Source organism: Hippopotamus amphibius, chromosome 17, assembly GCF_030028045.1.
Source record: "Hippopotamus amphibius kiboko isolate mHipAmp2 chromosome 17, mHipAmp2.hap2, whole genome shotgun sequence".
Taxonomy (NCBI): domain Eukaryota; kingdom Metazoa; phylum Chordata; class Mammalia; order Artiodactyla; family Hippopotamidae; genus Hippopotamus; species Hippopotamus amphibius.
This window is the reverse complement of record NC_080202.1, coordinates 26,097,669-26,240,684: the sequence shown is the minus strand read 5'-3', so window position 1 is coordinate 26,240,684 and position 143,016 is coordinate 26,097,669. Positions and strand designations below refer to the sequence as shown.

Below are 143,016 nucleotides of genomic sequence, written 5' to 3'. Positions count from 1 at the left end.
GTACTCAGAAATGTATAGATACTAATGAAAGAAATCAAGACAACAAGATGGAGAGATATACCAAATTCTTGGATTGGAAGAGTCATCATTCCGAAAATGACTATCCTACCCAAAGCAATTTACAGATTCAGCGCAATCCCTATTACATTACCAATGGCATTTTTCACAGAACCAGAACAAAAAATCCTAAAATTTGTATGGAAACACAAAAGTCCCGGAATAGCCAAAGCAATCTTTTTTTTTTTTTTAAATAAATTTATTTATTTATTTATTTATTTATTTATTTATTGGCTGCGTTGGGTCTTTGTTGCTGCACACAGGCTTTCTCTAGTTGCTGCAAGCAGGGGCTACTCTTCATTGTGGTGCGCAGGCTCCTCATTGTAGTGGCTTCTCTTGTTGTGGAGCACGGGCCCTAGGTGCATGGGCTTCAATAGTTGTGGCACATGGGCTCAGTAGTTGTGGCTCATGGGCTCTAGAGCACAGGCTCAATAATTGTGGCGCACAGGCTTAGTTGCTCCGCGGCATGTGGAATCTTCCCAGTACAGGGCTCGAACCCGTGTCCCCTGCATTGGCAGGCAGATTCTTTACCACTGCGCCACCTAGGAAGTCCCCAAAGCAATCTTGAGAAAGAAAAATGAAGCTGAAGGAATCAGGCTCCCTGACTTCAAACTATACAAGAAAGCTACAGTAATCAGTACAGTATGGTAGTGGCACAAAAACAGAAATATAGATCAATGGAACAGGATAGAAAGCCCAGAGATAAACCACAGCCTCTTCAATAAGCAGTGCTGGGAAAACTGGACAGCTACATGTAGAAGAATGAAATTAGCACACTCCCTAACACCATAAACAAAAATAAACACAAAATGGATTAAAGACCCAAATGTAAGACCAGACACTATAAAACTCTTAGAGGCAAACATAGGAAAAACACTCTTTGACATAAACCACAGCAAGATCTTTTCTGACCCATCTCCTAGAGTAATGAAAATAAAAACAAAAATAAACAAATGGGATGTAAGTAAACTTAAAACCTTTTGCAAAGCAATGGAAACCATAAACAAAATGAAAAGACAACCCTCAGAATGGGAGAAAATATTTGCAAATGAAGCAATGGACAAAGGTTTAATCTCCAAAATACACAAACAGCTCATGCAGCTCAATATCAGAAAAACAAACAACCCAATCAAAAAATGCGTGGAAGACCTAAACAGACATCTCTCCAAAGAAGACATACAGATGGCCAAGAGGTACATTTAAAGATGCTCAGTATCACTAATTATTATAGAAATGCAAATCAAAACTATAATGAGAAAAAAAAAAACCTAACTACAATGAGGTATCACCTCACACCAGTCAGAATGGCCATCATCAAAAAATCGGAAAACAATAAATGCTGGAGAGAGTGTGGAGGAAAGGGAACTCTCCTGCACGGTTGGTGGGAATGTAAATTGATACGTCCACTGTGGAGAACAGTATGGAGTTTCCTTAAAAGAACAAAAATAGAGCTACCATGTGATCCAGCAATTCCACTACTGGGCATATACCCTGAGAAAACCATAATTTAAAAGAATACTTGTACCCCAATGTTCATTGCAGCACTGTTTACAATAGCCAGGACATGGAAACAACCTAAACGTCCAATGACAGTCAAATGGATAAAGAAGATGTGGTACATCTATACAATGGAATATTACTCAGCCATAAAAAGGAATCAACTTGGGCCATTTGTAGAAATGTGAATGGACCTAGAGTTTATTATAAAAAGTGAAGTAAGTCGGAAAGAGAAAACAAATATTGTATATTAACGCATATATGTGGAATCTAGAAAAATGGTACTGATGAACCTATTTCCAGAGCAAGAATAGAGTCGCAGATTTAGAGAATGGACATGTGGACACAGGTGGGGAAGGGGAGGGTGGGACGAATTGGGAAATTAGGATTGACATATATACACTACCATGTGTAAAACAGATAGCTAGTGGGAACCTGCTATAAAGCATAGAAAGCTCAGCTCAGCACTCTGTGATGATCTAGAAGGGTGGGATGGGAGGTGGGGTGGGAGGAAGATCCAAGAAGGAGAGGATATAAGTATACATATGGCTGATTCACTTCATTGTACAGCAGAAACTGACACAATATTGTAAAGCAGTTATACTCCAATAAAAAATGAAATAAAATAAGCTACAAGAATATATTGTACAACACAAGGATTTTATAACAACCCAATATTTTATGATAACTATGGAGTATAACCTTTAAAAATTGTCAGTCAGTATATTGTATACCTGTAACATATAATATTGTATATAGCAACTATACTTCAATTTAAAAGGAATAACTGATTTTAAAAAAACTATATCTCTTGCATGTGGAAGAAGAATCTCTTGTACTTTATTTTGCTGAGTATAAATATTTGCAATGAAAGAATTCAGACCAACCTAGAAATCCTATGCAGATCAGAGAGCTCTGTGTAAGACGTCAGTTTTTACAGCACATCAAGGTTACAATGCCAATTAATTCCAGTTTTTTAAAAATAAATTGTCAGTCTCACAGCTTTTATTTATTTAAAATATTTATTTATTTAAAATATTTATTTATGTATTTATTTATTGGCTGTGTTGGGTCTTTGCTGCTCTGCATGGGCTTTCTCTAGTTGCTGTGAGAGAGGGCTACTCTTCGTTGTGGTGCACAGGCTTCTCATTGTGGCAGTTTCTCTTGTTGCAGAGCACAGGCTCTAGGCACACAGGCTTCAGTAGTTGTGGCACATGGGCTCAATAGCTGTGGCTCACGGGCTCTAGAGCACAGGCTCAGTAGTTGTGGCACATGGGCTTAGTTGTGGTACATCCCGTGGCATGTGGGATCTTCCTGGTCCAGGGATCGAACCAGTGTCCCCTGCATTGGCAGGTGGATTCTTAACCACTGCACCACCAGGGAAGCCCCTAATTCCAGTTTTGATCAATTCCTCATAATGAGAAATTATGTGGGTTTCTTGTAACAATCCTTGTGTTAGAGGTGGTAAGAACTCACATGTAAAGAATGTTAGCATTTTATAGATGATGTAGTAGACTTGGGACAGGTGGTTAATCAATACTGGGGCTTTGGTTGGCAAAATAAAGGACAAGGTTTACAGGGCAATGAGTTTCCATTGTAGTCTACAAACATTTTCCCACCTATGAATTTCCCTAAGTGAAGATCAATTAGGCTTAAAAGTAGAAGAAAAGGACAAAGAGAAGAAGGAGGAGGAGAAGAAGGAAAGAAATCAAACCAGTTATCTCAAAGATTGCACAAGAGAGAACAGTCCCTCTGCTGAGGAGCAAGTCCGTGGTTCTCAAAGTGTGGTCCCCAGAACGGGGGCATCAGCACTGTCTGAGAACTTGCTACAAATGCAAATTCTTGGCCTTACCGTTGACCAACTGAATGAGAAAGTCTGGGGCTGGGGCACAGTAATTTTTCTTTTAAAAAGTTCTCCAGGTGATTGTCTCAAGAGTAAGGACCACTGGTCTAAGAAATGGGTGCTTCTAAAATTCCTAAAGGGGCTGTTTCTTTTGAAGACACTCTTGTCCTTTTAGATCTTGGCCTGAGAATCCTACATTCTACAAATCTGTAAAATTGCATTGTCCTTGGTCTTTTGACCCGGAGGAATATCTCTTAACGAATATATGTTTTTGAGACATTTTGAAACTTTTTAACAACTCCCATTGCTCCCTTGCCCCCAGTGGTAATCAGCCCAGCCCTGCTTCCTCAGCCAAGTCCAGCAGTTTCTCCCCAAGGATATTCCCTCCTCCCTACCCCTCAAGGGTCACACCCATTGTTGTATAGGTAATGTATAGGCAGTGGCTGGGAAACTAAAGCTGTAGGAAAAGGTATCCATGACTATGGGAGACCTGAAGACTCTCTCCCATTCTGGCTGAAGGAAGGTGAGAGATCAGGGTTCCTCTCCTGGAGATAGAGCAGCTGTAAAAGCATCCAGAATTACTTGTTGGAGAGTGCCGAGAATAAACAAGTGACATAGACTTCATGGTAGCAAGTCTAAAATGTGAGGAGAGCCTCAGAAATTAATGCAGGGGAAATGAGGTATTGAAAACAGATTCCTCAAGTTGCATGTGCAAAACCAGGCTTTTGACAACCAAGTGAAAACTTGGTTCTGTGATATAGATGGAGGATGCTGAGCGTAAAGGATAAGCGACTACACCACAAAATTCTCCGCATGAATCAGACAACCATTCACATTATGTTAGTAAACATTTTTTGAGCTGCTGCTAAATCAGACTTAATATATGTGCTGGGGCTACTAAGTTGTTGATTTAAAAATCTAGTTAAAAGGGACAATAGAAAAAAATGATAAATGCTATAACAGAGGTACCTGTAAAATGTTATTGGAACCCAGAAAAGTGAGGGATTAATTCTGCATGGGAGAAATGGAGAAGGAGTCACAGAGAAGGTGGTATCTGAGGACTTCTAGGTTGAGAAGATAGTAGAAGGTATTTCAGGAAACAGAATTCATTTCCAAAGCTACAGAAATAACCAAGCATATGGCTTACATGAGAGACTATGAATTCCTTGAACAGCAATCAGTTCCTGGATAACAGGGATACTGATTAGAAAGGTAGATGGAAGCTACATTATAGAGCTTGATATGATTTACTGAGAAGGAGTTGCGTGCACATAGGTAAGCATGTGTTTCAACCCTCAAATACCCCACAAAGCATGTTAGGCAGCTGCTAAGAGCTTGAGTTTTAAGCAGTGGGCCCTTGATAGTCATTAAAAGATTATAATGAGGGAGGAAGACGATCAGATATGAGTTTAGAAAGGTCTCTCTGACAATGATATAGAAGGTGGACTGGAGTGGAGGAAGATGGAAGCAGAAGGATGAGACTAAAATGACCTCTGATGGACAACAGACTGCAGGAGGCAGGTGGTGGGCAGGGAGTGAGACAAGGTAGGGAAGCGTGGAGCCCACTTAACCCTCACCTCTCTTGTCTCAGCACACACCCCATGTATGTACTGTCACCTCACCCAGTAAGGGGTCACCTACATCCATGAGGTGATGTAATTGTTTACCCACCCAGAGTCAATACCACATGCTTTTTGAGTACTGACTACCAACAAAGATGGGCACTGTAGGGCACAAATAAGTGATAAGATACATATTTATACCTATGGGAGCTTAGAGTTGAATAATGGTGGGAAAACATAGACCCATGAAAAGTTCATTAACATTATGATGTGTTAACTGTTGCATGAAAAATGATTGGTACAAAAATGTATTAGAGAATTGAGGAAGGGAGAGTGTCTTTAGAGTAGGAGGCTACATAGAGGAGAGTGATTACCCTTTATTATTCCAGACACTGTTCTGGGAACCTTGTGTGTTATCTTATTTAATTCCCTAGACAATTTCTATAAAGGAAACATTTTTCTTTTCTGAAAGAAACAGAGAGATTAAGTAACTTATACAAGGTCAAATCTCAAGGAAATAGAAGCTCTGAAAATTGACTCTGGTTTGTTGGATTCTAAGTTGTCTCCCCATCACTATATTACACTGAATCATTGAAAGTCTGATTGCATGTGTCTCTGGATGGCTTTAAAATATCTCATGAATGTGTATTCGAGCATCAATTAGTGAACTCTCCAAAGACAAGGCCATTTATATCAGCACATGGTATCATGATCTGCACATAAGGATGTCCATCATCTGGACTTGGACAATGGCTTTGAGCCACTGAGCACTAGAAGGGCACATAGTAACTTCACGCATCTCTGTCTGTGGTGTGTGTTCTTTAGGTGAATGGAGAAGACACCATGGATTCAGGCAACCTCACATGGGTATCAGAATTTGTCTTCCTGGGGCTCTCACAGACCCAGGAGCTCCAGCTCTTCTTGTTTCTGGTGTTCCTGTTTGTCTATATCACTACTGTCATGGGAAACCTCCTCATCATGGTCACGGTGACCTCTGATTCGAGACTCCACACACCCATGTATTTTCTGCTCCGGAACCTGGCTATCTTAGACCTCTGTTTCTCCTCAGTCACTGCCCCAAAGATGCTGGTGGACTGCCTGGCTGAGAAGAAGACCATCTCCTACCAGGGCTGCATGGTCCAGGTCTTCTTCTTCCATTTTCTGGGAGGTGCCATGGTCTTCTTCCTCTCAGTGATGGCCTATGACCGCCTTGTTGCCATCTCCCGGCCCCTCCACTACGTCACCATCATGAACACTCAGCTCTGTGTGCGGCTGGTGGTGACAGCCTGGATGGTAGGTTTTGTTCATTCCATTTCCCAACTGGCTCTGATGCTTCCGCTGCCTTACTGTGGCCCCAACATCCTAGATAACTTCTATTGTGATGTTCCACAAGTACTGAAACTAGCCTGCACAGACACTTCTGTCTTAGAGTTCCTCATGATCTGCAACAGTGGGATGCTGGATGTCATCTGGTTCCTGCTCCTCCTGTTCTCCTACTCAGTCATCCTGGTGATGCTGAGGTCCCACTCAGGGCAGGCGAGGAGGAAGGCAGCTTCTACCTGCACCACCCACATCATCGTCATGTCTATGGTCTTCATTCCAAGCATTTACCTCTATGCCCAGCCCTTCACCTCCTTCTCCATGGACAAGGTTGTATCCATCAGCCACACAGTCATGACCCCCATGCTCAACCCCATGATCTACACCCTGAGAAACCAGGAGATGCAGGCAGCAGTGAAGAGATTAGGGAGGCGCCGGCTGGTTTGTAAAAGGGAGTGACAGTGGGTCACTTTTCTTTGGATTTGTTTTCCATTTATAAGGTGGAGAGAGAGCTGCTGTATCTGTCCTCTTTACAGCTTGTGGATATGTTGTGAGGGTCATCATAAAAGTAAATGAGTATTGAAATTAAGCAACATAGAGTTTTGGTAAAAAGGAAAATATCTTTTTTTTTTTTTTTTTTTTTGCGGTGAATGATTTGAACACTCCTAGGACAATAAGTTGTGTTGTCATAGAAACATTCTGGAAAGCCATACTCTTCTTTCTGCCTTCTTGGTGGACAGTTTCCTCTTAAGATGTTAGCATTTCCCCAGAAGGGCAGTTCTAGTTTCTGTATTTTGACCTCTTTTCCCAGGACCCCATTTTGGTGTGAATCTAGATTGTTGGAAGCTCACAGAATTCAGTCTTAAGCCTTAGAGACACTAACCCATCACTTACCAAATGGATGACCTTGAATGAGACACCTGGCCTCTCTTGAACTCATAACTTCTTCCTCAACAAACTTGCTAAATTAATATCTGGCCCCAAACCTCCCAGCTTTATTATAAGAATCAAACCCCCCAAATTGTGATAAAACATTGAGTGAACCATATAACTATATTTTTAAAATTTTCAAATTGGAAATTATCATGAATATTCAGATTTTTTCCTTTACCTTTTAATATAGTACAATAATTATTACAAGCAAAAGATTATGTGTAAAATGCATGTAAGTTATAAAACATTATATTGTATGAACACTCATGTACATGCTACTCAGTTCAAAAACCATATGGTACCAATAGCTTATACCTGCCTATAGGTCCTCTCCATCACATCAGTTCTCCCCAGATGAAACCATATTCTTGAATTTTGTGTTTATCATTGCATTGCTTATAAAAATAATTTCATCATTTTTACAAAATCAGTATATTGTTTTGCTTTTTTTGAACTTTATAATATATCAAACTGTACATAATATTCTGTTTTTTTTTCACTCAACATTATGTTTCTAAACACCCATATTGTTCTGCTTGTTCATTCATTTGCACTGGTGTGTAATATTCCATTGTGAGAATAAGCTTATTGGGGTTGTTCCTAGTTTTTGCTGTTGTAAATGGTGCTCTTTTGAGTATCCTTCTGCTTGTCTCTGGTTGTTATGTTGAAGAGCTACAGGTCATTGCCTTGAAGTGGAATTGCTGAGTCATGAGATCATCAAAGATTTACCTTTACAAAATAGTGCCAAATTGTTTTCCAAAGTTGTAACACATTACATGTTTATCAGCAGCTTTGAAGCATTCCTATTGATTCACACCCTCTTAACAGTTGATAGTCAGATGTCTTCATTTTTGCCAATTTAGTAGGTAAAAATATTTCACTGTAGTCTTTTTTTTTTTTTTTTTGCATAAGTGCTTTCTGATTTACTCTTCTCAAATCAGTAAAGCTTTAACATTGGGCAAGATTATTTTTGTTACTTTCTATTTATATTTTAGAGGAAAACAGCGAACACATCCACTCCACTCTATTCTTAAGGATAATAGTAGTTACTCAAAGTACAATATATCAACTGAGTTGATAGTTAATCTTTTCAAGGTAATTATTGACTTTTTTTTTACAGAACACAATCCATCATTTTTGTTGGTCTTTTTTTTTTAAACTTGGTTCCTTGGATTATGAAGCTAAAAATTCTGACAATTTTTTTTACAAGTTTGTTACTGTTTCATTTTTTACTCTAAGGCACATCAAATTAACTACATTTAAGGTTTCTGTCAAAGTTCTCATATATAATTCACTTTTTTTCATGATTTCAAATCCATTTGGGATTCTAGGATAAAACATGTGAATGCTCACTACATATTTCTTTTACTAAAATATGAAGATTAGGGAAAAATCTAATAAATTTGTGAAATTGCATTTAGAATTTGGACCCAAATGCTGACATGCATAAAATTTTCTGTACATTCTACAGATGTAGGAGGCTTATTAATTTATATTAGTCTACAAATATATATTCTAATTTAATTTAACCACATTCCATAGGTTGAATTTGAGGGGTGTTTTTAGTGTTGAGAGTTTAGTGTTTATTTCTGTAATCCAACAACTTTATCCAAAAATGCAGAAAATTTTTTGGCTGGCCAGGAGAAAAACATTTCAGTGTTAAGTGCATTGACTGTAACAGCCCAGGAAGCGTGCTGCAGGTACTGCAGAAAGAGATGCGTGTCTTCGTGTAGCTGCTTTGCCAATTCCAGTGATGACTGTTCATCAACTTTTCATTTATAACCACTATAAGTGGCTTTCTTTTTTCCAGAGTCTCCAAACAGCTTCCTGCACCTGCATGACTAATAACAAGATCTGCTTTCTGAAGGTCTTCTTTCAATGAATCCTTCTACCTGTAAACATCCAGAGTAAATGCCTCGGTACTGAATGGTTCAGGTACCATCTCTCCTCTACCTATTTGTAGCACAAGGCGTTTGTAACCGAGGCTCTGGATTATCACGTCGTGAAAGAAATGGCCCCGCAAGAACTAGGAGACCCGGCGAAGACGCTTGAAAAAGGCTTCGCAAACTAGGGAGGGAGTGCAAGAAACAGCGTCGTGGTGGCCCACCGGTGGCGCTGCGCGAACCACGGGCCTTGAGAAGAGGGCGCGCTCGGGGGATGCCCGCCGCGACGGGCGCCTAAGGCCCGAGGCAGCGGGGCAGGGCCGGGGCAGGAGCAGGGAGCCTGGCAGGACCGGCCAGGTCCGGCGGGCAGGGACAGACGGCGCGTGGCCCCCGTGGGCCCCCACTGTAGTCTTAATTTGCATTCCTCTAACATTTCTTTCCATATTTTTTATTATATTCGGGTTTCCCATGAATGCCTTTTGTTCGTTTTTCTCCTGACTTTTTCTAGTCAATGTACGAGTTCTTATATAATTTAGTTGCTGATCTATTGTCAGCTGTATTTATTACAATACCTTCTACTAGTTTGTGGTTTGTGTTTATTTTTGGTGTTAGTTTTCACGTAGTGGGGTATATCAATCTATTATTTTAGTATTAGCTCCGTTTGAGATCTAATTTTTAAAAATTGCTTCTTATCCAGAGGACAAAAAGATAGTCTGCTACACATTTTATAAATATGTAGCAGAATATAAAATATAAAATAAAAGAAGAGCTTTGAAAAGTTCTTTTATTTTATACTTATATAAAATATAAAATAGAACATATCTGTTCTTTTAACTTTTTAAAAAATTTAATTTTAAAAACGTTTTAACTTTTTGAAAAATCTCAGACTTACAGTAAAGTTGCAAGTATAGTATAAAGGACTTGTTCTTTCCCCTGAAGGTTTGAGAAAACCAGGTCAGTTGCCAACCTGATGCTCACCACTCCCTGATATTGTGGTATTTGTGTGCATCTTCTGCAAAGACATTTCCCTCGAATACTGCCATACAGTCACTAAAATTGATACACTATCAATAATTGCAAGGATTAAATCTTTAGAATCTACTTAAGTTTTGCCAGCTGTCCCAATAAAGTCTCATAAAATGAGAATCTGTTTCAAAAACATGTGTTGAAGGACTTCCCCAGTGGTCCAGTGGTTAAGACTTTGCCTTTCAATGCAGGGGGTGCGGGAACTAAGATCCCACCTGCCTTGTGGCCAAAACAAAAACAAAACAAAACAAAAATAAACCAAAACATAAAACAGAAGCAACACTGTAACAAATTCAATAAACACTTTAAAAATGGTCCACATCATAATTTAAAAATACAAACAATCAACAAAAACAAAACAAAACAAAATCATGTGTTGCATTTAGTGGTCATGTCTCTTTAGACTCTTGTGACCTGGAAGAGTTGCCCCTTGATTTTGATTATCTTGGAATTTTAAAAAATTATTGGCCAATTATTTTGTAGAATGTCCTACAGTTTGGACTTGTCTGGTGGTTCATGGTTAGACTCAGGTGATGCACCTCTGTCAATTTGCCAGGAATATCCCAGAAGCCATGCTGTGTTCCTGTTGCAGCCTATGAGGTGTGGGTGGTTTTGCTTTGTCCCATCACTTTGATTACTTGGCTAATCAAATGAGGTGTTCATTAGGCTTCTTACTTAAGTTATTCATTTTCTCTTGGAAATTAGTAAATATTTTGTGGGAAGGTACTTTGAGACTATATCAATATCTGGTTTCTTATCAAACTTCCAATTTATTCATTTATTTATTTGTATCTATGTGAAATTAATTTTCCTTTTTTATTCATTGTTATAATCCATTATTATCATTACTTATTTTGATGCTCAGTTTACCCCAGATTTGGTCAGTCATAGTCTCCTCAGGCTGGCTCCTATGTTCTTTTTATTCTTTGAGCACTTCCTTTCTTACTGGCCCAATGAAATGCCCCATGCTTGTGTTGTGCTTTCTGTGCTCCAGCTCTGGAATCAACTATTTCAGTAAAAGTCCTGCTTCCTTTGAGTAGAGAATGGTATTTAGATGGCTGGGTGTGCTTATTGTTTCATATAAATGTTTTTAAAAATTTTTTTAAATTAATTAACTAATTAATTGGCTGTGTTGGGTCTTCGTTGCTGCATGGGGGCTTTCTCTAGTTACAGAGAGTGGGGTCTACTCTTCGTTGTGGTGTGCGGGCTTCTCAGTGCAGTGGTTTCTCTTGTTGTGGAGCACAGGATCTAGGCATGTGGGCTTCAGTAGTTGTAGCACACAGGCTCAGTAGTTGTGGCACACAGGCTTAGTTGCTCCGAGGCATGTGGGATTCTCCTGGACCAGGGATCGAACCCATGTCCCCTGCATTGCCAGGTGGATTCTTAACCACTGCGCCACCAGGGAAGTCTCTCTCTCTATGCATACATATATATAGAGAGAGAGATTAGGGTATATATAAATATCTCCATTCCCAATCCAGCATCACAGAACTTATTCTGTTTTTCCCTTTCCACACTTATAACTATTTTCTCTGCTGAGGAACCTGGCTCTTATAACCCTTTATATAAATATGTGAAATTCACTTCACATAAAATTAACCATTTTCAAGTGTACAATTCAATGGCATTTAGTATTTTCACAGTGTTGTGCAGCTATCACCTCTGTCTTGTTCCAAAACATTTCATCCCCTCAAAAGGATTCCCCATACTCACTAAACAGTCATTCCCCATTCTCTCCCCTCTCCTTAGCTCCTGGAAACCACTAATCCACTTTATGGACTTACCTATTCTGGACATTTCATATCAGTAGAATGGTAAAATATTTGTGTCTGACTTCTTTCACTTAGCACAGTGTTTAATAAGGTTAGTCCATATCAAAGTAGGTATTAATACTTCATTCTTTTTTGGTCCCACCGAATGGCTTGAGGGATCTAAGTTCCCTGACTGGCGATTGAATCCAAGCCCTCCGCAGTGAAAGCGTGGAGTCCTAACCAATGGACCGCCAGGGAATTCCCTGTACTCCAGTCTTTTTTTATGGCTCAATACTATTCCACTGTCTGGATACAGCACATTTTGTTTATCATTCATCTGTTGAATGACATTTTAGTTGTTTCCATCTTTTGCCTATTGTGCGTAGTGTTAGCGTTAGATTTTGTGTATAAGTATTTGTTTGAGTACCTGTTTTCAGGACTTTCAAATATATACCTAGGAGTAGAATTGCTAGGTCCTATGGTTAATTTGCGTGTGACTTGTTGAAGAACTGCTAAAGTGTTTTGCATAGCAGCAGCACCCTTTTTTGTTCCCACTAACAATTATGATGTTTCTAAATTCCTCATATCTTTTCTAACACTCGTAATTTTCTATTATTATTATTGTTACCATCCTATCACGTATGAAGTGGTATCTCATCATGATTTTGATTTTCATTTCCCTAATCACTAATGAAGTTGAGCATCTTTTCATGTTGAGCGTTTTTTCTTGTTGGACATTTGTATATATTCTCTGGAGACTGTATATTCAAATCCATTGCCTATTTTAAAAAATTGGGTTGTGTCTTTTTTGTTGTCAAGTTGTAGAAGTTCATACATATTCTGGATACTAGATCCTTGTCAAATTTTGACTTGCAAATATTTTCTCCCATTCTTTGGAAGAAATCTTTTCACTTTTTTCATATGGGTCTTTGGTGCACAAAAGTTTTTAATTAGGATGAAGTCCAATTTACCATTATTTCTTTTGTTGCTTGTGTTCTTGGTGTCATTTCTAAGTATGCATTGCCAAATCCAAGATCATGAAGATTTACCTCTATGTTTGCTTCTAAGTTTTTTATAGTTTTTTCTCTTACATTTAGGATTTTGACCCATTTTGAGTTAATTTTTGTAGATGGTATGAGATAGTGGTCCAACTTTATTCTTTTGCATGTGGATATCCAGTTGTCCCAGCATGATTAATGAAGAGAGAATTCTTTCCCCATTGAATAGACTTGGCACTCTTGGTGAAAATCTATTGACCATAAAAATAAGGTTTATTTCTGGACTCTCAATTCTATTCTCAGTTCTATTCTGTGCAGAGAAGGACCCTCGGAGTTCCCTACTCTGCCATTTTCTCTGACACCACTCAATCCTTAATTTATTAATTTATTCAATTCATCCCCCTGTATACAACCATCTCCCATAGCAGTTCTGTGTTTCCACCCTCTCCCCTGATGCTTTCCTCACTCCACTTGGGCTTTGGTATCACACAGCAGACCAGCCCCCTGCTCAGACACTTTCCTTACCCTACTCATGCTCCAACACCCGCATCAGAACCTCCCCCCGTGTGGAAACTCTCCTCACTCTGCTTGGGCTCTGACACCTGACATCAGGCTGCGCCTCTGTGTAGACACCCTTCTCATCCATCTGGAGCTTTGCTCCCCACGCTGAGTCATCCCACTGTGGGAATATTCTTCTCACTGTGCTTTAGCATTCACAACTGGTGGCTCCCAGAAGGTGATACCCAGGCTCTGACAACCCATGCTGGGCCCCATCCTGTGGAAACTCTATTCAAACTATGTTTTTATTCTATCCTCAGAGGATTTTCTCAAATCTACCTTCCAATGTCTCTATTAAAGTTTTCATTTCTGTCAACATATTTCAATTACCAAGAACTCTTTTTTTTGTTCTATGATTTTTAATACCACCTTGTTCTTGTTTATGGATACTACATCTTCTTGCTTCTTTGAAAGGATGTTAATTATATAAACTTTTCTTCCATTTCCTATGTCATTTCTGTTTGCTTCTCATTTATTTTTCTATTTATTTTGTTTTTCCCTTTTGTAGATCCTTGGCTATCTACATTTAAGAGTAAGGCAATAAAATATGAATTTGTATCTCTATGTATTAAAGCTTTTAGACTTTACTTTAGGGGTTCAAGTGGAAATCAACTCCTTATTGGAGGACACTCAAGTGCCAATATATGGAGGTCTATTATTCTGGAGTTGATGTCTCTGCAAAGAAAAATCATGATTTCCTGGCTTTGGCGTAGATCCTCAAATTTTGTCCTGGGGTGAGGAGAGTGACGATCTTCAGTAACTCGTTAGATACAGAAATCCCTGCCTGACGTCCTCTCATTTACATTACTCACATTTGAGTTCGTGACCTCCGCTGTTAGAAGAGTCTTCCTGTGTAAGACAGACTTTGCATCCCTGTCAACATTCTCTTGCCTCTGGTCCATCATGTTCATTCCTGTTTCCAGGTGCTTTATAAGAAGATAGCCTTGTTCTTGGTTGTCTCCCCAAAGCCATTCCCAACCACTTCCCCCTTGCTTGTCCCCTAAGTGTTCACTTCCCCAGAACCCTTAGAAGCTAGGTGCATTCCAGTGCTCATGTGATCCAGGAATGAAAATTACCAAAAAAGTTGTGTTAGCCTAGGAGCTTCTGGGAAAGATTTCTCCTCCAGGAGTAGAGGCAAGAGATGCAGGAGGAGAAAGAGACTTCTCCCCCCCGCCACCTGTTTCCTTACCTCCAGGCTTTGAACAAGACTGTGTGAGGACATACATCATAATGAAGCATGGAGGTCATCTAGGTTCAGGAGGGAGAGGCCAAGGGCACCACAGACTCACTGAGCCAGTGTCTTGATATCACTGAGCCATGGGTCCTTGTCGGCTTTTTGGCTTTCATACTCTGATTTTTCTTAATTACCTTTTTATTCTCCTCCTTCTTTTCTTAGCATCCATCTCCTTTCCCTTTCTCCTCTAGCGCTTCACTCCCCTTACATCTTTAATGATTTTGAAGCTGGGATGGGCTGAGTCACAAACACAGAACAGCATAACCCTTTATCTGCCCTCACTGAGTCTTTTCTGAAACAGGATGGGGTATGAATAAAGAGAGGAGCTGCACCGCTATGTCCATCCTCTTCACTCTCCCCTCTCTCCTCCTCCCTGCTGCCAGAGAGGCCCTCATCTGTAGGTCATTCTTCTGCATAATGTCCTCCACTGGCTTCTCACCTCCCTCAAGGTGAAACCTAAATGTATGAGCCTGCTCTCTTAACAGTATTCACAGTGATCCTTGCCTCCTCTCCCCTGTAAAGAAGTCCCACCTCTTCCCCTGTGCTCCAGCCTTATCGAGCCACTGAGGGTACATGGGGTTTATGCTGTGCCATTTCATCTCTGGAGCTCTGTTCTCCCTGCCAGAAACACACTTTCCCTCCTTCGTCTGCCTAACACACTTAAACCTCTGGATTAATAAATTAATTCAGGTAATTTAATTAGTTACTGTTAGTAATGTTACAGCTAATGACATCTGACAGTAAAGAGATTGATGAGAGCTATTTAATTCTCCAAAATCAACCCAGGCTATGTTAACAAGAGTCTGGAGTTTAAAATGAATGGAAGTTCTAAGTATGGGAAGAACCAGTGTTTTTAGAATCTCTGGCATTTAGAAAAAAACAGAGCTTCACACAGTTTTAAAAATAAACCAGAGGAGGACTTCCCTGGTGGTCCAGCAGTAAAGAATCTGCCTTTCAATGCAGCGCATGTGGGTTCAATCCCTGGTCAGGGAACTAAGATCCCACATGCCACGGGGCAACTAAGCCCATGCACCATAGCTACAGAGCCCAAGTCCCTCAGCTAGAGAGAGAAAACCTGCATGCCACAACTAGAGATAAGCCCATACACCACACTAGAGAGAAGCCCATGTGCTGCTGTGAAGATCCCACATGCTGCAATAAAGATCCTGTGTGACGCAACTAAGATCCAGCACAGCCAAAAATAAACACAAATAAGTAAAATTTAAAAATATTTAAAAAACCAGAGGGATTATATTTTGCTAAGGATAAATATTTCTAACAAAAGAACTCAGATCATCCTGGAATTTTCATGTAGAACAGAAAACTGTATCTAAGAAATCACAGTTTTTATTGTACACCAAGGTAATAAGGATTATCTGACCAGTTCATCATAATAGGAAAGTATATGCACTTCCTATAATAATCCTTGTATAAAAGGAAGGAACTTACTGAGTAATAATTCATATATAAAGAATACTAGGGATCTGGTTGACAAAATAAAAGATAGATTTCTAGTGTTTTTCTCGTATACAAATATTTTTCCACCTATGACGTTGTCCAAGTAAAGATCAATTTATTTTTTTTAAAATAAGCTATCAAACCAGCTGTCTTGATGATGCTGTGAGAAAGAAATGCCCATTGTATTGACAGAGAGCAGTGAAACGCAAACTGTGGCCCCAGAGAAGCAGCATCAGCATCACCCAAAAGCTTGCTAGAAATGCAAATTCTGAAAATGCATCAAGAATACATCTACAGATGGAACAATTCTCACCGAGTACCAGCTGAACACTAGCAGAAGACCTTGGACACTGGAAAGGACAAGAAAGATACCCACATAACTGGGTAGGATGAAAGCAAGAAGAAGGAAAAAAGAAGAAGAAAGGAAGTGAGATGGGACCTGTGGCCCTGGTGGGGAGCTGAAGCAGAGGAGAGGCTCTTACATCCAGGGAAGCCCTCTCTCCGATAGGGAAATCAGCTGGGACAGAAGGGGAGCATCTGAAACTGTTGGAGGAGAGTGAAACAGCCAGGCTGTGGCAGGCAGGACAGAGTGAGACCTACACAGACAGTCCGTACCACAGCCCTGTGTGCCCCAGACTGGGACCTGTGTTTGCCGGTGTGCACAGGAGCTAGGAGCTGGAATGTGGGGATTGGAGAGCAAACCTGGGGAGACGACTGCTGTTGGCTGCAAGGAGATAGCCTGAGGGGATGGGAGGGAGGAAATCCACAGCCAGAAATGCTTGTGGAGGAAACCCGGACTGCCATAGAAGCAAGGTGCCACTGCTGAGTGATGAGCAGGGAATGGAGGCTGCCATTGTAGCCTCTCTCTCCCCACAGGCTGGCCCCTGTCCCCCAGGTGCTAGGAAAGGCCCCTGCAGAGGCTGGCACACACACACTTGCCACCTGGCACTAGGAGAGGCCCCTGCCAGGGCTGATCCTCTCGCATCAGCTGCTGGGTGCTAGGAAAGGCTCCCACTAGGACCAGATATCTTGCACTTGTGGCCACTGGCTTCCCCGCACACCTCATCATCAGTGGGACTGGATCTCTCACAGTTGCCAATTCCACTGCACAACTATCACCACCAGGGTGCTTGCAACTCCAGCAGCCATGCCACCTTCACACCCTGTCTTAGCTGGGGCAGATCCAAGTGATCCAGGGCCACCTTGGGCTCAGACTCCTGTGGTGGCCTACATGCAGAGGTTGAGCTAAAACCAAAGCTGAGGCCCAGGGGTGGGGTGACTAATGAAGAGGAAGGAAAATCTTTCTGTGTAGCTGCACAAGCCACTGATTAAATCCCCATGATTGGCTTGGTAAACCCTGCATCTATGGAATATCTGAATGGACAAAGTGTGTTCCCACAACTGAGACTGGTCTAGCTTTAGCAGCTGTGGACTTTGTGGGCAAGTACATGCAGGAGTTGGGCCAGGCCAGAGTCTTAGCTGCCGCCCATAGTGCCCACAGCAGGTCTAGAGACCTACATACTGGAGGGCCTCCTGGGAGGTGGAGGTTGGCTATGGCTCTCAGTGGGGGCAAGGACATTGAGAGCTGAGACCCCAGGAAAATATCATTATTACGATTATTTTTATGTTTTGTTTTGTTCTGTTATTGTTTTTTATTTTATTATTTATTATTTTATTTTTAGTTATTTAAAATTTTTAATTATATTTTCTATTTTTCTATTTTTACTTTACTTTTTGGTCATTCTGTGTTTTTTTCCTTGTTTTTTGTCCTTTGTTCTGTTTTGTTTTTATCTTTTTTAAATTGTTTTTGTGTGTTTGTTTTATATTTTCTTTGCTTTTTTTAGTTTACATTCTGCTTTTGTTATGTTTCTTGTTTTTCTTAGTTTTGTTTCTAATTATTTGATTTTGTTTTTGGGTTCTTTGGTTGTTCTCTTGTTTTTTTTTGTTGTTGTTGCTTGTTTTTGTTTTTGTTTTTAATTTTATTTATTTATTTATTATTTTTTTGGGGGTACACCAAGTTCAGTCATCTGTTTTTATACATATATCCCCATATTCCCTCCCTTCCTTGACTCCCCCCCCTCGAGTCCCCCCCACCCTCCCGGCCCCAGTCCTCTAAGGCATCTTCCATCCTCGAGTTGGACTCCCTTTGTTATACAACACCTTCCCACTGACTATCTATTTTACAGTTGGTAGTATATATATGTCTGTGCTACTCTCTCGCTTCGTCTCAGCTTCCCCTTCACCCCCCGCCCCCTCCCAAACCTCGAGTTCTCCTGTCCAGTCTCTGTATCTGCGACCTTGTTCTTGTCACTGAGTTCATCAGTACCATTTTTAGATTCCGTATATGTGAGTTAGCATACAATATTTGTCTTTCTCTTTCTGACTTACTTCACTCTGTATGACAGACTGTAGTTCTATCCACCTCATGACATATAGCTCCATCTCATCCCTTTTTATAGCTGAGTAATATTCCATTGTATAATATGCCACATCTTCTGTATCCATTCATTTGTTGATGGGCATTTCGGTTGCTTCCATGTCCTGGCTATTGTAAATAGTGCTGCAATAAACATGATGGTACAAGTTTCTTTTGGGATTATGGTTTTCTTTGGGTATATGCCCAGTAGTGAGATGACTGGATCATATGGTAGTTCTATTTGTAGCTTTTTTTATTTTTTATTTATTTTATTTTATTTTATTTTATTTTTTTTTAATTTTTTTATTTTTGGGGGTACACCGGGTTCAATCAACTGTTTTTATACACATATCCCCATATTCCCTCCCTTCCTTGACGCCCCCCCTCGAGTCCCCCCCACCCTCCCTGCCCCAGTCCTCTAAGGCATCTTCCATCCTTGAGTTGGGCTCCCTTTGTTATACAACAACTTCCCACTGACTATTTTACAGTTGGTAGTATATATATGTCTGTGCTACTCTCTCGCTTCTTCTCAGTTTCCCCTTCACCCCCCGCCCCCGCCCATACCTCGAGTTCTCCAGTCCATTCTCTGTATCTGCTTCCTTGTTCTTGTCACTGAGTTCATCAGTACCATTTTTAGATTCCGTATATGTGAGTTAGCATACAATATTTGTCCTTCTCTTTCTGACTTACTTCACTATGTATGACAGATTGTAGTTCTATCCACCTCATTACATATAGCTCCATCTCATCCCTTTTTATAGCTGAGTAATATTCCATTGTATATATATGCCACATCTTCTGTATCCATTCATTTGTTGATGGGCATTTAGGTTGCTTCCATGTCCTGGCTATTGTAAAGAGTGCTGCAATAAACATTATGGTACAAGTTTCTTTTGGGATTATGGTTTTCTTTGGGTATATGCCCAGGAGTGGGATGACTGGATCATATGGTAGTTCTATTTGTAGCTTTTTAAGGAACCTCCAAATTGTTTTCCATAGTGGCTGTACCAACTTACATTCCCACCAACAGTGCAGGAGAGTTCCCTTTTCTCCACACCCTCTCCAGCATTTGTTGTTTCCAGATTTTGTGATGATGGCCATTCTGATTAGTGTGAGGTGATACCTCATTGTGGCTTTGACTTGCATTTCTCTGATGATGAGTGATGTTGAGCATCTTTTCATGTGTTTGTTGGCCATCTGTATGTCTTCTTTGGAGAAATGGCTATTTAGGTCTTCCGCCCATTTGTGGATTGGGTTATTTGCTTTTTTGGTATTAAGCTTCATGAGCTGCTTGTATATTTTGGAGGTTAATCCTTTGTCCGTTGTTTCATAGGCAACTATTTTTTCCCATTCTGAGGGTTGCCTTTTAGTCTTGTTTATGGTTTCTTTCGCTGTGCAAACGCTTTTAAGTTTCATGAGGTCCCATTTGTTTATTCTTGATTTTATTTCCCTGATTCTAGGAGGTGGGTCAAAAAGGATGTTGCTTTGATGTATGTCATAGAGTGTTCTGCCTATGTTTTCCTCTAGGAGTTTTATAGTGTCTGGCCTTACATGTAGGTCTTTAATCCATTTGGAGTTTATTTTTGTGTATGGTGTTAGGAAGTGTTCTAATTTCATTCTTTTACATGTAGCTGTCCAATTTTCCCAGCACCACTTATTGGAGAGTGTCTTTTTTCCATTGTATATTTGTGCCTCCTTTGTCAAAGATAAGGTGCCCATATGTGTGTGGGCTTACTTCTGAGTTCTCTATTCTATTCCATTGATCTTCCTTTCTGTTTTTGTGCCAGTACCATACTGTCTTGATCACTATGGCCTTGTAGTATAGTTTGAAGTCAGGAAGCCTGATTCCACCAACTCCATTTTTCCTTCTCAAGATTGCTTTGGCTATTCAGGGTCTTTTGCGTTTCCATACAAATCGTAAGATTTCTTGCTCTAGTTCTGTGAAAAATGCCATGGGTAATTTGATAGGGATTGCATTGAATCTTGTTCTCTTGTTTTTTATTTTTGTTTCTTTTGTGTGTGTGTGTGTGTGTTTCTGTTTTTGCTTGTTTGGTTTTCCTTTTACCATTTGTCCTGAGTTTTGTTTGTTCATTTGTTTTCTTTTCTTTCAATTGTTGTTATTGCTGTTTGTTTTTGTCTTTGCTATTTGTCTTGAGTTTTGTTTGTCTAATTGTTTTCTCCCCTCTCCTTTCTTCTTTTTTGCCCAAGCTGTGTGGCTTGAGGAGTCTTGGTTCCCTGGCCAGGGGTTGGGCCTGAACCTCTGGCATGGGAGCTCTGAGTCCAGGATGCTGACTGCCAGAGAATTCCTGGCCCCAGGGAATGTTAATAAGCGAGAGCTCTCCTGAAAGTCTCCATCTTGACTCCAAGACCTGGCTCCAACCAACTACCTGCAGACTCCAGTACGGGACAGCTCATGCCAAATAATAAGCAGGACAGGAACACAAACCCACCCATCAGCAGGCAGGCTGCCTAAAGTCATACTAAGCTCACAGACACCCCAAAACACACCACCTGCTCATCCAAGGTACAAGATCCAGCTCCACCCACCAGAGTGCAGGCACCATCTCTCCCACTGGGAAGCCTACACAAGTCACTGGACCAACCTCACCCACCAGGGGCAAACACTAGAAGCAAGAGGAACTATGACCCTGAAGCCTGCAAAAAGGAGACCTCAAACACAGTAAGTTAGACAAAATGAGAAGACAGAGAAATATGTTTCAGATGAAGGAGCAAGGTAAAAACCCATGAGACCAAATAAATGAAAAGGAAATATGCAATCTACCTGAAAAAAAATTCAGAGTAATGATAGTAAAGATGATCCAAAATCTTGGAAACAGAATGGAGGCATGGAGGAAGAAAATACAAGAAATGTTTAACAAGGACGTAGAAGAACTAAAGAACAAAAAGTGATGAACAACACAATAACTGAAATGAAAAATACACTAGAAGGGATCAATAGCAGAATAACTGAGGCATAAGAACAGATAAGTGAGCTGGAAGATACAATGGTAGAAATAACTGCCAAGGAGCAGACTAAAAAAAAAAAAAAAGAATGAAAAGAAATAAAGACAGTCCCAGAGACCTGTGGAACAACATTATATGCACCAACATTTGAATTATGGGAGTCCCAGAAGAAGAAGAGAAAAAGAAAGAGTGTGAGACAATATTTGAAGAGATTATAGTTGAAAAATTCCTTAACTTGGGAAAGGAAATAGTCAGTCAAGTCCAGGAAGTGCAGAGAGTTCCATATAGGATAAACCCAAAGAGAAACACACTGACACATACTAATCAAGCTAACAAAAATTAAATACAAAGAAAAAATATTCAAAGCAGCAAGGGAAGAGCAAAAAATAATATACAAAGGAAGGTTATCAGCTGATTTTTCAGCAGAAATTCCACAGGCCAGAAAGGAGTGGCAGGACAAATTTTAAAATGCTAAAAGGTAAAAAGCTGCAACCATGATTACTCTACCCAGCAAGGATCTCATTCAGATTCAATGGAGGAATCAAAAGCTTTACAGACAAGCAAAAGCTAAGAAAACTCAGCACCACCAAACCAGCTTTACAACAAATTCTAAAGGAAATTCTCTAGGTAGGAAACACAAGAGAAGAAAGACCCACAAAACAAACCCCAAACAATTAAGAAAATGGTAATAGGAACATACATATTGATAATTATCTTAAATGTCAATGGATTAAATGCTCCAACCAAAAGACACAGACTGGCTGAATGGATGCAAACACAAGACCCATATATATGCTGTCTACAAGAGACCCACTTCAGACCTAAGGACACATACAGACTAAAAGTGAGGAGACAGAAAAAGATATTCCATGCAAATGGCAATCAAAAGAAAGCTGGAGTAGGAATACTTAGACAAAATAGACTTTAAAATAAAGACTATTACAAGAGACAAAGAAGGACACTGCATAATGATCAAGGGGTAAATCCAAGAAGAAGATATAACAATTGTAAATATCTATGCACCCAACATAGGAGCACCTCAATACATAAGGCAAATGCTAACAGTCATAAAAGGGGAAATCGACAGTAACACAATAATAGTGGGGAAAGTTAATACTCCTTTGACACCAATGGATAGATCATCCAGACAAGAAAAATAATAAGGAAACACAAGCCTTCAGTGACACATTAGACCAGATAGACTTAATTGATATTTATAGGACATTCCATCCAAAAGCAGCAGAATACACTTTCTTCTCAAGTGAACATGGAATATTCTCCAGGATAGATCACATCTTGGGTCACAAATCAAGCCTTGGTAAATTTAAGAAAATTGTATTCATATTAAATATCTTTTCCAACCACAATGCTATGAGATTAGAAATCAATTACAGGAAAAAATTTGTGAAAATCACAAACACATGGAGGCTAAACAATATTCTGCTTTATAACCAAAAGATCACTGAAGAAATAAAAGAGGAAATCAAAAAATACATAGAAACAAATGACAATGAAAACACCATGACCCAAAACCTATGGGATGCAGCAAAAGCAGTTCTAGGAGGGAAGTTTATAGCAATACAATCCTATCTCAAGAAAAAAGAAAAATCTCAAATAAACAACCTAACTTTACACCTAAAGCAGCTAGAGAAAGAACAACAAAAACAACAACAACAAACCCCAAAGTTAGTAGAAGGAAAGACGTCATAAAGATCAGAGCAGGAATAAATGAAATAGAGACAAAGAAAACAATAGCAAAAATCAATAAAACTAAAAGCTAGTTCATTGAGAAGATAGACAAAATTGATAAACCTTTAGCCAGACTCATCAAGAAAAAGAGGGAGAGGACTCAAATCAATAAAATTAGAAATGAAAAAGGAAGAAGTAACAATTGACACTGCAGAAATACAAAAGAATATAAGAGACTACTATAAGCAACTATTTGCCAATACAAAGGGCAATCTGGAAGAAATGACAAATTCTTAGAAAGGTAAAACCTTCCAAGACTGAAGAAATAGGAAATATGAACAGACAAATCACAAGTAATGAAACTGAAACTATTTAAAAATCTTCCAACAAATAAAAGTTCAGGACCAGATGGCTTCACAGGCAAATTCTATCAAACATTTAGAGAAGAGCTAACACCTATCCTTTTCAAACTCTTCCAAAAAATTGCAGAGGGAGGAACACTCCCAAGCTCATTCTATGAAGTCATCATCACCCTGACACCAAAACCAGACAAAGATTTCACAGAAAGAGAAAATCACAGACTAATATCACTGATGAATGTACATGCAAAAATCCTCAACAAAATACTAGCAAACAGAATCCAACAACACATTAAAAGGATCATACACAATGAGCAAGTGGGGTTTATCCCAGGGATGCAAGGATTCTTCAGTATGTGCAAATCAATCAATGCAATAAGCCACATTAACAAATTGAAGAATAAAAACCATATGATCATCTCAACAGATGCAGAAAAAGCTTTTGACAAAATTCAACACCCATTCATGATAAAAACTCTCCAGAAAGTGGACATAGAGAGAACTACCTCAACATAATAAAGGCATATATGATAAATACACAGTAAACATCATTCTCAATGGTGAAAAACTGCAAACATTCCCTCTAAGATCAGGGAAAAGACAAGGATGTCCACTCTTGCCACTATTGTTCAACATAGTTTTGGAAGTCCTTGCCACAGCAATCAGAGAAGAAAAAGAAATAAAAAGAATACAAATTGGAAAAAAAGTAAAACTGTCACTGTTTGCAGATGACATGATACCATACACAAAAATCCTAAAGATGCCACCAGAAAACTACTAGAGCTCATCAATGAATTTATTAAAATTGCAGGATACAAAATTAACACACAGAAATCTCTTGCATTCCTATACATTAACAATGAAAGATCAGAAAGAGAAATTAAGGAAACAATCCCATTTACCATTACAACAAAAAGAATAAAATACCTAGGAAGAAACCTACCTAAGGAAGCAAAAGACCTGTACACTGAAAACTATAGATACTGATGAAACAAATCAAAGATGACACAAACAGATGTAGAGATATACCATGTTCTTGGATTGGAAGAATCAATACTGTGAAAATGACCACACTACCCAAAGCAAACTACAAATTCAATGCAATCCCTATCAAATCACCAATGGCACTCTTCACAGAATTAGACCAAAAAATTGTATGGAAACACAAAAGACTCTGAACAGCCGAAGCAATCTTGAGAAAGAAACACAGAATTGGAGGATCAGGCTCCTTGACTTCAGACTATACTACAAAGCTACAGTAATCAAGACAGTATGGTAGTGGCACAAAAACAGAAATATAGATCAATGGAACAGAATAGAAAGTCCAGAGATACACCCACACACCTATAGTCACCTAATTTTTGACAAAGGAGGCAGGTATATGAAGTAGAGATAAGACAGTCTCTTCAATAAGCAGTGCTGGGAAAACTGGACAGCTACATGTTAACAAATTAAATTAGAGCACTCTCTAACACTGCGCACAAAAATAAACTCAAAATGGATTATAGACTAAATGTAAGGCCAGACACTATAAAGCATTAGAGGAAAAGATAGGCAGAACACTCTTAGACATAAATCGCAGCAATATCTTTTTTTTTGGGGGGGGGGGCTACATTTGCGTCTTTGTGGCTGCATGCGGGCTTTTCTCTAGTTGCAGCAAACAGGGGCTACTCTTTGTTGTGGTGGCTTCTCAGTGTGGAGACATCTCTTGTTGCAGAACACGGGCTCTAGGCATGAAGTCTTCAGTAGTTGCAGCACTTGGGCTCAGTAGTTGTGGCATGTGGGCCCTAGAGCTTGCAGGCTTCAGTAGTTGTGGCATATGGGCTTAGCTGCTTCACGGCATGTGGGGTCTTCCTGGCCCAGGGATCGAACCCATGTCCCCTGCATTGGCAGGTGGATTCTTAATCACTGTGCCACCAGGGAAGTCCCAGCAAGATCTTTTTTGACCCATCTCCTAGAGTAATGAAAATAAAAACAAAACAAAAAAACCCAAATGGAACCTAATTAAACTTAAAAGCGTTTGCATAACAAAGGAAACCATAAACAATGAAAAGACAACACTCAGAATGAGTGCAAATATTTTCAAAGGAAGCAACTGACAAGGGATTAATCTCCAAAATATACAAACAGCTCATGCAGCTCAATATAAAAAAAAAAAAACCCACCAAACAACCCAATCAAGAAATGGACAGAAGACCGAAATAGACATTTCTCCAAAGAAGACATACAGATGGCCAACAAACACATGAAAAGATGCTCAACACCACTAATTATTAGAGAAGTACAAATCAAAACTACAGAAAGGTATCACCTCACACCAGTCAGAATGGTCATCATCAAAAAAATCTACAAACAATAAATGCTGGAGAGGGTGTGGAGAAAAGGGCACCCTCTTGCACTGTTGCTGGGAATGTACATTGATACAGCCACTATGGAAAACAGTATGGAGGTTCTTAAAAAACTAAAAATAGAACTACCATATGACCCAACAAATCCACTCCTCATCATATACCCAGAGAAAACCATAATTCAAAAATATACATGTACCCCAATGTTCATTGCAGCACTATTTACCACAGCCAGGACAGGGAAGCAACCTAAATATCCATCAACACAAGAATGGATAAAGAAGATGTGGTACATATATACAATGGAATATTACTCAGCCATAAAAAGGAACAAATTTGTTCCATTTGCAAAGACGTGGATAGACCTAGAGACTGTCCTTCAGAGTGAAGTAAGTCAGAAAGAGAAAAAGAAATATTGAGTATGAACACATGTATGTGGAATTTAGAAAAATGGTGTAGATGAACTTATTTGCAAAGCAGAAATAGAGCCACAGACGTAGAGAACAAATGTATTGGGGGTAGGGCGGGTTGGGTGGACTGGGAGATTGGGATTGATATATATACACTACTATGTATAAAATAGAAAACTAATGAGAACTGACTGTATAGCACAGGACCTCTACTCAATATTCTGTGGCAACCTAAATGGGAAGGAAATCCAAGGAAGATGGGATATATATATGTGTGTGTGTATGGCTGATTACTTTGCTGTCCAGCAGAAACTAACACAACATTGTAAAGCAATTATACCCCAATAAATTTTTTTTTTAAAAATGCAAAGCCTTAAAAAAAAGGGACTTCCCTGGTGGTGCGGTGGTTAAGAATCCTCCTGTCAATACAGGGGACATGGGTTTGATCCCTGGCCTGGGGAGATCCCACATGCCGTGGAGCATCTAAGCCCATGAGCCTCAACTACTGAAGCCCGCATGCCTAGAGCCCATGCTCCACAAAAAGAGAAGCCACCACAACAAGGGTCCACACCACAATGAAGAGTAGTCCCCACTCGCCATAACTAGAGAAAGCCCATGCACATCAGTGAAGACCCATTGCAGCCAAAAAAATTAAAAATTAAAAAAATTTAAAGAAAGAAGAAATGTGAATTCTCAGGGTCCACCCAAGACCTACTAAATCAAAAATTCTATGAGGGAGTTTCTGAGTATTAACATTCCCCTCCAGGTGATTCTAATGCATGCTCAAGTGTGTAAACCACTGGTTTATGAAATGGGTCCTTCCAAAAATCCCAGAAATTTTGAGAGAATCTGGCCTTTCTAATCTTGGTCTCCTAATCTTACATGTCATAAACCTCTACAATTTTCAATGGCCTTTGTTGGCTTTTCTTTCATGGTGTGTGTGTGTGTGTGTGTGTGTGTGTGTGTGTGTGTGTGTGTGTGTGTGTGTGTGTGTGTGTGTGTGTGTGTGTGTGTGTGTGTCTCTGTTTGATTTTTGTCTTGTTTTGTTGTTTTTTGGCCTCAAGGCAGACCTTTCAAATAGTAAGTGTTTTTGAGAGACTTAGAAACTTTATAACAACTCCCATTGTTCCCTTGCCCCCAGTAGGAATCACCCCAGATCTGCTTCCTGGGATCAGTCCAATAATTTCTCCCTGAGGATATCCCCTCTTCCCCAAGGTCATGCCCATGAGTCATGTGTGTGAGGTATGGGCAGAGATCAGGAAGCTGTGAAGCTGCATGGAGAGCACCTCCCAGAAAGATGGAAGACCTGAACTCTCTTCCCCCATTCGGGGCTAAAGGAAGGTGAGAGACTGAGGGTTTCCACACCTGCTGATAGGTCAATGGTAATTAGGTTCTTGGAAACACCTGCTGGAGGGTGGGGAGAATGAACAAGGGACCTAGACTTGATGGTACTAAGTCTAGTGTTGAAGGAGAGCCTCGCGAAGTAATGAGGGGGTGGGTGTGCTGTTAAAACAGCTGCTTCATGTTGCATGTAAAACCCAGTACTTTTAGCAGCCAAATATAGAACTGGCCTTGTGAGACAGAGAACAGAGGGTAAGTAAATTCACTTTAAAAATCACCACATAATCAATTCCCTACTTAATACCTTATTTGGCAACATTCACTGAGCATGTGCTGTTATCAGAGCTGCTGTTCCAAGTTCTGGGGTTACCGAGATGTTGAAAGTATGATGTAGTTAGTTGAGGGGGAAGCGGAAAAAAATGAATGATGATAAATCTATAACAGAGGTATTTCTAAAATGTTATGAGAATCCTAAGAAAGGAGGAATTTATTCTGCATGGGAGAAATGGTGACAGGAGTGACAGAGAGGGTGACATTTGAGTGGGGTTTTTCTAGGACTGAGAAGGTATGAACAAAATTCCAAGAAACCAACATGGAATTAAATAAATATATGGCATGTTTAAGGCTGTAATCCATTAAGAGCTAGTGGTTCATCAGAGGTGGAGATACTGATTTGCAAGGCAGGTGGAGGTTGTTTTACAGCCCTGTATGACATGCTGAGTTGCATGCACATGTGTGTGTTTCTACCCTGACTTGACCCACAAAGTATTGGATATAGCTCCCAATGGACTCTGGTGAGCATCACTACAAGAATAGATGTGAAAGGGGAATGTGATATTTTCAGCATTTAGAAAGGTTTCATGTGCAGGTGTGTAGAAGGTGTCCTGGAGCAAAAGAAGATGGAAGTGAAAAATAAGAAGTGAGTGATCTCTAAGAGATAATGGATTTTGGGAGGTCAGGTGAGAGCGGGTGGAGATTGAAAGGAAGCGGGGGGAGTGTAGAAGCCACTTAACCCTCACCTATCACCGCTATCTCTCACCCTCTTGTCCTTCTTCACCTTTGTTCCCCGTCCCTGCCCTGCCCACCACCTTCCCATTACCCTTCTTTCACTCATTCTATTCCCCAATTTTTCCTTGCAATGTCCTTCCTGCCTTTAATTAGTCATCCATTTCCATTTTTTTTCCTTCAGCATTGTTTGTTCTCTTCTACATTTGAATTCAATATCATCTTCAAAAATTGCTGTCCTTTCGGAAGAGCTTTGCCTCCTTCAAACTATATATTCATCTATTTCTACACTAATTAAATAGTTACGCCTCTGCCACTTGTCTCCACATGTGACTTGGGTGAGGGGAGCATGCAGTCAACACCTGGTATTATGATCTGTACACAGGGATGTCCGTCATATCAACCTGGACAACTGAACTGAGCCCCTGAGCACTAAAAGGACAAGTAATAACCAGGCATCCCTGCCTGTGGTTTGTGTTCTTTAGGTGTATGGAGAAGACACCATGGATTCAGGGAACCTCACGTGGGTGTCAGAATTTGTCTTGCTAGGGTTCTCACAGACTCAGGAGCTCCAGCTCTTCTTGTTTCTGGTGTTCCTGTTTGTTTACACCACCACTGTCATGGGAAACCTCCTCATCATGGTCACGGTGACCTCTGATTCCCGGCTCCACATACCCATGTATTTTCTGCTCCGAAATCTGGCTGTCATAGACCTCTGCTATTCCTCAGTCACTGCCCCAAAGATGCTGGTGGACTTCCTGGCTGAGAATAAGACCATCTCCTACCAGGGCTGCATGGCCCAGATCTTCTTTTTTCACCTCTTGGGGGGTGGGACTGTCTTTTTTCTCTCAGTGATGGCCTATGATCGCTACATAGCCATCTCCCAGCCCCTCCACTATGTCACCATCATGAACACTCGAATGTGTGTGGGGCTGGTGGTGGCTGCCTGGGTAGGGGGCTTTCTCCACTCCATTGTCCAGCTGGTTCTGATGCTCCCATTGCCTTTCTGTGGCCCCAACATCCTGGATAACTTCTACTGTGACATTCCACAAGTGCTAAGACTTGCCTGCACGGACACCTCCCTCCTGGAGTTCCTTATGATCTCCAACAGTGGGATGCTGGTCCTCATCTGGTTCTTGCTCCTTCTGATCTCTTACACTGTCATCCTGCTGATGCTGAGGTCCTACTCAGGGCAGGCGAGGAGGAAGGCGGCTTCCACCTGCACCACCCACATCATTGTCGTGTCTCTGAGCTTCATTCCCTGTATCTATATCTATGCCCGGCCCTTCACCTCCTTCCCTATGGACAAGGCTGTGTCCGTCAGCTACACGGTCTTGACCCCCATGCTCAACCCCATCATCTACACCCTGAGGAACCAGGAGATGCAGGCAGCCATGAAGAGATTAGGCAAGCGCCTAGTGATTTCCAGTAGGGAGTGAACTTAAAAATAGGTTGACTTTAAATGACAAATCTTTCTGAACCTTTGTTTTTTCATGTGAGGAGTGGAGGAAAGGTTATGGAGAATGGCAGTTGAGATTAAACTAATATTTCTATAAACACTCTCCTGTGTCAGATATTGTGTTAGGCACTGTCACACTTTTGTCTCATTCTTCCAAACCTGGCAGTGGATATGTAGTAGATTCTCCAGTAGTTTCTCCGCAAGTGTATACCCTGGTCTCCTAGGGTCACACTCCTTGTTGTATTCATGATGTACGGGCAGCAGCTGGGAAACTGATGCTGCAGAGAAAGGATCTCAGAAAAGAGTTAAGGCTGAAAGGGTCTCCTATTCTGGGCTGAAGGAAGATGAGAGACCAGGGTTTTCTCACCAGTAGTTAGAGCAACTCTAAGAAGTATTCAGAATTACTTGTTGGAGAGTGCAGAGAATAAACAAGTGACATAGACTTTATAGTAGTAAGTCTAAAGTGTGAGGAGAGCCTCGGAAAGTAATGCAGGGGAAACGTGGTGTTGAAAACAGATTCCTCAAGTTGCATGTGCAAAACCAGGCTTTTAACAACCAAGTGAAAATATGACCCTGTGATTTAGAGGGAGGATGCTGACATCAAAGAATAAGGGAATACACCACAAAATTTTCCACATGGTCACATTGAACAAGATCACATAGTTACCTACTAATACATTAAGTTAGCAAACTTTTTTTTGAGCAGCAGCTAAATCAGTGTTGCTATTATGGATGCTGGCGCTACTAAGTAATTGAATTTACAATCTAGTTCAGTGAGACATCAGAAAAATGATAAAAGCTATAACAGAGGTACTTATAAAATGTTATCGGAACTCAGAGAAATGAGGGATTAGTTCTGCATGGGAGATATAGCAGAGTCACAGAGAAGGCGATATCTGAGAACTTTAGGTTGAGAAGGTAGTAGAATGTATTTTAGGAAACAGAATTCATTTCCAAAGCTACAGAAATAACCAAGCATATGGCAGATGTGAGAGGCTATGAATTCCTTGAACAGCAATCAGTTCCTGGGTAACAAGGATACTGATTAGAAAGGTAGACGGAGGCTACACTATAGAGCTTGGTATGGCATACTGAGAAGGATTTGCGTGCACATAAGTATGTTTTTCAACCCTGAATTAACCCACAAAACACATTAGGCAGCTTCTAAGAGTCTGAGTTTTAAGCTGTGAGCCTTTGATAGTCACTAAAACAATATAATGAGGAGGGAAGGTGATCAAATATAAGTTTAGAAAGTTGTCTCTGACAATGATATAGAATATGGACTGGAGTAGAAGCAGATGGAAGCAGCAGGATGAGATTAAAATGACCTCCGATGGACAATAGACTGCAGGAGGCAGGTTGCGGGGGTTGGGGGGAGGGTAGTGAGACAAGGCAGGGGAATGTGGAGGCCACTTAACCCTCACCTGTCACCTCTGTCTCTCACCCTCTGTGTCCTTCTTCACCTTTGTTCCCAGTCTCTCCCCTGCCCCTCCACCTTTCCATTGCCCTTCCTTCCTTTCCCTTTCTCCTACTCTCCCCTCTTTATCCTTTGTCTATTTTATTTCTCTTCTTTCAACATCTTCCTTTGTCTTCTATCCTTGTATTCAGTAACGTCTTATAAATTCTTGTTCATTTCAGAAGAGCTCTTCCAGTCCCCTTCACACAATAGCCATTACTCATTTCTTAATCCAGAGAATCTCTCCTCCACTTCTCTTGTCTCAGTATACACACCATATATCCCGTTACCTCACCCAGTAAGGGGCCACCTACATCAGTGAGGGGCGTTCACCCACCCATCAGTCAACACCACATGTTTTTGAGTATTGACTATCAGCAAAGATGGGCAAGCAGGGCACCAATAAATCATAAAATCCATATTTATACCTCTGGAGCTTAGAGTTGAATTATGGAGGGAAAACATAGACACATGAAAAGTTCATTAATATTATGATGTGTTCACTGTTGTGTGAGAAATGATTGGTACAAAAATGTATTAGAGATTCAAGGAAGGGAGGGTGTCTTTAGAGTAGGAGACTACACAGAGGAGAGTGATTACCATTTGTTATTCAAGACACTGTTCTAGGAAACTTATGTGTAATTTTATTGAATCATCTAGAAAGTTCTATAAAGAAAACATTTTTATTTATTTATTTATTTATTGGCTGTGTTGGGTCTTTGTTGCTGCACATGGGCTTTCTCTAGTTGCAACGAGCGGGAGCTATTCTTCGTTGTGGGTGGGCTCCTCATTGCCATGGCTTCTCTTGTTGTGGAGCACAGGCTCTAGGTGGGTGGTCTTCAGTAGTTGCGGCACATGGGCTCAGTAGTTGTGGCTCACAGGCTTAGTTGCTCTTCAGCACGTGGGATATTCCTGGAGCAGGGATTGAATCCATATCCCCTGCATTGGCAGGAGGATTCTTAACTGCACCACCGAGGAAGTCCCTAAAGAAAACATTTTTATTCCCACCTTACAAATGTGGAAACTGAGGCTGAGAGAGATTAATTTCCTCAGGGTCAAATCTCAAGGAAATGGAAATTTGACTGCGGGTCTGTTGGATTCTGTCTTCCCATCACTGTATTACACTGAATCTTTGAAAGGCAGGTTGTACTTGTCTCTGGATGGTTTTATGATATCTCATGAATGTATATTCCAGCACCAACTTGTACATGCTCCAGAGGCAAGGCCATTAAATCAGCACCTGGAATTATGATCTGGACATAAAAGTCCATCATCTAGACCTGGACACTCAGTTTGAGCCCCTGAGCACTAATGCATCTCTGTTCTGTGGTTTGTGTACTTTATGTGCATGGAGAAGACACCATGGAATCAGGGAACCTCATGTGGGTATCAGAATTTGTCTTCCTGGGGCTCTCACAGATTCAGGAGCTCCAGCTCTTCTTGCTTCTGATGTTCCTGTCTGTGTATATCACCACTGTCATGGGAAACCTCCTCATCATGGTCACAGTGACCTCTGATTCCCAACTCCACACACCCATGTATTTTCTGCTCCAAAACCTATTTGTTATAGACCTCTGTTTCTCCTCAGTCAGTGCCCCAAAGATGCTGGTGGACTGCCTGGCTAAGAAGAAGACCATCTCCTACCAGGGTTGCATGGCCCAGGTCTTCTTCTTCCACTTTCTGGGAGGTGCCCTGGTCTTTCTCTCAGTGTTGGCCTATGACCGCCTTGTTGCCATCTCCCGGCCCGTCCACTATGTCACCATCATGAACACTCAGCTCTGTGTGGGGCTGGTGATGGCTAGCTGGTTGGGGGGCTTCATCCATTCCATTTCCCAACTGGCTCTGATGCTCTCTCTGCCTTTCTGTGGCCCAATATCCTATATAACTTCCTCTATAATGTCCCACAGGTGCTGAGCCTTGATTGCATGGACAACTTCCTCCTGGAGTTCCTCATGATCTGCAACAGTGGGATGCTGGATGTCATCTGGTTCCTCCTCCTCCTCATCTCCTACTCAGACATCCTGGTGATGATGAGGTTTCACTCAGGGCAGGCGAGGAGGAAGGCAGCTTCTACCTGCACCACCCACATCATCGTTGTGTCTATGATCTTCATTCCAAGCATTTACCTCTATGCCCAACCCTTCACCTCCTCTATGTACAAAGATGTGTTCATCAGCCAAGTATCATGACCCCCATGCTTAACCCCATGATCTACACCCTGAGGAACCAGGAGATGCAGGCAGCAGTGAAGAGATCAGTGAGGTGACAGCTGGTTTGTAAAAGGGAGTGACAGTGGGTCACTTCTCTTTGGCTTTGTTTTCCATTTGTAAGGTGGAAAGAGAGCTGCTGTATCTGTCCTCTTCACAGCTTGTGGGTGTGTTGTGAGAGTCATCATAGAAGTGATTGTGTATTGAAACTGAGCAACTTAGATTTTTAAGACAATGAATAATATCCTTAGTTTTGTTTGTGATGGATGATTTGAACACTCCTAGGACTAGGATGTTTTGTCATGGAAACATTGTGGAAAGCCACGCCCTCTTTTCTGCCTTCTTGGTGGACAGTTTCCTCATATTATGACAGCATTTTCCCAGAAGAATAGTTCCGTTTTCTGTATTTTGACGTCTTTTCCAGTACCCCATTTCACAATTGGATTGTTAAAAACTGCACAAGGTTTAGAGCTTAAGCCTTAAATTAGAGACCCTAACCTACCATTTAGCAATCAGGTGACCTCAGATGAGACACCTGGTCTCTCTTGGCCGCATGACATCTTCCTCAACACACTTGCTAAAATGAATATCTGACCCCAAATCTCCCAGCTTTGTCATAGGAATCAAATCCAAAAAATTGTGAGACGAGATTGAGTGAACCATGTAAATATATTTTACTTTATTTTCAAATTAGATATTATCATGATATTCAGATTTTTTCACTGTTCATTTTAATATAGTATAATAATTATCACAAAAGATATGTGGAAAATGCATGTAAGTTATAAAACACTATATTATATCATATGAACACTCATGTACGTGCTACTCAGTTCAAGAACTAGATGATACCAATCACTTCTACCTACCTATAGGACCTCTCCAGCACATCACTTCTGCTCAGATGAAACCACTTTCTTGAATTTGGTGTTTATCATTCCATTGCTTATAAAAACAATTTTATCACATTTTAACATAATCAATATATTTTGTATTGGGTTTTTTTGTTTGTTTGTTTATAAATATCAGACTGTAATCAAAAGTGGGGTCCAGCTGCTTGCCTCTCAAAAACCAATAAAGATGCAAGCCTGATGGAAAGGAAAGTTTGCTTTATTTTGGATGCTGGCAACTGCAGGGGAGGGCAGACTCCTGTCCAAAGGCTGATTTCTGCCCCGCCCCCCCCCCAACTGATACTCAGTGGGCAAGAGTTTTATACGCAGAGGGAGGGGACTGCATGCAGAAACAGCACAGTCAGCTCTGACAGTCATTTTGAAATTGGTCATTGGTTATCTGATCAGCATTGTCTTGATTGTTTTAAGTATAGATAATCTTCGGTTCCAGGGTGGGTTTGTTCCCATTTCCTTGAGGCCAATTCTTGGAATTTTGGCAGCTTATGTCATGGTTACAATCTAATCATTATGTAGCTAAGTCTTCCATTTGGTGGGGGTTTCAGTGTCTACAGGACAGCTCAAAGGATATGCCTCAGAATATTATCTATAGCCCTTGAAGAGGAACTAAAGGTCCTTGACTATGTTTAATGACTGAAGTATTATTATTTAGTCTTGTTGGACTGTTTTCCTTTGTTTCTGCATTTTTCCATTTCTCTGATTAAAATTATTCTTTGGCTAAAGTTTTTCTACAGACAAAAGCCAGGTGGAGGACACTGGAGGGGAAGGACCATAGAGTACTGGTCCATTTCAATACTGTACATTCTGGGATTTGCTTTTTTTCACTCAACATTATGTATCTAAATACCACATATTATTCTGTTTGGCTGTAGTTCATTAATTTTCACTGCTGTATAATATTTCATTGTGAGAACAAGCTTATCTGGGTTGTTCCCAGTTTTTGCCCTAGTAAAAGCAGGGCTCTTTTGAATATTCTTCTGCTTGTCTTCAGCTGTTATGTTAGGAGCTATGGGTCATATACCTTGAAGTGGAATTGCTGAATCATGATATCTTCAAAGATTTACCTTTACAGAATAGTGCTAAGTTGTTTTCCAAAGTTGTTGCACCAAATTACTTGTTCTTAAGCAGCACTGAAGTATTCCCATTGATTCACATCCTCCTAACAGTTGATACTGTCAGACTTTATTTTTTCCAATTGAGTAAAAATGGTAGTTTAATGTAGTCTTAATTTTCATTTTTCTAACATTTCTTTCCATATTTTTTTGTATTCAGGTATTATATGAATGTATTTTTTTCTCCTTTATATTGGCTATTTCTTGTTAATGTAGGAATTCTTATATAATTTGGTTATTGATCTATGGTCAGTTATATTTATTACAATACCTTCTCCAAGTTTGTGGTTGGCCTCTTTATTTTTGGTGGTAGTTTTCATGTAGTCATGTATATCAATTTTTCATTTTAGTATTAGCTTTTATTGAGATCTAATTTTTAAAAATTTCTTCTTTCTCAGTGGACAGATACGTCCTCTCAAAGGATGTTAATTGTATAAACTTTTCTTCTATGTCTTATGTCACTTCTGTTTGCTTCTCATTCATTTTTCTGTTTATTTTACTTTGTCCTTTTGTGTTAGTAGCCATCCTTACACTCCTGGTGATCCTTGGCTATCTACATTTAAGAGCAAGGCAACAAAAAATTAATTGGTACCTCTATGTAATGAAGCTTTAAACTTTACCTTAGGGGTTCAGGTGGAAATCAGCTATTTCCTGGGGGGCCCCCAGGAAGAAATTCCTGCCTGACCTCCTCTCATTTACATTACTCACATTTGAGTTTGTGACCTCCACTGTTAGAAGAGTTTTCCTGTATAAGACAGACTTTGCATCCCTGTCAACATTCTCTTGTCTTTGGTCCATCATGTTCATTCCTGTTTCCAGGTGCTTTATAAGAAGATAGCCTTGTTCTTGGTTGTCTCCCCAAAGCCATTCCCAACCACATCCCCCTTGCTTGTCCCCTACTATAAGTGTTCACTGTTCTAGAACACTTAGAAGCTAGGAGTGCTCATGTGCTCATGTGATCCAGGAATGAGAATTACAACAAACAGTGTATTAGTTAGCCTAGGAGACTCTGGGAAAGATTTCTCCTCCAGGAGTAGAGGCAAGAGATGTAGGACAAGAAAGAAAATTCCCCCCAACCCGTTTCCTCACCTCCAGCCTTTGAATGAGATGTGTGAGGACATACATCATAATGAAGCATGGAGGCCATCTAGGCTCATGAGGGAGAAGCGAAGGGCACCACGGATTCACTGAACCAGTGTTATCAACCAGTGATATCACTGAGCTGTGGGTCCCTGTTGGCTCATTGGCTTTCACTCCCTGATTTTTCTTAATTACCTGTTTATCTTCCTCCTTCTTTTATTAGCTCCCATCTCCTTTTCCCTTTCTCCTCTAGCTCTTCACTCTCCTCACATCTTTAATGATTTTGAAGCTGGGATGGGCTGAATCACAAACACAGAACAGTTTAAACCCCTGTCTGCCCTCATTAAGTCTTTTTGGAAACAGGATGGGGTATGAATAAAGAGAGGAGCTGCACCACTATGTCCATCATCTCCACTCTCCCCTCTCTCCTCCTCCCTGCTGCCAGAGAGACCCTCATCTGTAGGTCATTCTTCTGCATAATGTCCTCCACTGGCTTCTCACCTCCCTCAAGGTGAAACCTAAATGTATGAGCCTGCTCTCTTAACAGTATTCACAGTGATCCCTGCCTCCTCTCCCCCAAAAAGTCCCACCACTTCCCCTGTGCTCCAGCCGTGTCGAGCCACTGAGGGTACATGGGGTTTATGCTGTGCCATTTCATCTCTGGAGCTCTGTTCTCCCTGCCAGAAACACACTTTCCCTCCTTTGTCTGCCTAACACACTTGCACTTCACCTCTGTTTAAACATCATCTCATCTCTGAAGTCTTCCTTCTCTTCCAGTCATGCTTATTTGCTCAGCCTTTTAACCTCTGAGCATTCCCCTGGTAGAGCTATCTCCTCTCTGAAGTGCATTTATATGTTTCTGGGTCTGTTTTCCCCATCACCCTGCGATCTGAGGGGAGAATGTATGTCTTATTTTTATATCCTTAGCATTGAGCATTGAGGCGTACCCAGTCTGCCTCTCATTGCTCTCCTGCCCTTAAAAAAGGATGTTTCAGTTATGTTAACAAATATTGATCTAAAACAAATAGACTACCAACTATTTCCCCAGTTATGACAGGTTTATTCAGGATCAGCAGAGAACTGCAATTCAGTGTCTGCACCCATGATGAGCCACGTGCAAGTCCCCCGTGGGGAGGGAGAAGAATGCACTTAGAGAGAGAAAGGAGAGTGGCAGGCTACAGTAAACAAAGTGTCCATGGCTTTTCATTGGCTGAGTCCTTGCCAGGAAAGAAGAGGAGTTTTTCTTCTTCCTGCTGGGCTCTGCTATTGTCAGGGTGTGAGAGCTCCCCCTTCTGGTCTCTCAATTCAGCTTAACTGAAATTTCTGTTTATTAACTTTTTACACATTTATTGAGCTTTCACAATGGGCCAAGTACACTAACTCCAAAACAATAAGAAACATTGTAATCAATTTTTAAAACAAATAAATTACCCACAATCCTGCTCTAAGGAATCAACTTTGGGGTTGTGATGTGGTTTGGTAGACATTTCATACTTATTTATGTGAGTATACTCCTTGAGAGGAGAAATATATAAACTAGAAGATACAAGGGCATTCTTATTGAAAACCAAGTGAGAATGATAGTGAATTAATCCACATAATTTAATTAGTTACTGCTAATAATGTTACAGTTAGTGACATCTGACAGTCAAGGAGATTGAGAAGACCTATTTCCTTCACTAGCATCAACCAGGCTCTTGACAAGAGCCTGGAGTTTAAAATGAACTAAAACTCTAAATATTGGGAAGAATTAGTGTTTTTAGAATCTCTTCTATGTAGAAAAAAACAGAGCTTAACATAGTTTTTTTTATAAACCCAAGAGGTTATATTTTGCTAGCTATAAGTATTTGTAACAAAAGAGTTCAGACCAACCTGGAAATCTCATGTAGAAATGAAAACTCTATCTAAGAATCACAGTTTTTATTGTACACCAAGATTCTAAAGTCAGTTAATTACAATTCTGAACAGTTCGTCATAATAAAATGGCATATGCACTTCCTGAACTAATCCTTTTATGAAAAGAGGGAACTTATTGAGTAATAATTCATATATAAACAGTACTAGAATGTTATAGATGGGTCAACAAAATTGTAAATGAATGGGAAATCAAACTTGAAATCTGGTTGACAAAATAAAAGAGAGAATTTACAATGTAGGATACAAACATTTTCCTACCTCTGATATTATCCAAGTTAAGATAAAAAAATTTTTTAAGTAAGTTGTCAAACCAATTGTCTTGATGGCTGTGAGAAAGAACTGTCCATTGTGCTGACAAGAGCAGTGAAACTCAAAGTCAGTGGTTCTCAGACTGTGGCCCCAGAGAAGCACTGTCAGCGTCACCTGAAAACTTGTTAGAAATGTGAATTCTCCAGCTCCACCAAGACCTACTAAATCAGGAATTCTGCTCGGGCATTTCTGAGTTTTAACATCCAGTCCAGGTAATTCTAATGGATGCTCAAGTGTGTGAACCAGTGAACTATGGAATGAGTCCTTCCAAAAATCCCAGAAATTTTGTTTCTTTTGGAGAGACTCCGTCCTTTCTGATCCTGGTCTCCTAATCCTACATGTCATGAATCTCTATAGTTTTCAATATCCTTGGTGGGTTTTTGTTTTCTTTTGTTATTTTGTGGGGGTTTTGTTGTTGTTTTGGATTTTTGTTTGTTTCTTTGTTCTTTGGCCTCAAGGTGACCTTTCCAATAGTAAGTGTTTTTGTGAGACATAGAAACTTTTTAACAACCCCCATGGTTCCCTTGCCCTCAGTGGGAATCATTCCAGTTCTGCTTCCTAAGCTCAGGTCAATAATTTCTCCCTGAGGATATCCCCTCTTCCCCAAGGTCATGCCCATGAGTCATGTGTGTGAGGTATGGGCAGAGATCAGGAAGCTGTGAAGCTGCATGGAGAGCACCTCCCAGAAAGATGTAAGACCTGAACTCTCTTCCCCCATTCGGGGCTAAAGGAAGGTGAGAGACTGAGGGTTTCCACACCTGCTGATAGGTCAATGGTAATTAGGTTCTTGGAAACACCTGCTGGAGGGTGGGGAGAATGAACAAGGGACCTAGACTTGATGGTACTAAGTCTAGTGTTGAAGGAGAGCCTCGCGAAGTAATGAGGGGGTGGGTGTGCTGTTAAAACAGCTGCTTCATGTTGCATGTAAAACCCAGTACTTTTAGCAGCCAAATATAGAACTGGCCTTGTGAGACAGAGAACAGAGGGTAAGTAAATTCACTTTAAAAATCACCACATAATCAATTCCCTACTTAATACCTTATTTGGCAACATTCACTGAGCATGTGCTGTTATCAGAGCTGCTGTTCCAAGTTCTGGGGTTACCGAGATGTTGAAAGTATGATGTAGTTGGTTGAGGGGGAAGCGGAAAAAAATGAATGATGATAAATCTATAACAGAGGTATTTCTAAAATGTTATGAGAATCCTAAGAAAGGAGGAATTTATTCTGCATGGGAGAAATGGTGACAGGAGTGACAGAGAGGGTGACATTTGAGTGGGGTTTTTCTAGGACTGAGAAGGTATGAACAAAATTCCAAGAAACCAACATGGAATTAAATAAATATATGGCATGTTTACGGCTGTAATCCATTAAGAGCTAGTGGTTCATCAGAGGTGGAGATACTGATTTGCAAGGCAGGTGGAGGTTGTTTTACAGCCCTATATGACATGCTGAGTTGCATGCACATGTGTGTGTTTCTACCCTGACTTGACCCACAAAGTATTGGATGTAGCTCCCAATGGACTCTGGTGAGCATCACTACAAGAATAGATGTGAAAGGGGAATGTGATATTTTCAGCATTTAGAAAGGTTTCATGTGCAGGTGTGTAGAAGGTGTCCTGGAGCAAAAGAAGATGGAAGTGAAAAATAAGAAGTGATCTCTAATAGATAATGGAGTTTGGGAGGTCAGGTGAGAGCAGGTGGGGATTGAGAGGAAGCAGGGAGAGGGGAGAATCCACTTAACCCTCCCCTGTCACCTCTTTCTCTCACCCTCTTGTCCTTCTTCACCTTTGTCCCCATTCTCTCCCTGACCCAGCACCTTTCCATTCTCCTTCCTTCCTTCATGCTATCCCTCATCTTCCTTCCTTATAATTTCCTTCCTCCCTTGAATTCTTCAGCTATTTCCATTTCTTTTCCTTCAACATTTTTTCTCTCTTCTGCCCTTGGATTCAATATCATCTTCTGAAATTGCTGTCTTTCAGAAGAGCTCTGTCTCCTTCAAACTATATATTCATCTATTTCTACACTAATTAAATAGTTACCCCTCTGCCACTCATCTGTACATATGATCTGCGTGAGGGGAGCCTCACCCAGTGGAGGGGCCACCTACCGTGGGGGATGGGGAAAATGGAATATTCCTGGTGTGCAGTTCTGGCCAAAGGCTCCACTGCATGGACCCGCACACCCAGAGCATTTCACCCACCTTGGAATTAACACCAGGTTCCTATTAATTACTGACCATGAGCAAGGATGGGCACTGCAGGGCACAAATAAATTGTGAAATCAAGACTATGTTTATAGCACATTATTGTTGAATCATGAAAGAAAAACATAGACATATGAAAAGTTCATTAACATTCTGATATGTTAACTGTTGCATGAAAGAAAAATGATTGATACAAAAATGTATTAGAGACTGGAAAGAGAGGAAGTCTTTAGAGTAGGAGACTACATAGAGGGGAGTGATTCCCGTTTACTACTCCAGACTCTGTTCTAGGAAACGTGTGTTATTTTATTCACTCCCCTAGACAAACTTATAGAGAAAACATTTTCTTACCGATGTGGAACCTGAGACTCAGATAACTTACTCAAGGTCAAATCTCAAGGAAATATAAAGTTCTGAAATTTGACTCTGGTTCTGTTGGACTCTAAGTGTCTCTGCATCACTATATTACACTGAATCATTGAAAATCCGATTGCATATGTCTCTGGATGGCTTTAAAATATCTCATGAATGTGTATGCTAGCATCAATTAGTGAACTCTCCAAAGACAAGGCCATTTATATCAGCACATGGTATTATGATCTGCACATAAGGATGTCCATCATCTGGACTTGGACAATGGCTTTGAGCCACTGAGCACTAGAAGGGCACATAGTAACTTCATGCATCTCTGTCTGTGGTGTGTGTTCTTTAGGTGAATGGAGAAGACACTATGGATTCAGGGAACCTCACGTGGGTGTCAGAATTTGTCTTCCTGGGGATCTCACAGACTCAGGAGTTCCAGCTCTTCTTGTTTCTGGTGTTCCTGTTTGTCTACACCACCACTGTCACGGGAAACCTCCTCATCATGGTCACGGTGACCTCTGATTCCCGGCTCCACATACCCATGTATTTTCTGCTCCGAAATCTGGCTGTCATAGACCTCTGCTATTCCTCAGTCACTGCCCCAAAGATGCTGGTGGACTTTTTTTATGAGACCAAGACCATCTCCTACCAGGGCTGCATGGCCCAGATCTTCTTTTTCCACCTCTTGGGGGGTGGGACTGTCTTTTTTTTCTCAGTATTGGCCTATGATCGCTACATAGCCATCTCCTGGCCCCTCCACTATGTCACCATCATGAACACTCGAGTGTGTGTGGGGCTGGTGGTGGCTGCCTGGGTAGGGGGCTTTCTCCACTCCATTGTCCAGCTGGTTCTGATGCTCCCATTGCCTTTCTGTGGCCCCAACATCCTGGATAACTTCTACTGTGACATTCCACAAGTGCTAAGACTTGCCTGCACGGACACCTCCCTCCTGGAGTTCCTTATGATCTCCAACAGTGGGATGCTGGTCCTCATCTGGTTCTTGCTCCTTCTGATCTCTTACACTGTCATCCTGCTGATGCTGAGGTCCTACTCAGGGCAGGCGAGGAGGAAGGCGGCTTCCACCTGCACCACCCACATCATTGTCTTGTCTATGATCTTCATTCCCTGTATCTATATCTATGCCCGGCCCTACACCTCCTTCCCTATGGACAAGGCTGTGTCCGTCAGCTACACGGTCTTGACCCCCATGCTCAACCCCATGATCTACACCCTGAGAACCCAGGAGATGCAGGCAGCCATGAAGAGATTAGGCAAGTGCCTAGTGATTTCCAGTAGGGAGTGAACTTAAAATAGGTTGACCCTAAATGAAAAATCTTCCCCCTGAACCTTTGTTTTTCCATGTGAGAAGTGGAGGAAAGTCTTTAGGGAGAATGGCAGTTGAGATTAAACTAATATTTCGATGTGTCAGGTATTGTATTAGGCACTTTCACACTTTTGTCTTATTCTCACAAAATTGACACTGGATACTATTATTGTATTAAACAATTTTATGAGAAAACTTAGAGAAGTGACATGCTCAATGGTGAACAGCAAGTGAGAGGCAGAGCTTGACCAGGAGATGGTTCCTCTGACTCCAAGTTTCGAGATAGGAGATGTGGGAGGGATTTGAAACTCAGGGTCTCCCACTATCACAGGGGGAAACTTAGAGAGTTCCTCATCTATGGATGAATACCTGTGATGAATGCTCAACACTTTCATCTCAACTCTGAAACAACCACATTCTTTTTTCTTCTCCCTGCCTCTCCACCTCATCCCCACTGTGGGTTTTTTTTTTCCATTTTAACCATTTTAAAGTGTACAGTTTAGTAGTGTTAAGTATATTTATGTTGTGCAACCAATCCCCGGAACTTTTTCGTTTGTAAAACTGGAACTCTGTATCCATTAAACAACAACCTGCTCTTTATTATTCCCCCTCCTCACTGTGCCTCGAACCCACCATCCCACTTTCTGTATCTGTGCATTTGGCTACTCTACTATCTCATAGAAGTGGAGTCAAACAATAGTTTTCTTTTTTTGTGACTGGCTTATTTCACATGGAGTGATGTCCTCAAGGTTCATAATGTTGTAGCCTATGTCAGAATTTTCTTTCTCTTTAAGGCTGAATAACGTTCCATTGTGTTATGTACACATATACATGTGTATGTATAGACCACTTTTGTTTATTCATTCATCCGTCAGTGGGCACTTGTGTTGTTTCCACCTATTTTTCTTTAAGAACTTTTATTGAGATATAATTGACATACAATAAACTGCATATATTTAAAGTTACAATTTAATATTTTTTCTTACTAGTAATGTATATATGGCAATCCCCATCTCCCAGTTCATTCCCCACCCCCACCCCCCTCCCCCCATGGTATTTATGAAGTGGTTTCACTTGTAACAGTGTCTAAACATTGGGTTGGCCAAAAAGTCCGTTCAGTTTTATTTGATTGATTGATTGATTGGCTGCATCGGGTCTTAGTTGTGGCATGCGGGCTCCAGAGCATGTGGCCTCTGTAGCTGTGGCACACAGGCTTAGTTGCCCCGTGGCACATGGGATCCTAGTTCCCTGACCAGGGATTGAGCTGGTGTCCCCTGCATTGCAAGCCTTATTCTTAAACACTGGATCACCAGGGAAGTGCCTGTTCAGTTATAAATAAAAATAAAAGACACATTTTTCTTTTTCACCAAGAACTCTACTGAACAACGTATTCATTAACTGAATGAATTTTTAGCCAGCCCACTATTTCCCATAAGGGTTTTTTCCCTTTAGATTTGTTTCTTTTCTACCAAACACTCCTTGGATAACCTGAAAACTATTCTACTTTCCCAACCCAGTCTTTACATCATGTGGATGACATGGCTGAGAGGAGGATGCTGTAGGGAGGATGCTGTAGTACGGTTGGGGAACCAAGACAGAGAGGGCAGGGCCATGTCTATTTGTGGTACAGATTTGAGGTATGGGTTCAGTCCAAAGCTGCCACCTCATGAGTTCTGGCCTTTCTCTTCGACTTCCTGCCCTGAGATGAGGCCTCCTTGAGGGCAGAGGCCACGCTTTATTCATCTTTAAACCCTCCTAGCACCTAGAACGGTATCTTATTCAGAGAGGTATTTCTACTTTTTCCTGCACCCTGTTCTTTCCCTGTCAAGTTCAGATCTACTTTTTATTTCTCTCTGTATAACATATTTATTTACTCCACCTTCTTTGAGGTATGCTTCCCTTTATAAAAGTCTTGGTTAATGTATAATGTTGCTCCAAAGTTAAGAAGATAATACAAAAGCTCTTTTGTTTCCTCTTCCCTCCCAGAAACCATCTCATCCAAGAAATAAATGGTATAGGCTCTTCAAGACATCGTGGCAGTTCTTAGTTTAGGCTTTCTCTACCTCTACCTCCCTGTCCCATTTCACACATTTCTCCTCATTCATGGTGGGTGTTTGGAGATGAGGGAAGAGAAAATGAACTGTTTCACGTTTGATCTGAGTGTCCCTCAGAAAAGCATTTCCTCCTCTCACACTAAAGTCCCTTAAATATCTGGCAAAATTTTTCTCATCCTCTAATTTGTCTCTTTCCAGATGTAGCATTGACATTCCTTCAATTGTTCCCATTGTGACAAGTTCCCTGATTCCACCATCCTGGCCATCTCCTCTGTATTTACTCTCGTATGACAACATCCCTCTTAAAATGTGATGTTCACCATATGACACACAGCTGCACAGATGATGTGAGCATTTTAGAAAACTATGATGGTCCTCTTTGAAATATATATCCATAAGGATGCTTTTGGTTGCAACTAACAGCATAACCAAATCACAGTGGCTTAAAGAATGAGGACATTATCTCATTTTAAAAGATTAGAGCATAGGCAATTCCACAGTTGGTTATTTCAGCAACTCAAACATTTTAGGCTCTATAATTTCTTGTCTTTCCCCTCATGATGGCAGTATGGCTGCCAACGCTCCAACCATCGTATCTTTATATCCAAATAATTCAGCAAGAACAAAGAGGAAAACATTCACTTTTTACAAATTCAAGTGATTCAGCCTTTAAAAAAAAAAAGATTGGTTAAAATTAGCATTGGTTTCTAGCAAAGGTTAGCCTTTGTGGGTTTTGCTTTTGTTTTTGTTTGTTGTTTGTTTGTTTGTTTTTGACTGCGTTGGGTCTTCATTGCTGTGGATGGACTTTCTCTAGCTGTGGAAAGCAGGGGCTACTCTTTGTTGTGGTACTCAGGCTTCTCAGTGCGGTGGCTTCTCTTGTTGCAGATCATAGGCTCTAGGCACTCGGGCTTCAGTAGTTGTGGTGCATGGGCTTAGTTGCTCCACAGCATGTGGGTTCTTTCCCGACCAGGGATAGAACTTGTGTCCGGCAAGTCCCGTGTGTATTTTTTTTAAGAAGCCGTTTTGCTAAATTATTTTTATTTGGAAATTTTCAAACAGATTTAAGACTTCACACTTGTTAAATTGTATAATTGTTGGCTTCTCCAAGTGAAGCTCAAAAATACTTGAAAATAGCTGTAACATCCGCCTTAGGAGAGATAGTGTTTGTTCCAGCTTGCTTTTTTATGGTGAAATAAACTACTTTTCCAATGCGGGGGCAGGGGGAGGTGGTGGTGAAGAAGGACAGGAAAGGCATTCGTGTGCTTTTTTTTTTTTCTTTTACCAGAGGAGAAGATTTTTTCTAGAACCATTCCAGCAGAATTTCCTTATGACTCACTGGCCAGAAACTGGGTCATATGGTCAGTCCAGTCTACAAAGGGGAATGGAAAGTGCATGGATGGCTGTTTCAGCCATAAAGAAGGAGGTTGGAAATGGTAACTGACAGTGTCTGCCACACAGGTATAAGCCCCTGGTAGCAGGATGGCAGAGACATGATTGGCCTGAGTCAGAAACTTTAACAATGAGCAAAGTTCGTCATAGGGCATAAAATCAAACGCCTAGAGAAGCTGACAGATAAGATGAATAAGTTCGGTGGGCCCAGTGAAGACTAAGGTGAACTAGAGGGAACATATCCAGGCCAGAGGGCAAGTCCCACTCCTCGTGCTCTTCTCCACCCTCATGCAGAGCTCCAGTATCTAAATTCTTACAGAACAATCAGAAGGATTTCATTTAGAGATACTTAACAGTCCCAGATGAACAGTCCAGGCCATCTTCCCAAACTGATATTCTAGGATCTTCTCACAAAACAACTGATCCTATCATCCTAAACGGAAGTCTCAATGAATACAGCTACATCCACGCTGTCTTGACTGGTAGAGTGGGACAATAATAGGCGTTGAAGCTATGGGACTCAGATCCCAGCTCTTCCTCCTCTTGGTTGTGTTCCTTTTAGATATCATTGAACCTCAACATCTTTAGCTACGCTTGGCACATAGTGGGTGTTCAATTAGTGTTAGTTCCTTCACACATTTCCATTTACCATTTTTCTTAACTTCCCATCAATACTTTAAAATTAAGCCAAGCTAGTTAGGCATCTGATTCCTTAGAATCTGAACATTTGTGTTAAGTAATGCTCTCCAGTCATTTTGTTTATATGATCAGTGAAAACAGCTCTCTTAGGAGTTGTTGGCGGAAGGTGGTATATCATATCACAGTAGATTAATTACGGTCCAGAGATTACTTCACTTCTCAGCATCTTTTATCCCTTAATTTTGCCATTCCACAGTACTTATTTTTTTAATAACTGAATTTGCAGAAAATTTATTATACCATATTGAAACGGGAGAGGAAACATTAACATAAAGTGCAAACAATTACATCTTTTGTCTTCCCCTCTAATCTGTTTTATTCAATAGAGTTGAATCCACAGTACTTATAATCAAACTCGGGGATGATTTAAGTGTGAGGAGAGAAAGATCTCCATAAATCTCGTCTATGAAGTTTACTCCACATGTGATCCATTGAAAGTGGTGTATCACTCAGGGATCCACCAGGGAAACAGGACCAGTACTATATGGAAATGTTGGGAAGGAGGAAATTTTCCTCTACCATTCTAGGTTCTTCTGGCTGGTCTTAGAATGAAATTGACATGAGACAGATTGACAGGAGAGAATCAAACAAAGTTTGAGAACATATGTGCATGGGAGAGACCCAGGCAGACTGAATAACTCACCAAAATGGCTGAAACCTTCACCTTAAATACCATCTTCAGCTAAACACAAAAGAAGGTATTGGAGATAGAGGTGTGGACAACCAAAAGAGGAAAAAAAATTGACATGGAGATGGAAAAGCAAATACTGGGTAAATTAATACTTGCTGGACCATGTAGAGACAATGGAGCACAGATCTCTAAGCCCTGTCCCCTCTCCCCAACACACCTAGCCTACATTCTTTGCAGGTGTCTCTGGTGATAGATCCATTCTGGGAACAGGTCCTCTATCTAAATTCTTTTTGCAGCTAAAGGGGAAAGTCAAAATTTCTTCTTGAGTCTTTTTGGGCCTTGGTTGTGTTCAGCTCAAAATAATCCACATGCCAAAGAAACAAAGAGACATTTTGGAGTGGCAAATCTGGAGAGAGAGAGACAGAGTGAGAGAGAGAGAGAGAGAGAGATTTATTGCAAGGTATTGTTATTGGCTTACATGATTGTGAGACTGGCTAGGCAAGTATGAAATCTGTAGGGCAGGCCAACAGGAGGAGCAGGCTGGATCTCTCAGGCATGGAGCTGAAGTCCAGAATTTCACCTTCTTCAAGGAAATCTTAGTTCTTCCCTTAAGGCCTCTTAACTTATTGAATCAGGCACATCCAGATTAACTAGGATAACCTCCTTTACTTAAAATCAACTGATTATTAAAAAAATAAAATATAAAAATAACTGATTATAGAATCAATCACATCCACAAAATATCTACACAGCAACACCTAGGTTCATGTTTGAATAACTGAGAATTATAGACTAGTCAAGTTGACATATAAAATAAACCATCACATGGGGGGAATAATTAACCACCAATGAGGCTGAGATCCTTCAATGAGGATGTAAATTAAGTTCCTTCTAAATGTATCCTGTATCCATTTAGCAGTTTGAAGTTAAGTCTGACAAATATATATTTTCTTAGATATGTGGCACATAGAGAAATCTTTTTCTCAGCTCAGTGTCCGTGACTGGGTCTTTATCATAATTACTCCTTTGCAGCCATTCTGGGCTTTGGAAGTCATTATTACATTGATTAGTGGATGCAGTGAACAGATGAGGATTGGTGAACATTTTACAGAATCACATGTGCCCTGACAGGGGAATATATAAACTGGAACATATCTGGTTTCTCTTACTGAAAGCTAAATCAGAATCAGAAATCAAAATCACCCATATGATAGTCAATGAGATGCACAAGTCCTGTGCCTTCCCCAGAATCAATCAAGACTACTTTTCTAAGTGACTTAATTTTATTTTATTATTTTTTTCTTAGTGACTCAATTTTAAAATGGACTAAGGCTCTAAATAAGAATAAGTATTTTTTTAAATCTACATCTCTTGCATGTAGAAGAGCTTCACATTGTACTCCTCTGTCACAGGAAGATACTCTATTTTGCAAAGAACAAACATTTGCCGTGAAATAATTCAGACCAACCAGACAGTTTTTACAGCATATCAAGGTTACAATGCCAACTAATTCCAGTGTTGATCAATTCCTCATAATGAGAAATATATGTTTCCTGTACTGACCTTCTATTAAAGGTAGCAAGAGTTCACAGGAAAAGAATGCTGGCATTTTATAGATGATGTACAAACATGGGTATGGGTGGTGAATCAATATTGGGTCTTTGGTTAGCAAAATAAAGGACAAGGTTTACAGGGCAGGAAGTTTCCATTGTAGTATACATTTGCTATCTACGACTTTCTCTAAGTAAATATCAACTAGGCTTAAAAATAGAAGAATAGGAGAAACAGAAGAAGGAGGAGAAGAAAGAGAAAAAGCAAGAAAGAAACCAAACCAGTTATTTATAAGATTCCAGGAGAAAGAGGACAGTCCCTGTGCTGAGGAGCAAGTCTGTGGTTCTCAAAGTGTGGTCCCCGAAATAAGGGCATCAGCATCATCTGAGAGCTTCTTACAAAAGCAAATTCTTGACCTTACCATTGACCAACTGTATGAGAAATTCTGGAGCTGGGGCACACGAATTTGTCTTTTAATAAGCTGTCTACGTGATTGTCTTAAGGGTAAGAAGCACGGGTCTAAGAGATAGGTTATTCTAAAGCTCCCAGAGAGTCTGGTTCTTTTGAAGAGACTCTTGTTCCTTTGGATCTTGGCCTGAGAACCCTACATTCTACAAATCTATAAAATTGTATTGTCCTTGGTCCTTCTGGCCTCCAAGGAATAACTCTTAATGATTATGTGTTTTTGAGACATTTTGAAGGTTTTTAATAACTCCCATTGCTCCCTTGCCCCCAGTGGTAATCAGCCTAGCCCTGCTTCCTGAGCCGAGTCCAGTTGTTTCTCCCCAAGGATATTCCCTCTTCCCCTACAGGTATACAAAAAACAGGGTCACACCTGTTTTTGTATACCTGATGTAAGGGAAGTGGCTGGGAAACTGAAACTGTAGAAAAAGGATCTCCAAGAAGATGGAAGACCTGAAGACGCTCTCCCATTTTGGCTGAAGAAAGGTGAGAAATCAGGGTTTCTCCCCTGTAGATAGAGCAGCTGTAAAGCATCCAGAATTACTTGTTGGAGCGTGCAGAGAATAAATAAGTGACATAGACTTCATGGTAGCAAGTCTAAAATGTGAGGAGAGCCTCAGAAATTAATGCAGAAAAAATGAATTGTTGAAAACAGATTCCTCAAGGTGCATGTGCAAAACTAGGCTTTTAACAACCAAGTGAAAACTTGATCCTGTGGTTTAGAGGGAGGATGCTGACATCAAAGGGCAAGGGACTACACCACAAGATTCTCCATATGGTCACATTGAACAAGATCACATACTTACCTGCTAACTCATTATGTTAGCAAACTTGTTTTAGGAACTGCTAAATCAGTTGCTGTTATAGGTGCTGGCGATACTAAGTTACTGAATTTAAAATCTAATTCAAAGGGACAACAGAAAAGAAATGATACATGCTATAACAAAGGTACTTATAAAATGTTATTGCAACCCAGAGAGGTGAGGGATTGATTTTGCATGGGAGAAATGGAGAAGGGGTCACAGAGAAGGTGATATCTGAGGACTTCTAGGTTGAGAAGGTAGTAGAAGGTACTTCAGGAAACAGAATTCATTCCTAAAGCTTCAGAAATAACCAAGCATATGGCATATATGAGAGACTATGGATTCCTTGAACAGCAATCAGTTCCTGGATAACAGGGATACTGATTAGAAAGGTAGGTGGAGTCTACATCTTATACCTTGATATGACATGCTGAGAAGAAGTTGTGTGCACGTAGGTTAGCATGTGTTTCAACCCTGAATTACCCCACAATTTTAAGCTCTGGGCCCTTGATAGTCATTAAAAGGTTATAATGCGGGAGGAAGATGATCAGATATGAGTTTAGAAAGGTCTCTCTGACAGTGACATAGAAGACGGACTGGAGTGAAGGCAGATGGAAGCAGAAGGATGAGACTAAAATGACCTCTGATGGACAATAGATTGCAGGATGCTGGTGGGGGAGGGGAATGAGACAAGGCAGGGGAGTATGGAGGCCACTTAACCCTCACCTGTCACCTTTATCTCTCACCCTCTGTGTCCTTCTTCACCTTTGTCCCCATTCCCTTCCCTGCCCCTCCACCTTGCCAGTCCCTTTCCTTCCTCTTCTACTCTCTTAACCTCCCCTCTCTATTCCTTTGTCTATTCTATTTCCCTTATTTCAACATCTTCCATTGTCTTCTAACTTTGTATTCAGTAACGTTTTATAAATTCTTGGGCTTTTTAGAATAGTTCTTCCAGTCCCCTTCATCCAGTATCCATCACCCATTTCTTCCAGAGATTCTCTCTCCCCCATCTCATGTCTGAACACACACACCCACACACCATACATGTCCTGGCCTCACTCAGTAGGGGGCCACCTACACCAATGAGGGAAGCACTCCCTATATGCTTACCCACCCAGCAGTCAGCATCACATGCTTTTTTAGTATTGACTATGAGCAAAGATGGGCACTGCAGGGCATAAATAAATTGTGAATCAAGACACGTCAGTAGCACGTTATGTTTGAACTGGAGAGGAAAAATCTAGAAACATGAAAAGTTTATTAACATTTTGATGTATTGTGTTGTATGAGAAATGATTGGTGTAAAAATGTATTAGAAACTGGAAGAAGGGAGGATGTCTTTAGAGTAGGAAACTACACAGAGGAGACATTGCTATTTATTATTTCAGGCACTGTTCTAGGAATCTTATGTGTTATTGAATCCCCTAGACATTCTATAAAGACAATATTTTTATTCCCACCTTACAGATGTGGAAACTGAGACAGAGAATTTGAATAACTTAACTCTGTGGCAAATCTCCAAGAAATAGAAGCTCTGGAATTTGACTACAAGTCTGTTGGACTCCAAGTATCTTCCCATCACTATATTACACTGAATTTTTAAAAAGCAGGTTGTATGTGTCTCTGGATGGCTTTAAGATATCTGATGAATGTATATTCCAGCATCAACCTGTACACACTCCAGAGACAAGGCCATTAAATCAGCACCTGGGACTATGATCTGCACATGAATGTCCACCACCTAGACCTGGACAACTCCATCTGAGCCCCTGAGCACTAATGCATCTCTGTCTGTGGTTTGTTTTCTTTATGTGTATGGAGAAGACACCATGGATTCAGGGAACATCACGTGGGTATCAGACTTTGTCTTCCTGGGGCTCTCACAGATTCAGGAGCTCCAGCTCTTCTTGTTTCTGGTGTTCCTGTTTGTCTACACCACCACTATCATGGGAAACCTCCTCATCTTGGTCACAGTGACCTCTGATTCCCAACTCCACACACCCATGTATTTTCTGCTCCAAAACCTCGCTGTTATAGACCTCTGTTTCTCCTCAGTCACTGCCCCAAAGATGCTGGTGGACTTCCTTGCTGTGAGGAAGACCATCTCCTACCAGAGTTGCATGGCCCAGGTCTTCTTCTTCCATTTTCTGGGAGGTGCCATGGTCTTCTTCCTCTCAGTGATGGCCTATGACCGCCTTGTTGCCATCTCCCGGCCCCTCCACTATGTCACCATCATGAACACTCAGCTCTGTGTGGGGCTGGTGGTGGCTAGCTGGGTGGGAGGCTTCATCCATTCCATTTCCCAACTGGCTCTGATGCTCCCACTGCCTTTCTGTGGCCCCAACATCCTAGATAACTTCTACTGTGATGTTCCACAGGTACTGAAACTAGCCTGCACAGACACTTCTGTCTTAGAGTTCCTCATGATCTGCAACAGTGGGATGCTGGATGTCATCTGGTTCCTGCTCCTCCTGTTCTCCTACTCAGTCATCCTGGTGATGCTGAGGTCCCACTCAGGGCAGGCAAGGAGGAAGGCAGCTTCTACCTGCACCACCCACATCATCGTTGTGTCTATGATCTTCATTCCAAGCATTTACCTCTATGCCCGGCCCCTCACCTCCTTCTCCATGGACAAGGTTGTATCCATCAGCCACAGCGTCATGACCCCCATGCTCAACCCCATGATCTACACCCTGAGAAACCAGGAGATGAGGGCAGCTGTGAAGAGATTAGGGAGGCGCGGGCTGGTTTGTAAAAGGGAGTGACAGTGGGTCACTTTTCTTTGGCTTTTTTTTTCCATTTGTAAGGTGGAGAGAGAGCTGCTGTATCTGTCCTCTTCACAGCTTGTGGATACGTTGTGAGGGTCATCATAGAAATGATTGTGTATTGAAAATAAGCAACTTATCCAGATTTTGAGGAAAAAGGAAATATCCTTGTTTTTGTTTGTGATGGATAATTTGAACACTCCTATGACAATAAGATGTGTTGTCATGGGAACATTCTGGAAAGCCACACCCTCCTTTCTTCCTTCTTGGTGGAAAGTTTCCTCTTATTATGACAGCATTTTCACAGAAAAGTAGTTCTGCTTTCTGTATTTTGACCTCTTTTTCCAGGACCCCATTTTGGTGTGAATCTACATTGTTGGAAACTACACAGAATTCAGTCTTAACCCTTAAATTGGAGAGCCTAAAGCATCACTTACCAAATGGATGACCTTGAATGAGACATCTGGCCTCTCTTGAACTCATGATTTCTTCCTCAACAAACTCACTGAAATTAATAGCTGACCCCAAACCTCCCAGTTTTATTATAAGAATCAAATCCAAAAAATTCTGAGAAAACATTGAGTGAACTATATAATTATATTTTATTTTATTTTCAAGTTGGAAATTATCATGAACATTCAGATTTTTTGCTGTACATTTTAATATCATATAATAATTATTACAAGCAAAAGAACATGTGTAAAAGACATTTAAGTTATATTGTATTAACACTCATGTATATGCTACTCAGTTCAAGAACCACATGGTACCAATCACTTATACCTGCCTGTAAGACCTCTCTATCACATCACTTCTCCCCAAATGAAACCACTTTCCTAAATTTGATGTTTATCATTCCATTGCTTATAAAAACAATCTCATCACATTTTTACATAACCAGCATATTGTTTTGTTTTTCTTCTTTTGAGCTTTATACAAACATCAAACTGTATGTAATATTCAGGGATTTGCTTTTTTTCACTCAACGTTATGATTCTAAATGCCACATGTTATTCTGTTTGGCTGTAGTTCATTCATTTGCACTGCTGTATAATATTCCATTGTGAGAATAAGCTTATTGGGATTTCCCCCATATTTTGCTGTTGCAAACAGTGCTCTTTTGAATATTCTTCTGCTTGTCTCCAGTTGTTATATCGAGGAGCTATGGATCATATATCTTGAAGTGAAATTGCTGAGTCATGAGATCTTCAAAGATTTACCTTTTCAAAATAGTGCCAAGTTGTTTTCCAATGTTGTAACACATTCCATGTTTATTAGCAGTGTTGAAGCATTCCTATTGATTTATATCCCCCTAACAGTCGACATTTTCAGACTTCTTCATTTTTGCCAATTTAGTGGGTAAAAAAGTGACATTTTGCTGTAGTCTTAATTTCATTTCTCTAACATTTCTTTCCATAGTTTTTATTGTATTCAGGTTTCCCATGAATGCCTTTTGTTCGCTTTCCTACTGACTTTTTCTAGTTAATGTAGGAGTTCTTATCCAATTTGGTTGCTGATCTATTATTAGCTATATTTACTACAATACCTTCTCCTAGTTTGTGGTTTGTCTTTATTTTTGGTGTTAGTTTTCATGTAGTCAGGTATATCAGTCTTTTAGTATTAGCTCTTATTGAGATCTAGTTTTTAAAAATTACCTCTTATCCAGAGGACAAAAAGATATTCTGCTACATATAGTAGTTCTTTTATTTTAACTTTAAAAAAAATTTTAACTTTAAAATTGTTTTTAACTTTTTGAAAAATCTCAAACTTTCAGTATAGTTGCAAGTATAGTATAAAGGACTTTTTTCTCTGAAGGTCTGAGGGTAAGTTACCAACCTGATGCCCATCACTCCTTAACATACTTATATATGTAACATTCCATTCACCGACATCCTTCTATCTATATCTATCATCTATCCATCTATCATCTATCTATCTATCATCTATCTAATGAATATCATATGTTCAATCTGATACTTCCATTCCCAATGGAGCATCACAGAATTCATTCCTTTTTTCCTTTTCCACACTTATAACTCCTTTCACTGCTGAGGAAACTGGTTCCCATAATTCTTTATATATATATGAAATTCACATCACATAGAATTAACCATTTTCAAGTGTACAATTCAGTGGCATTTTGTACTTTCAGAGTGTTGTACAGCCATCACCTCTATATTGTTTCAAAATGTTTTCATCACCCCGAAGGGAAACCACATACCCACCATGAGGTCACTCCCCATTCCCTCCCCTCTCCTTAGCTCCTGGAAACCACCAATCTGCTTTTTGTCTTTATGGATTTACCCATTCTGGACATTTCATATAAGTAGAATTGTAAAATATTTTGTTCTGTTTCTTAGCATAATATGTAATAAGGGTAATCCACATGTGATGTGTATTAGTACTCCCTTTTTTATGGCTGAATATTCCACTGTCTGGACACAGCACATTTTGTTTATCTATTCATCTGTTGAATGGCATTTTGGTTGTTTCCATCTTTTGCCTATTGTGAATGCTGCTATTAACATTTGTGTATAAGTATTTGTTTTCAGAATATATACTCAAGGAGCAGAATTGCTGGGTGATATGGTTAATTGTATGTGAAACCAGCTGAAGAACTGCCAAAATGTTTTCCACAGCAGCATTCCCACCAGAACTTATGAGAATTCTAATTCATTCACATCCTCACTAGCATGTTATTGCTATTATTGTTATTATTGCTACTATCATGCTATCAGGTATGAGTGGTATCTCATGTTTTCAATGTTCATTCTCCTAATTACTAATGATGTTGAGCATCTTTTCATATCGAGCATTTTTTCTTGTTGGGCATTTTTATATCTTCTTTAGAGGAATTCAACACCATTGCCTATTTTAAAAATTGGGTTTTTGTCTTTTTGTTGTTGAGCGGTACAGGTTTATTATATATTCTGGATACTAGATCATTGTTAAATTTTGCTTTGCAAATACTTTCTCCTATTCTTTAGGAGAAATCTTTGTACTTTCTTCATAGTGTCTTTCTTAATGTATTTATTTATTTATTGGCTGCATTGCGTCTTTGTTGCTGCATGCAGGCTTTTTCTAGTTGCAGTGAGCAGGGGCTACTCTTCATTGTGGTGTGCAGGCTTCTCATTGCAGTGGCTTCTATTGCTGTGGAGCACAGGCCCTAGGCACGTGGGCTTCAGTAGTTGCAGCATGTAGGCTCAGTAGTTGTGGCTCACGGGCTCTAGAACACAGGTTCAGTAGTTGTGGTTCATGGGTTTAGTTGCTCTGTGGCATGTGGGATCTTCCCAGACCAGGGATCGAACCTGTGTCCCCTGTGTTGGCAGGCGGATTCTTAACCACTGCACCACCAGAGAAGTTCCCTTCGTAGTGTCTTTTGTTGCACAAAGGTTTTCAATTAGGATGAAGTCCAATTATCATTCTTTTGTTGCTTGTGTTCTTGGTATCATACCTAAGTACGCATTGCCAAATCCAAGTTCATGAAGATTTACCTCTATATTTGCTTTTAAGAGTTTTATAGTCTTGATTCTTCCCTTTAGGATTTCAATCAATTTTCAGTTAATTTTTGTGTATGAGATGAGGTAGTGGTCCAACTTTGTTCTTTTGCATGTTGATATCCAGTTGTCCTACTAGCATTTGTTGAAGAGAGTATACTTCTTCCAGTGAATAGTCTTAACACACTTGTTGAAAATCAATTGACTGTAAATGTATGGTTTATTTCTGGACAGTCAGTTCCATTATTTTGTTTTATATGTGTGTGTGTGTGTGTGTGTGTGTGTGTGTGTGTGTATTTTTAAATGTTTTTGTGTAAGGATGTGCCCTTGGAGTTCCTTACTCTGCCATTTTCTCAGACATCACTCTATCCCTAATTTATTAACTTACTTAACTCATCCCGTTGTATACAACCATCTCCCATAGCAGTTCTATGTTTCCACTCTCTCCCCTGATGCTTTCCTCACTCCACTTGGGCTTTGGTATCACACAGCACACCAGCCTCCTGCTCAGACACTTTCCGTACCCTACGCATGTTCCAACACCCCCCATCAGAACCTCCCCATGTGGAAACTCTCCACACTCTGCTTGGGCTATGCCACCTGACATCAGGCTACACCTCTGCATAGACACCCTTCTCATCCATTTGGAGCTTTGCTCCCCACACTGAGTCATCCCACTCGGAATATTCTTACCTCTTACCACAGTGGGTAGCTCCAAAGGGATACTCAGGCTGTGACAACCTGTGCTGGGCCCCGTTCTGTGGACACCCTAATCAAACTATGTTTTCACTCTACATTCAGAGGAGGTTTCCTCAACTCTAACTTCCAGTCCCTCTGTTAAAGTTTTCATTTCTGGCAACGTATTTTAATTTCCAAGAACTCTTTTTCTGTTCTATAATTTTTTCATACCATCATGTTCTTATTTTATGGGTATTATATCTTCTTGTTTCTCTCAAAGGATGTTAGTTATATAAACTTTTCTTCTGTTTCCTATGTCATTTCTGTTTGCTTCTCATTCTTTTTTTTTTTTCTTTTTTTTTATTTTATTTTATTTTATTTTTTTGGGGGTACACCAGGTTCAATCAACTGTTTTTATACACATATCCCCATATTCCCTCCCTTCCTTGACGCCCCCCGCCTCGAGTCCCCCCCCACCCTCCCTGCCCCAGTCCTCTAAGGCATCTTCCATCCTCGAGTTGGACTCCCTTTGTTATACAACAACTTCCCACTGACTATTTTACAGTTGGTAGTATATATATGTCTGTGCTACTCTCTCGCTTCTTCTCAGTTTCCCCTTCACCCCCCGCCCCCTCCCATACCTCGAGTTCTCCAGTCCATTCTCTGTATCTGCTTCCTTGTTCTTGTCACTGAGTTCATCAGTACCATTTTTAGATTCCGTATATGTGAGTTAGCATACAATATTTGTCCTTCTCTTTCTGACTTACTTCACTATGTATGACAGATTGTAGTTCTATCCACCTCATTACTCATTCTTTTTTTTTAATTGGAGTATAGTTGGTTTACAATGTTGCGTTAGTTTCTGCTGTACAAAGAAGTGAATCAGCTATTTTTAGTTTCTGAAGGAACCACCATACTGTTCTCCATAGTGGCTGCATCAGTTTACGTTACCCCCAACAGTGTAGCGGAGTTCCCTTCTCTCCACACCCTCTCCAATGTTTATTCTTTGTGGATTTTTTATAAATTTTATTGATTGATTGATTGATTGATTGATTGATTGGCTGTGTTGGGTCTTTGTTGCTTCGCACATATTTTTCTCTAGTTGCTGCGAGTGGGGGCTTCTCTTTGCGGTAGCTTCTCTTGTTGCAGAGCATAGGCCCTAGGCACGTGGGCTTCAGTAGTTGTATCACATGGGCTCAGCATTTGTGGCTTGCGTGCTCTAGAGCACAGGCTCAGTTTCTCTGTGGCATGTGGGATCTTCCAGGATCAGGGATCGAACCTGTGTCCCCTGTGTTGGCAGGCAGATTCTTTTTTCTTTTTAAGCTCTTTATTGGAATATAATTGCTTTATACCTGCTGTGCCAGTTCTTGCTGTATAACAAAGTGAATCAGCTGTATTTATACATATATCCCCATATACCCTCTCTCCCACGACTCCCTCCCACCCTCTCTATCCGAACCCTCTAAGTCATCACCCATCAATAGGTTGATCTCCCTGTGTTATGCAGCAGCCTCCCACCAGCTATCTATCTTACAGTTGGTAGTGTATATATGTCAATGCTACTCTCTCACTTTGTCCCAGCTTCCCCTTTGCCTTCAACCTCATGTCCTCAAGTCCAGTCTCTACATCTGCATCTTTATTCTTGCCCTGTCACTGGGTTCATCAGTACCATTTTTTAAAATTCTGTATGTATGAGTTAGCATACGGTATTTGTTTTTCTCTTTCAGGCTTACTTCACTCTGTATGACAGACTCTAGGTCTATCCACCTCACTACAGATAACTCAATTTCATTCCTTTTTATGGCTGAGTAATATTCCATTGTATATATATGCCACATCTTCTTTATTCATTCATCTGTTGATGGGAATTTAGGTTGCTTCCATGTCCTGGCTATTGTAAATGGTGCTGCAATAAACATTATGGTACATGTTACTTTTTCGATTATGGTTTTCTTGGGGTATATGCCCAGTAGTGGAATTGCTGGGTCATATGGTAGTTCTATTTTTAGTTTTTTAAGGAAACTCCATACTGTTTTCATAGTGGCTGCACCAATTTACATCCCCACCAACAGTATAGGAAGGTTCCCTTTTCTCCACACCCTCTCCAAACTTTATGGTTTTTAGATTTTTTGATGATGGCCATTCTGACCGGTGGGAGGTGATACCTCATTGTGGTTTTGACTTGCATTTCTCTAATGATTAGTGATGTTGAGCATCTTTTCATGTGTTTGTTAACCATCTGCATGTCTTCTTTGGAGAAATGTCTATTTAGGTCTTCCACCCATTTTTGGATGGCGTCATTTGCTTTTTTGATATTGACCTGCATGAGCTGCTTGTATATTTTGGAGGTTAATGCTTTGTCAGTTGCTTCATTGGCAAATATTTTCTCCCACTCTGAGGGTTGTCTTCTTCTCTTGTTTATGGTTGCTTTTGCTGTGCAAAAGCTTTTAAGTTTCATTAGGTCCCATTTGTTTATTTTTGTTTTTATTTCCATTATTCTAGGAGGTGGGTCAAAAAGGATCTTGCTTTGATGTATGTCATAGAGTGTTCTCCTGATGTTTTCCTCTAAGAATTTTATAGTGTCTGGCCTTACATTTAGTTCCTTAATCCATTTTGAGTTTATTTTTGTGTGTGGTGATAGGAAGTGTTCTAATTTCCATCTTTTACATGTAGCTGTCCAATTTTCCCATCTCCACTTATTGAAGAGGCTGTCTTTTCTCCACTGTATATTCTCACCTCCTTTGTCAAAGATAAGGTGCCCATGTGTGCATGGGTTTATCTCTGAGCTCTCTATTGTGTTCCGTTGATCTATATTCCTGTTTTTGTGCCAGTAACATACTGTCTTGATTGCTGTAGCCTTGTAGTATAGTTTGAAGTCAGGGAGCCTGATTCCTCCGGCTCCATCTTTCCTTCTCAAGATTTCTTTGGCTGTTTGGTGTCTTTCACATTTCCATAAAAATCATAAAATTTCTTGTTCTAGTTCTGTGAAAAATACCACTGGTAATGATAGGGACTGTGTTGAATCTGTAAATTGCTTTGGGTAGTACAGTCATTTTCACAATGCTGATTCTTCCAATCCAAGAACATGGTATGTCCCTCCATCTGTTTGTATTGTCTTTGATTTCTTTCATCAGTGTCTTATACATTTATGTGTACAGGTCTTTTGCCTCCTTAGGCAGGTTTATTCCTAGGTATTTTATTCTTTTTGTCGCAATGGTAAATGGGAGTGTTTCCTTAATTTCTCTTTCTGATCTTTCTTTGTTAGTGTATAGGAATGTAAGAGATTTCTGCTGATTTATTTTGTATCCTGCTACTGTACTAAATTCATTGATTAGTGATAGTAGTTTTCTGGGAGAATCTTTAGCGTTTTCTATGTATAATATCATGTCATCTGCAAAGAGCAACAATTTTACTCTTTCCCAATTTAGATTCCTTTTATTTTGTTTTCTTCTCTGATTCCTGTGGCTAAAACTTCCATAACTATGTTGAATAATATTGGTGAGAGTGGGCACACTTGTCTTGTTCTTGTTCTTAGAGGGAATGCTTTCAGCTTTTCATCATTTAGAATAATGTTGACTGTTGGTTTGTCATATATGGCTTTTATCATGTTGAGGTAACTTCCTTCTATGCCCACTTTCTGGAGAGTTTTTATCATAAATGGATGTTGAATTTTGTCAAAAGATTTTTCTGCATCTATGGAGATTATCACGTAATTTTTATCCTTCAATTTGTTAATATGATGTATCACATTAATTGATTTGCATATATTGAAGAATCCTTGCATTCCAGGCATAAACCCCACTTGATTATGGTGTATAATCTTTTTAATGTGCTGTTGGATTCTGTCTGCTAGTATTTTGTTAAGGATTTTTGCATCTATATTCATCTATGATATTGGCCTGTAATTTCTTTTTTTGTGACATCTTTGTCTGGTTTTGGTATCAGGGTGATGGTGGACTCATAGAATGAGTTTGGGAGTGTTCCTCCTTCTGCTGTATTATGGAAGAGTTTGAGAAGGATAGGTGTTAGCTCTTCTCGAAATGTTTGATTAAGTTCACCTGTGAAGCCATCTGGCCTGGGACTTTTGTTTGTGGGGAGATTTTTAATCACAGTCTCAATTTCAGTGTTTGTGATTGGTCTGTTCATATTTTCTATTTCTTCCTGGTTCAGTCTTGGAAGATTTTACTTTTCTAAGAATTTATCCATTTCTTCCAGGTTATCCAATTTATTGGCATATAGCTGTTTATAGTAGTCTCTCATGATCTTTTGTATTTCTGCAGTGTCAATTGTTACTTCCTTTTAATTTCTAATTCTGTTGATTTGCATCTTCTCCCATTTCTTCCTAATGAGTCTGACTAATGGTTTATCAATTTTGTTTATGTTCTCAAAGAACCAGCTTTTAGTTTTATCAAGCCTTGCTATTGTTTCCTTCATTTCTTTTTCATTTATTTCTGATCTGATCTTTATGATTTCTTTCCTTCTGCTCACTTGGGGTTTTTGTTTGTTTGTTTGTTTGTTGTTGTTGTTGTTCTTTCTCTAATTGTTTTAGGTGTAAGTTTAGGTTGTTTATTCGAGATTTTTCTTATTTCTTGAGGTAGGTTTATATCGCTATAAACTTCCCACTTAGAAAACTGCTTTTGCTGTGTCCCATAGGTTTTGGGTCTCATCATGTTTTCATTGTCATTTGTTTCTAGGTATGTTTTGATTTCTTCTTTGATTTCTTCAGTGACTTCTTGGTTGTCTAATAACGTATTGTTTAGCCTCCATGTGTTTGTATTTTTTACAGTATTTTTTCTGTAATTGATATCTAGTCTCACGGTGTTGTGGTCAGAGAAGATGCTTGATATGATTTCACTTTTCTTGAATTTGCTGAGACTTGATTTGTGACCCAAGATGTGATCTATCCTGGAGAATATTCCACATATATTTGAGAAGCGTATTCTGTAGTTTTTGGCTGGAATGTCCTATAAATATCAATTAAGTCAAGTGGTCTAATGTGTCATTTAAAGCTTGTGTTTCCCTATTTATTTTCTGTTTGGATGATCTGTCCATGGGTGTAAGTGGGGTGTTAAAGTCTCCTATGATTATTGTGTTACTGTCGATTTCCCCTTTTATGGCTGTTAGCATTTGCCTTACGTATTGAGGTGCTCCTATGTTGGGTGCATAGATATTTACCATTGTGATATCTTCTCCTTGGTTGGATCCCTTGATCATTATGTAGTGTCTTTCCTTGTCTCTTGTAATAGTCTTTAAAGTCTAATTTGTCTGATATGAGTATTGCTACTCCAGCTTTCTTTTCACTTCCATTTGTGTAGAATGTCTTTTTCCATCCCCTTACTTTCAGTCTGCATGTATCCCTAGGCCTGAAGTGTGTTTCTTGTAGACAGCATATATAAGCGTCTTGTTTTTGTATCCATTCAGCCAGTCTGTGTCTTTTGGATGGAGCATTTAATCCATTTACATTTAAGCTAATTATTGACATGCATGTTTCTATTACCATTTTTTTAATTGTTTTGGTTTGTTTTTGTAGGTCTTTTCCTTCTCTTGTGTTTCCTGCCTAGAGAAGTTCCTTTAGCACTTGTTGTAAGGCTGGTTTGGTGGTGCTGGATTATCTTAACTTTTGCTTGTCTGTAAAGCTTTTGATTTCTCCGTCAAATCTCAATGAAATTCTTGCTGTATAGAGTATTGTTGGTTGTAGGTTTTTCTCTTTCAAGACTTTAAGTACATCCTGCCACTCCCTTCTGGCCTGCAGAATTTCTGCAGAGAGATCAGCTGTTATCCTTATGGATTTTCCCTTAGATGTTATTTGTTGCTTTTCTCTTGCTGCTTTTAATATCTTTTCTTTGTGTTCAATTTTCATTAGTTTGATTAATATGTGTCTTGGTGTGTTTCTCCTTGGATTTATTCTGTGTGGGATTCTCTGTGCTTCTTGGACTTGATTGACTATTTCCTTTCCCGTATTGGGGAAGTTTTCAACTATAATCTCCTCAAATACTTTCTCAGACCCTTTCTTTTTCTCTTCTTCTGCGATCACTATAATTCCAATGTTGGTGCATTTAATATTGTCCCAGAGGTCTCTGACACTGTCCTCAATTCCTTTCATTCTTTTTTCTTTATTCTTCTCTGTGTGAGTTATTTCCATGATTCTATCTTCCAGGGAACTTATCCGTTCTTCTGAGTTACTCTGCTCTGCATTCCTTCTAGAGTATTTTTAAGTTCAGTTATTGTGTTGTTCATCACTGTTTGTTTGCTCTTTAGTTCTTCTAGGTCCTTATTAAATGTTTCTTGTATTTTCTCTATTTTGTTTTTGAGATTTTGGATCATCTTTACTATCATTACTCTGAATTCTCTTTCAGGCAATTTGACTATTTCCTCTGCATTTATTTGGTCTTGTGGGTCTTTATCTTGCTCATTTGCCTGCAAGGTGTTTCTTTGTTTTCTCAATGTCTAATTTATAGTATTGCTGTCTCCTTTCCCTATGCTGCCTAGTAGTAATTCCTCTTGTTTCTATTCTCTGCTCCCTGTTGTGGTGTTGGTCCAGTGTCTTAAGTAGGCTTCCTGATGTGTGGGTCTGGTGCCTATAACCCTCTGAGCAGCAGGGCCATGTCAGGAGGTGTGTTTTAGGGTATCTGTGAGCTTAATATGGCTTTAGGTAGCCTGTGTGCTGATGGGTGGGTTTGTGTTCCTGTCTTGTTTGTAGTTTGGTGTGAGGTATCCAGCACTGGCAGTTGCAGACAGTCCAGCGAAGCTGGGTCTTAGACTCTTGTAGAGGCCTCCATGAGAGTTCTCTGCAGTTAGTATTCCCTGTGGCTGAGAACTCTCTAGTGGTCTACTGTCCTGAGCTCAGTGCTCCCTCCCAGAGCCTCACATCTGACTTTTGGTCAAGGAATCCAGACTCCAGAGGTCACTTGTCCCAGCAATAAAGAGGATTAAAAAAGACTACCAAAGTCCCAGACTAATGGTAAAAGGTTAAATCAAAGAAACAAACATTGAATCAAGGAAACACATACACACACAAGAAAAACAAAAACAGAATCCAATAGAACATAAAGTACTAAGGCAACCTGACCCAAGAACCCCAGAACACAATCAGACAATTAAAGAGAAAACCAACAAAAATTCATAACCAAAAAGGCCAACCAACCAAACAAAACAAAAAACATAACCTATGCAGAATGTCAACTAAAGAGTGAAGTAAAGAAACAAAACAAAACCAACAAGCAAGGTTAAAAAAACAAAATAAAACACCAGAGGAATTGTGAAAAGGAGGACCAGATATAACAGGGACCAAATAGAAACAAGGAGTAAATATAACAAAGAGCAAGGAAGCAACCAGATATACTGAAGATCCCTAAAACAAAATCAAACAATTATAATTAGAACTAAGATAAAGACAAAACCTAATAACAAAATCCAAGGCAGTGTGTCATTTGAAGAAAAAAGCACAGAAACAGAGCAGACTAATAGTACTGATTAAAAGTATAATATGATAAAATAAAATAAAATAAAAATGTAAAATAAAAAGGGCTAAAATACAGAGCAACAGAAGAACATAGTATGCCTGGAAATATAAAAAGAAAAAGAAAAAAAATAGACATGTATTAAAGATAAAGAAGAAAAGGAGATGGGGAGAGAAACTCAGCACTACAGAAAAGCTAGCTAGAAATAGAAATATATAGAAAGGATAAAAATGAAAATAAAAGTAAAAAATAGAATAAAAATATTTCATAAAATGTGAAGCTCCCTTAGGACTAAGATCGTAATTAAGAAAAAAAGAAGACAGAACTGACAACAGAATGGATCAAACCAGTAGAGTTAATAATAATAATTCTGTTTCCTTAGGATCTCAGCTGTAGATGTCCTTGTATATGCCTTGAGCCTCAGGCCACCTTCGCCTCTCCAAAGGCCCTCCTCTGCCCCTGGATTGGACTCTGGACCTGCTGTGGGTCCTATGGGGTCCACTTAGGCTCTAATCTGGCCCAATTCCTTTGTGTGCTTGCTCCCAAAGGCCACAGCTGCCAGAGTTAGACCTTTTTCATTTGTGGGAACACTAATTGTCTACTCAGATATTCCAAAGACATAGGGTCTACCTAGCTGATCATGGGGATTCAGTCTGCAGCGTGTATATCTGATGGAAAGATTTTAGAACCTATTCCTAGTCCCTCAGTCCCTGGCTTTCAGCTTTGGTTTTGTTCCTGCTTCTGCATGTGGTCCAACCACTGGAGTCTGGCCCTGAGGCTGCCTTGGAACTCCTTGGTTCTGCCTCAGTGAGGATTTCCTTTATTGTTCACCTGCAGACGCAGGTGTGTGGGAATAGAGGCTTTGATAGTGGCTCCTCTCCCTGCGTGTGACTCAACAGTAGCTCCCTGCTTGGATCATGGGAGCCCCAGGGCTGACGCCAAAGGTGCAGGGATGCTGGCAGCTGCAGGTATAGGAAATCTGGCCTTAGTGTGGTTGTTTACTGGTGCCTGTCATAAGGCACCTGAGGGTCAGTGCTCAGGGGCTTTTTTGTATTACTCTGTGACCAGTGGAACTTCCTTTATTTCTCTTCTGTAAGTGCCAGTGTGTGGGGAGATAGAGGGTACAATATTGTCTCCTTCCCCTGCATGTGAGTCAGCAGTAGTGCCCAGCCTGGGTTGCAGGAGCCCTGGTGGCAGCAGCGCCTATTGCACAGGAAAGCTGGTGGGCTCGGGTGTAAGTGGAAGGTCTCCAGAGATGGCCTGCTCTGCTGACTTCTTCTGGCTCTCAGCCACAGGCACAGCAGGCCAGCCTCCAAGGAGTCCTTTTCTATCCCTTGTCAACTGCGACAGCCAGGCCCACAGGGGGCCTCCATTGTTCACCAAAACCACCAAAAGAGAGGCTACAACAGTGGCTCCTCCCCCCTGTGAGTGACTCAGCAGTAGTGCCCCACCACTGTGGCAGCCCAGTTTTCCACAGTAGGCATTCCCAGCTGTGGATTTCTTCCCTCCTGTCTCCTCAATCTGTCTCCCCACAGCCAACAATTGTTCTCACCCTGGGCCAGTTCTCCAGTTCCCATGTTCCAGCTCCCAGACCCCTGTACTGCTTTGAACCCATGTCTCAGTCCAGGACACACAGGGCTGTGGTACAGAGCCTCTGTGTGTTTCTCACTCTTTCCCATCTGCCACAGATTGGCCGCTTCACCCTCTTTGGACAGCACCAAATGCCTCCCTTCTGACCCAATCAAATTCCCCATTGGAGAGGGTGTTTTCCTGTCAGATAAGGGGGGTTTCCCTGAATACGGTATTCTCTGTTTCAGCTTCCCACGCCCCAGGGTACAGGACTCGTCCCTTTCTTTTTCCTCTCCTCCTCTTTCTCCCTTTTTCTCCCCCCTTCTTTTTTTCCATCCTACCCAGTTATGCCAAGATCTCTGTAGTCCTTTCTGGTGTCCAAGGTCTTCTGCTAGTGTTCAGCCAGTTTTCTGTGAGAATTATTGAATCTTTTGATGTATTCCTGATGCTTCTGTAGAGAGAAATTCATTCCACATCCTTCTACTTTGCTGTCATCTTTCCTCTCACTATTTTTAGTTTTTTGAGGAAGCTCTGTACTGTTCTTCATATTGGCTGTTTCAATTTTCAATCCCACCAACAGTGCGGGAGGGTTCCTTTTTCTGCACACCCTTTCCAGCATTTATTGTTTCTAGATTTTTTGATGATGGTCATTCTGACCAGTGTGAGGTGATACCTCATTGTGGTTTTGATTTGCATTTCTCTAATGATTACTAATGTTGAGCATCTTTTCATATGTTTGTTGGCCACCTGTATGTCTTCTTTGGAGAAATGTCTCTTTAGGTCTTCCACCCATTTTTTGGTTGGGTTGTTTATTTTTTTGGTATTGAGCTGCATGAACTGTTTGTATATTTTGGAGGTTAATCCTTTGTCAGCTGCTTCATTTGCAAGTATTTTCTCCCATTCTGAGGGTTGTCTTTTCATCTTGTTTATAGTTTCCTTTGCTGTGCAAAAGCTTTTAAATTCCACTAGGTCCCATTTGTTTATTTTTGTTTTCATTTTCATTACTTTAGGAGATGGGTTAAGAAGGATCTTGCTGCAATTTATGTTATAGAGAGTTCTGCCTATGATTTCCTCTAAGAGATTTATAGTGTCTGGCCTTACATTTTGGCTTTTAATCCATTTTGGGTTTATTTTTATGCATGGTGTTAGGGAGTGTTCTAATTTCACTCTTTTACATGCAGCTGTCCAGTTTTCCTAGCACCACTTATTGAACAGGCTGTCGTTTCTCCATTGTATATTCTTGCCTCCTTTGATGAAGATAAGGTGATCGTATGTGCATGGGTTTAACTCAGGCTTTTCTATCCTATCCTGTTCCATTGATCTATATTTCTGTTTTTTGTGCCAGTACCATACTGTCTTGATTACTGTAGCTTTGTAGTATACTCTGAAGTCAGGGAGCCTGATTCCTCCAGTTCTGTTTTTCTTCCTCAAGTTGCTTTGGCTATTCAGGGTCTTTTCTGTTTCCAAACAAATTGTGAAATTTTTTGTCTTAGTTCTGTGAAAAATGCCATTGGCAATTTGAGAGAGATTGCATTGAATCTGTAGATTGCTTTGGGTATTGTAATCATTTTCACAATGCTGATTCTTTCACTCCAAGAACTTGGTATATCTCTCTGTTTCATCTTGATTTCTTTAATCAGTGTCTTATAGTTTTCTGCATACAGGTCTTTTGTCTCTTTGGGTAGGTTTATTTGTAGGTATTTTATTCTTTTTTTTTTTTTTTTTTTTTTTTTTTTTTTTGCAGTGGTAAGTGGGAATGTGTCCTTAATTTCTCTTTCTAATTTTTCATTGTTACTGTATAGTAATGCAAGAGATTTCTCTGCATTAATTTTGTATCCTGCAACTTTAACAAATTCATTGATTAGCTCTATTAATTTTCTGGTGGCATCTTTAGGATTTTCTATGTATAGTATCATGTCATCCACAAACAGTGACAGTTTTACTTCTTCTTTTCCAATTTGCATTCCTTTTATTTCTATTTCTTCTCTGATTGCCATGGCTAAAACTTCCAAAACTATGTTGAATAATATTGGTGAGAGTGGGCACCCTTGTCTAATTCCTGATCTTAGAGGAAACACTTTCAGTTTTTCACCATTGAGAATAATGTTGGCTGTGGGTTTGTCATATGTGGTCTTTATTATGTTGAGGTAGGTTCCCTCTATGCCCACTTGCTGGAGAGTTTTTATCATAGAATGGTCTTGAATTTTGTCAAAAGCTTTTTCTGCATCTATGGAGATAATCATATGGTTTTTATCCTTCAATTTGTTAATATGATGTATCACATTAATTGATTTGCAAATATTGTGGCATCCTTGCATCCCTTGGATAAATCCCACTTAATCATGCTGTGTGATCCTTTTAATGTGCTGTTGGATTCTGTTTGCTGGTATTTTGTTGAGGATTTTTGCATTTATGTTCATCAGTGATATTGGCCTGTAATTTTCTTTTTTTGTGACATCTTTGTCTGGTTTTGGTATCAGAGTGATGGTGGCCTCATGGAATGAGTTTGGAAGTGTTCCTCCCTCTGGTATATTTTGGAAGACGTTGAGAAGAATAGGTGTTATATCGTCACTAAATGTTTGATAGAAATCTCCTGTGAAGCCATCTAGCCCTGGGATTTTGTTTGTTGAAAGATTTTTAATTACATTTTTAATTTCAGTGCTTATGATTGGTCTGTTCATATTTTATATCTCTTCCTGGTACAGTCTTGGAAGATTGTACTTTTCTAAAAATTTGTCCGTTTCTTCCAGATTGTCCATTTTATTGGCATATAGTTGCTTGTAGTAGTCTCTCATCATCCTTTGTATTTCTGCAGTGTCAGTTGTTACTTCTCCTTTTTCATTTCTAATTCTGTTGATTTGCATCTTCTCTTTTTTCCCCCTGATAAGTCTGACTAATGGTTTATCAATTTTGTTTATGTTCTCAAAGAACCAGCTTTTAGTTTTATCAAGCCTTGCTATTGTTTCCTTCATTTCTTTTTCATTTATTTCTGCTCTGATCTTTATGATTTCTTTCCTTCTGCTAACTGGATTTTTTTTGTTCTTCTTTCTCTAATTGCTTTAGGTGTAAGGTTAGGTTGTTTATTTGAGATTTTTCTTTTTTGTTGAGGTAGGAGTGTATTGCTATAAATTTCCCTCATAGAACTGCTTCTGCTGCATCTCATAGGCTTTGGGTCATCATGTTTTCATTGTCATTTATTTCCAGGTATTTTTTGATTTCCTCTTTGATTTCTACAGTGATCTCTTGGTTATTTGGTAGTGTATTGTTTAGCCTCCATAAGTTTGTATTTTTTCGCAGTTTTTTTTTTTTTGTAATTGATATCTAGTCTCATAGCATTGTGGTCAGAAAATATGCTTGATATGATTTCAATTTTCTTAAATTTACCAAGACTTGATATGTGACATAAGATATGCTCTATCTTGGAGAATATTCCATGTGCATTTGAGAAGACTGTATTCTGTTGATTTTGGATGGAATTTCCTATAAATATCTTTTAAGTCCATCTGGTCTAATGCATCATTTAAAGCTTGTGTTTCCTCATTTATTTTCTGTTTGGATGACCTTTCCATTGGTGTAAGTGGGGTGTTAAAGTCTCCTACTATTATTGTGTTGCAGTTGATTTCCCCTTTTATAGCTGTTAGCATTTGCCTTATGTATTGAGGTACTCCTGTGTTGGGTGCATAGATATTTTCAATTGTTATATCCTCTTCTTGGATTGATCCCTTGATCATTACATGGTGACCGTCCTGCTCTCTTGTGTTATTTTTGAAATTTATTTATTTATTTATTTTATTGGCTGTGTTGAGTCTTCATTGCTGCACACGGGCTCCCTCTAGTTGTGGTGAATTGGGGCTACTCTTCATTGTGGTGCAAGGGCTCCTTGTTGCTGTGGCTTCCCTTGTGGTAGAGCAGGGCTCTAGGTGCGTGGGCTTCAGTATTTGTGTCACATGGGTTCAATAGGTGTGGCACACAGGCTTAGTTGCTCCGTGGCATGTAGGATCTTCCTGGAACAGGTATCAAACCCATGTCCCCTGTATTGGCAGATAGGTTCTTAACCACTGCACCACCTAGGAAGCCCTAGACTTTATTTTAAAGTCCATTTTGTCTGATATGAGTATTGCTACTCCAGCTTTCTTTTGATTTCCATTTACATGGAATATCTTTTTCCATCACCTCACTTTCGATCTGTATGTGTCTGAAGTGGGTTTCTTGTAGACAGCATAGATACGAGTCTTGTTTCTGTATCCATTCAGCCACTCTGTGTCTTGGTTGGAGCATTTAATCCATTCACATTTAATGTAATTAATGACATGTATGTTCCTATTACCATTTTCATAATTGTTTTGGGGTTGTTTTTGTAGGTCTTTTTCTTCTCTTGTGTATCCCACCTAGAGAATTTCCTTTAGCATTTGTGGTAAAGCTGGTTTGGTGGTGCTGAATTCTCTTAGCTTTTGCTTGTCTATAAACTTTTGATTTCTCATTGAATCTGAATGAGATCCTTGCTGGGTAGAATAATCTTGGTTGCAGGTTTTTCCCTTTTATCACTTTAAATATATCCTGCCACTCCCTTTAGGCCTGCAGAATTTCTGCTGAAATATAAGCTGTTAATCTGATGAGGATTCCCCTGTATATTATTTGTTGCCTTTCCCTTGCTGCTTTTAATATTTTTCCTTTTGTTTAATTTTTGTTAGTTTGATTAATATATGTCTCAGTGTGTTTCTCCTTGGGTTTATCCTGTATGGAACTCTCTGTACTTCCTGGACTTGATTGGCTATTTCCTTTACCATGTTGGGGAAGTTTTCAACTATAATCTCTTCAAATATTCTCATAGACTCTTCCTTTTTTTCCCTTCTTCTTCTTCTGGTACACTGATAATTCAAATGTTGGTGAGCTTAGTGTTGTCCCAGAGGTCTCTGAGAGTGTCCTCTATTCTTTTCATTTTTTTTCTTTATTATGCTCTATGGCAGTTATTTCCACCATTCTATCTTCCAGCACACTTATCCGTTCTTCTGACTCAGTTATTTTGTTATTGATTCCTTCTATAGTATTTTTAATTTCAGTTATTGTGTTGTTCATTACTATTTTTTGAAAGATTTGTTTTGTTATCTATTTATTTATTTTTGGCTGCTTTGGGTCTTCATTGCTGCACACATTGTGGAGAGCAGGGGCTACTCCTCATTGCCTTGTGCCGGTTTCTCAGTTCAGTGGCTTCTCTTGTTGCAGACCACCGACTCTAACTGCATGGGCTTCAGTAGTTACAGTGCATAGGCTCAATAGTTGTGGCTCATGAGCTCTAGAGCATAGGCTCAGTAGTTGTGGCATACAGGCTTAATTGCTCCATGGCATGTGGGATCTTTCTGGCCTAGAGATCAAACACATGTCCCCTGCATGGCAAGTGGATTCTTAACCACTGCACCACCAGGGAAGCCCAGTTCATTATCACTTGTTTGCTCTTTAGTTCTTCTAAGCTCTTGTTGAATGTCTCTTGTAATTTCTCTATTTCTGAGATTTTGGATCATCTTTACTCTGATCTCTTTCTCAGGTAGTTTGCCTATTTCCTTTTTATTTATTTGGTGTTGTGGATTTTTTTCTTGCTCCTTTGCCTACAAGATATCTCTCTGTCTTCTCCTTTTGTCTAATTTACAGTATTTGAGGTCTCCTTTGCCTAGGCTGCAGGCTAATAGTTCCTCTAGCTTCTGTTTTCTGCTCCCGGTGGTGGGGCTTGTTCAGTGTCTTGTATAGGCTTCCTGATGGGAGGAACTGCGTTCTGGTGGGTGGAGCTGAGTCTTTTCCCTCTGATGAGCTGGGCTATGATAGGTGGTGTGTTTTAGGGTATCCATGAGCTTAGTATGACTTTAGGTAGATGGTGTGCTGATGGGTGGCTTTTTGTTCCTGTCTTTGTTGTTTGGCATGAGGCATCCAGTGCTGAGAGCTGCAGGCAGTTGGGTGGAGCTGGGTCTTGGATTCAGCTACAGACCTCTGTGAGAGGTCTCAGCAATTAACAATCCCTGGGGCTTGGAAACTCTAGCGGTCCAGCATCCTGGACTCGGTGCTCCCACCCCAGAGCCTCAGGCTCAACTTCCAGGTGAGGAATCAAGACCCCAGAAGTTGTTCGTTGGGGCAATAACAGGGATTTTTAAAAAAGGACTAATAAAACCCTGCAAACAGTAAAAAGTAAAAGCAAACAAACAAAAACAGAAACAAGGAAACACACACACATGCAGAAGAAACAAAAACAGAACCAAATAAAACAAAAAGCAAGAGAACAACCAGATAAATAGAAGAACCCCAAAATGAAATCAATTAGAATCAGAACTAAGGAAAACAGAAGACCTAAAATCAAAACCAAAGCAGTGTGCCAACTGAAGAATAAAGCAAGGAAACAAAACAAAGCAACAAAATTAACAGTAATAAAAATAAAATAAAATAAAAAATTGAAAGGGAAAAAACACAGAACAACAAAAAAGCAAAGTAGAAATGGAAATAAAAAATAAATTAAGAAAAAGAAGAAAAAAACCAATGGAATGGAACACAGAACAACAGAAAAGCAAAGTAAAAAATAGAAATGTACTAAAAAATAAAAATAAAAAAATTTGTTATAAAACATGAAGATCCCAAAAGACTAAATAAAAATTTTTAATTAAAAAATACTAAAACAACAAAGAGCAAAAAAAAAAAAAAAAAGGCCAGAACTAAAAATGAATGAATCAAAACAAAATAAATTTAATAGTAATAATTATGTTTGCTTGGGGTCTCTGCTATGTGTTCTTGCACACACTGTGAGCCACAGTCCACCTCTCCCTCCCCAAGAGGCCCTCCTCTGCCTCTGGGATGGTCTCTGGACCTGCTTGGGGCCCTGTGGAGACCACTCAGTCTCAGATCTGGCCCAATTCCTGCATATACTTTCTCCCACAGCAGCCAGAACTGACCATTTTCACTTGTGGGAACACTCATTGTCTATTGAGATATTCCATAAATGCAGAGTCTACCTAGCTGATTACAGGGATTTAATCTGCAGCTCGTACACCTGATGAAGAGATTTTTAATCCTGTTCCTTTGTTGCCCCATCCCTGGGGTTCAGCTTTGGTTTTATCCCCACCTCTGCATGTGGTCCACCCGCAGGAATCTGGTCCCAAGGCTGCCTTGGAGCTCTTGTGTCTGCCCCAGTGAAGACAATGTGCAGAAGTGGTATGACCGCCTGGCTTGTGGGAGCCCAGGCAGCACCAAATGTGCAGGGAAGCCGGCATCCATGGAGGCAAGAGATATGGCCCTAGTGATGGCCTTATCTGGCACCTAGTGTAAGGTACTTGTGGGCCAGCCCCAGTCAGGCTTTTTCTGGCACCCGGCAGCAGAAACATGAGGGCCAACCCTGAGAGGGTTATTTTTTTAATTGCCCTGCAGCTGGCATGTGAGAGCCAGCCCTAATGGGGCTCTTTCTTTCTATGTATTTTTAATTAATTAATTAATTAATTTGTGGCTGCATTGAGTCTTCGTTGCTGTGTCCAGGCTTTCTCTAGTTGTGAAGAGGAGTGGCTACTCTTCATTGCAGTACACAGGCTTCTCTTCTGCAGAGCACAGGCTCTAGGTGCCCAGGCTTCAGTAGCTGTGGCACTCAGGCTCATTAGCTGTGGTGTACATGTTTAGTTGCTCCTTGGCATGAGGGATCTTCCTGGACTAGGGATCAAGCCCATGTTCCCTGCATTAGCAGGTGGATTTTTAACCAATGCACCACCAGGGAAGTCCTGATGGGGCTTTTTATATCACTTAGTGACTGACACTTGAGAGACAACCCTGAGGGGTCCTCCTTTATTGTTTGTCGACAGGAGGCAATGTGTGGGGAGAGAGAGGCTACAATAGTGATTCCACCCCCTGCATGTGATTTAGCAGTAGTGCCCTGCTTCCATGGCAGTCCAGTCTTCCTCCATAGGCTCGCCCTGCTGCAGATTTCCTCCTTCCTGTCCCCTCAGTCCATCTCCCCACAGCCAACAGCAGTTCTAACTCTAGGTCTGCTCTCCAATCCCCACACTCCAGCTCCCAGCCCTTTTGCACAACTGTCAACACACGTCCCTGTCCAGGGCACGTAGGACTGCAGTATGGATAATCTGTGTATTTCTCACTCTGTCCCATCTGCCACAAATCAACCACTTCACCCTCTTCTGACAGCCTCAAATACTTCCCTTCTGTCCCAATCAATTTCCACGTGGGAGAGGGGCTTTCCCCGAATTCAGGAAGCTCTCCTCTGCTTTAGTCCCCCCGCCCCCAAACAGGGTGCAAGTCCTGTCCTGCTTCTTCTCCTCCTTCTTCTCCCTTCTTTTTATTTTCCTATCCAGATAGGCAGAGAGTCCTTTATAGTCCTTTCTGATGTCCAAGATCTTCTGTTAGCGTTCAGCTGGTGTTCTGTGAGAAGTGTTGCATTTATAGATATATTCCTGATGCAACCGTGGAGAGAGATGAACTCTGCATCTTCCTTATCCTCCACCATCTGAACTCTCTGATTCTGCTTGTGAACTTTTTGGTGATAGCCATTCTGACTGGCATGAAGTGACAACTCATTGTAGCTTTGATTTGCATTTCTCTAATAATTAGCAATGTTGAACATCTTTTCATGTGCCTCTTGGCCATCTGTATGTCTTCTTAGGAGAGATGTCTATTTACATCTTCTGCCTATTTTTTGATTTGGTTCTTTTTTTCAATTATTTTAAGCCACATGAGCTGCTTATAAATTTTGCAGACTAATCCCTTGTTGGTCACATCATTTGCAAAAATTTTCTCTCAATCTGTGTGTTGTCTTTTCATTTTGTTTATGATTTCCTTTGCTGTTAAAAAGGTTTTGAGGTTAATTAGGTCCCATTTGTTTATTTTTATTTTTATTGCCATTATGCTGGGAGACAGATTGAAAAAGATATGTCTGTGACTTATGTCAGATAGTGTTCTGCCTATGTTTTCTTCTAAGAATTTTATAGTGTCCAGTCTCACATTTAGATTTTTAATCCATTTTGACCTTATTTTTGTATGTGGTGTTAAATAGTGTTCTAATTTCATTCTTTTATATGCAGCTGTCATTTTTCCAGCACCACTTATTGAAGAGACTGTCTTTTCTCCGTTGTATATTCTTACCTCCTTTGTCATAGATTAGGTAACCATATGTGTGTGGGTTTATCTCTGGGCTTCCTATCCTGTTCCATTGATCTATATTCCTATTTTTGTGGCAGTACCATATCGTCTTGATTATGGTAGCTTTTTGTATAGTCTGAAGTCAGGGAGCCTGAGTCTTCCAGCTCTATTTTTCTTTCTCAAGGTTGCTTTGGCTATTCGGGATCTTTTGTGTCTCCATACAAATTTTAAGATTTTTTGTTCTAGTTCTGTGAAAAATGCCATTGATAATTTGACAGGGATTACATTGAATCTGTAGATTGCTTTGCATAGGGTAGTCATTTTTACAATTTTGATTCCTCCAATCCAAGAACATGGTATATCTTTCCATCTGAGTGTCATACTAGACTTCTTTCACCAACATCTTGTAATTTTTGGAGTACAGGTCTTTTGTCCCCTTAGGTAGGTTTATTCTAGGTATTTTATTATTTTTGATGTGATAGTAAATGGGATTGCTTGTTGAATTTCTTTTCTGATCTTTTGTTGTCAGTGTATAAAAATGCAACAGATTTCTGTGCATTAATTTTGTAACCTGCAACTTTACTAAATTCATTGATGAGCTCTGGTACTTTTCTGGTAGAATCTATAGGATTTTCTACGTATAGTATATATCATTTGCACACAGTGACCGTTTAATGTCTTTTCCAATTTTGATGCCTTTTATTTCTTTTTCTTCTCTGATTGCTGTAGCTAGGACTGCCAAAACTGTGTTGAAAAAAAGTGGTGAAAGTGGAATCCTTCTCTTGTTCCTGATCTTAGAGGAAATGCTTTCAGCTTTTCACCATGCATTATGATGTTTAGCTGTACATTTGTTGTATATGGCCTTTATTATGTTGACGTAGATTCCCTCTATGCCCACTTTCTGGAGAGTTTTTTTTTTTTATCATAAATTGGTGTCAAATTTTCTCAAAAGCTTTTTCTGCATTTATTGAGATGATCGTATGGTTTTTACTCTTCAATTTGTTGAAGTGGTATATCACACTAATTGATTTGCAGATATTGAAAAATTCTTGCATCCTAGTTGATCATGGTGTATGATCCTTTTAATGTACTGTTGGATTCAGATTGCTAGCATTTTGCTGAGGATTTTTGCAACTAAGTTCATCAGTGATATTGACCTGTAATTTTCTTTTTTGTGTGACATCTCTGTCTGCTTTTGGTATCAGCATGATGGCCTCTTGGAATGAGTTTGGGAATTTTCCTTCCTCTGCAATTCCTTGGAAGAGTTTCAGAAGGATAGGTGTTAGCTCTTCTCTAAATGGTTGATAAAATTCTTCAGTGAAGCCATCAGGTCCTGGACTTTTGTTTGTTGGGAGGTTTTTAATCCCAGTTTCAATTCAGTGCTTGTTATTGGTCTGTTTGTATTTTCTATTTCTCCCTGGTTCAGTCTTGGGAGATTGTACCTAAGAATTTGTCCATTTCTTCTAGGTTGTCCATCTTATTGGCATACAGTTGCTTATAGTAGTCTCTTATGACCTTTTGTATTTCTGTGCTGTCAGTTGTAACTTCTCCATTTTAATTTCTAGTTTTTTGATTTGAGTCCTCTTTTTCTTGTTGCATCTGGCTAAAGGTTTGTCAATTTTGTTTATCTTTTCAAAGAACCAGCTGTTAGTTTCATTGATCTTTACTATTGTTTTCTTTGTCTCTATTTCATTTATTTCTGCTCTGATCTTTATGATTTCTTTCCTTCTACTAACTTGAAGTTTTGTTTGCCCTTCTTTCTCTAGTTTCTTTACATGTAAGGTTAGGCTGTTTATTTAATATTTTTCTTGTTTCCTGAGGTAAGACTGTATTGCTACAAACTTCCCTCTTAGAACTGCTTTTGCTGCATCCCAACCATTTTGAGGCTTCGTGTTTTCATTGTCATTTGTTTCTAGGTATTTTTTGACTTTCTCTTTGATTTCTTCAGTGATCTCTTTGTTGTTTAGTAGCATATTGTTTAGCATCCAGGTGTTTGTTTGTTTGTTTGCTTTTACAGTTTTTTTCTTGTAGTTTATTTCTAATCTCATAATATTGTGGTTGGAAAGATGCTTGATATGATTTCAATTATATTAAATTTACCAAGGCTCATTTTGTGGCCCAGCATGTGGTAAATTGGAGCATGTTCTGTGTGCACTTGAGAAGAATGTGTATTCTGCTGCTTTTGGATGGAATGCTCCAAAAATATCAATTAAGTCCATCTGGTCCAATGTGTCATTTAAGGCCTGTATTTCCTTGTTGATTTTTTGACTGGAAGATCTGTCCATTGATGAAAGTGGTATGTTAAATTCCCCCACTATTATTATGTTACTGTTGATTTCTCCCTTGATGTCTGTTAATATTTCCCTTATATATTGAGGTGCTCCTATGTTGGGTGCATATATATTTATAATTGTTATATTTTCTTCTTGGATTGATCCCTTGATCATTATGTAGTGTCCTTCCTTGTCTCTTGTAATAGTCTTTATTTTAAAGTCTATTTTGTCTGATATGAGTATTGCTACTCCAGCCTTCTTTTGATTTCCATTTCCATGGAGTATCTTTTTCCATCCCCTCACTTTCAGTCTGTATGTGTCCCTAGGTCCAAAGTGGGTCTCTTGTAGACTGCATATATATGGGTCTTTTTTTTTTATCCATTCAGCCTTTTGTGTCTTTTGGTTGGAGCATTTATCCATTTATATTTAAGCTAATTATTGATACATATGCTCTTATTGCCATTTTCTTCATTGTTTTTGATTTGTTTTTTGGGTTTTTTTGTGGGTCTTTTTTCTTCCCTTCCTCTTTTGTTATCTTCTCTGGTGGTTTGATGACCATCTTTAGTGTTGTGTTTGGGTTGCTTTTTCTTTTTGTGTGTGTGAATCCATTGTAGTTTTGGGGTTTGCTGTTCCCATGAGGTTTTTATATAGCAGTCTATATGTGTACAAGGCTGTTTTAAGTTGCTGGTCTCTTTTCCACCTAGAGGAGATCCTTTAGCATTTGTTGCAAATCTGATCTGGTGGTGCCAAATTCTCTTAGGTTTTGCTTGTCTGAAAAGCTTTTGATTTCTCCATCAAATCTGAATGAGAGCCTTGCTGGTTAGAGCATTCTTGGTTGTATATTCTTAACTTTCATCCCTTTAAATATATCATGCCAACCCCTTCTGGCCTGCAGAGAGAATTTCTACTGAGAAATTGGCCAATAATCTTATGGGAGATCTCTTGTATATTGTCATTTTTTCCCTTGTTGCTTTTAATAATTTTTCTTTGTCTTTAATTTTTGTCAGTTTGATTACTATGTGTCTCAGCATTCTCCTCCTTGGGTTTATCCTGCCTGGGATTCTCTGCACTTCCTGGACTTGGGTGACTGTTTTCTTTCCCGTCTTAGGGAAAATTTCAACAATTATCTCTTTAAATATTTTCTCAGGTCCTTTCTCTCTCTCTCTTCTCCTTCTGGGACCTTTATAAGGTGAAAGTTGGTGTGTTTAATGTTGTTCCAGATGTTTCTTAGACTGTCTTCATTTCTTTTCATTCTTTTTCTTTATTCTGTTCCACAGCAGCGATTTCCACCATTGTGTTTTCCAGGTCACTTATCCATTTTTCTGCCTGTTATTCTGCTATTGATTCCTTCTAGTGCATTTTTTGTTTCAGTTATTTGTATTGTTCATCTCTGTTTATTTGTTCTTTAGTTCTTCTAGGTCTTTGTTAAACATTTCTTGCATCTTTTTGATCCTTGCCTCCATTCTTTTTCCAAGATCCTGGATCATCTTCACTATCATTATTCTGAATTTTTTCCCCAGAAGATTGCCTATCGCCACTTCACTTAGTTTTTTTCCTAGGGTTTTATCCTTTGCTTATATCCAGGATATAATCCTCTGTCTTTTCATTTTGTCTAACTCTCTATGATGGTGTTTTTTGTTCAGCAGGCTGCAAGATTGTAGTCCTTCTTGCTTCTGCTGTCTGTTTTCTGGTGGGTGAGGCTATCTAAGAGGCTTGTGTAAGCTTCCTGATGGGAGGGACTTGCAGTGGGTAGAGCTGGGTCTTGTCCCTCTGGTGGGTGGGGCTGTGCACAGTAAAACTTTAAACCACTTGTCTGCTGATAGGTGGTGCTGTGTTCCCTTCCTGTTGGTTGTTTGGCTTGAGGCAACCCAGGCCTGGAGCCTACGGGCTGTTTGGTGGGGCTAATGGCCTCCTGGAGGGCTCATGCTAATGAATACTTCCCAGAACTGCTGCTGCCAGTGTCTTTGCCTCCACAGTGAGCCACAGCCGCCCCCACCTCTGCAGGAGACCCTCCAATACTAGCAGTATTGGAGGGTCTCCTGCAGGTCTGATCCAGTCTCTTATGGGGTCACTGTTTTTTTCTCCCCAGGTCCTTCTGTGCACAAGACTTTGTGTGTTTCCTCCAAGAGTGCAGTTTCCAATTCCCCACATCCTGTTGAGTCCTGCAATCAAATCTCACTGGCATTCAAAACAAGATTCTCTGAGGACTCCTCCCATTGCCAGACCCCTAGACTGGGAAGTCTGGTGTGGAGCTCAGAACTTTCACTCCAGTCAGATAACTTCTGTGGTATAGTTGTTTTGCAGTCTGGAGGTAGCCCACATGGCAAGTATGGGATTTGATTTTATCACGATTGCACCCCTCCTACTTTATTTTAGTTCCTCTTTTGTCTTTGGATGCAAGGTATCATTATTGGTAGGTTCCAGCATTTTTTTGTTGATGGTTTTTAAGAAGGTAGTTGTGATTCTGGTGTTCTTGTAAGAAGGGGTGAGCACATGTCCTTCTACTCTGCCATCTGGAGATCAATTATGCTTTTTTAAAGTAAGCTATCAAACCCGTTGTCTTGATGATTCTGTGAGAAAGAACTGGCCATTGTGCTGATGAGCAGTGAAACTCAAAGCGAGTTCTTCTCAAACTGTGGCCCTGGAGAAGTAGCATCAACATCATCTGAAAACTTATTAGAAATGCACAATCTCCAGCTCCATCCAAGACCTGCTAAATCAAAAATTCTGTGTGGGAGTTTTGGAGTTTTAACATTCCCCCCAGATGATTCTAATGCATGCTCAAGTGTGTGAATCACTGGTGTATGACATGGGTCCTTCCAAAAATCCCAGAAAACTTGACAGAACCTGACCTTTCTAATCTTGATCTCCTAATCTTCCATGTCATAAATCTCTGTAATTTTCAATGGCTTTTGTTGGCTTTTCTTTTGTTTTGTATATGTGTGTGTGTTTGATTTTTGTATTGTTTTGTTTTGTTTTTTGGCCTCAAGGCAGACATTTCAAATAGGAAGTGTTTTTGAGAGAATTAGAAACTTTTTAACAACTCCCATTGTTCCCTTGCCCCCAGTGGGAATCATTCTAGTTCTGCTTCCTGAGCTCAATCCAAGAATTTCTCCCTACAGATATCCTCTCATCCCCAGGGTCATGCCCATGAGTGGTGTCTGTGAGGCATGGGCAGAAATCATGAAGCTGTGAAGCTGCATGGAGAGGACCTCCCAGGAAGATGTAACACCTGAACTCTCTTCCCCCATTCAGGACTGAAGGAAGGTGAGACCCTGAAGGTTTCCATACCAGCTGATAGGTCAACAGAAATTAAGTTCTTGGAAACACGTGCTGGAGGGTGGGGAGAATAAACAAGTGACATAGACTTGATGGTACTAAGTCTAATGTTGGAACAGAGCCTCGGGAAGTAATTTGGTGAGGCATGGGCAGAAATCAGGAAGCTGTAAAGCTGCATGGAGAGGAACTCCCAGGAAGATGTAACACCTGAACTCTCTTCCCCCGTTCGGGACTGAAGGAAGGTGAGACCCTGAAGCAAAACAGCTGCTTCATGTTGCATATAAAACCTATTACTTTTAGCAACCAAGTATAGAACTAGCCTTGGGAGATAGGGAACAGAGGATGAGTAAAATCACTTTAAAAATCTCCACATAATCAATTACCTACTGAATACATTAACTTGACACTATTTACTGAGTATGTGTTATATCAGAGTTGCTGTTCCAAGTTCTGGTGTAACAAAGCTGTTGAAATTATGATGTAATAGGTTGAGGGGAGAACCTGATAAAATAGATGATAATAAACCTAGAGGATGGTGAAGAGAATTCCAGAAAACAAACATGGAAAGAAATAAATGTGTGGCATGTTTAAGATTATAATCCACTAAAGAGCTAGCAGTTCATCAGAGGTGGAGATAATGATTAGAAAGGCAGATGGAGCTTACATTTTACAGCTCAGTATCACATGCTGAGTTGCATACACATGTGTATGTGTTTCTACCCTGACTTGATCCACGAAGTATTGCGTGTGCCTCCTAAGGGGCCCTGGTGAGCATCACTATAAGAATAGAAGTGAGAGCGGAGTGTGAAATTTTCAGCATTTAGAAAGGTCTCACATAGAGGTGTGTAGAAGGTGCGTAGAAGTGAAAGAAGATGAAAGTGAAAAATAAGAAGGGAGTGATCTCTAGGAGATAATGATTTCAGGATGTCACTTAAGAGCAGGTGGAGATTGAGAGGATCTGGAGGGAAGTGGGGAAGCTACTTCACCCTAACCTGTCACTCTAGCTCTCACCCTCTTGTCTTTCTTCACTTTGGCCCCATTACCTCTCCCATCTCACCACCTTTCTATTCTCCTTCCTTCACTCATTCTATTCTCCCATTTCTTCCTTGTAGTTTCCTTCCTCTCTTTAATTCTTCATCTATTTCCACTTCTTTTCTTTCAATGTTTTTCTTTCACTCTACCCTTGGATTTAGTATCATCTTCTAAATTTGCTGTCCTTTCAGAAGGGCTCCAAGTCTCCTTCAAACAATATATTTCATCTATTTTTTCACTAATTAAACAGTTACCCTTCTTCCACTTGCCCCCACATATGATCTGGGTGAAGGGATCCTTGTACATTGGGGATTGAAAGAAATGGAATGTTCCAGATGTGTAGATGTGTCCAGAGGCTCCCTTGCATATCCTGAACACTCAGTAAATTTTCACTCACCCAGCAGTTAACACCAGGTACTTATTAACTAATTACTGACATTAATTAATGATGCACAAGGATGGGCACTGCAGGGCACAAATAAATTGTGAAATCAAGACCTATTCTCTAGCACATTATGGTTGAGTTGTGAAGGAAAAACAGAGGCACATGAAAATTTCACTAACATTATGATGCGTTAAGTGTTGCATGAAAAGTGATTGGTACAATAGCCAATATTTTGAATAACTGTAAATGGAAGGTAATTTTTATAGTTGTAAAAAGGATAAAAATTTTAATAAGGTAATTTTTTAAAAAGGAAAAATGATTGGTATAAAAATGTAGTAGAGACTGGAATAGTGTAGGAGACTACACAGAGGAGAGTGACTAACATTTATTATACCAGGCACTGTCCTTGGAACTTTATGCATTATTTTATTTAATCCCTCAGGCAATTTTCTCTACACAAAACATTTTCTTACAGATGTGGAAATTGAGACTCAGATTACGTAACTTGCTCAAGGTCAAATCTCAAGGAAAGAGAAGCTCGGAAATTTTACTCTGGTTCTGATGGATGTTAAGGCTCTTCCCACATGTATATTACACTGAAACTTTGAAAGACAGGTTGCACACATCTCTGGATGGCTTTAATACATCTCAAGAATGTACGTACTAGCAACAACTAGTAAACTCTCCAGAAACAAGATCAACCAATCAGCACCTGATATTATGATCTGTACATAAGGATGTCCATCATATTGACTTGGGCTATTGAATTGAGCCCTTGGGCACTAATAGGGTGAGTGATAACTTCACGCATCTCTGTCCGCAGTTTGTGTTGTTTAGTTGTATGGAGAAGACACTATGGAATCAGAGAACCTCACGTGGGTATCAGAATTTGTCTTCCTAGGATTCTCACACACTCAGGAGTTCCAGATCTTCTTATTTCTGGTGTTCCTGTTTGTCTACACAACCACTGTAATGGGAAACCTCCTTATCATGGTCACGGTGACCTCTGATTCGAGACTCCAAACACCCATGTATTTTCTGCTCCGAAATCTGGCTGTCATAGACATCTGTTTCTCCTCAGTCACTGCCCCAAAGATGCTGGTGGACTTCCTGGCTGAGAAGAAGATCATCTCCTACCAGGGCTGCATGACCCAGATCTTCTTCTTCCACTTTCTGGGAGGTGGCACTGTCTTCTTTCTCTCAGTGATGGCCTATGATCGCTACATAGCCATCTCCCGGCCCCTCCACTATGTCACCATCATGAACACTCGAGTGTGTGTGGGGCTGGTGGTGGCTGCCTGGGTAGGGGGCTTTCTCCACTCTATTGTCCAGCTGGTTCTGATGCTCCCATTGCCTTTCTGTGGCCCCAACATCCTGGATAACTTCTACTGTGACATTCCACAAGTGCTAAGACTTGTCTGCACAGACACCTCCCTCCTGGAGTTCCTTATGATTTCCAACAGTGGGATGCTGGTCCTCATCTGGTTCTTGCTCCTTCTGATCTCTTACACTGTCATCCTGCTGATGCTGAGGTCCTACTCAGGGCAGGCAAGGAGGAAGGCGGCTTCCACCTGCACCACCCACATCATCGTCGTATCTATGGTCTTCATTCCCTGTATCTATATCTACGCCCGGCCCTTTACCTCCTTCTCCATGGACAAGGCTGTGTCCATCAGCCAGACTGTCATGACCCCCATGCTCAACCCCATGATCTACACCCTGAGGAACCAGGAGATGCAGGCAGCAGTGAAGAGATTAGGCAAGCGCCTCATCATTTCCAGCAGGGAGTGAACTTAAAATAGGTTGACTTTAGATGACAAATCTTCTCTCTGAACCTTTGTTTTCCCATGTGAAGAATGGAGGAAAGGCTTTATGGAGTGTGCCAGTTGAGATTAAACTAAAATTTCTATGGACATTCTCCTGTGTCGGGTATTGTGTTAGGCTCTTTCACACTTTTGTCTCATTCTTCCAAAATTGACAGTGGTATGTTAATATTATATTAAACAGTTTTTCAAGTGGGAAAACTCAGAGAGTAGTGACCTGCTCAATGATGAACAGCAAGTGAGGGGCAGAGTTTGACCAGGAGATGGTTCCTCTGACTCCCAAGTTTCGAGGTAGGACATATGGGCGGGATTTGAAACTCAGGGTCTCCCACAATCACACTTGGAAACTTACAGAATTCCTCATCTATGGATGAATATCTGTAATGAATGGTCTAGAGTTTCATCTTAAATCTGGAACAGTCACATTTGTTCTGCTCCCTGCTCTCTGCCTCACTCCCCACCGTGGTATTTTGGAAGATATCACTTGTAACATTTTCTAACTATTTTCCATAAAAGTACCTGCTCTTTGGATTTCTTCTTTTTCCTCCAAATACTCCTTTGATAGTCTGCAAACTATTCTACTTCCTAACCAAATCTTTATCTCCATTGGCTGATATGGCTGTGAGGAGAATGCTGTAGTATAGTTGGGGAACCCAGGCCAGAGAGGGGAGGTCCCTTGCCCCCGTGGTCATCAGCCCAGCTCTGCTTCCTGAGCCCAGTCCAGTAGTTTCTTCCCAGGGATATACCCTCGTCTCCTAGGATCACACTCTTGTTGTATTCATGATGTATGGGCAGTGCCTGGAAAACTGATGCTGCAGAGAAAGGAACTCAGAGAAGATGTAAGACTACAAGGGTCTTTCCCATTCTGGGCTGAAGGAAGGTAAGAGACCATGGTTTCCCCCCTGTAGATAGAGCAGCTGTAAGAAGTATCCAGAATTACTTGTTGGAGAGTGCAGAGAATAAACAAGTGACAAAGACTTGGTGGTAGTAAGTGTAAAGTGTGAGGACAGCCTCAGAAAGTAGTGCAGGGGAAACGAGGTGTTGAACACAGATTCCTCAAGTTGCATGTGTGAAACCAGGCTTTTAACAACCAAATGAAAACTTGATCCTGTGATTTAGAGGGAGGATGCTGACATTAAAGGATAAGGGACTACACCACCAGATTCTCCACGTGGTCACATTGAACAAGATCACATAGTTACCTCCTAACACATATGTTAGCAAACCTTTTTTAGGAACTGCTAACTCAGAATTCCTCTTATAGGTGCTGGGGATACTAAGTAATTTGATTTACAATCTTGTTAAGAAAGACAGCAGAAAATAAGTGATCAAAGCTGTAACAAAGGTACTTATAAAATGTTATTAGAACCCAGATAAGTACAGATGAACCAGTTTGCAAGGCAGAAATAGAGACACAGATGTAGAGAACAAATGTATGGACATCAAGGGGGGAATGAGAGGGTGGGATGAATTGGGAGATTGGGATTGACATATCTACACTAATATGTATAAAATAGATAACTAATGAGAACCTGGTGTATAGCACAGGGAACTCCACTTCTCTGTACAGTAGAAACTAAAACAACATTGTAAAACACATACCCTCAATTTTTTAAAAAAAATCAGTTATTTTAAATTAAAAAAAAGAACCCAAGATGTCAGGGATTAATTTTGCTTGGGAGAAATGGAGAAGGAGTCACAAGAAGGTGATATTGGAAGACTTTTATGTTGAGAAGGTAGCAGAAAGTATTTGAGGAAACAGAATTCATTCCTAAAGCTGCAGAAATAACCAAGTATATGATAGATGTGAGAGACTAAGAATTCCTTGAACAGGAATCAGTTCCTGGATAACAGGGATACTGATTAGAAAGGTAGATGGAGGCTACATTATAGAGCTTGGTATGACATACTGAGAAGGAGTTGTGTGCAGGTAGGTAAGCATTGTGTTTCAACCCTGAATTGCCCCACAAAGCATGTTAGGCAGCTTTTAAGCGTTTCAGTTTTAAGCTCTGGGCCCTTGATAGTCATTAAAACATTATAATGCGGAAGGAAGATGATTAGATATGAGTTTAGAAAGGTCTCTCTGGCAGTGATATAAAAGATGGACTGGAGTGGACACAGATCGAAGCAGAAAGATGAGACTAAAATGACCTCTGATGGACAATAGATTGCAGGAGGCAGGTGGGGGGTGGGTGGGATTGAGACAAGGCAGGGGAGTGTGGAGGCCACTTAACCCTCACCTGTCACCTCTATCTCTCTTCCTCTGTGTCCTTCTTCACCTTTGTTCCCTCCCCTGCCCCTCCACCTTTCCATTCCCTTTCCTTCTATTCCATAATATCTTATAAATTCTTGTTCCTTTCAGAAGAGATCTTCCAGTCCCCTTCATACAATAGCCCTCACCCATTTCTTAATCCAGAGAGTCTCTCTCCCCCTTGTTTTGTCTCAGCACACACACCAGGTATGTCCTGTCACCTCACCAGTAAGGGGTCACTTACAACAATGAGGGAGGCATTCCCTATGATTGTTTACCCACCCAGAGTCCACAGCACATGCTTTTTGAGTATTGACTATCAACAAAGATGGGCACTGCAGGGCACGAATAAATTTTAAGATACATATTTATACCTATGGGAGCTTAGAGCTGAATTATGGAGGAAAAAATATAGACACATGAAAAGTTCATTAACATTATGATGTGTTCACAGTTGCATGAAAAATGATTGGTACAAAAATGTATTAGAGATTTGACGAAGGGAGGGTGTCTTTAGAGTAGGAGACTACACAGAGGAGAGCAATTACCTTTTATTATTCCAGGCAATGTTATAGGAAACTTGTTGTTATCTTATTGAATCCTCTAGACAATTCTACAAAGAAAACATTTTTATTTCCACCTTACAAATGTGGAAACTGAGATTCGGAGACATTAAGTAATTTCCTCAGGGTCAAATCTCAAGGAAATAGAAATTTGACTGTAAGTCTGTTAGACTCCAAGTCTATTCCCACCACTGTATTACACTGAACCTTTGAAAGGCAGGTTGCATGTGTCTCTGGGTGGCTTTAATATATCTTATGAATGTATATTCCAGCACCAACTAGGGAACTCTCCAGAGACAAGGCCATTAAATCAGCACCTGGGATTATGATCTGCACATGAATGTCCATCATCTAGACCTGGACAGCTCCATCTGAGCCCCTGAGCACTAATGCACCTCTGTCTGTGGCTTGTGTTCTTTAGGTGTTTGGAGAAGACACCATGGAATCAGGGAACCTCATATGGGTGTCAGAATTTGTCTTCCTGGGGCTCCTACAGACTCAGGAGCTCCATCTTTTCTTGTTTCTGGTGTTCTTGTTTGTCTACACCACCACTGTCATGGGAAATCTCTTCGACATGGTCACAGTGACCTCTGATTCCCTGCTCCACACATCCATATATTTTCTACTCAGAAAACTGGCTGTCATAGACATGTGCTATTCCACAGTCTCTTCCTCAAAGATGCTGGTGGATTTCCTCGCTAGGAAGAAGACCATCTCCTACCAGGGCTGCATAGCTCAGGTCTTCTTCTACATTCCGGGAGGTGCCATGGTCTTCTTCCTCTCAGTGATGGCCTATGACCATCTTGTTGCCATCTCCCGGCCCCTCCACTATGTCACCATCATGAACACTCAGCTCTGTGTGTGGCTGGTGATGGCTAGCTGGGTGGGAGGCTTCATCCATTCCATTTCCCAACTGGCCATGATGCTCCCACTGCCTTTCTGTGGCCCCAACATCCTAGATAACTTCTACTCTGATATTCCATAGGTACTAAGACTAGTCTGCACAGACACTTCTGCCTTAGATTTCCTCATGCAATAATGGGATGCTGGATGTGATCTGGTTCCTGCTCCTCCTGATCTCCTACTCAGTCATCCTGGTGATGCTCAGGCCCGACTCAGGGCAGGTGAGGAGGAAGGCAGCTTCCATCTGCACCACCCACATTGTCGTGGTGTCTATGGTCTTTGTTCCAAGCATTTACCTCCATGCCCAGCCCTTTACCTCCTTCTCCATGGACAAGGCTGTGTCCATCAGCCACAGCGTCATGACCCCCACACTCAACCCCATGATCTATATACCCTGAGAAACCAGGAGATGCAGGCAGCAGTGTAGAGAGTAAGGGGGTGTCAGCTGGCTTGTAAAAGGGAGTGACAGTGGGTGGGTCATTTTTCTTTGGCTTTGTTTTCCATCTGTAAACTAGAGAGAGAGCTGTTGTATCTGCCCTGTTTGTAGCTTGTGGGTGTGTTGTGAGGGTTATCATGGAAGTGAATGCATAGTGAACTTAAGTAACCCACTCGCACTTTCAGGAAAATGGATCATATCCTTATTTTTGTTTTTGGTGATGATTTGAACACTCTTAGGACAATAAGATGTGTTGTCATGGAAACATTTGGGTAAACCACACCCTCCTTTCTGCCTTCTTCCTGAACAGTTTCCTCTTAGGATTTAGCATTTCCCCAGAAGAGTAGTTCTGTTTTCTGTATTTTGATCTCTTTTCCCAGGACCCCATTTTGGTGTGAGTCTGGATGGTTGGAAACTGCACAATATTTAGAGTCTTAAGCCTTAAACTGGAGATCCTAACCCATCACTTACCAAATAGATGACCTTGAATGAGACACCTGGCCTCTCTTGGCCTCATGACTCCTTCCTCAACACACTTGCTAAAATTGTTATCTGACCTAAACCTCCCAGCTTTATTGTAAGAATCAAATCCAAAAACTTGCAAGAAAATATTGACAGAACCATATAACTATATTTTATCTAATATTCAAATTTGAAATTATCATGAATGTTCAGTTTTTTGCTTAATATAGTATAATAATTATAACAAGCAAAAGATTATGTGTAAAATGCCTCTAAGTTTTAAAACACTATATTACATTGTATGAACACTTGTGTTTACACTACTCAGCTCAAGAACCAGAACTTAGCAATAACTTATACCTACCTATAGGTCCTCTCCATCACATCACCTCTGCCCAGATGAAACCACTTTCTTGAATTTGGTGTTTATCATTCCTTTGCCTATAAAAACAGTTTCATCACATTTTAACATAATAAGTATATTCTTTTGTTTTGCTTTTTTGAGCTTTATGCAAAGGAAAGACTGTACACAATATTATGAAATTTGCTTTTTTTCACTAAACACTGTGTTTCTAGATGCCCACAGTGTTCTGGTTGGCTGTAGTTCATTCATTTGCATGGCTGTGTAATATTCCATTGTGAGACGAAGCCTGTTTGGATTGTTCCCAGTTTTTGCTCTTTGGAATCTTCTTCTGCTTGTCTCCAGTTGTTATGTTGAGGTGCTATGGGTCATATACCTTGAAATGGAGTTGCTGAATCAAGAGATCTTCAAAGATTTACCTTTCCAAAGAAGTGCTGCATTGTTTTCCAAAGTGGTTGTACCCAATTACGTGGTCAGCAGCAGCGCTGAAGTGTTCCCCTTGATTAGCCTCCTCCTAAGAGTTGATATTGTCAGACTTCTTCACTTTTGCCACTTGAGTAAAAACTGGCATTTCACTGTAGTCTTGATTTGCATTTCTCTAACGTTGCCTTCCATGTTTTTATTCTGTGCAAGTTTCCCATGAATGCTTTGTTTGCTTTTCTAGTGGCTTTTTCTTTTTAATGTAGGAGTTCGGACATAATTTGGTTACTGATCTGTTCTCAGTATTTACTATAATACTGTCTGTACTTATTATAATTCCTGCTCCCGATTTGTAGTTTGTCTTCTTTATTTTTGGTGTTAGTTTTCATGTAGTCGAGTTTATCAATCTTTCATTTTAGTATTAGCTTTTATTGAGATCTTATTTTTAAAACTTGCTTCTTATGCAGAGACAGAAATATATTCTTGCTTCTCTCAATGGTAATTATGTAAACTTTTCTTCTGTTTCCTATTTCTTTTCAGTTTTCTTCTCATTCATTTTTCTATTTATTTTGTTTTTCCCATTGTATTAGTAGCCATCCTTAAACTCCTTTTGACCCTTGGCTATCTACATTGAAGAGCAAGGCAATAAAATACTAATTGGTACCTCGATGTACTGAAGCTTTTAGACTTTACCTTAAAGCTTCTGGAGGAAATCAGCTATTTCCTGCAGGGACCCCAAAGTGCAAAAACGTTGAGGTCTATTTTTCCAGAGTTGTTTCTGCAAAGAAAAATCTTGATTTCCTGTCTTTGGCTTAGATGCTCAAGTCCTGTGCTCGAGTGGGGAGAGTGATGGGCCTCAGTATCTCTTTAGATAGAGAAATTCCTGCCTGACCTCCTTCTCTCATTTATGTTACTCACACGTGAGTTCGTGACCTCTGCTGTTAGATGAGTCTTCCTGTATAAGACAGACTTTACATCCCTGTCAACATTCTCTTGCCTCTGGTCCATCAAGTTCATTCCTGTTTCCAGATAGGCTTGTTCTCGAGTGTCTCCCCAAAGCCATTCCCAACCACATCCCCCTTCCTTGTCCCCTATTATAAGTGTTCACTTTTCTAGAACACGTAGAACCTAGGAGCGCCCATGTGTTCATGTGATCCAGGAATGAGAATTACAACAAACCATGAGTTAGCCTGGGAGATTCTGGAAAAGATTTCTCCTCCAGAGTAGAGGCAAGAGATGTAGGAGGAGAAAGAAACTGCCTCCACCTGTTTCCTCACCTCCAGGCTTTGAATGAGATGTGTGAGGACATACATCATAATGAAGCATGGAGATCATCTAGGTTCAGGAGGGAGAGGCCAAGGGCACCACAGACTCACTGAACCAGCTTCTTGATATCACTGAGCCCATGGCTGTTTGTGGGCTTGTTGGCTTTCTCTCCCTGATTTTTCTTATTTACCTTTTTATTCTCCTCCTTCTTTTCTTATCCCCCATCTCCTTTTCCCTTTCTCCTCTAGCGCTTCACTCTCCTCACATCTTTAATTATTTTGAAGCTGGGATGGGCTGAGTCACAAACACGGAACAGTGTAAGCCCCTATCTGCCCTCATTGAGTCTTTTCTGAAACAGGATGGGGTATGAATAAAGAGAGGAGCTGCACAACTATGTCCATCATCTCCACTCTCCCCTCTCTCCTCCTCCCTGCTGCCAGAGAGGCCTTCATCTGTAGGTCATTCTTCTGCATAACGTCCTCCACTGGTTCTCACCTCCCTCAAGGTGAAAACTAAATGTATGAGCCTGCTCTCTTAACAGTATTCACAGTGATCCCTGCCTCCTCTCCCCCCAGAGGTCCCACTACTTCCCCTATGCTCCAGCCTTATTGAGCCATTGAGGGTACATGGGGTCTATATTGTGCCATTTCATCTCTGGAGCTCTGTTCTCCCTGCCAGAAACACACTTTCCCCCCTTTGTCTGCCTAACACACTTGCATGTCACCTCTGTTTAAATGTCATGTCCTCTCCAAAGTCTTCCTTTTCTCCCAGGCATGGTTAGCTGCTCTGCCTTTTAACCATTGACCATTCTCCTAGTAGAGCTATCTCCTCATAAAGCTATCTCCTCTCTGGAATGTATTTATGTGTTTCTAGGTCTGTTTTTCACATCAACCTGTGAATTCCTTGAGAAGAGAATGGATGTCTTATTTCTGTATCCTCAGCATTGTTTATAGAGGTGTACCCAACCTGACTTTTACTGCTCTCCTAGTCTTAAAAAAGGATAACTTTCAGTTATGCTAACAACTAGACTGCCAAATATTTCCCCAGCAAAGATGGGTTTATTCAGGATCAGCAGAGAATTGCAGTTCAGGGTCTGCACTCATGGTGAGCCCCATGTAAGTCCCCCATGGGAAGGAAACTTCTTTCTTTAGAGAGAAAAGGAAGGTGGGAGGCTGTAGTAAACAAAGTGTCCATGGCTTTTCTTTGGCTGAGTCCTTGCCAGGAAAGAAGTAGAATCTTTCTTTCTCCTGTTGGGCTCTGCTATTGTCACAGGGTTTGAGAGCTCCCCCTTCTGGTCTCTCAACTCTATTTAATTGAAGTTTATTAATTTTTACACATTTATTGAACATTCACAAAGGGCCAAGTACAATAGCTCCAAAACAATAAGCCACAGAGTAATCAATTTCTAAGACAGATAAATCTTCCACAATCATGCTCTGAGGAAACAACTTTGGGGCTGAAATGTGTTAACAAACATTTACGTGATTGGAGAGGAGAAATATACAAGGTAGAAATACAATGGCTTTCTTATTGAAAACCAAATAAGAATAATAATGACTTAGTCCAGGTTATTTAATTAGTTATTGTTAGTAATGTTATAGTCAGTGACATCTGACAGTCAAGGAGATTGATAAGACCTAGTCCCTTCCCCAGCATCAACCCAGGCTATTTTAACAAGTGGTTGGTTTTTAAAATGGAGTAAAACTCTAAATATTGGGAAGAATTCATGTTTTTTAAACTATATCTCTTGTCTTTGGATGAAACCAGAGCTTCAGATAATGTTTTTCTATGTTCTTGCTAAGTATAAATATTTGAAAGATAAGAACTCAGCTCACCCCGGAAATCTTGTGCAGAATGGAAAACTACTGTACACCAAGATTATAAAGCCACTAATTTCTATTCTGACTGGTTCATCATAACAAGAAAACCTATGCAGTTTCTGTACTAGTCTTTGTATGAAAGGAAGACCTTGCTGAGTGACAATTCATATGTAAAGGGTCCCAGAATGTTATAGATGGTGCAGTAGAATTGGATTTGGATGGGGAATCAACCTTGGGATCTGGTTGACAAAATAAAAGACAGATTTATAGGGTTTGTTTCCAATGTAGGATACAAATATCTTCCCACCTATAACATTGTCCAAGTTAAGGTCAATTAATTCTTTTTTAAAAAAGTAAACTATTAAACCAGTTGTCTGGATGATGCTGTGAGAAAGAACTCTCTGTTGTGCTGACAAGAGCAGTGAAACTCAAAGTCAGGGGTTCTCAAACTGGGGCCCCAGAGAAGCAGCATCAGCATCACTGGGGAACTTGTTAGAAATGTCAGTTCTCAGGCTCCACTCAAGACCTATTAAGTCAAAAATTCTGCGTGGGAGTTTCTGAGGTCTCACCTCACCTCCAGGTGATTCTAATGCATGTTCAAGTGTGTGAACCACTGATCTCTGAAATGCGATGTGTCCTTCCTAAAATCCCAGAAATTTTATTTCTTTTGGAGAGCCTCTGTCCTTTCTGATCCTGGTCTCCTAATCCTACTTGTCATGAATATCTACAATTTTTATTGTCATTGGTAGGTTTTTGTTTTGTTGTTGTTGTTTTTTAAATTTTTGTTTGTTTGCTTGTTTTTTGCCCTCAAGGCAGACCTTTCAAAGAGTAAGTGTTGTTTTTTGTTGCTGTTGTTCTGTTTTTTGTTTGCAGGGTTTTCGTATAGAATTATTTTATTTTCACTTAGGCAGATGGATTAACAGAAGGTAGTGTTAACTTATTTGGGGGGTTATTTGCTCATACATTAATTCAGTTAATATTCATTAAGCTTCCAATATGCTCCAGGTATTCTTTTGGTAGGGAGGGCATTTGTAATTTTTTTTTTTATTTTTTATACCATTTGTAAAGGCTACACTCCCTTTACAGTTATTACAAAATATTGGCTATATTCCTCGTGTTGTACAATACATCCTTGTAGCCTATCTTACACCCAATAGTTTTTACCTCCCACTCCCCATTGCTATATCACTTCCCATCACTCTTCCCACTGGTAACCACTAGTTTGTTCCATATGTCTGCTTTTTTTCTTTTAGTCACTAATTTGTTGTATTTTTTAAATTCCACATACAAGTGATATCATACAGTATTCATCTTTCTCTGTCTGACTTATTTCACTCACCATAATGCCCTTAAAGTCCATCCATGTTACTGTAAATGACAAAATTTCGTTCTTTTTTATGACTGAGTAGTAGTCCATCATATCTATGTAACACATCTTTATCCATTTATCTCTTGCTGGACACTTAGGTTGTTTTCATACTTTGGCAAATGTAAATAATGCTGCTAGGAACATTGGAGCACATGTAGTTTTTCAAATTAGTGCTTTTGATTTTTTCGGAACTACACTAGGGGTAGAAGTGCTTGGTCATATGGTAGTTCTACTCTTAGTTTTTTGAGAGACCCCCATACTGTTTTCCACGTGGCTACACCAATTTACAGTCCCACCAACAGTGTCCAAGGGCTTGCTTTTCTACACTTCCTGGCCAACATTTATTTGTGTTCTTTTTGATGATAGCCATTCTGACAGGTGTGAGGTGATGTCTCATTGTGGTTTGATTTGCATTTCCATGATGATTAGCAATGCTGAGAATCTTTTCATGTGCTTTTCTGGCCATCTCCATTTCTTCTTTGGAAAAATGTCTATTAAGTTCTGCCAATTTTTAATTGTTTTCTTTGTTTGTTTGTTTTGTTGATGTTGAGTTGTATGAGCTGTTTATATATGTTGGCTACTCACCCATTATCAGTCCTATCATTTGCAAATATTTGCTCCCATTCAGTAGGTTGTCTTTTCATTTTATCAGTGGTTTCCTTTGCTCTGCACAAGCTGTTGAGTTTAAGTAGGTCCCATTTGCTTAGTTTTGCTTTTATTTCCTTTGCTTTAGGAGACATATCCCCAAATATATTGTGGCTATTTATGCAAAGAGTGTTCTGCCTATGTTATAGTATACAGTTCTACATTTTGGCCTTTAATCCATTTTGAGTTTACTTTTGTATATAGTGTTAGAGAATGTTCTAATTTCAGTCTTTAATAGGCAGCAGTCCAGTTTTCCCAGCACCAATTATTGAAGAAGCTGTCTTTCCTCCATTGTATATTCTTGCCTTCTTTGTTGGAGAGGAATTGACCATAAGTGCATGGGTTTATTTCTGGCCATCTATCCTGTTCCATTGACCTATGTGTCTGTTTTTCTGCAGTACCATTCTGTATTGATTCCTATAGCTTTGTAGTATAGTCTAAAGTCAGGGCACATAATTCCTCCAGCCCTGATCTTCATTCTCAAGATTGTTTTGGCTATTTGGGGTCTTTTGTGGTTCCACACAAATTTTCTAATTATTTTTTCCAGTTCTGTGAAAAATGCCATTGGTATTTTGATAGGGATTGCATTGAATCTGTAGGTTGCCTTGGGGAGTATGGCCAAATAGTCAGTGTTTCTGGAAGACTTAGAGAGTTTTTAACAACTCCCATGGTTCCCTTGTCCCCAGCAGGAGTCGTTCCAGCTCTGCTTCCTGTGCCCAGTCCAATAATTTCTCCCTGAGGATATCCCCAATTCCCCAGAGTCATGCCCATGAGTCATGTGTGTGAGATATGGGCAGAGATCAGGAAGCTGTGCAGCTGCACAGAGAGGACCTCCCAGAAAGATGTAAGACCTGAACTCTCCTCCCCCATTTGGGTCTGAAGGAAGGTGAGAGCCTGAGGGTTTCCACACTTGCCCAGAGGTCAATGGTAATTAGGTTCTTGAAAACATCTGCTGGAGGCTGGAGAGAATAAACAAGTGACATAGACTTGATGGTACTAAGTTTAAAGTTGGAGGAGAGCCTTGGGAAATAATTGGGGGGATGTGCTTTTATGTGGCTGCTTCAGGTTGCACATAAACCCCAGTAATTTTAACAACCACATATAGATCTGACCTTATGAAATAGGGAAGGGAGGATAAGTAAATTCACTTTAAAAATCTCCAAATAATCAATTACCTATTTAATACATTAATTTGACAATATTTACTGATCATGTGCTGTATCAGAGCTGCTGTTCCAGGTTCTGGGATTACCAAGGTAATTGACATTATGATGTGGTAAGTTAAGGAGAGAAGCTGAAAAAATGAATGATGATAAACCTATAACAGAGGTATGTTTTTGATGGTTAAGAACACTGGAAAATGGGGGATTTGTTCTGTATGGGAGAAATGGTGACAGGAGTGACAGAGGGTGACATTTGAGTGGGTCTTTTCCAGGGTTGAGAAGGTATGAACAGAATTCCAGGGAACCAATATGGCAATAAATAAATATGCAGCATGTTTAAGACTGTAATCCCTTAAAGAGCTAGTGATTCATCAGAGGTGGAGATACCGTTTTACAAAGGCAGATGGATGCTGTGTTTTATAGCCCTGTATGACATGCTGTGTTGCATGCACGTGTATGTGTTTCTACCCTGACTTGATCCACAAAGGATTTGATGTGGCTCCTAAGGGGCTCTGGTGAGCATCACTACAAGAATAGAAGTGAGAGGAGAACTTGATCATTTCAGCATTTGGAAACGTCTCATGGACAGCTGTGTAGAAGGTGGACTGGAGTTAAAGCAAATTGAAGTGAAAAACAGGAAGAGAGTGATCTCTCAGAAATAGAGAATAAATGTATGGATGACAAAATGGTGGGTGGGATGAATTGGGAGATTGGGATTGAAATATATATACTGCTGTGTGTAAAATAGATAACTGGTGGGAACCTACTGTGTAGCACAGGGAACTCTACTCGGTGCTCTGTGGTGACCTGGGTGGGAGGGTGGTCCAGGGGCGAGGGGATATGTGTATACAGATGGCTGATTCACTTTGCTGTACAGTGGAAACTAAAACAACACTGTAAAGCAACTACAATCCTATAAAAATTAATTAAGAAAAGAAGGGAAGAGAGACAATGGATTGTGCGAGGTCAGGGTGGCAGATGAGGCGAGGCGGGGGAGTGGGGAGGGCACTTCACACTCACCTGTCACCACTTTCTCTCAACCTCCATCTTTGTCTTCATCTTTGTTTCCATTCTCTCCCCCACCCACCATCTTTCCTTCTCTTCTTTCTTCACTCATTCTATTCCCCCATTTTCCTTCCTTATAATTTCCTTCCTCCATTTAATTCTTCAACTATTTCCATTTCGTCTCCCTCAACATGTTTTTCTCTTCTACCCTTGGATTCAATATCATCTTCTGAAATTGCTGTCCTTTCAGAAGAGCTCTGTCTCCTTCAAACAATACACTCATTATCTATTTCTTCACTAATGATAGTTACCCCTCTGCCTCTTATCTCCACCTGTGATCTGGGGAGCCCCACCCAGAAAGGGGCCACCTGCTGTGGAGCATGGAAAGAAATGGAGTGCCCCAGGTGTCCCGCTGTGTCCAGAGGCTCTTCTGCATGGACCTTCACCCACCCAGCAGTTAACACCAGGTATTTATCAAGTACTGACTATGAGCAAGGATGGGGACTGCAGGGCACAAATAAATTGTGAATCAGGACCTATGTCTGTAGCACATTATGAGTTGTGGAGGGAAAATATAGACCCATGAAAAATTCATTCACATGTGTTAACTGTTGCATGAAAAGTGATTGGGACAAAAATGTATTAGAGTCTGGAAAAAGGGAGGAGGTCTTTAGAGTAGGAGACTACACAGAGGAGAGTGATTACCGCTTATTATTCTAGACACTGTTCTAGGAACCTTATGTGTTATTTTATATAATCCCCTAGACAATTTCTATAAAGAAAACATTTTCTTATATATGTGGAAACGGAGATTCAGAGAGTTTAAGTAACTAGCTCAAGGCCAAATCTCAAGGAAATAGAGGCTCTGAAATTTGACTGCAGGTCCATTGGACTCCAAGAGTCTTCCCACCACTGTATTACACTGAATCCTTGAAAGGCAGGTTGCATGTGTCTATGAATGGCTTTAAGGTATCTCAAGACTCTGTATTCCAACACCAGCTATGAACTCTCCAGAGACAAGGCCATTTAATCAGAGCTGGTATTATCATCTGCACATAAATTTCCATCATCTAGACCTGAACACTGAAAGCACTCAAAGGGCAAGTAGTGACTTCATGCATCTCTGCCTGTGGTTTGTGTTCTTTAGGTGTATGGAGAAGGCACCATGGAATCAGAGAACCTCACGTGGGTGTCAGAATTTGTTTTCCTAGGCCTCTCACAGACTCAGGAGCTCCAACTCTTCTTGTTTCTGGTGTTCCTGTTTGTTTACACCACCACTGTCATGGGAAACCTCCTCATCATGGTCACAGTGACCTTTGATTCCCGGCTCCAAACACCCATGTATTTTCTGCTCCGAAACCTGGCTGTGTTAGAGCTCTGTTTCTCCTCAGTCACTGCCCCAAAGATGCTGGTGGACTTCCTCGCTGAGAAGAAGACCATCTCCTATCAAGCCTGCATGGCCCAGATCTTCTTTTTCCACTTTCTGGGAGGGTCCATGGTCTTCTTCCTCTCAGTGATGGCCTATGACCATCTTGTTGCCATCTCCCGGCCCCTCCACTATGTCACCATCATGAACACTCAGCTCTGTGTGGGGCTGGTGGTGACTAGCTGGGTGGGAGGCTTCATCCATTCCATTTCCCAACTGGCTTTGATGCTCCCACTGCCTTTCTGTGGCCCCAACGTCCTAGATAATTTCTACTGTGACGTTCCACAAGTGCTGAGACTTGCCTGCACAGACACCTCCCTCCTGGAGTCCCTTATCATTTCCAATAGCGGGGTGCTGGTCCTCATCTGGTTCCTCCTTCTCCTGACCTCTTACTCAGCCATCCTGGTGATGCTGAGGTCCCGCTCAGGGCAGGCAAGGAGGAAGGCAGCTTCTACCTGCACCACTCACATCGTCGTGGTGTCTATGGTCTTTGTTCCAAGCATTTACCTCTATGCCCAGCCTTTCACCTCCTTCTCCATGGACAAGGCTGTGTCCATTAGCCAAACCGTCATGACCCCCATGCTCAACCCCATGATCTACACCCTGCGGAACCAGGAGATGCAGGCAGCAGTGAAGAGATTAGGGAGGTACCGGCTGGTTTGTAACAGGGAGTGACAGTGGGCAGATCACTTCTCTTTGGCTTTGTTTTCCATTTATAAGGTGGAGTGAGAGCTGCTGTATGCCTCTTCATAGCTTTGGAAATGTTGTAAGTTCATCTTAGATCTTAATAATTTTGAAATTAAACAACTCAGATTTCTAGTAAATAGGAAAATATCCTTGTGTGTGTGTGTGTGTGTGTGTGTGTGTGTGTGTGTGTGTGTGTGTGAAGGTTGATTTGAACACTGCTATGACAATATGTTCTCTTGGAAACATCTTGGAAAGCCACACCCTCCTTTCTGCCTTTAGTGGACAGTTTCCTCTTAGGATAACAGCATTTTCCCAGAAGAGCAGTTCTGTTTTCTGCATTTGGGCCTCTTTTCTCCATAACCCTTTCGTTCTTTGTCCAGAGTGATAGAGAGAGCACAGAACTTCGACACTTGGCTCTAAATTGGGAGCCCTTGACCCATTACTTACCAGACTAGGAACCTTGAATGAGCCACCTGGCCTCTCTTGGATTCATAGATTCTTCCTCACTAAACTAGCATAAAACAATATCTGTCTCAATCATCTCACTTTTGTTATGATTCAAATAAAAAATGTGTAAGAATATTTTGTAAACCATAGAACCTATAGAAGGATTGTTGTTATTATTCCTGACATTTTTTCTTTCATCAGTTGAGTAGTGTTTTGGAAGCAGGGCAGATATTCCTAAGTACAGTGAGGGAGGCATGGAGATGGTGGGGCTGAACCCAGAAGGGCTGTACAACACGCCCAAGGGTGAAATTGAGGCTAGAGAGGGACATAAATTCAGGACCAGGTCTGCAGGAGTCTGACTGCTTACTGCTTTCCCCCCACCCACCCACCCCTGTTTTCAGACTCAACACTTCTTGCAAACAGGAATGGGAAGATCCACTCATTTCCTCATTCATTTATTCGTATTTGTAAATATTCCAGCAATCATTTGGGGCTTAATGCATTACTTTATCCATAGAAAGTGCTCTATAAGGGTCTGTTGACCATCTCTATATACCCCCACTCCCCTTCCTCTTTCCCTCTCTCCTTCCCTACATTGATTTCTGCCCATTTAGTCTTCCTTACATCCATCTGGCCCTTCCCCCCCAATTTACCAATGTGCCTTGCTTCCTCTTTGCCTGGACCTCCATGCCACACACCCATCATATCTTTTCTCCCCTATCAAACTGGTGCTTTGGGGTTAGGCTGAGTTGAAGAGAAGAAATAGGTTATGGTTAGAGTTGCAAGAGGAGGCAAATCCAACAATTTAAGTAAAAAGAGGGTGTTTATTTTAAGGATATAAATCTCTCCCTGAAAAAAGGTGAAGTCAGGTATTACAGGAATAAGCAACTGTCAGGACTGACATGGCTGGTCCCTCCTTCTCCCTCCCTCCATTCATCAGTCCCTGCTTATGCAGGCGCCTTGCACGTGGTTCAAATGGGAGCCTCCGCACAAAAACCTGATTTTCTCATGCTCCTTCCACAGGCAGCTAGCTCAGTCTCTCTGGATTCAAATTCCAAACTTCTATGAGAATAATGTGATTGGCTGAGGTTGGACCACGTATCCCATGTGGTTGAGGGATGTGCAGGTTGTGTGACATGAATGTGGCCATCCAAACCCACCCCTCCAGCAGGGATTGTGGCCAAGAGTTGTCCCCAGGGAAGGAGTGTGTGGGTGGACAGACTCCCCCCAGGCAAGTCTGGCATGAAAAGAACAAGCAACATCCCTCTTAAATGGTACCACCCGAAACACTTGTCATTAGCGATGTCTAGACAGTAGTGTCTTCATTCATTCATTAAATAAGTATTTACTGTGTCTGCAATTTACTCCTTCTGTCCTACTTTGCTCTCTTTACCCCTAGGTTCTTGGAAAAGTTCCTGAATTTGTTTTGGCTGAACCAAGGAAAGAAAGGACAGGAGCCCGAGGAAGCAGGGCATTCTGAGAGGACAAGGGCGGCTGTGGCCGTGGCTGAACCAGGAGGAGCCATCAGCCGTGTCTGAGGGAGCTGGAATAGAGAGAGAGCTAAAAAGCAGGGGAGGAGGCAGCTGGGGTATGGAGGACAATGAGGCCTGCCTGGATCTCCACCTATGGCCATGTCCCCTACACGGCATCGACACAGGGACACACCAAGGACTGGGCAGAGGGTGCCTGTGCAGGCCCTAAGGGTTTTCTTTTTCTCTGTTGAATTTTGAAACAACAATAAAACTGACAAAAGGTGCTTATACCATTGCCGTGCTCACTAAGTAATGTCAGGGCTAAAATACAGCTCCCTGCCAGGTGGGTTGCTCCCACCACCCTGCTGTTCGTAGACCCAGCGTGTGTGTGTGTGTGTGTGTGTGTGTGTGTGTGTGTGTGTGTGTGTGAGACAGACAGACAGACAGGATCCTGAGAAAGTGGGAGAATTAGAATTAGAGACGGAAGAGCAGAGGCCTTATGAGGGAAGAGTGTGAGTGGTTGAAAGTGGGAATCTCGTGCTCTCTCGCATTCTGCACAGCTGTCAATAAAGCAGCAAGGCTGTGGGGTGGCCCCTGAGGTGCAGGCTTGGGGGAGGGAGGAGGTTAAGCTGGAGCCTGTCTCCCATGACAGAGAATGTGCCCCCAAGAGTCCCTGTATAACTCTCCCAAGAAGCTGGACATGGAGCCATGGGCCTTGGGCTTCCCCACAGTGTGAACTGCCAGAGAAGCCACGACAGCCAGGAGGCCTGCTGCTTTACACTGGGAACTCTCATGGGGGAAGGACACATTCTTTTCCCCTCTCCACCTCCCCATACCAACACCAGACAGGAGGGGCTGGAAAGAGGAAGGAAGAAGTGTGAGGAGACAGACAAGTAACAAATGGACAGATAAAGAAGATAATTTCATAGAATAAAAGCTATGAAGGAAATGCCTCGGGTCATGTGACTGGTAGGATGCACAGCATTGTAAACTGCGGTCGAGGAAGGGGACATTTCAGCAAAGACCTGGACGATGAAAAGGAGTCAGTCAGACAGAGATCCAGGTGATGGGCAAGCATTCCAGAAAGAACAAACAGCACGTGCAAAGGTCCTGAAGCAAGAATGAACTTTTTGCCCAAAGGAAAAAGAAAAGAGGACTGTGTAATTGGAGTGTGATGAACAAACAGACCCTTGGGAGGAGGTGAGGTCTGAGATGTTGCGTTAGTTATCTGCTAGTGCCTAACGAATCAACCTCAAACCTAACAGCTTCAAACACAGTGATCGTGTATCATCTCTCACAGGTTCTGTGGGCCGGGAATTCTGACAGGGCAGCTCATCCCTGCTTCCAGATGTCTTGAGCCTCAGCTGCAAGACTCCAAGGCCAGGGATGGAATCCTTTTCAGTTTCATTCACTCACATGTCTGGCTGTTGATGGTGTCAGCTGGATGCCTAGGGAAGGCTACTGACTAGTCTCTCCATGTGACCTGAGGTTCCTCACAACATGCTAGTGTCCAAGGACAGGTATCCTAAGAGAGAGAGGCAAGTGGGAGTTGAATTCTGTCTACATCCAGCCTCAGACGTAGTCCCATAGCATCACTTCTAGCACGTTCTATTAGACAGAAGTGAGCATCCAAGGGAGGGGAATTAGACTCCATCTTTTAAATGGGGAGTGTCAAAGAAACTATGGGCATACCTTGAAATTACCACTGATATGGAGAGGAACCAGATCATGACAGAGTTTGAATTTTATTCTAACTGCAATGAAAATCTTTGGAGGGTTTGGGTGTAGAAGGGAGTAGTGGCATGATATAATTTGTATTTTAAAAAGGTCATGTTGGCTGCTCAGCAGGGAATAGTTACAGAGGTCAAACCTGGTGGAGTGGGCTAAGATCGTGACTTGGATTCAAGTTCAAGTTCCTGACTGATCAGCTGTTACCTTGGGCAAGTCTCCGGCACTGGAGGGTAGGAGTACCCTTTTGCATTTATATGGATTTGCCTAGAGCTTTTTCCTCTCTCAGACCTGCAGGGGCATGTTTGTTGCATGCCTCTCCTCTGTTACATGCCTGTTTTTGTTCACCACCATAGCCCGAACACCCAGCCCAGGCCCTGGATTGTGAAGGGTCTCCATAAAGTTTTGTTGAAAGCATAAACAAACAAATAACATTGTAACCCCCACATTAGTCCTTGAAGGCAGTATCCACGAACCCAATAAGCCTTCAGTAATTGGGAGAAGAATCCAGGGAGCACCTGGCTCCATCTCTTCTGGGATAATCCTGTACCCATTCTGCATGCGAGGCCCGTTTCCATTCAGAACCATTATCACCGCCCAGATGCACACAAAGAAAGTGAAGACCTGCCCTTGCCCAGAGTCCAGCACAAGTGGCAGACCCAGGACAGCCCACTCTGGCATCAAGTCACGGTGCATTCATGGGAGGATGTGCCTTCCAGGGACAAGGAGGAGGAGCAGAGCAGAGCAGAGCCTCATCCTTCCCATGACCATTTCCAAAGACTGCACTGGGCACGTAGGACAGGACGAGGGGAGAGAGAGAGCAGCCCTCACTTAGCACACAGGCCTCTGGGTAGTGGACTTTCTGTCCTGGGCATCGGATGCTGGCACCAGCCACCTCCAGTGCTGCCAAGGGGCTGGGACCACAGATCCCCAAGCTCATCACCATGCCAATGAGAAGCTGAGGAGGCTGTGGCTTGGAGTGGGGGGAGGATAAAACCTGCACAATCTTCCCAGTCATCGATTGCATTTTTGAACCTTCTAAATTGTGAGTGCCCCAGGCAAGAGACTATTGCATTCAAAGGGGTGTCTAAATTCCTGCAGCTTTCAGGCATTCATTCTTTCTAGATCAGGGGTCCCCAACTCCTGGGCCGAAGACCAGTACCAGTCTGATAGGAACTGGGATGCACAGCAAGAGGTGAGCGGCAGGCAAGCAGGCGAGAGAGCGAAGCTTCATCTGCCGCTTCCCACTTCTCCCCACGGCTCGCAGGACCACCGGACCCATCCCCCCCACCCCCACCCCCACCCTCAGTGTCCGTGGAAAAATTGTCTTCCACGAAACCCGTCACTGGTGCCAAAAAGGTTCGGGACCACTGTTCTAGATGTATTGAGATGCCAGGAGGCAAAAGTGGATGCATGTGGGCCGTTTCTGGTGGGGAGACTATGCAGCCGTGCCTCTCAGGCTCTGGGGCCCCACCCCTGACCCCCTGCTCCAGACTGGCTCCCATCTCCTTTGCTCAGCGGCCACCCTGGAGCTGTGGGTTTGGGGGGATGGACAATCAGAGCAGCCAGGGCGGCCTGTCCGCCTCTCCTCCAGGCCCTCCTGTGGGGGGACCTTCCCAGGCCTGAGACACCTTCCCAGCCTGTGTGAGGTGGCTTCTCTCATCAGGTCACACCCATGCCCTTGGGAGCCTGAGGGGAGAAAGAAGTGGCTTGTAGAGTCACAGCCACGTTGAGATCCCTTCCTGGCTCCAAGATGGTGACACGCTCTTTCCTCTGTGCCCCAACCGTAAAACTGAGGTCCCAGGCGGCAGGACCCGCCTCATAGGGGTGCTGTGAGGACCCAGGGGAGTGTATGTAGTAAAGCACACAGCACGGGCTGGCAAACATCACGGCAACGGACCACCCCGAGCCAGCCGCATTTTCCCCCCCGGAACCCGCACCTCCTGCCTGTTTCCCCACAGGCAGCAGTGCCCTGCGGTTCACACGCCCCACTGAGCCCTCTCGCTCGTTACGTGGCTCATGCAAAGCAGGGTCTGCCTGTGTACAAGCCCACAGTGCTCCTCCCCTGCCCCCGTCCCTGTCCCTGGGAATCCCCAGTCTGATGGGGGAGGCGAGGTGCAGCTCTCATGTAGGCCAAGGCAGGAGGGAGGGGAAGGGATGGGCTCTGGCCCTCAGCTGCCCCCCACCCCCAGCCTGGACCTGCACATCTCACGTGCTCTCCAGGGACCACTCCTGCCTCCTGAATATCCCTGCCCTTTGCTGATTTTACCAGCCAATCAGAGAGGTCAAGCAGCTGGGGTGGTGTTTTTCCTGGCTTTGCTAGAAACAGAACGCCCAGCGCTGCCTCTCTCAGGGGAGCCCTGAGCTCTGGAGCACACACACGTACACACAGGCCCACACGTGCACACACCCATGGCCTGCCCCAGCCTCTGGCACAGGGTACAGCCAAGCCCCTCAGGCTCCCTGCAGACCTGAGTGTTCATGTTACGAGAACAGAGCCCAGGGCCCCATTGCCAGGAACCCCTGGGAACAGGCGCAGGCCCTGAGCCCCGCTGCACCACAGCTGTCTCCACCGGGGCTGTTGGAGCTGAGCAGTTAAAGAGATCCAATCGGGCCTGTGGCCAGCAGCTCCACCGTGGCTGGCAGACGGTTCTTGTGAAAGTGGTTGCAGAATCTTGAGGTTTCAAGATCTCCAGAGGAGGGCAGGAAGAAAGGTTCTTGAGTATTGCAGCCGAAAGATGCCAGGGTTGGAAGGCTTCCTCGTGGTCCAGGGTCTGGGTGTCAGCCTGGGAGGGCCAGGCCTGCAACAGTATCCACTGACCCAGGGCTGGTCTGGTCCAGGGACAGCAACACCCGTGACAGAGGCACAGGTCCTAACAGATGCACAGGTACAAATCCACCCTCTGATGCGAGAGCTGTGACAGGTGAGGTCACAGATGCATCCATTCCACAAACATGTGTCAAAGCCCCGCTAGGCGGTGGGTTACGTGCTGAGGCTACAGCGAGCAACAGAACAGGCACATATCTTCTCTGCTTGGCTCTCACAGACCTGCAGGGAGCTGGAGCCTAATCCGATTCAAGCACAGAAATACATGTATAATCACAAGATGCTAAGCTATAGGAAAGGAGCTGTAAGAATAAGGAACAGGAAGAGCCAGACACCCGAGTCGTGGCCAGTGGGGCCAGGGCAGGAAAAGCTCCCCGTGGATGAGGCCTGGAGGGTCAGCAGGAGTTGGCAGGCACAAAGGGAGAGGGCCTTTGTGGTTGAGACCCATCGCAGGTGGAGGGAGGCCTGTCTCAGGAGTTGAAGCCAGCAGGGTTAGAGGGCAGAGGGACAAAGAAAGGAGACAGGGCTCTGGAGAGAGGAGGTGGCTGGCCCAGTCTGGCTCCTCTATGAGTCCCAGAGGGGCCGGCATGCTGGCAGCAATGGTGCCAAGTCCCCCAGGGCCTCATACACCCATGGTCACCAGGGAGGGAGACAGGGAGAGCAGTTGAGAAGCTGGCTGGTCAGGGCCCCGGCCCCTAGATGTTCTCAACCCTTCCTATGGCCCCCTTATTCCTAGTGGCCAAGCAGCCTCATCTTCCATCACCCCAAGTGGTCTCTGTGATGGGTCTCACTACAAATCTTTTCCTCCTGTGTGCTTCCATCTTGGACCCTTATTTTGCCCTTTTCTCTTTCAGAGGAAGAGCTCTCCAGCATGACTCCCCAACCCCTGAGATCCAACCAGGCCCCCAGCCTGTACGGAGCCTGGTCCATCCCCAGCAGCGGTTTCTGGACTCCACACATAGAGGGAGGAGCTCACACGGGCCTCGCAGGGAGCCAAGCTTCCCAAACTCCCAACCCAGGGGGGCATCCCACGCTGGCCTCCATGCTCCGTGGGCCGTCCATTCTCACGTCACTTGGGCAGCACCCACTCCAACCGCCCGCAGCTCCAGCTCTTGGCCTTGCACCGAGGATAGTCACGGGGCCCATCTAGTGCCCACCCAAAGGCTCCAATCACTGCCATGGTGGCCCTCAACCCCCTGCCCCACTCCACCTACCTGGCTTGTTGGGGTCAAGACCCTAGGAGCTCCAAACTATCACCTGGAAAAGGAAGAGGAAATCGCATCTCATGGGGGTGAAAGAGGGTATGTGAACTCATGGAGTTAAACCAGGGCATGACACGGTTCACGCGTGTTCCACAAACATTTCTGAGCATTGGCCAGGCCCAAGGTGCTGGGCCCACAGCTGCAGACAAGATCAGGCCTGGGGTCCCCGTGGTCAGTCTAGGAGGGGGGCATGGTGACAGCATGCATTCAGTACATCCCATAATGTGCTGAGAGAAGCATCAGCATAGGTTGCTCTACAGACAGAACGTGGATCATGTTGAGAGGTGAACGGGAAAGGGATGAGGGAAGGTTTCCTGGAGGAGGCGGTGTCTTAGCTGGGTTGTGAAGATGAGTAGAGGTGAGTCAGGGCAAGGGAACGTGTACGAGGACCCAGAGGTGAGGGAGAACGTGGTACATTCAGAAAGCTTCTGGGAAGTCAAGGCTGGAGCATGCTGGGCCGTGGGGAAGGGTGAGTGGAGGCTGGAGAGGTCCTATGGGGCCTGGGAGTGGGGAAGGATCGGGGGTTCCCTGGGCTGCTGCTGAAGGGACTTCGCGCATAGTCTCTGCGGACCATGACTGTGCACGCTAGGATTCTGGAAGGGCTGAGCTCATCCCCAGTTCAGCACACGAGCAGCCCCTTCCCCACTCCCAGGTGCTCAGAGCCCAGGGCTCCCCCTCCACCCCCTCCTCAGGGACCCAAACTTGGGGTGTGTGTGGGAGGACTTGAAAGCCTCCTGACTTGTCGTTTAATGAGGACAAGTGGACAGGGCAGAGGACAAGCAGGAAACAAGGGTGCATTGTCTGTAGGGGATTTAAAAGTACTAACAGCACAGACGAAGAGCTGGACTGCTTCCTACGCTCACCAGTTCTGGGCAGTGATAAAACACTCTTTCCCTAAGAAATCTTTTGTTGGTCTAGATTCTAAACGATTGCTGCAATCACTATTGCTTTAACAATTACACATGGAAGCTTCAAATGAATGAATTTTTATTGCTTACCCTGTAATAAGCACTGTGTTCGGACTTCCCTGGAGGCACAGTGGTTAAGAATCCCCCTGCCAGTGCGATTCTTACAGGGCACGAATTCCATCCCTGGTCAGGGAAGATCCCACAGATCTTGCTGCGGAGCAACTAAGCCCGTGTGCCACGACTGCTGAAGCCCAGGCGCCTAGAGCCCATGATCCGCAACAAGAGAAGCCACCGCAGTGAGAAGCCCGCGCACCACAACAAAGAGTAGCCCCCACTCTCTGCAACTAGAGAAAGCCCACTCTCAGCAACGAAGACCCAACACAGCCAATAAATAAATAAATAAATTCTAAAGGTTCAGAATCATCTGATCTGGCTCTGGCCACACTTCATGCCCCTCATCCTCTGTAGCACTGAATATTCTTGCTTTTAAACAGTTGGCTTAATATAAACCGTGATAACTACTGTGATTGAAAAGAATGAAGAGACAGAACTCGATTTTCTTCCATTTCATCACTCTTTGTGACCATTTGGAATTACAATATAATTTGTGTTTAAGATTTAAAACAGTGAAAGAGTGCAAATTGTGAAGTATAACATTTTGAAAGTGCAAATTTAAATTAATACTTGAATATTTTACTGATTTTGAATATAACACTGAGATTTGTTCTTTTAACTTTTTTAATTATTTTAAAACTAAAAAATGCATCAAGAAAACAGAAACTATAATGATATATTAAGGATTAAAACCACCAATATGTAGGTAGTATTTTCTCTTTATTTAAAACACATTCATGTAATTAAAAAGTATTAATCCACTACTCTTTTCCTTTTTATATTGTAGTATTTTCTTTTTATTTCTTTATTGCGATGATTATGTCCAAGTTTAATAAACAAGAATTTCCCCACATTTTCTTCTAGCCATTATTATTACTTTTTTCATTTAATAAGTATTACTGGAAATAATTTTGTGGTGACACACAAAAAGATGCTCAACATCACTAATTATTAGAGAAATGAAAGTCAAAGCCACAATGAAGTATCACCTCACACTAGTCAGAATGGCCATCATCAAAAGGTCTAGAAACAATAAATGCTGGAGAGGGTGTGGAGAAAAGGGGACCCTCCTGCACTGTTGGTGGGAATGTAATGATACAGCCACTATGGAGAACAGTATGGAGGTTCCTTAAAAAACTAAAAATAGAACTACCGTAAGACCCAGCAATCCCACTACTGGCATATACTCTGAGAAAACTGTAATCCAAAAAGATACGTGTACCCCAATGTTCATTGCAGCACTATTTACAATAGCCAGGACATGGAAGCAACCTAAATGTCCATCAACAGATGAATGGATAAAGAAGATGGGGCACATATATATACGATGGAATATTACTCAGCCATAAAAAGGAATGAATTTGAGTTCTTTGTAGTCAGGTGGATAGACCCAGAGTCTGTTATACAGGGTGAAATAAGCCAGAAAGAGAAAAACAAATACCTTACGCTAATGCATATATACAAAATCTAAAAAAATGGTATTGATGAACCCAGTGGCAGGGCAAGAATAAAGATACAGAGAACAGACTTAAGGACATGGTGGGGGTGTGGGGGGGGGCAAAGGGGAAGCTGGGACGAAGTGAAAGAGTAGCACTGACATATATACACTACCAAATGTAAAATAGGTAGCTAGTGGGAAGCTGCTGCATAACACAGGGAGGTCAGCTCGATGATTCCTGATGACCTAGAGGGGTGGGATAGGGAGGGGGGGAGGGAGGTTCAAGAGGGAGGGATGTGGAGATATATGTATAAATATAGCTGATTCACTTTGCTGTACAACAGAAACTGGCACAACAGTGTAAAGTAATTATACCCCAATAAAGAGCTTAAAAAATAATAATTTTGTGGTGTAGAGGAGCAGGTATCAAAAATGAGCCTGCTTCCACATGAGATACTCCAGATCGCCACTGGGCAACACTTAGCCCCAAGGAAAATCTCTCTGAGGTCCCAGTGGGAGTCGTGAAAAGCCCACGGAGGCACCTGAGGGTCCTGCAGCCCTTGCCCCCACCTCTCTTCTGTTGACTCTGCATGGTTGACCCGGACCACAGAAAAAAAGCAGATGTCAAATCTGACCACTGTGAGACCTGGTGAGGCCCCGCATGTCCAGGCCTGCCCCCCAGGGAAGGTCACAGTGGGGGGGGGGTCCCCAAACTGGAGAAACCCAGGAGGGCATCTCCCTCCATCACTGTTGCTCCACTCAGTTTCCAGTGGCCCAGCACGGGCAGCCGGCAAGCCCACTCGGACAGGAGGGTGCTCGGAGACCAGGGTCTCAACAATCCTGACTTCGGAGGCCTCCCTTACTTTCTTCCTGCCCTCTTTCCTCCCAGGCACCCGGGCCTGGATGGTCAGCAAAGCTCTTGCACTCACTACCCCCAGCCTTCAACCTGATGGTAATTGCTGGAGTAAGCACAGGAAAGGAAGTAGCAATGGGGCAGAACAACTGGCTTGTCACACGAGCACCATCCAGCACCTGCTGTGCACCAGGCCCTGGTAGCCTTTCACCCTTATTCCCATCACGATTCTGCAAGGCAAACAGAGTGAGGCCCTCCATTAGACAGTGAGGGGCAGGCTCCGAGGCTGAGCCGCGGGCCCGGGTGGATGACAGTGCTGGGACCGGGGCCCAGGCCAGTTCCCCATCACCTCTCTATACTGCTCTCAACAAGCTCCCGGGTGCTAAGTGCTGTGTCTCCCAGAGGAAGCCTTCCTGCAGCATCAGCAGAGACCTAGGAGCAGACGAGGGAGGGTTATCCGTGCAGGGTCGAGGGTGGTTGGGATGGAGGGGAGGGTCCTGTGGGAGGGCTGGAGAACCAAGCAGTACACCCAGGGCTTCCCTTGCCTGAACCCTGCCCGCCGTCTAGCCCTGCAGCCCAGGGACCTCCCCTCCCTAGACTGGCTGTGCAGGGTTCCTCAGCAACCCCTTCCTGTCTGCTTTCCTCTAATCCGCACCTGGAGCGGTCAAGGGGCCAAAACCCCCCAGAGATCGGCCAACATGGCAGGGCTGGGCCTAGAGCCCGGGTTCTGTCTCGAGCTTGTCCCAGGAACCACAGCAGCCACAGCTGTGGCCAAACCCGTGCACACCTCACTATTGCTGAAGAATGGGAGTCCTCTCCGGGGGAGAGCAGAGCTCAGCCGGACTCCTCTCTGGGGTGACCCTGGAAGGAGAGTGACCTCGGGTACATATGTCCCACCCTGGCTTCCATCATTCTGGGGGTATTTGGGCTCCTGAGGGCAGGGGAGACGAGCACATTTGGGGAGCACTCCACCACGTTCCCAATCTCTCTCCTTCCTGAGGGTCACCGGCCCTCTCTCACAGGTGTCGACCCTTAGGTCCAGGGAGTGTTGTGACCTACCCCGGTCGTGCAGGGGGTCAGCAGGGGGGCGGTGGACTTGCAGCAGCTGCACGGGGACCGTCCATCCCCATCCTTGCACAGGAGAGGGGCCCCCGCTGAAGATAAGGAGATAAGGGCAACAGGCCCAGGCCCTCAACTGGAGCTTGTGAAAGGGATTGCTGAAGGGGCTGTTTCAAGAGCAACCGTTGGGCCAGCGGTGTTGGTGTGGGAGGAGGCTGAGGAGGGCATTGCACCTGCATTGGGCAGGGCATGGGGGACAGAGGGCAGCAGGCGAGGACACGCGGCAGGTACAGGGTCTGCGCTGAGGACGGGATGCACACGTCCACCTGGAGAAGGGGCAAGCACAGCAGGCTGCAGGCTGTACCAGGCGTGATTCTGGGGCTGAGCGTGGCGCGATGGGTGAGCGCTCTCCAGGCAGACCAGGATGCGGTCGGAGCAAAGGATGAGCTTGGCTCCTCCAGTGGAGGAAACCAGGAGGAAAGGCCAGGGGGTGTGAAGGTCTGGGCCGGGGGAAGCCACCTTGGGGCGTCCGTCCTACCTTTCAGATGCAGAAATGGTGGCCCCGCCAAGGTGGTGCAGGCAGTGGCAGAGCGGGGTCCCAACCCAGGTGGGTCTGAGCCCACTGCCGTCCCTAAGGGAGCCACTGCTGACCAGGCCCACAGGACGTCAGAATTTACACCCACCACACAGCGCAAACCTGCTGCTGACAGGCACTGAAGAAACACGCAGAGAAGCTCTAAACCGGAGGCAGGTCCTCAGCTTGTACGGAGGCCTGTAGCCATCACTCCCGGGGTGTTTCCCGGTGACGTCTCCCCGTGTCCCCCAAATGGCCTGTGAGGCAGCCCCTTAATCGTCACTGCTAGGCCCTGCCTCTGCCATCCCCTCAACGTCCCCTGCATCTTGGAGGGAGCTGCAGTAAGGGGAGGGATCGAATCACTGATCCCACATCATTCATCCCCTCCATCAACTTATTGAGCACCTACTGAATACCAGGCCTTGTGCTGGTGGTACAGGGAGATATGACAGTAAGGCCGACTGGCTTCTGCTCTGTTGGAGGAGGAGAGGGGCCTTTCCTATCATCTAGCCCAAGTCCCATTCTAGGAATGTGGAAACTGAGGCCCAGAAAGGGGAAGTGACTTGCCTACAGCTAGTTAGCGGCAGTACCAGGCACAGTCCTCTTCTGAGGCACACCCAGCACACACTCACTGGGCGACACCTGTGCTGCAGGCACCGCTCTGGGCCCTGGGAAGAATACTCATACATCAGTGAACTCGATAGCAAAGAGGGTGGGGATGGAGTGAGCAGATGAAAGAACATCCCCGTGCTGGTGAGGGGTAAAGTGTGGTGTTTCAGTCTCACGACGCCTCCCAAAACGAGAGGGAAGTCCCAGAGCTCCACCTCAAGAGGCAGGGCTTCTGAGGCTCAGAGCTCCCCTCCCTCCCCGAGGACAGGCTATAAAAGTCCCTTCCCAGTTACTACCACAGAAGAGCAGGAGGAGGTGAGAGGTCAGCTCAGCATCCTCTGGGGAGAAGGCATCAGGACACCCTCACCCGTGTGATCCCTTATCTGACTGTGGCTGGGCTCTCTCTGCAGAGATGAAGCTGCTCCCGGCCCTGGCGGGGGTCCTAGCCACACTCATCCTGGCCCGGCCCTCTGAGGGCACTGCCCCAGGTAATAGCCCCTTGGACAGCCAAGGAGGAGGGTGATGGAAGGGGAAGCACTTGGGTCTGGGGGACCTGTGGCTGCCCTGGACTCCAAGTCCCCTCCCCTCTGAACAGCCTCCCTTAGGGCAGTGGAGACCTCGGTCCTTCAGGGCTTCCTCACAGAGGCCAAGTTGCTGGTGGACACTGCCTACAATCACACTGAGAGGAGGTGGGCCTGGGCCTGGATCTGGGGCCTGCATGGGCCTGGGAGGGTTGACGATGGGGGATGAACTCCAGCCGAGGTCATCTCACCCATCAGCTGCCCCTGGGCACCTTGGGGCAGTGCCATGTTGGTAGAGAGCCTCCCTTCCGTCCATCCTTCTATCTGTTTACACTGTCTCGACTGTCCACTGCCTGGGTTGGGGTTCTGCTGGGTGGGTCCGCTTCCTCTCTCCAGCCCTCACTCCTCGTCTTCCGGGCAGCATCAAGCAGCGGCTTCGCAGCGGCTTGGCCAGCCCCATGGACCTCCTGTCCTACTTCAAACAACCGGTAGCGGCCACTAGGACAGTCGTTCAGGCTGCTGATTATATGCATGTGGCCTTGGGACTGCTGGAGAACTTACTACTCCAGGGGTTCAGATCCTTCAATGTCACTGGTACTGTGGCGTGGAAGGGGGCCGGGGTGGGGGTGGGGCATGCAGGGTGCCCGCCTTGGGGCGTAGGGAGGGGAATGGGGAAAGGGATGGGAGGTACGGAACAGACCAGCTCAAGAGACGCTAGAACCCTGCCCGCTGCCCCACCCCCAGATGTGCTAACAAAATCGCAGCTGCGGCTGCTGTCGCAGGCCAGTGGCTGTGCTCCCCAGCAAGAAGTCGAGAAGTGCAGTGACCAGTACCGCACCATCACCGGGAGATGCAACAACAAGTGGGTGCTGAGGCGGGACCTCACCTGGGGGTGCCCAGTTCCCTCCCCTCATTTCCAACCTTGCTGACCCCAGCCCACCCACTGCTGCAGGAAAAGACCCTGGCTGGGGGCCTCCAACCAGGCCCTGGCGCGATGGCTGCCAGCTGAGTATGAGGATGGGCGGTCGCTCCCCTTCGGCTGGACCCCTGGCAGGAGGCGTAAGGGCTTCCTCCTCCCCCTTGTGAGTCGGGGCTGGGAGACGGGAGGATGCTGCCTCTCTGCTACACGTGGGGAGTAAAAGCACAGCCCAGAGTCAGCCAGACAGCGCTCGAACCAGCCTCGCTGGCGGATGACTCTGGGCAAGGACTTCAGCTGAGTCAGTTTCTTCAGCTGTAAAATGGCAGTAAAACCCCCTTTACATTGCTGTTGTGACTATTAAATAAAGTCCTTGATACAAACATCCATATAGGATGTGATATATTAATGACATGACAGTACTGTTTTCCCTGAAAGAATTCATCAAAGTACCTTTCTAAATATAAAGAGCAATACATCTTAACGTAGCTCTAGCTATTGACCTAAACTATTTCACATTTAACAATTTATCAATTTTCTATTCATATGCCAATATAACAATCTGTCATCTACCCATCTATCAGCATCTATTTATCAATTTTTCTTCTGCTAATCTTTCCATCTATCCAATTCTCTATTTATTATCCATCACCTAGCAACCAATCCTTGCATCTGTCAATCAGTTCTACCATCTAATCATCCATTAGCCTATAAATTGACCTACCAATTTGATCTATTGATCTCTCTGGAGAAGCTGGTGGGGTCTGAGCCAGTCAACCTGGCCCATCCCCCTCTCTTTACTCCTGGAATCCTCAGAAGCTGGGCTGAAGAGCATCCTTGTAGGAAGGACAGCCACGTAGGAAGTGGGACAAAGCAGGAAAGGCGAGGGGAGGGCAGGAGAGGACGAGAGACTGTGTTAACGCCAGTGGGGGCAACCTGCCACCCTCCGAGTCCTGGGTTGGCTCGGACACCCTGCAGGGTCAGTCCCCCACACTGAGGTATCTCCTCACCAGGTCCGGGCCGTCTCCAACCAGATCGTGCGCTTCCCCAGCAAGAGACTAACCTCCGACCAGGGCCGGTCCCTCATGTTCATGCAGTGGGGCCAGTTCATTGACCACGACTTGGACTTTGCCCCTGAGTCCCCAGCCAGAGTGGCCTTCACCACGGGCGTCGACTGTGAGAAGACCTGCGCCCAGCTGCCCCCCTGCTTCCCTATCAAGGTACCTCCCCCCGTCTCCTGGGCTCCTGATGTGGCCTCCATCCCTGGCCGAGAGCTAGGGCTGGACGTCTGGAATCTAGAGCACCTGCCTTAAGGAGCTGCCTGTGACGCTGGAGTCTCAGACAGAGACAAGGTGCACAGCCGGGCACAGACGCCTGGTTCTGCGTGTGTTTGGGGTGGGGGCAACCTGCCAGGAGATTCCTGTGCCAGCCTCACGGAAGGGGAAGCAGTTGAGACTGGCCTTGACCTGTGGGTCCCTTTCCAACAGGGGAAGCCTCCGGGCTGCTGCTTTTGGAAGCCTTTAGGGTCTCTTAGCTCTTGCCCTTCTCTCCCTCCTGGGCTGGTCTGAGGGCCCTGCAGTTCACATCAATTCCCGGGGTCGGGGTGTGAGCACAGTGCTCTCCTTCACGCCAAGAGGCAAGGATGGTATGAGACACTAGGGGAGAAAAGACGACACCAGGGAGCAGAGCCTTTGCTGGGGACAGAGGGTGTCCTCCGTGCGTGCACACACACGTTCACTCGCCCCTACTGGGTAGGGCAACATTCTCGCGATGTGTCATGTGAGGGCCCCTGGCTGGCTCCTTCCTCAAGCTCCTCTGGGGAGCTGCCCCCATCTTCCTATTATACCTTTAGCTTTTGACTTTTAAACCAAGCATAGCAAATGCCACCTCAATTTAGAGTTACATTACTCTATATGCAGGCCTGTTTTCACTGAATTGCCAGCTTCCTGGAATCTGTCTTGAGTTTTCTTGACCTTCACAGTCTCCAAGTCATCCAGCACAGAAGGGGGCTTAGGCAGTGTCTGGTGAATTGAATGGAACGAAAGGAGCACAAGCCTTCATGTCAGGAGAACTAGGTTCTAATCCCTCCTCTCCCACTAACGAGTTGTCACTTCCCCTCTCTGAGCCTCAGTTTCCCCATCTGTAAAATGAGCATCTAAGGCCTCATCCATTTCTAACGTTTCATGACTCTATGATACAAAGTGCTGAGGATGCTCAGATGACCTGGTGAGTGGCCCCGAGTCTGGATGAATCAAGGAGGGCTTCCTGGAAGAAGGGAGTTTTGAGCAAGGTTTTGAAGCAGGTGGGGGATGACCAGGAGGCGTGAGCTTGCTCGGGAGGACCCCAGTGTCACCGGCTCCTCTTCTTCCTCAGATCCCGCTCAACGACCCCCGCATCACAGACCTGCGTGACTGCATCCCCTTCTTCCGCTCGGCACCCTCGTGCCCCCAAAACAAGAACAAAGTCCGCAACCAGATCAACGCACTCACCTCCTTCGTGGACGCCAGCATGGTCTACGGCAGTGAGGTCGCCCTCTCCCTGCGGCTCCGCAACCGGACCAACCTCCTGGGGCTGCTGGCCGTCAACACCCGCTTCCGCGACAACGGCCGGGCCCTGCTGCCCTTTGACAACCTGCACGAAGACCCCTGCCTCCTCACCAACCGCTCTGCGCGCATCCCCTGCTTCCTGGCAGGTCAGATTCAGAGGAGGGAGGGTGGTGTCGCCCCAGGAAACAGCCCATCCCTGGGGTCCGGGTTAGGAAACCCGGTGGGATTCGTTGGGGGTGCGCGGCTTCAGACCTCCATGTCAGGCACATAGATCTGTGCGTGGTCGTCACAGAATCAGTACATTGGAAGGAGTTCCTTGGCAAACACCCGGTGTGTGGCCAGAGATCACCACTCCACTCTCTACGACGATAAGGGGCTCACCCCTCTACAGTCCATCTGGAGCAGCACTGACTGTCAGAAGGAGCCCCCCCCATTTTGATCCAATGCCCATCCGTTGCTCTTCATTGTGCTTCTAGAACCTCACAGAGAAAAAGCTCTCTCTCACACAGTAATAGCCTCTTTAATTACCTGAAAGTAGCTTTCACACTGTCGCCGGGTACCTTCTTCTGGATGCATGATCTGAGCTCTCCTGGCAGTCTCAGCGCCCCTCCCCCCCCCCCATGCTGGTTATCGTAATGATGGTCATCGCTTCTGTCATTTAGGCTCTTAAATGTGCCGTCTCCGATCCTTAGAGCAGCCCCGAAAGAGGAGCATGATTACCGCCCTGGTTTTGCAGATGACACACTCAGGGACGATAGCTAATGTGCCCCAGGGCAGCGTGTCAGATGGCAGAGGCCACAGTGGGGACTCAGGTCAGCGTGGTGGCCACGTCTGGGCTCTGTCCGCTCTGCTCCACCTCCTCCTTTGCAAGGAGTCAGCTCCAGCCCCTTTTCTGACAACAGTACATTTCTTTGCTCCTGGCATGCTCCTTCCCGAGAGGTTTACTTAAGAGTAGATTGAATAAGAGCACATACAAGGACTTAGTTCAAAGCCAGACTGTGTGTAAGGCCACCTTCAGGAACATACTTTCCTTCCTGGCCTCTAGGAGAAGGTCTGGCTACAGGAACAGGCTCTGCCTGACCTTCCTTCTTTCTCCTTCCCTGGGGCTCCCTGGGGAGAGGTCCAGCCCCCAGGAGAGAACATGCAAAAGGATGCAACTCACAGGACAGGTGGACTCAGTCTCAAAGGCAGTCTCAAAGGCTCCTAGAGTCACCCAGGACCTTCCTGCAGCTGTGGACCTGGTCATCCTGCAGAGTAGAATCACTAGGGAACAGTGTTCCTGCCCAAGACCAGCAGCTGCCCTGTGACTTTCCACCTCACGCAAACCCATTCCAGTAACCTAGGGACCCGAAACTCCACTGTCCTCCCGCTCCTAGCCCGCTGTGCTGGTGAGTGGAGACTCACAGCTCAGCTGAGGAGATGGAGGTCCATTGAGGGCCAAGAATTTGGCCCAGGTCACAAAGTCCCACCACCTCTTTCTAGTGCCCAGAGCTCTGTCTGCCTTAGCAGAAAGACACTTCTCTGGGAAGGACTGTGATGACTCTGAACTTGGGATTTTCAAGGTGATACCCGGTCAACCGAAACTCCGAAACTGGCATCCATGCACACCCTCTTTGTGCGAGAGCACAACCGGCTGGCGACTCAGCTGAAACGCCTGAATCCCCGGTGGACCGGAGACAAGCTTTACCAGGAAGCTCGGAAGATCGTGGGGGCCATGGTCCAGGTAGGGGGCCCTGGGTCCCAGCATCCCTTAGAAGGCCATCTGGCATGAGAAGCCATCCCAGGGGATGTGCCTCAAGTCAGCTAGGTCTGGGTGATTCGGAGTGTTCCTGAGATCCAACCTGTACCCCCAACTCTCCCACTAAGTCGCTCTGTGACCCTGTTCATGTCACCCAGCCTCTCTGGGCTTAGTCCCTTCATAAGACAATGGGAAATGAACATTGCCACATTTGACATACTGCCAACAAAGAATCAATATGTCTACGCAGCCCTTCGAAAAGCAACAGGTCCGTCCAAAGGCAAGGGGTTGGGGTGGGTAGCCACTAAGGTAATGTTCCTCCTCCATCTTTTCTTCCAGATCATCACCTACCGGGACTTTCTGCCCCTCGTTCTGGGCCAGGCCAGAACCCTGCGGCCCTACCGGGGGTACTGCCCCAATGTAGACCCCCGTGTGGCCAACGTCTTCACCTTGGCCTTCCGCTTCGGCCACACCATGCTCCAGCCCTTCATGTTCCGCCTGGACAGCCAGTACCGGGCCTTAGCACCCAACTCACGGGTCCCGCTCAGCTCTGCCTTCTTCGCCAGCTGGAGAATTGTGCATGAAGGTGACTAGGTTTCCCAGAGACAGATGGGACGGGGGGCAGGGTCCAGCTTCGTGCCGGGGCCCAGGCTGCTGCTCAGGCCACTGCTGATCCGCCCCCCAAGACAGTGAAAACAAGGCAGGTGCCACCAAGACTCTCAGTCATGGGGCCCCCATCCCCTCCGGGGTTAGAGGATTTCTAAAAGGGGAGGAGACTGGTGGTTGTGGTCCTGAAAGGAGCTTGCGTTCCACTCCTTCTTGAAGAAGTGGGGGTGATTTCTTTTCTTGCCAGCTCCAGCTCCCTTCACGCCCACCCAGGCCACTGTTTCCTGATACAAACATTCTAGAATGTAAGTGACGTGCTCGTCCAGCTCCGAGCCAGCCTGGTATCGGCTGATGACCGTAGGGGCTTCCAAGAGGCTGGTCCAATCTGTGCGGCTCATATTCCCCGCCATCAGGTGGCATCGACCCCATCCTCCGAGGCCTCATGGGCACCCCTGCCAAGCTGAACCGTCAAGATTCCATGTTAGTGGATGAGCTCAGGGACCGGCTGTTTCGGCAAGTGAGAAGGATTGGGCTGGACCTGGCAGCTCTCAACATGCAACGCAGCCGGGACCATGGCCTCCCAGGTGAGGGGGCTGCCCGCCCCTCTTCCCAGCCTTCCCCAGTGCAGGGTTGCTGGTGATGGTTGATGGGGGGTGGGGGCGGGGTTCAGAGCAGACCCTGGGCACCTTCTTTCTGACTGCGAGTGTCTACAGGATGTGCTGAGACTGATGTAGTGAAGCATCCCTGGGACCTCTTTTTTGCTGTCCTGCCACGTCTTCTCCATCTTCCATAGGGTCTCTAGCTTTAGGGTCACAACAGGACCAGGACTTGGACAGAGGAGCTGAACAAAGGGGATCAGGACGTTCCAAGCAGAGAAAAACAGCAGCTTTAAAAGGAAGGGAAGAGCTGCTCCATGCCCCACCACCCTGACAAGATCCAGGGAGGAAGTTCCAGGGATATAGAAGCTGGCTCTTGGCTCTACGTGCGCAAAGAGCCTGAGAGGCAGGGAACAGGTAGAGTAAAAGTAAGACTGCCTTGGTTGTTTGGTGAGGACACAAAAAGACTTTATCCCAGGAAATGAGAAAAATTAGGCACTTTGCTAGGATCTTGAATGGATGCTAACTCTTTTAGTCCTCCCAATGACCTTGAAAGGCAGCTGTGACAGACATTTCTATAAACGAGGAAATAAACTCAGAGACGTCTAGTAATTGGCCCAAGCCCACATAACTAGGAAGTAGTAAAATTCAAATCGGGTTCAAAATTTCTCCTTTCATCCGCCTGTTCAATCCACGATGTTAGGGGAAGGCTTTGGCCACAGCCTTGCTCATCTCTCCCTCTCCCCATCTCCTGATTCCCTGTCTAAATACAACCTGAAGCCCCATCAGCCTCTGCTAATTTTTAGCTGTGAATAATGAAGGGCGGGCAGTTTCTACTGCACCTAACACAGCACCTGGCTGGCACACAGTGGGCACTCAAGAACCTGAGTTTCTTTCCTTCCCTGTGCTTGGGTGCTCCTGACAGCGAGAGTTGTGGGCGCCTCTGCTGGAGACCTGAGATTGCTGGCAGCCCACGTTGCCACACAGTGAGCTTCTGTTCCAAGTTGTCCCAGAAATATTGTACTGATTCTAGCTCTTGCAGCCTCCTCCAATCCCTTCCCAAATTTGGAACTGGAAAGCCTGGCTTGAACTCCACTTCACAGTGGGGTGACCTTGGAAAAGTCCCAGTTGCTCAAGCTCAGCAAATATCCACTGATAACATGGGGATTACATAGTACCTCACAAAAATGTGAGGATCCTGAGAGATAGTCACACAACAGTGCTTAATAATGGTGACAATAACTAACCTTCTCTCTCTACCTATTTGCCAATTCTAGACCTTTCATATAAATGGAACCATACAGCATGTGGTCCTCTTCTGAGTGGATAAATTTTTTCCATGTTCTTCATTTCTTGGTTTGTTCACTCATTTATTCATCTGGCCAGTCTATAAATCTGGCAGTCTTTTATGTTCTAGGTACTGTCTTACTTGTGCCTAATTAATGCCGCGATAATATCATTGTGGCTGTGTGTCGGGTTACAACGGTGTCTTACATTAGGACACACTCCTCAGTGTGCACACAAAGCATGGTTTTCTGCTCACATTGAAAATTAGAGGGCAGCGGTCTGGTCTTTGGAAGGTTCAGGGCCTCTTCCACCAGCAGGGGTTTTGTTCTGCCCAGTACTGCCTGACCACAGAGCTCTCTCAAGAGAAACCGTGGCGAGCAAGTGCTAACAGGGATCTGCAGGGGTAAGGCTACACTGCTCCCGTCCCCGTTCTCTGCAGGGTACAACGCTTGGAGGCGCTTCTGTGGGCTCTCCCAGCCCCGGAATCTGGCACAGCTTAGCCAGGTTCTGAAAAATGAGGGTTTGGCACGGAAGTTTCTGAATCTGTACGGGACGCCTGACAACATTGACATCTGGATTGGAGCTATCGCAGAGCCTCTTTTGCCGGGGGCCCGAGTGGGGCCTCTTCTGGCTTGTCTTTTTGAGAACCAGTTCAGAAGAGCCCGGGATGGAGACAGGTAAGTGACCCTACCCTGAAGGGACCAGCTGCAGAGGCAGGGCAGAAAAGCACTAGAAATTTAAGACTCAGCAATGAGAGAAAGTATTCTCTTTTAGCTTCATCTCTTCCAAGTGCACAGGATCTGAGACCAGGAGGCTCTTCCCTGGAGAGCTTGGTCAGAGGGACAGAGACCACTTGCCTGAGCTGGAGGCACCTTTAACTCAGGAGAGAGACGTCTCAGCCTCGCTGTTCCAGGGTTGAGGATCCCAGAAAACATAGGCACAAAAGCTAAATCTGGTTTGCCTCCAATAAGCCTGTGGTTTGAGACTTGACTACTTATTTGGATTTGGCATTTACCTGGGTTCAAATCCAGTCCTGGCTACTTAAATTCTGTGCAATTAATACCGGGCAATTTATTTGACTGCTGAACTTGCTTCTTCCTTTATAAAATGGGAATCATACCTATTTTGCAGGGGTTTTGGAGAACTGAATGAAATAATTGTATGTAAAGTACCTCACACACAGCAGGTGCTCATTCCTGTTCATCCCCCCTAAACTTCACCCACATCTCTCCACTGCCTTGGTTAGGTTCTGGTGGCAGAAAAAGGATGTTTTTACCAAGAGGCAGCGCAGGGCCCTGAGCCGCATTTCCTTGTCTCGAATTGTGTGTGACAACACTGGTATCACCACCGTTCCAATGAACATCTTCAGGGCCAACAACTACCCCCGGGGCTTTGTGTCCTGCTCTCGCATCCCCAGCCTGAACCTGTCAGCCTGGAGACGCAGCTGAGGCTTCTGCAGGTAAGGGAGGGCCTCCTCCAACAGCCCTGGGCTGGGTCAGGCCCTCACATCCTGCCCTGGATAGGTCAGCTGAGTCCTCTCAGGACTCAGCAAAAACAAGAGAACTTGTCTCTAGGGACAGGGCACGCTTTCCCAGTGCCTTCGCAGTATGCTAGCCTCTGGGTTGATAGTTAATCCCAGGACCCAGGACTTTGGGGGCAATTAGGAAGCATCCAACTAGCCTCAGCTTAGTCATCAACACCCTAGAAACAGCTCCGCTTCTGGACATCCAGCAAGCTCCTCACCTGCCCACTTGTACTGCTTCCACAGGAGTCCATTCCAAGCCTCCGACCTTGGAGACTTTGGAGACAAGGAAATCTGAGGAAGACCGTAAAGCTACCTTCTCCCCTGGAGCAACTGTTTCCTGCTGATGCTTTTGCTGGCTATAGCTCAGAGCTGGTTCTCTGGCTGGGAGTGACGGCCAGCACTCCCAGCAACAATGAACCCTCCTGCCATGCAAGCCTCTCACATATTAGGTCACGCGTCAGCTCCAGGCGCAAGGGCTTGTGAGCCAAGCAAGGGAGTCTTGAGACCCAGGCAGCAAGAGTCATCTGAAGGGTTTCCAGGCACGTTCATCTACTTCCCACCCTGTCCCTGACTCCTGCCGATGACTGGGAAGCCAGAGGCCCAGCCTCCCGCCACCCCACGGTCTTCCTCTGGAGCCTGCAGACTGTGCAGCACTCTGCTTCTACCAATAAAGCACCGCTAAGGGCAGAAGCTGGTTTCTGCATTGGGCTGGGGGCGGGGGCGGGGGGGGGGGGGGCCGTTAGGCGGGACCTCAGTCCCATGCTTTGCTCCGGATGTTTAAGAGTGCTGCTAAGACACAGCTGGCACTAACCTTGAAGGCTCTCTTGGGGTCTGAGTTTATAGAATTAAAAAAAAAACACTGGAGTAGAAAAAGGCAGGGAAGGGCAGCAGCATTAGGAGCCCCGACATTGAAGAGACCTGCCAGCGACTTGAGCAGAAAACCAGCCAACAGAACATCAGTCAGTATAAAAAGTTTTTATGTACAAAAAACGCAATAAAAGATACCAGGCAGCTAGCAGAAAGGACTGGGCACTGCCTTCAGCCTTCATTTACTCCAGAAACAAGCCCCCACCAGGAGGGGGAGGCTACCCTGGGAAGAGGAGGCTGGGCTCCCAGGCCAGGAATGTAAGGTCTCTCTCGTCTGCCTTCTTTCTCGGGCCTTCATGTATAAAGCAGGTGTGGAGCAAGAGGTACTGCTGCTCTCTGCCACTGAGACCATGAGACAGGCCGGAAAGGAGGCTGTGACGAGGACAGAACTAACTCTGGGCTTACACCCAAAACTGGTCTCAAACCAAAAAGCCTTGTCTTGTTGTGATGGTCACTTGCAGTGGCTGACATGAAGACGGGGACCATATGGGGGCGACAGGGTCTTCGGCTTTGTTGCCACACAGCAGCTGAAGACCAGGCAGGATGGCTGGCCCAGGATTCTCAGCTCTTCTGGCCTCAGCAGGTCAGCAGGGTCTCTAATCAGAAAGACGAAGAAGTGGGAGGGCCCAGCCTTAGATATCACTCTAATCCTTGTGCACGGAGGGCCAGGGCTGTAGCAAGCTAGGAGACCACAGTTCCAGAGGGGCTCACGAGGTCCTGGGGAAGGCTTTCTCGGGCCTCCTGCATGCGGCGCCGGGCTCGACGGAAGGCCTCTGTGAGGGAAGCAGACACAGGAGTCAGCTGCCACGGTGTGGGAAAAACGGGGCCCACGTGAATGCCAGGGGGCCAGCTGGAACTGGGTTGGGGGAAGCCTACCCAGCACGTTGTGAATGGAACTTTGCTGGCTGAATCCCTCCAGACGGTCCAACACACTCCGCATCCTCTTCCGGAGGGAACTTGACTCCATGAAGGCCCTGCGGGGGAGCCCGCCACATGGCCACGGTTGCCTTGCAGGCTTCGGGATCAGGAACCCCAATGCAGAGGGCCAGGGCCACTTACCTGGACTGCTGCAGGCAGTGCAGGCGGAAGGTGACACTGCCTGTGGTCTCTGTGCGGAGTCCAAAGCGGCTCAGACGCTCCCCCTGCGGCATCCGGTTAGCGTCAGGTTTCTGTTGGTTTCTAGACCCCAGGCACCACACTGGCCTCACTCCCATTCTTATTCCCATTCTTGGGGAGAACAGTTCTGTTGGGGAAACTTCATCCCAATACCCAGATTCCATCACCCCCCAACTGTAAATCAGGGAACATTCCAACCTCATTTGAGAATCAGCAGTCTTATAAGCTGCCGCCAGCCCTCTGATCCCTGAGGCCTCAGGGATGGGCTGGAAGGAGGACAGGTTAATCTGACAGGGACCAGGGGAAACCTCTACGTGTGCTATTTTCCAGAGCTCTCCTAGGAGAGCAGTGATGTTTGCACCTGGTGCAAGGTGTGGCCGCTGAAGCTACAGGAGGGAGGGGACTGAGCAATGGTGGAGCAATGAACAATTACGGGTCCCTGACAGATTCCACCTGTTCCAGAAGAGACAGGGACCCAAGTTCCCAGCATGAAGCCCCCCAGAGACAACAGTCACCTTGAAGGTTCCTGGTATCCGCACGTAGGAGAGGTCCTCCAGCTCCAGAGAGCCGCCAATGAAAAACCTCCTCAGCTCAGCCACCGGGCCTAGCTCCAGAGGCCTCCATGTGGGGACCGTCAGGGTATGTGAGCCTGTGCAGGAAGAGGAGAATAGGGCCAGGGCCAGAAAGGGCACGTGATCCCTCGCCGACTCCCCGGCAATGACACAGGCCACACCACCACTAAAGCACCTGGTCGGGTGTCAGCCTGACCTCTGGTGAAGGTCATCATGGTGGTTGAGGGTACCCACTTGGAAATCAAACGCATAGAAATTCAGATCTCAGCTCTGCCAGTTACTACCTGGGCACCAGGACAAGTCTCTCAACCTCTCTGAGCCCCATTCTCCCCATCTAGTAAAATGGAAATAATAACAACACCTACACCTCACAGAGTGGTGGGGAGAATTAAATGAGAAGCACTTAGCACACTGCCTGGCACACAACAGAAGCCAGTGGCTATCATTTTGAAAGGAATGCCGACCCACTCACTCAATTCACATCCGCTGAGCTCCCTCAAGGCCGTGAATCAGATCAGAGGGGCCGGGGCAGAGCCAGAGCTGCTCAACTTCCCAGTTAGCTGTCGTTTCATCCAGCTGTCTCTAACGGAGGGGGAAGTATTCCTCAAAAGGGGCAAGGAATCTTGCAGGTTAAGTGTTTCTAATTTCCAATCATCCCTACTTCTCACAGGAAGGGACTGAATCTTCTGAGGTGTTAGTCTTGTTTCTAGGAGCTAGGGCACGTGGGCCACGTGAAGGGCAGGGACAAGAGGTCACCTGGAGTGGCAGGCAGCACCACAGCCCCGTAGCCTTCCACGCGATACCTCTGCCAGAAGTCCAGAGACAGGACCTCGCAGTAGAGCACAGGCCACGCCGGGAGAGCACCTGCAGCAAGGGGGAGAAGCAGCCAGGTCATGGAGGCCTTCACCAGGGGAGGGCCCATCTGAGGAGCCCCGAGGCCGAGGACCTGCCGGGCCACTCACCAGCAGATTCATCCTCGTGGAGGAAGGAGGCCTCAAACGTGAATGGGTAGGAGAAGTAAGCCACATTATCCTAAAAAAGAGGGATGTTAATTTTATACTCAGTGAGATGGGGTGGACAAGGCCTCACTTGGAATTCGTGTTCCCTGTGGCCAGTGACAAGGTCACCACCCCCAAAGGGGAAAGAAAAGCTATCACTCCAGGTAGGAAATAAGAGGCTGAGAGGTGAAGGGATACCCAAACTCAAGCTGCTACCATTCTCAAAAAAAAGCAGAGAGAACCCTTGGACCAGGCAGCCCTGCAGAGCCCACAGCACAGGGCCAGACCCAGCTCTGGAATCTTCCTCAGGCTGTTAGCCTGATAATCTTCAGGCACCTTCCCAGGAACAGTCCTGTTTCCTTCCAGGTGCCCCCTCTCATCGCCATACCATTCCCAGGGACTTGGTGGCACAGGTCTGTGTCACTCCCGAGAGCTGCTGGAATGCTGGGCTTGACCAGTCTGAAAGCCAAAGACCACGTATAGTAAGTCAACCGGGAGGAAGGCAAGCAGTTGAGAAAAAGACAAAGTTCCTTTCTCCATTCACCCACTCATTCAGGCAATCAATCATTCATTTCACAGTTGCTGTGTGTCTACTATGTGCTATGACCAGTCACTGGGGACATCTTGGTGACCAGCTAGAAAAGCTTCCTGTCTCTCATGGGGCTAACATTCTAGCTGGCGGGGTGGGGGGGTGGGGGAGGACAGACAACAAACCAACCAACAAAAGACTACCAGGCAGTGATAAATGCTAAACTAAAAATAAAACAGGGTGAAGGGACGGAGTGGCTTGGAGGCTCATTTAGATGGGGTGGTGAGGGGACACCACTCGGAAGTGACACTTCGGCTGAGACCTAAACTAAAGCAGAACCAGTCATGCAAAGACAGGACACAAAAGATTTAAGAGAAAGGAAATGGTCCTGAAAAGGCTCTGAGGTGGGAATGAACTTGGCCGGTTTAAGAACAGAACGTACAACTGGAATGTTGTAAGGGAGAGATAGACGGGGGCCAGCTTGTTCAGGGAATGGAGTTTGGATTTTGGTCTAAGTGGGAAGGGAAGCTGCTGGGGCTTTAAGTTCAAAAGAGACATAACCAGTTTACATTTTAAAGGCTCGGTTAGGCTGTGGTGTACGTGGCAAATGAAATGTGAGAGGGAGCAAGACAGGAAGCAAGAAGATAAACTAGAAACTTAATGCTTTGGCCTAAGCAAGAGAGGATGGCAGCTTGGTCCAGGGTCCTCGATAGAACAGATGATTCAGGAAATCTTCTGGAGACAGAACTGACAGGAACCGCTGATAGAATGAATGGCGGTAGGGAGCTAGAGAAAGGGAGGAATCAAGGATGTCTCTTAGGTTTCTGGTGTCAGAAACTACGGAGATGACATTGCCATTCTGCTAAGATGGGGAAGACCATGAGGGCAGGTTTAAGGCAAGACGGGGAGTTGAGAATGCTTTTGGTCATGTTAAACAAAACAACAGAGAGGTAAGTCTGGAGTTCAGTGGAGAGGCTAAGGCTCGAGAGAGAAATCTGGGAGTCTGAGACATACAAACAGTACTGAAGCCACAGGATGGATGAGGAAACCTAGAAAGACTGTGGAGAGAGGGCAACAGAAGGCCAGGCCCAGCCTTGGATACTCTAATGGTTGTAGATCAACAAGAGAGGAGGAAACGGCAAGGAGGCCGCTGAGCCACCAATGAGAGAGAAGAGAGGAGCACGGAGCCCAAAGCCAACAGGAGAGTTTCAGTGAGCAAAGTGAGCTGTGGGGAATGCTTCTGGGAGGCCAAGGAGGGTGAAGGCAGAGGAAATCACCACAGGGTTTCACATCTTGCAAGTGATCCATGACCTTGAAAAGAACAATAACAATTTTAATGGGGGAGTGGGGAAGGAAGCCTGACCAAATGCCTCTGGAAAACTGTCAAAATGGGTAAAAAGAGAGACTAATGAATATTACTTACTAGTAGTTGGCAATTCCACAAAGAAGTGGACGTAGAGATTGTCATACTCATAGCCTTGGGCTGAAACTAAGAAAACAGGACACTGCTTCAGCTTATTCTCCTAGCACCCTTAACACCCAACCCAGTCCTGAAGGGCCTACCCACTTGTGGAAGCAAGTCCCTCAGGGGCCAGGAACTCTCTGTGTTTCCAGGAAAGACTCATGCCTGAGTCTCCTGAGCGGACAACCCAAGGCCTCTACTAGGGTGGGGAGGATCACTCGGCAGCTCTGTCTGGCACTTGCCAAGCATCAAGGGAACTCTGTCTGGTAAGACACTTACCTACCTCTCCATTTACAAAGAGTCGGAGGGCACCTGGTACCGTCTGAGGCAGAGAGAAGTGGGGACAGATCAGGAGGTCTGAGGGAAGCCATGCCTCTCCCCCAGCCTGTCCGTAAATCCCCAGAGGACCTGATGCTGGACGTCAGATCCAGGTGTGTGACTAATCAGGCTTCCTCCCCACCTGCCACTTCGCCACAGATCTGTTTCCTTCATTTGTAAAATGTGTAATGTAGGGGGGAAAGCACCTAATTTAAATGGTGGGGAGACCAACAAAGTGTGGGGAATTTACAAGAATGGCCGAGAGAAGCATGCATAGCTGCCCGTTGCCGTACAGCAAGGGCTGGAGACCCCTGCTCCCTCCAGAGGGCTCACGTCAAGACACTAGGCAGTTTCCTTCTAAAATTATTCATGTATCTGTCTTATCTAACTTTTTAACACTGAATATCTATTGCTAATACAATATAAAAATAGTGAAAATTAATTTTTTAGAGAGAGAGAGGGAGACCACCAAGTAACTCTATGCTTGTTTCCAGATCTAGAAATGGAACTCCTGGAATAAGAGAAGACAAAGAACAGGACCACAAGATTATGGATTTAAACTGTTTTGTTTTGTTTTGTTTTAAGAGCCAAACTATTTGACAAACAGAAATGACACCCCTCCCTCTCTATGGGGCATTTAGGAAAAATATCTACATGAAGAGTAAGGAAGACACTTTTCATCTTTATATTTATTTATAAAATTAATTATAAAGTAACACATGAATGCACTACCACTGAAAAAGATTCAAAACTACCTAAATTTAGAGAATAACAGGTAAACATTCCTGACATATCCCTCTCACCACCCAATAGCCATCTACCGTCTCCCAATCCCAGCCCCTCCCCAGAGAAAGCCACCCATAGGGTGTGTGCCCTTTGAGACCTTTTCCTGTGCATTAATGGTTCTACATCAATATGCAATGTTTCAAAAACATAACAAGGACGATACTCTGTATGTTATTTTTTACTTTTTTTACACTGAAGAGTATGTCTTTAGGACCTTGAAGAGAGGACTGTCACTCAGCTACAGTCAGGATGCTCTGGCTACAGAAAACCAGCTTTTGGAGCTGCAGGAGACCCAGCTACTCACCATCTCAAAGTCAGTGCCCACGAGGCTGCTGAGATACTCCTTGTGCCGGCCGTAGAGCTGAGGAAACAAACCACACCAAAACTCAAGATGCGACCCAGCCAGACCAGGGTTCAGATCTGAATGGGAGGGAGAAAAGCAGCAGGAACGGAAAACGCCACAGACGGCTGGAGGCCTGAGCACCCCAGCCACTGACTGACACCTGACAGTGGAGTCCACTGGTCTGGTACCAACCTGGCTCTCGCACTTACGTGACCTTGGGCAGACCGCTTAGCTTCTCGATCTCTGTTTCCTCATTTATAAAATGGATAAAATGGTAATAATAAAAGTATTCACCTCAAAGGGCCGTGGTACAGTCTAGATGAAATAAAGTATGTGAAGGGCCTAGCACAGAGCATGGTAAATGCTCAAATAAATGGTCATTATAATTATGATCTTACAATAGGATCAAAACTTTATATCTGATATGTCAGCAGTGCTTCCCAAGTCAGGAGAGGCCAATACGAGCAAGACCTCGCAACTGCTGACCCAGCCTCAGCTCCCAGCTCTCTGTTCTCGGAATGAACCAGTGCTTACATCCTTGAACACACGCTGCTCCCGCTCCTCTTCCTCAGGCTGTGCAAGGGAGGACACGTTTTCGATCGTATACTTCCACAGCTCCTGCTTCTCCCCCTCTGTCTCGATTCTGTAAGGTCAAAGCCACAAAGGGACTAACTTAGAAAGCAGGTGATGGGGCCCTCCAGACCCAGCCCAGGGATGAGCCGACTTACGGTTCTGTTATTCTAAGACGTAAGGTGAGGAACAGTCAGCCCACAGGAAGAGACCTGGCTAGTTCCTCTCTCCCTGTTTTGATTAGTCCCTACATGCAGCAGCACAGAGAACTGTTTTCACTTAACTACACTGCTGAAGTTATCATTTTCAAAGTAGTGCAGATGCATATTTTCTGAGAACACAATACCCAGTGTCCTAAGATTCTATGACCTGGGACAGAATATGAACCATTGGCTGGGAATTTAAAAGTTAGAACAGATGAAGGGCTTTCAGAGAATCTCCTCAACTTGGGGCAAGAAGTGAAGCCGAGGAAAGGAATGCCAGTCTCTGCCGTCCCTTTCTTCTTCGTCTCACCTGTAGGGTCCTTTGGAGCCAGTGAAGTCCGGTCTTACTGTGATCACACCATTGCTGTCCACCTTCAGCGTACAGAGGACATGTTCATACTTCTTATAGCCAAGCCTAGAAACCAGGGAATTCACACCAGGGTTCAAGATTGCTGCCCCACCTCCAGGGAAAGAGGAAGAGGTATTCAGTCAACATCAGGGCAGAGGACAGAGGCTGGAGTGAGGATTGTCACAGAAAAATACTTTCTTCCAAAGGAAAAGAAGAAGGAAAACTCCCTCCCTCCCATACATCTGGGATGACTACAACAGGGGGTGATGGTTAGTGACAGGAGAAGAGGATGAAGGCCTGCGCTGGGCAGTGAGAAGCTTCACTCACTTTCCATAGGGCCCCAGGTCTGCCATGATGTACATTGTCTGAAGAGGGGTGTTGATGACATGGTTGTTCCTGATGAACTCTTCTGAGGGTTCCCAGGTGACGACTCGTGACTTGAGGATGCCACCCTCCCTGGGAGACACCACAGGAAGTGTCACTTCCCTGGCACTCCCCAAAGAGCCTGAAGGAGGCGGGCAGGGGAACACGCTCAGGTGGAGGCCCGCTGCAGAATGGGACACTCGAGTTCGGTGGGCATCCCGAGAACACAGGCATGGACAAACCACAGAGGCACCTGCGGCTCCATATACACTTGTACTCACATCCCGCGCCTGTCCTGCCGTCGCCGCCTGACATTTGCCATTCGCTCGACCAAGAACGATGGCATTTCGCTGGCTGCAGTGGTCATTTTCTGACAGTGCTGGGAAAACAGAGCAGCCCAGTGTAAGCCATTTGATCAGGGCCATGTGGGACCAAGCACCTGGAGGGAAGTCTTCCTTCTGAAACCTCACACAGGATCTGAACCTAAGAGTACAGCCACCTCACAGTCACACAGGCCAATGGAGGGCACAGTGGCACAAACAGCCCAAAGAAGAGCTCAACCAAGCCTTGGTTTGCCTGAAGGTTGTATCAGCACATTATCCTTGAGAAATGAGTTTATTTATGTTAATCTTAAAATGAGTTGGCAATCTCTAAGCACATACCAACAAAAAGTTGGATAAGTCTGCCTGGTAGACGTTGACATCACTAGGTGGTTGGAAGATGCCAAGTATAAGTATTCTGTGGAAAACCCTCCCACGGTAACTGAACACTAGCTGTAATTTTCTTTTCTTTACCAAAACAGACAAACCAAATTTTATGTGCTACAAACCCACAGCTTTCCTGATATAAGCATCAACTTTTCAAAAACATTCACTTAACACCTGCCTCTTAGCAGAAATCTACAAAGTCATAGACAAAAATCAGAAAATATAGGCATTCCCCTCCCTCAAGTAGTTTAAAATCTCACGGAGAAGATAGGATATGCAAAAGAAAATGGTACACAAGTCCATGCGGGTGCGCTGCCACAGGTGAATTGAGGATATAAGCCATTCCCAATGCACTGCTGAAATCGTCTTCAAACCCATATATTCAGTTTTGGCTGAATCCATGATGAATTTTATCCAGATGGTTCTAGACTCCATCCACCTGTCTTATCGTATGATGCAGGGAGGAAGTCAAACCCACTGGTTGCTTCTCCAGGTTTGGAGTCTGCAAGCCTATCATGAGAGACACTGCCGGTTCCCCCAGGCCTTCCAGCAGGTGGAGCAGGGAGCAGCAGCCACACCACCTACTCCAGCTCGGCTGCCAGAAGCTCTGTATCCCCTGAACAGACTTATGAGTTAACACACAGCGAGGCCAGAAAGCTAGGGGAGGCAAAGGTGAAGAGAGCAGAGTTCTGGGAAGATGGTGAAGTAGGACGTGTGTTCACTCCCTCTTGCAAGAGCACTGGAATCACAACTAATTGCTGAACAATCATCGACAGGAAGACACTGGAACTCACCAAAAAAGACACCCTACATCCAGAGACAAAGGAGAAGCCACAATGAGATGGCAGGAGGGGCACAATCGTGATAAAATCAAATCCCATAACTGCTGGGTGGGCGACTCACAAACTGGAGAACAGTTATACCACAGAAGTCCACCCACTGGAGTGAGGGTTCTGAGTCCCACGTCAGGCTTCCCAACCTGCAGGTCTGGCAATGGGACTAGGAATCTCCAGAGAATCAGATTTTGAAGGCCAGAAGGATTTGGCTGCAGGACTTCCACAGGACTAGGGGAAACAGTGACTCCACTTCTGGAGGGCACACAAATAGTCATGTGCACACCAGGACCCAAGGGGAAGAAGCAGTGACCCCACAGGAGCTTGAACCAGACCTACCTGTGAGTGTTGGAGGGTCGCCTGCAGAGGTAGGGGCAGTGTTGGCTCACCATGGGGACAGGGATGCTGGTGGTGCAGGTTCTGGGAAGTGCTCATTGGCGCAAGCCCTCCTGGAGTCCACCATTAGCCCCGCCAAAGAGCCTGTAAATTCCAGTGCTGGGCTGCCTCAGGCCAAACAACTAACAAGCAACACCCAGCCCTACCCACCACCAGTCCCTCCCATCAGGAAGCTTGCACAAGCCTCTTAGATAGCCTCATCCACCAGAGGGCAGACAGCAATATCAAGAACAACTATAATCCTGCAGCCTGTGGAACAAAAACCACAGCCACAGAAAGACAGAGAAAATGAAAAAGCAGAGGACTTTGTACCAGATGAAGGAACAGGATAAAACCCCAGAAAAATATCTAAATTAAGTGGAGACAGGCAACAGTCCAGAAAAAGAATTCAGAATAATGATAGCGAAGATGATCCAGGACTTCAAAAAAAGACTGGATGCAAAGATCAAAAAGATGCAAGAAAAATTTAGCAAAGACCTAGAATAATTAAAGAGCAAACAAACAGAGATAAGCAATACAATAACTGAAATGAAAAATACACTAGAAGAACCAACAGCAGAATAACTGAGGCAGAAGAACTGATACATGACCTGGAAGACAGAATGGTGGAAATTACTGACATGGAAAAGAACAAAGAAAAAAGAATGAAAAGAAATGAAGACAGACTAAGAGACCTCTGCAACAACATTAAACGCACCAACATTAGCATTATAGTGGTTCCAGAAGGAGAAGAGAGAGAGAAAGGACCTGAGAAAATATTTGAAGATATTATAGTCGAAAAATTCCCTAACATGGGAAAGGAAACAGCCATCCAAGTCCAGGAAGTGCAGAGAGTCCCAGGCAGGATAAACCCAAGGAGAAATACGCCAAGACACATAGTAGTCAAACTGACAAAAAATTAAAGACAAAGAAAAATTATTAAAAGCAACAAAGGAAAAACGACAAATAACATACAAGGGAACAGCTGATTTCTCAGCAGAAACTCTGCAAGCCAGAAGAGAGTGGCATGATATATTTAAGTGATGAAAGGGAAGGACCTACAGCTAAGAATACTCTAACTAGTAAGGATGTCATTCAGATTCAATGGAGAAATCAAAAGCTTTACAGAGAAGCAAAAGCTAAGAGAATTCAGCACCAGCTAACCAGCCCTACAATAAATGCTAAAGGAACTTCTCTAAGTTGGAAACACAAGAGAAGAAAAGGACCTACAAAAAAAAACCCCCCAAAATTAAGAAAATGGTAATAGGAACATACATGTCAATAATTACCTCGAATGTAAATGGACCAAAAGACACAGACTGGCTGAACAGATACAAAAACAAGATCCATCTATATGCTGTCTATAAGAGATCCATTTCAGACCTAAGGACACAAAGAGACAGAAAGTGAGGGGATGGAAAAAGATATTCCATGAAAATAGAAAACAAAAGAAAGCTGGAGTAGGACTTCCTAGGTGGTGCAGTGGTTAAGAATACACCTGCCAATGCAGGGGACACGGGTTCAAGTCCTGCTCCAGGAAGATCCCACGTGCCACGGAGCAACTAAGCCTGTGTACCACAACTATTAAGTCTGCATGTTAGAGCCCATAAGCCACAACTATTGAGCCCATGTGCCGCAACTACTGAAGCCTACGCACCTAGAGCCCGTGCTCCACAACAAGAGAAGCCACCACAATGTGAAGCCCGTGCACCACAATGAAGAGTAGCCACCACTCAACGCAACCAGAGAAAGCCCATGCACAGCAACAAAGACCCAATGCAGCCAATAAACAAATTAAATAAACAAATAAATTTATTAAAAAAAGAAAAAAGAAACCTGGAATAGCAATACTCATATCAGATAAAATGGACTTTAAAATAAAAAATGTTGCAAGAGACAAGAAAGGACACTACACAGTGATCAAGGGATCAATCCAAGAAGAAGAGATAACAATTATAAATACACATGCACCCAATGCAGAAGCACCTCAATACATAAGGCAAATGCTAACAACTATAAAAGAGGAAATCAACAGTAACACAATAACAGTAGTGGACTTTAACACCCCACTTACACCAATGGACAGATCAACCAGACAGAAAATTAATAAGGAAACACAAGCTTTAAATGACACAATAAACCATAGATTTAACTGACATTTATAGCACATTCCATCCAAAAACAGCAGATTACACTTTCTTCTCAAGTGCACATGGAATGTTCTCCAGGACAGATCACATCTTGGGTCACAAATCAAGCCTTGGTAAATTTAAGAAAATTGAAATCATATCAAGCATCTTTTCTGACCACAATGCTATGAGATTAGAAATCAATTACAGGGAAAAAAACTGTAAAAAACATAAACACATGGAGGCTAAACAACATGCTACTAAATAATCAAGAGATCACTGAAGAAATCAAAGAGGAAACTAAAAAACACCTAGAGACAAATGACAACGAACATACAATGATCCAAAATCTGTGGGATGCAGCAAAAGCAGTTCTAAGAGGGAAGTTTATAGCAATACAATCCTACCTCAAGAAACAAGAAAAATCCCAAATAAACAATTTAAACTTACACCTAAAGAAACTAGAGAAAGAAGAGCAAACAAAACCCAAAGTTAGTAGAAGGAAAGAAATCATAAAGATCAGAGCAGAAATAAATGAAATAGAAACAAAGAAAACAATAGCAAAAATCAATAAAACAAAAAGCTGGTTCTTTGAGAAGATAAACAAAATTGATAAACCTTTAGCAAGACTCATCAAGAAAAAGAGGGAGAGGACTCAAATCAATAAAATTAGAAATGAAACAGGAGAAGTTACAATGGACACCACAGAAATAAAGGCATCATAAGAGACTATTACAAGCAACTACATGCCAATAAAATGGACAACCTGGAAGAAATAGACAAATTCATAGAAAGATATAACCTTCCAAGATGGAATCAGGAAGAAATAGAAAATATGAACAGACCAATCACAAGTAATGAAATTGAAACTGTGATTAAAAATCTTCCAACAAACAAAAGTCCAGGACCAGATGCCTTCACAGGTGAAATCTATCAAACAGTTAGAGAAGAGCTAACACCCATCCTTCTCAAACTCTTCCAAAAAATTGCAGAGGAAGGACTCCCAACCTCATTCTACAAGGCCACCATCACCCTGATACCAAAACCAGACAAAGATACTACAAAAAAAGAAAATTACAGACTAATACCACTGATGAATATAGATGCAAAAATCCTCAACAAAATACTAGCCAACAGAATCCAACAACACATTAAAAGGATCATACACCATGATCAAGTGGAATTTATCCTAGGGATGCAAGGATTCTTCAATATATGCAAATCAATCAATGTGATATACCATATTGACAAACTGAAGGATGAAAACCATATAATCATCTCAATAGATGCAGAAAAAGCTTTTGACAAAATTCAACACCCATTTATGATGAAAACTCTCCAAAAGGGAACCCTCCTGCACTGTCGGTGGGAATGTAAATTGATACAGCCACTATGGAAAACAGTTTGGAGGTTCCTTAAAAAAGTAAAAATAGAACTACCATATAACTCAGCAATCCCACTCCTGGGCATGTACCCTGAGAAAACCATAATCGAAAAAGAAACATCTACCACAATGTTCATTTCAGCACTATTTACAATAGCCAGGACATGGAAGCTACCTAAATGTCTATCAACAGATGAATGGACAAAGAAGATGTGGCACATATACACAATGGAATATTTGCCATAAAAAGAAATGAAATTGAGTTATTTGTAGTGAGGTGGATGGACCTAGAGTCTGTCATACAGAGCAAAGTAAGTCAAAAAGGGAAAAACAAATACCATGTGCTAACTCATATATATGAAATCTAACAAAATGGTACTGATGAACCCAGTGATAGGGCAAGAATAAAGATATAGATGTAGAGAGCAGACTTGAGGCCATGGAGTGGGGGGTGAAGGGGAAGCTGGGATGAAGTGAGAGAGTAGCACTGACATATATACACTACCAAGTGTAACACAGATACCTAATGGGAAGCTGCTGCATAAAACAGGGAGATCAACTCAATGATGGGTGATGACTTAGAAAGGTGGGATAGAAAGCATGGGAAGGAGTTGTGGGAGGGAGGGGATATGGGGAATATATGTATAAATACAGCTAATTCACTTTGTTGTACAGCAAAAACTGGCACAACAGTGTAAAGCAGTTATATTCCAATAAAGAGCTTAAAAAAAAACAAATACAAAAATAAAGCCACAATGAGGTATCACCTCACACCAGTCAGAATGGCCATCATCAAAAAGTCTAGAAACAATAAATGCTGGAGAGGGTGTGGAGAAAAGGGAACTCTCCTGCACTGTTGGTGGGAATGTAAATCGATACAGCCACTATGGAAAACAGTTTGGAGGTTCCTTGAAAAACTAAAATTAGAACTACCATATGATCCAGTAACCCCACTACTGGGCATATACCCAGAGAAAACCATAATCCCAAAAGAAACATGTACCATAATGTTCACTGCAGCACTATTTACAATAGCCAGGACATGGAAGCAATCTAAATGCCCACCAATAGATGAATGGATAAAGAAAATGTGGCATATATATACAATGGAATATTACTCAGCCATAAAAAGGAATGAAATGGAGCTAAATGTAATGAGGTGGATAGACCTAGAGTCTGTCATACAGAGTGAAGTAAGCCAGAAAGAGAAAAACAAATACTGTATGCTAACTCATATATATGGAATCTAAAAAAAAAAAAAAAAAAAAAGGTGCTGATGAACCCAGTGACAGGGCAAGAATAAGGATGCAGATGCAGAGAATGGACTGGTGGACACAAGGATGGGGGAGCGGCAGGCGAAGGGGAAGCTGAGACGAAGTGAGAGAGTAGCATAGAGGTATGTACACTACCAACTGTAAAACAGATAGCTAGTGGGAAGTTGCTGTATAAGAAAGGGAGATCAACTTGATGATGGGTGATGCCTTAGAGGGCCAGGACAGGGAGAGTGGGAGGGAGTCACCGGAGGGAGGGGATATGGGGATATATGTATAAATACAGCTGATTCACTTTGGTGTACCTCAAAAGCTGGTACAAGAGTGTAAGGCAATTATTTTCCAACAAAGAGCTTAAAAAAAGAAAAAGAAAAAAAGAAATCAAAGATGACACAAACAGATGGAGAGATATACCATGTTCTTGGGGATTGGAAGAATCAACATTGTGAAAATGACTATACTACCCAAAGCAATCTACAGATTCAATGCAATCCCTATCAAATTACCAATGGCATTTTTCACAGAACTAGAACAAAAAATCCTAAAATTTATATGGAGACACAAAAGACCCCAAATAGCCAAAGCAATTTGAGGAAAAAAAACAGAGCTGGAGGAAGCAGACTCCCTGACTTCAGACTATACTACAAAGCTATAGTACTCAAGACAACGTGGTACTGGCACAAAAACAGAAATATAGATCTATGGAACAGGATAGAAAGCCCAGAGATAAACTATGGTCAACTAATCTATGACAAAGGAGGCAAGGCTATATAATGGAAAAAAGGCAGCCTTTTCAATAAGTGGTGCTGGGAAAACTGGACAGCTACATGGAAAAGAATGAAATGAGAACACTCCCTAACACCATACACAAAAACAAACTCAAAATGGATTAAAGACCTAAATGTACAGCCAGACATTATAATACTCCCAGAGGAAAACACAGGAAGAATACCCTTTGCATTAATCACAGCAAGATCTTTCTTGACACACCTCTTAAGAGTAATGGAAATAAAAACAAAAATAAACAAGTGGGACCTAATGAAACTTAAAAGCTTTTGCATAGCAAAGGAAACTACAAACAAGACAAAAAGACAACCCTCAGAATGGGAGATAATATTTGCAAACGAATCGAGAGGATTAATCTCCAAAATATACAAACAGTTCACGCAGCTCAGTATCAAAAAACAAACAACCCAATCAAAAAATGGGCAGAAGACCTAAATAGGCATTTCTCCAAAGAAGACATACAGATGGCCAAGAGGCACATGAAAAGCTGCTCAACATCACTAATTATTAGAGAAATGCAAATCAAAACTACAATGAGGTATCACCTCACACCGGTTAGAATGGGCATCAACAGAAAATCTACAAACAATAAATGCTGGAGAGGGTGTGGAGAAAGGGAACACTCTTGCACTGTTGGTGGGAATGTAAATTGATACAGCCACTATGGAGAACAGTATGGAGGTTCCTTAAAAAACTAAAAATGGAATTACCATATGACCCAGCATCCCACTACTGGGCATATACCCACAGAAAACCATAATTCAAAAAGACACATGTACCCCAATGTTCACTGCAGCACAATTTACAATAGCTAGGACATGGAAACAACCTAAATGCCCATCAACAGATGAATGGATAAAGAAGATGTGGTACATATATACAATGGAATATTACTCAGCCATAAAAAGGAATGAAATTGGGACATTTATAGAGACAAGGATGGACCTAGAGACTGTCATACAGAGTGAAGTAGGTCAGAGAAAAACAAATATCATATATTAACACATATATGCAGAATCTAGAAAAATGGTACCGATCAACTGGTTTGCAAGGCAGAAATAAGACACAGATGTAGAGAACAAACATATGATACCAACAGAGAAAGCAGATGGTGGCGGGGGTTGGGGTGGGATGAATTGGGAGATTGGGATTGCCATATTGAACTACTAATAAGAAAAAAAAATCAAATTGTACACTTTAAATACATGCAGTTTATTGTACGTCAAAAAAATGTAAAAAAAAAAAAAAAAAAAAAAGGTGATGGAAGCTATGCAGCTTGGGAAAGAACAATACCTCCTCCAAATTGGTGTATCTATCAGAGTCAGTGTAGGTAAAGATTCGCCGGTTCTTCCTGCCATCTGAATCCTCCAGCTTCAGAATCTCTTGACGGTACTGGTGATCCAAAGGGCTCTGACAGGCTGCTTCATTTTGGTACAGATCTACTTCAAACTCGGGTCACAAGGAAACACAGTTCTACTGAGAATATGTCAGATTTTGTTCCTATAACTGTTTGGTCAAATTAGTTCTATAGAGCTGATTCAATCTGACAAGGTCTCATAGCCAACTGTCATTTATCTAAACTAACATAGGACAGGAGAGACAACGAACGTTAGAGCTAAAAGGAACCACAGTGATAGTCTAATTCAATTCTGCTGTTACAGAATTGATGTATCAAAACAGTAATTCTGCCGTTTTGGTTTGTGGCCCTGAGATGAAAAGTGTTTTACTCAGGATTATAAAACTGGGCAGTGGCAGGCAGTACGTTACATTGACCCCATAAACACAACAGAGGAAAGTATCAACTGTTATAACTTTTCTGGAAATCAGTTTAGCAATATGTATCAAGAATCTTTTCCTGGGACCAGTCAGGTGGAGGTGAACCAGGGGGAGGCAGACTGAGCAGACAGGGGACACTGACTTACCTGGCTGAAGAGCTTCTCTTGCCACCCAATCACGACCTCCTCTTCTTCATCTACCTCCGGGCGGTGTCCACCTCCAAAGACAGCAGAGTGAGTCAAATGTTTGAGCCAAACTAGCACCATTTCTTGCTCTGTGGTTGGTTATAACCACAGTCCCTGCTCTTATATTTGCCACAAAACCAGTTGGAGTTCACTGATCTATGAAGCACTCACTCTAGACTCACTCTATAGAGGCTGTGGATATGTGTAGAAGCCAAGGTTAGGACCCACAAAGTCTTATCACTACTCTAATTTGAATAAAAGAAAGTCATGTCTTCCAGGAATTATTTAATCTAATTCAGGGTCAAGAGCTGAAATTTATTAAAATATAGGCTGAAAAGCTCTTCCTCAACCCCAATTATCTACATTTGCTAGACAGGAACTGTGGCATTTTTATCTTCACTATTCCTGAAGCCATATATCTAGAATTACACAAACTGTAACCTTAAGAGACCAAGTATCAGGAGAGAAAAGGAAAGACATATAACTGATTTTTTTTTTTAGAGAACCAAATCTAATACGTACACTCCTAGTTGAGTATGCCTTTTTCAAAGACACATGCTTCACAACATGCCAGCTCACACTCTTGCCCAGGAATATTTTTGAACAGAAACAACAAAAGCAGAGAGACCAGTGACCTAACACAAACACACTGTCCTCTCTTCCTTGCTTTTCTGGCTTCCCAGATAAGGAAAACTGCTAGAACACAGATGATGTTAACACGTACATTTCCCAAGCAGACCCCAATTTTAAAGTTGTTTTTAAAAAATGTTTATATTGTTTCAAGCTTCTGAAAGCAGTTTTTTCTCTTAGGGGCAAAAAAAAAAATGCCACAAATGGTATTTAGGTTGACAGGCAAATTTATAAAATATCTAAAGTATGGTATTTGCTATTTCACTACATTTGACCACAATTCAGATCAGCATCTTTATGGCAGGAATCATGTCTTACTCAATTTTTACACAACATAACGTAGTAGTTAAAACTGCCTGGGATCAAATCCTGGCTTCAACATTTACCAGCCCTGTGGTATTGGACAAGAAACCCAATTTCTCTATACCTTTTCTCAACTATAGACCTGGGTCCACTCTGTCTTAAGAGGTAACCTCCGCCCTAGGCCCTCCCCCAGATCCCCAAGCGGCCCCATCACCACCATACACCCACTGGCAGTTGGGTGAGGTCTAAAAGTAGCCAAGTCTATGAGGTCCTTCCCGGGCTGGGCAGCAGGCTGGTAATGGAGGTAGTTGCTAGACGTGATTCTTTGCAGGTGGACTCTGCCACGAAAAGAGCAGCTCAAAATACTCGTTACAAACACTCAACCAGGAGATAAACACGGAGCAAAGATGGGGAAACAAAACACAAAAGAGGGTACGGCAAACAAAAGATGTGGCGGGGTGCAGGCGACAGAGGGGAGGTGAGTGGGGCACGGGGCCCTAAGGAGAAGGGGGTGGGAGAGTGTCTTGGAGACATGGGGCCCCGAGAAACGGGAGGGGCAGGGTGCTGAGAGGGTGAGTCTGGAAGCTGTGAGTGAAAAGGGTTCCGGGTAGTGAGGGAGACGCGGGGAGACGAGGCGACAGCGGTCAGGACTGCAAACGGAATTGGGGGCCCCAGCAAACAAGAAGTGACGTTCAGGCTCCAATTATCTGACAGCATAAAAGCAAGAGGCTCTGGGGTGATGCGGCTACCGGAGACGGAGGTTGCGCACGGGGTCGCGGGAGCGATACACGGCCTCTCCGGTGTCAGTGCTCCAGGCTGCCTCCGCCATGACAGCTGCACCGCGCGCGACTGCGCCGGAAAGCGCGCCGCCCCCGTTCCCCTGGCAACGGAGACGCTAGGTTAGGGAGGCGGGAACCCGGTACCCTACGCGGCGCGGCAGGACCCCGCCCATGGCAGGCCCAAGCCCGGCCTGTGCTACTGCGCTTTCTGGCTTGGGTTCTGCAGGGTCGCAGACCATCTTGTGTGCGAACAAAGCTCGCTCACACCCAAGGCCAGACTTGATGCACTTTACAAATGAGGAAGATAAAGCAGCGCTATCGGCCCCTTTTATATAGACTCAGACAGAAATGGTGATGGGCACCAAACCCATGTCCTGAGTTTTCAACTATTGCTTTTTCCAGCACACCACGTAGCATTCCACTGAATCCTGGGAAACTTTGGCCTCAAAATTGGTGGACAGGACTCACAGAATGCATCCATTCTTCCCAAAGGAGTCAGGGGAGGTGATAACAGTTACTCGGACATGAAAATATATTCTTGGAAGAAGACAAAAAGTGTCAGAAGATTTATTAACCCTGTGTTGGCATTCACTGAACCAGAGAAAGAAGAAACAAGGAAGCTAACAGTAAGGGAGGAAAAGATATCATTACTGTACTGTTTTTTCTCTTGCGTGTGTTATTTCTGGATTTTTACGCCACCTTGGATACCAAACTGGCCTTGGGAAAAGTCAACAAAATGCCATTATGAAGACATACTTCAGTGGACTGGCAAAGGCAGGACACATCACAATAACCTTGAGTCTAGCTTCCTGACACCTTGGGGATGTCAACAGTTATCAGCCTTTGGCTGCTCCCCCAACAGAGTAGGCAATTGTCCCCTGAACTCAAGAATCTCATGCCAGTTTGATTATATGGCTTTGGGAGCCCTAAGCAACCAAGCTGCTGCTGTGTAACACAAAGGACTCACAGTAACAATAGCCCTATTTATTTAAGATCTAATACAGCCTGGGTGCTTTGTTTGTATTGTCCCTAATCCTCTTAGAAACCCCTTAGGTAGGTATCTGTTATTGTCATCTAATCAGTGAAGTTATTGAAGGCCAGAGCTTAAAGGTTGAACTCTAGT

The 143,016-nt window shown here is 43.2% G+C and overlaps 8 protein-coding genes and 3 pseudogenes across 15 annotated transcripts; 9 read left to right on the top strand and 2 right to left on the bottom strand.

The window, feature by feature from the left end:
- Positions 1-5,802: 5,802 nt before the first annotated feature.
- LOC130840567 (olfactory receptor 4D2) lies at positions 5,803-6,738 on the top strand. Its single transcript, XM_057716194.1, has one exon. The coding sequence runs from the start codon at positions 5,803-5,805 to the stop codon at positions 6,736-6,738; it is 936 nt and encodes a 311-aa protein (XP_057572177.1).
- A 2,057-nt stretch (positions 6,739-8,795) lies between these two features.
- LOC130839512 (UDP-N-acetylglucosamine transferase subunit ALG13 homolog) lies at positions 8,796-9,114 on the bottom strand (annotated as a pseudogene).
- Positions 9,115-29,155: 20,041 nt separating this feature from the next.
- LOC130840530 (olfactory receptor 4D1-like) lies at positions 29,156-30,091 on the top strand. The gene has a single exon (XM_057716136.1). The coding sequence runs from the start codon at positions 29,156-29,158 to the stop codon at positions 30,089-30,091; it is 936 nt and encodes a 311-aa protein (XP_057572119.1).
- A 2,838-nt stretch (positions 30,092-32,929) lies between these two features.
- LOC130840650 (olfactory receptor 4D2-like) lies at positions 32,930-33,857 on the top strand (annotated as a pseudogene).
- An 8,178-nt stretch (positions 33,858-42,035) lies between these two features.
- On the top strand, positions 42,036-42,971 carry LOC130840579 (olfactory receptor 4D1-like). Its single transcript, XM_057716217.1, has one exon. The coding sequence runs from the start codon at positions 42,036-42,038 to the stop codon at positions 42,969-42,971; it is 936 nt and encodes a 311-aa protein (XP_057572200.1).
- Positions 42,972-52,410: 9,439 nt separating this feature from the next.
- Positions 52,411-53,346, top strand: LOC130840555 (olfactory receptor 4D2-like). The gene has a single exon (XM_057716179.1). The coding sequence runs from the start codon at positions 52,411-52,413 to the stop codon at positions 53,344-53,346; it is 936 nt and encodes a 311-aa protein (XP_057572162.1).
- Positions 53,347-83,488: 30,142 nt separating this feature from the next.
- On the top strand, positions 83,489-84,424 carry LOC130840556 (olfactory receptor 4D1-like). The gene has a single exon (XM_057716180.1). The coding sequence runs from the start codon at positions 83,489-83,491 to the stop codon at positions 84,422-84,424; it is 936 nt and encodes a 311-aa protein (XP_057572163.1).
- A 3,285-nt stretch (positions 84,425-87,709) lies between these two features.
- On the top strand, positions 87,710-88,639 carry LOC130840708 (olfactory receptor 4D2-like; annotated as a pseudogene).
- A 9,646-nt stretch (positions 88,640-98,285) lies between these two features.
- Positions 98,286-99,221, top strand: LOC130840549 (olfactory receptor 4D2-like). The gene has a single exon (XM_057716172.1). It carries the CDS (start codon positions 98,286-98,288, stop codon positions 99,219-99,221), a length of 936 nt encoding a protein of 311 aa, XP_057572155.1.
- A 13,709-nt stretch (positions 99,222-112,930) lies between these two features.
- EPX (eosinophil peroxidase) lies at positions 112,931-122,946 on the top strand. Its single transcript, XM_057716066.1, has 13 exons — positions 112,931-113,012; positions 113,120-113,213; positions 113,467-113,639; positions 113,790-113,907; positions 113,998-114,127; positions 114,975-115,181; positions 116,335-116,653; positions 118,070-118,230; positions 118,585-118,831; positions 119,265-119,435; positions 121,174-121,411; positions 121,981-122,193; positions 122,503-122,946. The coding sequence occupies exons 1-12, from the start codon at positions 112,937-112,939 to the stop codon at positions 122,180-122,182; spliced, it is 2,136 nt and encodes a 711-aa protein (XP_057572049.1). The 5' UTR covers positions 112,931-112,936; the 3' UTR covers positions 122,183-122,193; positions 122,503-122,946.
- Positions 122,947-123,224: 278 nt separating this feature from the next.
- MKS1 (MKS transition zone complex subunit 1) lies at positions 123,225-141,958 on the bottom strand. Of its 8 annotated transcripts, XM_057715908.1 has the most exons (18): positions 141,864-141,958; positions 141,343-141,452; positions 140,143-140,213; positions 139,514-139,669; positions 131,017-131,114; positions 130,700-130,828; positions 130,334-130,438; positions 129,785-129,893; positions 129,212-129,268; positions 128,083-128,125; positions 127,765-127,830; positions 126,201-126,271; positions 125,777-125,846; positions 125,571-125,678; positions 124,758-124,891; positions 124,186-124,268; positions 124,003-124,100; positions 123,225-123,899 (listed from the first exon to the last, which is right to left on the bottom strand). In XM_057715908.1, the coding sequence occupies exons 1-18, from the start codon at positions 141,941-141,943 to the stop codon at positions 123,808-123,810; spliced, it is 1,680 nt and encodes a 559-aa protein (XP_057571891.1). In that variant the 5' UTR covers positions 141,944-141,958; the 3' UTR covers positions 123,225-123,807. The 8 variants fall into 8 exon arrangements, 3 of the variants coding, with proteins under 3 accessions (XP_057571891.1, XP_057571892.1, XP_057571894.1); XM_057715909.1 differs by lacking the exon at positions 141,343-141,452 and having other exon boundaries at positions 141,864-141,947; XM_057715911.1 differs by lacking the exon at positions 124,186-124,268 and having other exon boundaries at positions 141,864-141,945.
- Between the last annotated feature and the right edge of the window lie 1,058 nt (positions 141,959-143,016).

Coding starts and splice junctions, on each gene's coding strand:
- EPX (XM_057716066.1), top strand. CDS start 112,937: ATGAAGCTGCTCCCGGCCCTGGCGGGGGTCCTAGCCACACTCATCCTG. Junction 113,013..113,119: donor CTCTGAGGGCACTGCCCCAG/GTAATAGCCCCT, acceptor CCCTCTGAACAG/CCTCCCTTAGGGCAGTGGAG. Junction 115,182..116,334: donor CCCCCTGCTTCCCTATCAAG/GTACCTCCCCCC, acceptor CTTCTTCCTCAG/ATCCCGCTCAACGACCCCCG.
- LOC130840579 (XM_057716217.1), top strand. CDS start 42,036: ATGGATTCAGGGAACCTCACGTGGGTGTCAGAATTTGTCTTCCTGGGG.
- LOC130840530 (XM_057716136.1), top strand. CDS start 29,156: ATGGATTCAGGGAACCTCACGTGGGTGTCAGAATTTGTCTTGCTAGGG.
- LOC130840556 (XM_057716180.1), top strand. CDS start 83,489: ATGGAATCAGAGAACCTCACGTGGGTATCAGAATTTGTCTTCCTAGGA.
- LOC130840555 (XM_057716179.1), top strand. CDS start 52,411: ATGGATTCAGGGAACATCACGTGGGTATCAGACTTTGTCTTCCTGGGG.
- LOC130840549 (XM_057716172.1), top strand. CDS start 98,286: ATGGAATCAGAGAACCTCACGTGGGTGTCAGAATTTGTTTTCCTAGGC.
- MKS1 (XM_057715911.1), bottom strand. CDS start 141,943: ATGGCGGAGGCAGCCTGGAGCACTGACACCGGAGAGGCCGTGTATCGC. Junction 131,115..139,513: donor GATACACCAATTTGGAGGAG/GTATTGTTCTTT, acceptor CTGTTTTCCCAG/CACTGTCAGAAAATGACCAC. Junction 124,892..125,570: donor GGTGCTGCCTGCCACTCCAG/GTGACCTCTTGT, acceptor CTTCCTGCACAG/GCTCACATACCCTGACGGTC.
- LOC130840567 (XM_057716194.1), top strand. CDS start 5,803: ATGGATTCAGGCAACCTCACATGGGTATCAGAATTTGTCTTCCTGGGG.